General features: G+C 37.7%; 1 long non-coding RNA gene across 1 annotated transcript; it reads right to left on the bottom strand.

Moving 5' to 3' along the window:
• Positions 1-27,435: 27,435 nt before the first annotated feature.
• LOC111091332 lies at positions 27,436-143,732 on the bottom strand. Its single transcript, XR_005355185.1, has 3 exons — positions 143,565-143,732; positions 48,256-48,346; positions 27,436-27,729 (listed from the first exon to the last, which is right to left on the bottom strand). It is a non-coding gene; the product is annotated as an uncharacterized LOC111091332 (long non-coding RNA).
• Between the last annotated feature and the right edge of the window lie 447 nt (positions 143,733-144,179).

The raw sequence follows: 144,179 nt of genomic DNA, 5'->3' as shown, positions 1-144,179 counted from the left end.
CGGGATCGAACCCCACGTCGGGCTCCCAGTGCATGGAGCCTGCTTCTCCCTCTGCCTATGTCTTTGCCTCTCTCTCTCTCTCTGTGTGACTATCATAAATAAATAAAAATTAAAAAAAAGAAAAAGATATTTAAAAAAATAAATTTTTCTTTATATTAAAGACATGTTAAATAGCAAATATAAAGTACTATGACACATCAAGAGAAAGACTGCAGAAGACCAGAAGAGATGAAATGGAAAATAACACAGCCCTGTCCCATACTAAAAGGCATTTCACAGCCATGTGAACTTGATAGGGACATCTATGAAAACTAGAGAAAACTCTACCATATATCATATTTAATGAGCTACTTAATAGGGGAATCTAGAACATGTGCTTTAAAGTCATTAAAAAAGGTAAAGATGCCTCTTCTCATACCTCTCATTCAAGGATTCACTGAAGTTTCTAGCCAATGCAATAAAACAGAAGAAAAAATGAATTATAATTAATTGTAACAGATTCTATTTACCCAAGATGGCAACAAATTTCTGGTTCCACATGTTCTTCCAGAAACTTGCTATCTTTTTCCCATCAGAAGTCTATGTCCCCAATATTTGTGGTTAACCCAGCTAATGGGCTATGACAAAAGTTTCTCCCAGGGCATAATATAGAGCCCTGAACTCCTATGTAAAGAATTCTAGCTCCCGGAAGCTGCCACATTGGAATGATCACATGGAGAAAACTCATAGATAAATAGGTTTCTGAGAATCCTTCCATATTCCAAACCTCTATCTTATGAGTCTTTCCAGCACAGGTCCCAGACATGTGAGTGAGCAATCCACAAAATCCAGAAACTATATTAAGAGTTTTGGCATGAGGGACATCCAACTTTTGCTTAAGATGTAGAAAGCGAGAAAGAGCACTGCTTCCACACTTAGAGTATTCAAAACAAACAAACAAACAAACAAAAACAGAGAGAGAGAAAGATTCAGATAATTCACAAAAATCATTACTTTATTTGAACCTATCATTGATTAGTGGCCTCCAAAAAGATATATTTATATCCTAACCCCCCAAAACCTGTGGATGTGACCTTATGGAAAAAGGGTCTCTGCAGATATAAGTAAATTAAAGATCTCAAGATGAGACCATCCTGGATTATCTAGGTGGGCTGGAAATCTAACAAGTGTCCTTATTAAAAAAAAGAAAAGAAAAAAAGGAAAAGATACAGAGAAAAGGGGGAAAAAACAAACAGAAGAGAAAACCATGTGAAGATGGAGGCAGAGACTGGAGTTGTAGAGATTCAAGGCAGGGAATACCAAGGATTTGTAGCAAACACCAAACACTGGACGACAAGTATGAGATGGATTCTCATTCAGAGTCTCCAGAGGGAATAAACTTTATCAACACTTTGATTTCAGACTTCTCGCCTCCAGAAAACTGTGAGAGAATACATTTCTGTTGTTTTAAGCCACCAGGTTTGTGATAATGTGTAATGGCAGCCCTGGGAAACGAACGCCCGTCACAGAGCTGAGATTGTAGGCAGCCAATTAACCTAAAATCTAAGAAAAAAAACAGGAGCCTCCAAAGAGAGACACTTAACCTGCAGCAGACACTGTATGCAAGTTGAGAAAAAGAAGTCATCTAAAATTTTTAACAAATTATTAAAGGCCAAATGTAGGTTAGCTCGAGAATGTAGAATCATTACACAAAACAATTATGAAATTCAGAAAATTTAACATTGACACAATACTTTCATCTAGTATGATCCATGTTTACAATTTTCAAATTGGTCTAATAATAGCCTTCATAGCAATTTTGTTTTCCTTATTCAGGATCTAGATTAGGATTGTGCCTTGCATTTAGTAGTCCTGTACTTTGGTCTCTTTAAATCTGGGACAATTCCTGAACCTTTCTTTATTTTCATGCCAGTGGCATTTTTTATTAAGTTTTATTTTAATTCCAGTATAGCTGACATACAGTGTTATATTAGTTTCAGGTGTACAATATAATGATTCAAGAATTCTATACATTACCCAGTGCACATCACAGTGAGTGTACTCTTTAATCCCTATCACCAATTTCTCCCTGCCCTACCTACGTCCCCTCTAGGAACCATCTGTTCGTTCTCTCAGGTTAAGAGTCTGGTTTTTGGGATGCTTGCGTGGCTCAGTTTGTTAAGCTTTGACTTTGGCACAGGCCATGCTCTGAAGGTCCTGGGTTGGAGCCCTGCTTCTCCCCTCGACCAGCAACTTGACCAGCCCCATATAGGGCTCTGCGCTCATGAGGGAGTCTGCTTGTTCCTCTGTGCCTCCCCTGACTCATGCTCACTCTCTCAAATAAATTTTTTTTGTTAAAGAGTCTGACCATGAGTGAGGTCATATGGTATTTGTCTTTCTCTGACTTATTTTGCTTAGCATAATATGCTGTAGCTCCATCCATGTTGTAAGTGGCAAGATTTCATTCTTTCTTTATGGCTGAATATTGTTGCATTGTATATACATACCACATCTTTCTCCATTTGTCTATAATGGACACTACCATGGCATTTAAAAAAGAATGTGAACTAGTTGTTTTGTAGCCTGTTTCTCAGTTCAGCTCTTATTGTTTTCTTAGGATTAGATTCAAGATTGTGCATTTTGGGCAAGAATTTTACATAAAGGATGGCCGCTGACCTGTTAAGGTATTACTTCAGTTTTCTATTTGGGGCAACGTTAAGTTGAATCAAAGTTCAGTGAAGGTGATGGCCACCAGGTTTCCTCATTATAGTTGCCATTTTCTCTTTGTAATCAATAATGTACTTCTATGAAACAACTGATAATTTTAGCATCCACTGAAGGTGTCTTTTGACTAAATAAATTATTACTTTGATGCAAAATGATGTTTTTTCTGACTCTATTATTTCCTCTACCTTTACTAATTGACATCCATTATCAAGAGTTTTCCCTCTTGACACCCTCTCTCTACCCTTATCCTTCTCTCTCTACCCCTCTCTCTCTTTACCCCTATCCCTTGCTTTTCTTTCTCAATGTGGACTCAAGAAAATGATAAATCCCCTCAACACAATCTAGCCCAAGTTCATTTCTCTTGAACTCTGGAATAGCTCAGCAGTCCCTGAAAGTTTCATGGCATTGACTGTCAGAGATTCTGCATGAATGATGGTGCCAGGACTTGTAGCTACATGTATCAAAGCTTTGCTTCTCTTCTGGGGTGTTAGTAGGTATGGAGCAATGTAACCCTTATATTAAATATTCAAGAGATGTGCTTATAAGACTAACAGGTTAGTAAGAGGGCCATGTTTATTTGGCAATTGTTTTTAATAAATAGTTGGCATGTTAAAAATTATCTTGCTCACTGTAAGGTTGTTTCCATTCAAATAAAAGAAGATTTTGTTCTATTTTCATTTTTTTTTCTTCTAGATGATTTTGAAAGATACTCTTCCCTGAATTGGTTGTTGCTATTGACTATTCAGTAAACATCAGTTTGTAATAACATCTAAAATATAAGTTTAAGAAAGTCTGAATATATTTTGATTTAAGCATGTAGCGAATGCTGTGGTGAGTGACTCAGGAAACCCTCACCTCTCACCTTTCACCCGCAAACTCTCAGCTAAACTCTTTCTGGGAATTGCCCTCTGCTAAAAAGAGCCATTCTACCTTCCTTCCTGGAATATCTCACAGTAGAGAACTGGACAGTTGAGACCATCCTGATCAACACCCTTGCCTCAGGGCATGACTACACCAGATGGGCCTTCCCAGGTCAGAGTTCTCTATAGGATTGAACCACATTTCAGCTTCTCCTTCTACTCAATCCTATTTCTTTCACTTTCCTTACAGGTGTTGAGCCCCTATGGCACTCCTCAGCAAATTACCACATATGTGTTTCTGTCACAGAGTTTTTTCCCAGGGAAATTGACCTCAGTCAGCTTTTGAAGACCCATATTTGAAGAACAGTCCTATTAATATTTTAGTATGTTTTTTATGCCAGTCAGAGAACTATTTTATTTACCTGATCTCAGGAAGAGATAACTTTTGGTTGATCTTTTTGTTTGTTTCATATTACAATAGAAGAGTATTTTTGGAAAATGTGAAAATAAATAAAACTCAGAACTCATACTTTTAAAACTTGTTGCCAGTATAATCTTATATTTAGAAAATAAAAGATGTTATTTATGTATTGTTTCTCTCTTTCATTAGCTTTTAAAAACAAAGCAATAAACATTAAAATAATGATTGGTGAAGAAAAGAGACAACTAAAAATAAAGCAAAAGAATTGGTAGCACTTATCTGAACTTTACCACTGTTTGGGTTCACTTATGGAAAATACTTTATATATAATTATATATATTATTTTCTAAGAGTCTAAGATACTATCATGCTTTACAATTTAACCACAAGTTGGGAAAGTAATAAAATACTGAGATATGGAGTATTTAAGGACCTCTCTCTTTATACAAATATATTTAATTTCACAACTATTTCATGAGGTAAGCATTATTGTCCCAATTTTATAAGCAAGAACACTAAATTTCAGAAAAATTAAGTAATTCTTCTAGATCACCTAAACGGTAAGTGAGGGAGTCTGAATTTAATTCAAATCTGCCTCATTTTAGGATTCTTGATCCTAGGATCCTAGGATCTAACTCCATAGTATGTTTCTTTTTTTTTTTTTTTTTTTTAATTTTTATTTATTTATGATAGTCACAGAGAGAGAGAGAGAGGCGCAGAGACACAGGCAGAGGGAGAAGCAGGCTCCATGCACCGGGAGCCCGATGTGGGATTCGATCCCAGGTCTCCAGGATCGCGCCCTGGGCCAAAGGCAGGCGCCAAACCGCTGCGCCACCCAGGGATCCCCATAGTATGTTTCTAAGCAAAAGAATGAGCTGGACTGGACCACAGAGTCTGGTTCTAAATAGACAGTGGGAAAGAATTACAATTTTTCTACTGCAAAGTAGCTTTTACTTAGGTTTGCCCTAATAACAAACAAGGTATAGAAGATATTCCTGAAGTAAGCTTTCCAATGGGTGACCACAGCAACTAATGCCTCCCTTGTTTTTTGTGGAGACACGGTAGAGGTCTGGTGGGCTGAGCAAAGTGTGAGTGAGGTCTCTGTCAGGTTGGAGGTACACAGATCTGTGTGTTTGCTGCTTTTATACCAGCCATGTTGGCATTCAGTAAGCACGAACAGCTTACACAACTACTTACAGCAATAATTCTGAAACCATGTTGAGGCTCTGCTAATACTGGGCATTGCACCCTCACCTCACTCAGCATCTCGGGGCATAGAAATTTCCACATGTCTGCTTGGGTTATATTGTCCATGGCCTCTCTCAAAAAGAACCCCTAACCATTTGGCAAAAGTTTCACTTCAGTAACAAGAATTCATATACCAAATGTATTACCTGCATAAATAAGTGATTTAAATTACATAGAACAATAAATTTCATTACTTGAAGAGAATTTTCCTTTAAAAAAATTCAAATACATTAACTAGTCCAAATGGCTCAGTTCTGAGGTGATAGAGTCATGAAGTTCAAAGTTTTCAATTTTAAAATAAAAGATAATACTACATGATTCAAGCTTCAGAAAAAAAAGTGAATAAGTTTAGATTACCCAATCTAGAATTTAGTCAACATAAAGTGAGGGATCTGAAGCAAATGAGATACAAAAGAAGTGGTATCTTTGTACAGTCTTTTATAATTTCATATATAATTATGTTTTATACTTGCATAATTCTACCTCCTACTTTTAGAGATAGTAAAAACAGTTTGGATTGTTTGATAATCTAGTTTTTTTTTAAAAAAACAGTTTTTTGATGTATAATTAATATACAAAGAACTGCACATACTTAACATGTACAATTTGATGAGCTTGGACATATGCCAACACTTGCAATACCATCACCACAATCAAGCTAGAAGGCATGTCAGCATCTCCCAAATTTCCTTATGTCTCTTTGTTTTTGTTCTGTCTGGAAGTTGTTGTTTAATGGGTACAAAGTTTCAGTTATTCTTGATTAATAAATCCTAAAGATCTACTTTAAATATAGTACCTCTAATTAACAATATGGTATTGTACACTTCAAAATATGCTTTTCTAATTCACTATGTCAAGAAAGATAGAACAATATATATCTTCGAGGCCTATCTTTTTTTTTTATTCCCCAAAAGGAATTAAGAGGAACTTGTGGTAAATTAAAGAACAAAAATGATTATTTGTATCTAAAATTTTTCCTACTTATAAAAGTAACATATATCATAAAGAAAGTTAGGAAAATATTGAGGAACATAAAATTGTGATGGGCATGTGAGGAGGGAGCCCAAGAAAGACATAGATAGCTGCTCTACAGTGGAAGTCCTGCTTCTCACCTCAGGTAAGCAGTGAATCAGGGAAAGCCAGACACAGTGCCAATCACATTGGCTTACTTTTCCCTTGTTGGGAGGAAGGTAGAAGAAATATTGGGGTATAATAAGGGAAAACTATCTTTAAATAAAACTATCTTTAAATAAAATAATCTTAAAATAAAAATATCTTTATCTTTAAATAAAACTATCTTTTTAATATCTTCAAGTCTTGACAAATGGAATGAAAAAAAAGAGAAAAAGAAAATAAAATTTAAAACTTCTGGAGACATAGATGGTACAAGGAAAGTCCCATGGGGAAACATTCTTTGCTGTACAAACTGTGTCTTAGCCTGAACTGGAAGAAACCTTACATTTTGTACTTTACCTTTTGGTCAAGAGAAAAACTTGGGATGTGGCTGGTGGATTAAGGGTAGGCAGCACAATACTCCTTCAGGGCTAACTGTTTCTGACAATATCAAAAGTATCAAAAAACCTGAATTAGAGGAATAATCAGAATACTAGAGGCTTTCTCCTCCCCCAGTACCCCTGCTCTGACTATGAGGATAGACAGAAGTACATCTGACCAGGAGGAATGAACCCTTGTCTAGTTCCTTAAACACAACCATAGATATGAATGCAGAGACAAAAGTTTACCAAATTCACCAACTGTTACTGTGCCCAGATCTGGGAAATTCCAATTTAGGCAATAGAAAGGCAGAATACAGAATACAAAAATGTTGAAGCCAAGGCATTAGGCTGGTTAATACAAATGAGATAAGATGATCAATTTCTTTGTAAAACAAGAAATCTAGTAGAGTCATGGGCACTTATTCATTTTATTCTATAGACAAGAGAAGGAAAAAATGCCAGTAATCTATTGATTTGCTAGAACAACCTTACAAGTATTCATACTGTATAGGAATATAGAACTGTCAAACATGATATTAAGAGAACATCAGATTACTGAGTAAGACTTATGAGAATTACAGGGCACTTTGGAGATTACAAGAATACAGCAATAATTTTAAGAATCTTTGTTCACATTATTCTTCCAAGGATAAATTTATAATCATAAAGAACAGAACAAGATAGCATAGCTTTAAATATTCACAAAAGTCTCAATGCCACATGATATCAGATTCTCTGAACATGTTTTATGACCCAAGGATAGTCACTCTTCTGTAGCTACAGAGAGAGAACCTCCTCTTCAACTGTCCCTTGGGCTCCTTTTGCTAATTATGATGACTTGCTTTTTAAAGAGCCAAATCCAGAATTTTATTCATTACTTAAAGCAAAACCAGGCCTGTGGAGCTCAATTTTACTTGAGGAAACAGAGGGGGAAAAAAAGATTAACATGATATCATTAAATAACAGTGGAATAAGTGGGAGCTTATTGTAATAAGAAGATGCAAACTGGGCCTTGATAATGAAAAATAATTAAGGAGAATCACCTGCATTATAAGTGGAAAACTAGAGGGCCTAAATAAATTACCAAATTATTTCTAGACTAAGTAGCCTTTAAGACAAATTGCATGACCCAGGATAAAGAGGGTAATTTATTATGAAAGATTCATTTTCACTTAAAAATTTCAACTTACAAATTGATAGAACTATTAAGAAAAACAGACAAATCTACACTCACTGATAATGCAGCATTTTAACATAACCACTCAGTAATTGATAGAGAAAAATAATTCTTAAAAATATACATGATTTAAATATCATGATTAATGTTTTTGACCTAATAAACCCATGTTAAATATTGTATTTAAGAAGCACATTCAATATTTATGAGAATTGATAAAATAAGCTTAAAGTAAGCCTAAACAAATGTCATAAGATGGAAATAATCAGTATATTTTTCCTAACATACTACAATTAGTTAGAAAATAACTATAAGTCAAGAAAGCCTTCATATGCTTGTGAATTAATTAAATAAATATCTAAGTAACTCATGGATCAAAGAAGACATAGTTGAAATAAAAAAAAAAGTTTGTTGGTGCCTGAGTGGCTCAGTCAGTTAGGCATCTAACTCTGGATTTCAGCTCAGGTCATGATCTCAGGGTCATGAAATCAAGCCCATGATGGGCTTTGCACTCAGCATGGAGTCTGCTTGATATTCTTTCCCTCTGCCTCTGCTCCTCCCCCTGCTCACACACACTCACTCTCTCAAATAAAAATTTAAAAAAGTTTAAAAAATAAAAAAAGTTTAAAAAATAAAAAAAGTTTAAACTGAGCAATAATTAAAATAGTACATATAAAAACGTATGAGATTCAGCTGAAGGAATACTTAAAGGAAAATTATGAGGTAAGATATTCATATTACAAAATCTAAGAAGTATTAAACTAAGAGTATAATTTAAGAAATTTAAAAAAGAACAAAATAAACCCAAAGAAAGTGGAAGGCCATGTTAAAAATAAGAAAAGAAGCCAATTAAATAGAAAACAAACACATAATCGATAAAACCAAAGACTGATTTTTCAAAAAACCTGATAAAATTAACAAACATCTGATGAGACCAATAAAAAAGGAGAGTGACAGCACAAATAACCAATGTCAGAAAAAAGGACATTACCATCAGAGCTAGAAATATTAGATACAGAATAAAAAATCATCATGAACAATTTTATGCCATTGAATTTGAAAATGTAGATTAAAGGAATAAATTTTATCAAAGTACAACTTACACAAATTGTTTAAAGAAGAAATAGAAAAACTGAGTGGTTTTAAAACCTAAAAGATCTTTCAGTTCAGTTGAAGAAATTGAATCAAGGAAAATTTAGGGCTTCACATTGAATTGCCACAGTGAAGGAATAAATAATTCTGAACTATTCTGATATTACAGTCAAACTCTTTAAGAGAATAGAAACAGAACACTACTTATCTCACTTCATGAGGCTGGCATATACTTGACAACAAGAAAGAAAGATTATAGTCCAATTTCACTTGAGAGTATAGATACAAAAATTGTAGCAAAAATATCAGCAAATTGGGATGCCTGGGTGGCTCAGTGGTTAAGTGCCTGCCTTTGGCTCAGGTGTGATCCTGGAGTCCTGGGATTCAGTCTCACACTGGGCTCCCTGCATGGAACCTGCTTCTCCCTCTGCCTGCGTCTCTGCCTCTCTCTCTCTACCTGTATCTCATGAATAAATAAAAAAAATTTTTTTAAAAATCAACAAATTAATCCAGCAATATGTAAAGAATATAAAACTGTGATAGCCAACCTTCACGATGGTCCCCAATGATCCCTACCTCTGGGTAGTTCACTCCCAACATTGGATCAAGGTGGTGTATGTGACCAATAGAATACAGCAGATGTGATGGTATATCACTTCTGAGATGTGGTTATCAAAGGTGCAGAGTCTCTGCCTTAAATAACAGCATAATATGCAGCCCTACTAAGATACAGCATAGAAACAGCAGTTTGAAAACATTCAGAGTATACAGGAAGGAGATCTATTTACTAATCTCACAGCATGTGCTGGAGGGCCAGGGATCTTTTGGACACTTCTCCGAGATCAAAAGAACTGGTAGGTGCCATTTCCTCCTCCCCCCCAATCTCTAGCCTAGATACATGGACACCTGTAGGAACCATACTGTGCAAACACTCTCCACCTAACAGCTTGCTAACAGCATGCCCTGCTCCTGCATGCCTCTGTAGATCTGCCCCTTCTAACCTACTTGGCTTCAGCAATAATTTCCCACCTCTCGCCACCCGTCCCCAACCCAGGAGCTGTGACTCAGCTCCCATCTGCAGTGGCCTGTGTGGTCCTTACTGGCACAGCATGCCCTTCCCCCAAATTCTCTTGTGGACCTGTCCCCCCCTCCTCACATATGCCCTTGGTCAGAGCCCATCCAAAGTGGCCCCATGAGCCTGGAAGTATGCAAGCAGACTCCTTCCTGGGGACAATAGGAAGATAACCCACACACCAATCTGCCCCAGCAGTGGGGTGAAAACAGACATCATGTTTGACTGCAGGCTCCACCCACCAATAAAACCTTCTGAGGGACAACAAAGGGAAAGCATCCTGCAGTTTGATGCTATTCCATCTCTGGCAAATGCCTTGTCTGACTCAACTTAAGTCCATGCCAGCGCCAGACTGGCTCTTTAACAACATAGGGACCAAACCTTGCTCACAACAGGTAAAGAGAGACATTGTAGACAAGTGGACTGAAGGCAAATGCAATTCAGCCACAATAGTAGGGTATACGCAACACACATAGGGGACACCCCTGAAGTGCCATGATCTGATGAACAGGGGGCATTATAGGACCTTTTCTTCATAAGGCCACTACTTTCAAGAACAGGAGACTTGGCTGACTTTCCTAACAGCTAGAAACAGATACAGAGTTAGACAAAGTGAGGAGACAGAGGAATATGTCCCAAATGAAAGAACAGGACAAAGTCACAGCAAGAGAGCTAAACAAAACAGGGATAAGTAATATGCCTGATAGAGAATTTAAAGTAATGGTCATAAATAAATTCACTGGGGACACCTGGGTGGCTCAGTGGTTGAGCATCTGCCTTCAGCTCAGGGCATGATCCAGGGGTCCTAGAATTGAGTCCTACACTGGGTTCCTTACAGAGAGTCTGCTTCTCCCTCTGCCTATCTCTCTGTCTTTCTCTGTGTGTCTCTGATGAATAAATAAAATCTTTAATATATATATTAGTATCTTTTATATATATGTATATATATTCACTGGATTTGAGAAAAGAGTGGGGGACTTCAGTGAGACCCTTGGCAAAGAGAGAAAATATTTAAAAGAATGAATCAGAGATGAAGAACTCAACTGAAATTAAAAATACACTAGCTGGAGGGGTGCCTGGGTGGCTCACAGTCAGTTGGGTCATGATCTCAGCTCAGGTCATGATCTCATGGACATGGGATTGAGCCCTGTGTCATCAGACTCCCCATTCAGTGGAGAGTTAGCTTGAGATCCTCTCTTTCTACTTTTATCCTTCCCCCCCACTTATACTCGCTCTCTCTTTCTTTCTAAAATAAATTAATAAATCTTAAAAAAAAATACAGTAGATGTAATAAATAGTAGACTAGAGGAAGTAGAAGAGATCACTGCCTGGAGGATAGAGTAATGGAGGACAATCAAGGTGAACAGGAGAGAGAGAAAAAAATAATATAAATGAAAACCACCTAAGAAACCTTAGTGACATCATCAAATGAAATAATATTCACATTATAGGGACTTAAGGAGAAGAGAGAGAAAAGGGGGCAGAAATTTATTTGAAGAAATAATAGCTGAAAACGCCCTGAATCTGGAAAAGGAAATAGAAATCCAGATGTAGGGGGCACAGAGAGCCCCTCAACAAAATCAAACCAAGGAGGTCCACACCAGGACAAATAGTGATTAAAATGGCAAAAAAGTAGTGATAAAAATAAAAAAATTAAAAGCAGCAAGAGGAAAAAAACCCCAGCTACATATAAGGAAAACCCTATAGGCTATAAGCTGATTTTTTAGTAGAAACTTTAGAGGCTAGAAGTGCCTGGGTGGCTCAATCAGTTAAGCGTCTGCCTTCAGCTCAGGTCATGATCTGAGGGTCCTGAGATCGAGCCCCGCATCAGGCTCCCTGCTCAGTAGGGAGTCTGCTTTGCCCTCTGCCCACCCCTGCTCATGTTTTCTATCAAATAAATAAATAAAATCTTAAAAAAAAAAACCCAACAACTTTAGAGGCCAGAAGGGAGTGGCATGATATATTCAAAGTGCTGAAAGAAAATAAAAACTGCAGCCAAGAATACTCTACCCAGTAACGTTACCATTCAGAATACAAGGAGAGATAAGGTTTCCGAAACAAAAACTAACGGAGTTCACCACCACCAAACCAGCCTTACAAGAAATGTTAACAGGGACTCTTTGAGTGAAAAGGAAAGACCATAGTAAGAGTAAGAGAAGTAGGAAGCACAAAAGCTGTAAAATTAAGTATATGTATAAAAATCAGTCACAGAATTCACAGAATAAAAGGTTATGAAATATCATACCATATACCTAAGCATGAGCGGGGGGGCATGAGAAACAAAGAATGGGTTCAAAATCAAGTGATTGTGAACTTAATATAGACTGCTATGTGCATAAGATGTTACATATAAGCCTAATGGTAACCATAAATCAAAAACTGTAAGAGATATGCAAAAAATAAAGAGAGGAATCCATGTATAACACTAAAGAAAGCTAGCAAACCATGAGAGAAGAGAACAAGGAATAAAGAGACAGAAAAATTATAAGATCTCCATAAAACATTTAACAAAATGGCAATAAATACATATTATCAATAATTACTTTTAATGTAAATGTACTAAATGCTCCAAATAAAAGACATAGGGTGATGAAATGAATAAAAAAGCAAGATCCATCTACATGCTGCTGACAAGAGGCTCATTTCAGACCTAAATACATGTAGATTGAAAACAGGGGATACAAAAGCATTTATCATACAAGTGGAAGGGAATAGAAGACTGGGGTAGCAATGCTTATATTGGACAAAATAGACTTTAAAAACAAAAACAGGGATGCCTGAGTGGGTCAGCGGTTGAGCTTCTGCCTTTGGCTCAGGACATGATCCCACCGTTCTGGGATCAAGTCCCACATCAGGCTCCTTGTGTGGAGCCTACTTCTCCCTCTGCCTATGTCTCTGCTTCTCTCTGTTTCTCTCATGAATAAATAAATAAATAAATAAATAAATAAATAAATAAATAAATAATCTTAAAAACAAAACAAAAACGATAAAAAGAGACAAAGAAGGACACTATATAATCATAAAGCGAACAACAAGAAGATAGGACAATTGTAAATATTTGTTCGTCCAACATGGGAACACCCAAATACATAAAGCACCTAATAAAAAAATGTAAAGGAAGCAATTGATAGTAATACAATAATAGCAGGGAATTTTAACAGCCTATGTGCATCAATGGATAGATCATCCGAAAAAGAAATCAACAAGATGATAGTAGTTTTGAATAACACACTGGGCCAGATGGACTTAAGATGGACTTAAGAGCTATATTCAGAACATTCCATCTTAAAACAGCAGAAGATACATTCTTTTCAAGTGCACATGGAACATTCTCCAGAATAGATCACATATTAGGCCACAAAACAAATCGCAACAAACAAAAAAGATTGAAGTCATACCATGCATCTTTTCTGGACACAATACTATGAAACAAGAAAAAGTCTGGAAAGAACATAATACATGGAAGTTAAATACTATACTACTAAACAATGAAAAAGTGAACCAAGATATCAAAAAGGAAATTTAAAAAATATATGGAGACAAATGAAAATGAAAACACAATGACCCCAAATCTTTGGGATGCAGCAAAAGCTGTTCTAAGAGGGAAGTTTACAGCAACACAAGCCTGTATCAAAAAGCAAGAACAAGCTCAAATAAACAACCTATACTTACACCTAAAGGAGTTTGAAAAAGAAGAACAAAACCCCACACCAGTAGAAGAAAGGAAATAATAAAGATTAAAGCAGAAATAAATAAAATAAAAACTTAAGAAAAAAAAAAAAACAGTTGAATGAAACCAGGAGCTGGTTCTTTGAAAAGATAACCAAATTGATAAAGCCAGACTCATAAAAAGAGACAGTGAAGATGAGGACTCAAATAAACAAAATCACAAATGAAAGAGGAGAAATAACAACCAACACCACAGAAATATCAAGTATTTTAAGAGAATATAATGAAAGATTATATGCCAACAAATTGGACAACCTAGAAGAAATGGATAAATTCCTTGGAATACAATCTCCCAAAACAAAATCAAGAAGAAATAAAAAATTTGAACAGGTTGATTGCCAGCAATGAAATTGAATTAGTAATCAAAAAACTCCCAACAAACAAAAATCCAGGACCAGATGACTTCACTGGTGAATTCCACCAAACTTTAAAGTAAGAGTTAATAACTATTCTCATACTATTCCAAAAGATAGAAAAGGAAGGAAAGCTTCCAAATACAACCTATGAGATCAGCGTTATTCTGATACCAAAATCAGACAAAGACACTGCAAAGAAAAACTACAAGCCAATATCTCTGATTAACATAGATACAAAATCCTCAACAAAATATCAGCAAACCAAACCCCATAATACATTAAAAAGATCATTCACCATGATCAAGTGAGATAGATTTATTCCCAGGATGCAAGGTTGTTCAGTATTTGCAAATCAATCAGTGTGATACATCACATTAACAAGAGAAAGGATAAAAATCATATGATAACTTCAGTAAATGCAGAAAAGCATTTGGCAAAGTAAAAAATCCATTCATGATAAAAACCCTCATCAAAGTAGGTCTAGAGGGAACATATCTCAACATAATAAAGTCTGCATATGAAAAAAACTCACAGCTAACACCATACACAATGGTAGAAAACTGAGTTTTTCCCCTAAGATCAGGAACAAGACAAGGATGTAGAGCTCTCACCACTTTTATTCAACATAGTGCTGGAAGTCCTAGCCACAGCAATCAGACAAGAAAAAGAAATAAAAGACACCCAAATAGGTAAGGAAGAAGTAAAGCTTCACTATTTGCAGATGACGTGATAATATATAGAAAACCCAAGACTCCACCAAAGCACTACTAGAATTAATAAATGAATTCACTAAGATCACAGGATACAAAATCAATACACAGAAATTCATTGCTTCTCTATACACTAATAATGAAGCAGCAGAAAGGGATATTAAGAAAACAATTCCTGCCATTGCACCAAAAATAATAAAATACCTAGGAATAAACTTAACGAAGGAGGTGAAAGACCTGTACTCTGAAAACTGTAAAACACTGATGAAAGAAATTGAGATTGACACAAATAAATGGAAAGATATTCCATTCTCACGAATTGGACAAATTAACATCATTATAAGATTCATACTACCCAAAGCAATTCACAGATTTAATACAATCCCTATCAAAATACCAACATTTTTCACAGAACTAGAACAAATAATCTTAAAATTATATCGAAACACAGAAGATCCTGAACAGCCAAAGCAATCTTGAAAAAGGACAAAACTGGAAATATTATAACCCCAGATATCAAAATATACTACAAAGTTGTAGTAATCAAAACAGTATGATAGTGGCACAAAAATAGACACATAGATCAATGGAACAGAATAGAGAGTCCAGAAATAAACCCACAATCATACGGTCAATTAATCTTCAACAAGGAAGGAAAGAATGTGCAATGGGAAAAAGTCTCTTTAACAAATGGTGCTGGAAAAATTGGACAATTACATGCAAAAGAATGGACCACTTTCTTACACCATACACAAAATTAACTCAAATGGATTAAAGACCTAAATGTGAGACTTGATAAAATTCTGGAAAAAAGCAGTCAGTAATTTCTGTGACATAAGCTATAAGCAACATTTTTCTAGATATATCTCCTGAGGCAAGGGAAATAAAAGTAAAAATAAACTATTGGGATTATATCAAAATAAAAAGCTTCTGCCCAGCATGGAAGCAATTGATAAAACTAAAAGACAGCCTACTGAATAGCAGATATTTGAAAAAGATATATCAATTAAAGGGTTAATATTCAAAATCTATAAAGAATTACTATAACTCAACACCAAAAAAACATAATTCAATTAAAAAATGGGCAGAAGACATGATCAGACATTTTTCCAAAGAAGACATACAGATGGTCAAAAAGACATGAAAAGATGCTCACCATCACTCATCATCAGGGAAATTCAAATCAAAACCACAATGAGCTATTGCCTTATACCTGTCAGGATGGCTAAAAAAACCCCACAGGAAACAATAAGTGTTGGCAAGGTTGTGGAGAAAAAGGAATGCTTGGACACTGCTGGTGCAGCGACTGTAGAAAACAGAATAGAGATTCCTCAAAAAGTTAAAAATATAATTGCCATATGATCCAGTAATCCCACTACTAGGTATTTACCCAAAGAATATAAAAACACCAACTCAAAAAGATATATGTAACCCTGTATTTATTGTGGTATTATTTTACAATAGCCAAATTATGGAAGCAGCCCAAGCCTCCTTCGATAGATGACTGGATAAAGAAGATGTAATTAGATATATACAATGAAATTATTACTCAGTCATAAACAAGAATGAAATCTTGCTATTTGCAACAACATGGATGACTCTAGAGGGTATAATGATAAGTGAAATAAGTCAGTCAGAGAAAGACAAATACCACATGATTTCACTCATACATGGAATTTAAGAACAAAACAAACAAAGAAAAAATAGACAAACCAAAAGAAGACTCTTAACCATAAAGAACAGTTACCAGAGGTGAGATGGGTGGGGGGATGGATGAAATAGGTGAAGCAGATTAAGAACACATTTATCATGATGAGCAACGAGTAATGTACAGAATTGTTGAACCACTCTATTGTGCACTTTAAACTAATAGAACACTCTGTTACCTATCCTGGATAAAGTATAAAAAATGTAAAACTTCTCTATAGCAAACAATTCCATATTTTTAAAAAGAGTGAAAAAACAAGCTGTAGAAACATTCCAAACTCAATGTCAGCATCTGCTTCTGGAGAGCTCAATCCATGACCTACTATTTATTATATTTCAAAGCAAACAAAACAATATACTATATTATCTGTAGAAAATGTTTATAGAATATAATTTAGAATGGTAGTGGTGTGGGGGGTAGAAAGAGACTTCAGAAGAAGCAGTCTTTGAACTTCAAAAGTATCTGTAATATTTTATTTCCTAAGCTAGTGGTGGGTGAGCATCAGTATATATTATTTTATTCTTTGTACCTTTGGTATTTAAAAAATAAATAAAAGATTCTGAGAAATTAAACTGTCAGATTTATAATCTCTTTGAAATCAAAGAAAAAATGAAAGTCATCATTTTGTATTTTAACACACAAGTATTAGGTTTATAAATAAAACATCAATATCTGTAAGTTGAATTTGCAGCCCTGAATAAACTGAATATGAATTAAATCACAGTAATTGTGAATATGTCATTCTGGCCCACAGCTTCTTTTACACATTAAAAACTAACTGAAAAGGATTTCTCCTCTTTACAAATGAAATATACCTCTATTTTCTCTAAAGCATGAAACCCACAAGTCCACTTATTGCAAAGCCATTAAGATGAGCTGAATTAATTAATTTCCAAAAAGGAAAGATTCATATTTATATATTAATCAAGCTTTTAAAGTTAGACTTACATATACATTTTATCACTCCACAAATATTAAATGCCTTTTTATGCCAGGAACTATTTTCAGATGATACGGATAAGCCATGAACAAGAAACACAAAGTGCTTTTAAATCATTAACATGATTTGTTTTAAGAGTATCTTCTTTCATTACCAAAGTATCTAACTGGTAATGTCTGACTCAGGCAAAATAATTGCTAATGTCTGACTCAGGCAAAATATTTCTATTTAAGTAGTCAAGCTATTAGAAGTTAAGTAGTAAAACTGGGGGTGAGGGGTCCCCTCAAAGACCTCACAGAAAACAAGGGAGTTAATTCTGTTTCTGTTCAATGTAGTAATGGAATTTTTTCTTCTAGACTATTTACACATGTCTATTTCACATAAAGAACCAAAGATTATAAATTTAGAGTCAAAGGTTTCTGACCATAAAAGTTAACTACCCAAATCTTTAAACACATTTAAACCTGCATAAGGTCCAGGCAAGGAAAAATTCACAAACAGCAGTATTTATTGAGGTAGTCACATAAATTATAAGAAACCACCTAGACACCTCAAAATAGAGCACAATACTCCTAGTTTTCTGAAATTGTTGCTGTTCTTCTTACTATACTTGCTATCAGTGACACTTTCCATTTTAAGGGTTTTGTAGTATTTTTTTTTTTAAAGCTGGAGAATTCAGTCAAAGCTAAAATTGAAAATCACTTTAATTTTTCAAAATCATGAGTGAATAAATTTTTTAACTTTGGAAGGTAGTAAGGATGTCATAGGAACTTGAGGTTGACATGCATACTTTGATTACCTAATATTGATGAATGGCACAAGAAATGAAACATTTTATTTTATTTAAAAAATTTTTTTTAAAAGATTTTATTTATTCGTGAGACACACACACACACACACACACACACACACACACACACACACAGAGAGACAGAGAGAGAGACAGACAGAGAGGCAGAGACACAGGCAGAGGGAGAAGCAGGCTCCATGTAGGGAGCCTGAGGTAGGACTGGATCCCGGGTGTCCAGGATCAGGCCCTGGGCTGAAGGCGGCGCTAAACCGCCAAGCCACCAGGGCTGCCCAAAATGAAACATTTTAGTAAAACAACACTTTGAGTGATTTAATATCTCCCAATAAACAATAAAAACTTAAACTGAGTTTTGTTATTTTTTTCCTCTTAATTGTTAAAATAGATTCATGGCATAATAATAATTGCGCATCTATACATTTCAATCCCTATAGTAAACGTACTTATAGTTATTTTTGGTGATCTTTATAGTTATTTATACAACATACACTTATTGGGTGCCAATTATGTGCCAGGTACTTTTCTAGGTCCTTAAGTGAGCAAATACAGGCATGATTCCTGTCCTTATTGAACTTCTAGTCAAGTAGGGGAGAGAGATATTAATTAAATAATCACCAAACCAATAAAATAGTAGGACCATATCAAGAGCTAAGACGGATAGCTACATAGTGCTAGTCAGAGTCTGTAGAGGAGTGTTTTATCTGGTCAGGGAAGGAGAGGAGGGCAGGCTTCTTAGAGGAAGTGGCCCTTGAACTGAGAACTGAAAGGCACTTGGAGTTAGTTAAGTAAAGACAGAGAGGGACAGGACAGAGGGTCCTAAATGTGTGTATAGGGGCTCTGCAGCCGGAGCCTAGTATGAGGTTCTCAAAGACACAGAATAAACAGTAGCCTGTGCCAATTGAAACCCAGGAGGTAGGTAAGGACCAGATCATAAGGGCTTTGCCGGCCACACTGAAGAGTTTGTCTTCCTCCCCACACGTATGCATCTGCGAACACTCCTTCTGTCTGCAATGTGGAGAACAGATGGGAGAAGAAGCAGAGTGTAGAGAGCAGGAGACCAATTAGGAGCTTATGCCAACAGTATGAGTGAGGGATGGCAATGGGGATGGTGTTGGTGGTGGAAATAAATACTTTAGAGGTGGAGTTGGCAGGACTTTGTGATGAGGAGAGGATGATAAGAAATCTGAAATGGATTCATGGTCAGGAGTGTTAATAATGAAATATAATTAACTGTACAATTAGAGCCAACAATGAAATCATATTAAATCTAATTAGCACCCATAAATCTTAGAGGTAGAAGGCTCAATGAGTATCTGAGATGGCATTTCTGTAAAAATAACTTTGGCCCACATAGTATAGTTTGAGTTTGCAAGCTCTTTTATTAAAGAAGATTTATCTTTACAACACTGACAAGCTTGTGTCCCTCTTCTCTAAATGTTTCATTTAAAGCTAAAATCAGAGGCTCCCAGGTGGCTCAGTTGGTTAAGCATCCAATTCTTGGTTTTGACTTAGGTCATGATCTCAGGGTCGTTGGATCAAGCCCCACATCAGGCTGTGTGCTCAGTTCAGAGTCTGCTTAGGACTTTCTCTCCCTCTCTCTCCACTCCTCCCCACCACCCCCCTCAAATAAATAAATAAGATCTTTAAAACGAAAATCAATATTATAACTTTTTTTTTTTTTTTTTGTCAGTGATGGATGTTGAAAACACCAGGAACTTTAGGATTATACTTTTCCCATTTGGGTTTGTGTGAATTTTCACCTTTTAAAATATAAACTCCTGATTTTATAAACTACTATAATTGAAATTTCACTAAATTAAACACAAATCCCATCAAATGAAGGCAAATGTATTCCATTCTACTTATTCACCAATATACACAAAACTATAGAAACTTTACAACTGGATTTGTCTTTTAAACCCAAAAAGTTTCATTGCATTTGCAACAGCTCCTGTGTCATTCATGAACATAAGCTTTAACATAATATAACCTATTCTTCCTTTCCTGTTTGGGACTGAGTCAACGTGAATGGAAATTACTTGTACACTAGGGAGAGCAAGCAAATGTAATGTGAAAGCCAGCAATAGCAATGCCAGGGCTTTACAGATTCTAGTCTCCATGAATTGTCATTAAGACTGTGTGGCAGGCAGGCTTTTCTTTTCCCATCAACCCCCTTTTTACTTCCTACCTTCCATCCTGGGAAGGATTTTTTAAGTGGAGAAAAGAAGCAGAATGTAATAGCCCTCTGCATTTATGTTATAAAGGTGATCAATATCAACAAGAGCAAAGAGTTGGTCTGGTGGATGTTTTCCCTTCTTGGAAGGGCCCACAATCCTCTTCCAAAGCACAGATGCTGCCCTGTCAGCCTCACTGAGGAGAAAAACAAAGTGATCAATTGACTAGGATTGGTATAGGATGAGAGCCCAAAAGAGAGGGAACAAGGACAGAAGGAAGAGATTACCGAACGTTTTCCTGATCTTGAAGTGTTAGCCTTTGTGTATTTGTATCTGATTATGTAATAATAAGATTTTTTTCTTTCCCATAAGGAATAGTACTTTCATACTCTTCCAGATGTTATAGGCTTAAGCAATGGTTTACACTTACTCTTAATGCTGTAAATGACCTTGACTTTTCCCAAAACCTTAGATTTAGAATCTGACACTCCATTTTATAGTAGCTAGGCTGATCTTTCTATTTTGATATCTTGTTTTATAATGCCTTGTATTATCATTGTCTTTACTACCAGAGTTATCCTAAAGATTCAGTACCCTAGAGAAAGTGCAACATATGGTTTATTCTTTAATCAAACATGATGTTTGTTCTGTTCTACACTTAGTAACTCAAAGCCTAGCATCCTAGATAGTTCCCAGTATAAAAATAGGAAATAATACCAGTCATTGGATGAAAGCCAGCTGTAGAAGTGAACTGGACAGACCATGAAATTTTAGGTAACTGACACTTATAGACTCCCCGAGACAAAGCGGCCCTAACTACTGGTTATGCATGCGTTGTCAAGCTTCATGTCATTTGATCCTATTGCCTCGGCCATGATTGATTAGACCCTAGAAAGCCACAAACAGTAGCCAGTAAAGGCCTTTCATATTGGATTGAGACTAATCAGCTCATCCAGCTTCTCTCTCACTTGGAACTTGTGCTCTAGATGCCCAGAGAATAAAAGTGGATAGGAAGCACTAGAGAGAAGCTGTGTCATAGTATGGTGGAGCCGTTGGAGTAGGGAGTAGTGAAGCCCCCTAGACCAGATCCCAGTCTCTCTGTTTGAGAGCTATCAAACACTAGGAGTTACCCCTAGGATAGCAGGTCCTTCATGTCTTCCCAAACCCCTGCCCCCAGCTTTTATTGATATATAACACTGTGTAAGTTTAAGGTGTACAACATAACGATTATATATATATATATATATATATATATATATATATATATATATCAAAATGATTACCATAATCAGGCTAATTAGCACATCCTTCACCTCACATAATTGCCTTTTGTTGTTGTTGTTGTTATGGTGAGAACACGTAAGACCTACTCTCTTAGCAACTTTGAACTATACAATACAGTATTGTTAACCATAGTCACAATGCTATATATTAGATCCACAGAACTCATTCCTCATAACTAGAAGTTTGTACTCTTTGACCAACATCTTCCCATGTATCCTACCTCACAAGGGTAGGATTCTACTTTCCATTTCCATGATTTCAGCTTTTTTAGAGATCATACGGTATTTGTCTTTCTCTGATTTTTTCACTTAGCGTGATGCCCTCAAGTTTCATCTATGTTTTCATAAATGGCAGGATTTTCTTCTTTTTTTATAGCTGAATAATAAACACACAATGTATTGTATCTCACACATTTTCTTTATCTATCCATCCACTGATGAATGGATATAGTGATTTCATTTCCTTTAGATAAATATCTAAAAGTGGGATTGCTGGATCATATGGTAGTTTTATTCTAATTTTTTGAGGTACCTCCACACTGTTATTCATAGTCGCTATAGCACTTTACATCCCCACCAACAGGGCACAAGTGTTCCCTTTTCTCACTGGAGAATTGGTAATGAAGATTTCAAGCTATATTACAAAGCTATAGTAATCAAAACAGTATGGTACCAGCATAAAAACAGGCACATGGACCAATGGAATAAAATCAAGAGCCTAGAAATAAACCCATGTATATAAAGTCTACCCAGAAACAGCATTAGATTCCACAGGTTAAAGACTTAGTCCCACAGAATTGCTCTCTATTTCCAATGCCAATTGCAAGTCCAGGCTATCACCTGTGCTTATCAGAAGCTGACTATAAATCAGAAGTTTCCACAATCCCCTCCTTGGGTTCAATCAATTTCCTATAGTGGCTCACAGAACTCAGGAAATAAGTTCACTCATTAGATAACCAGTTTATTATTTAAAGGATGCAAATCAACAACCAGATGAAGAGATGCATAGGTTGAAGTCCCAAAGTTGTTTCTCTGTCCCTGTGGAGTTTGGGGCCTGGCACTCTGATTCACTAACTTAAAAACTCTTGAACCCCTTCTTTTTGGGTTTTTAAGGAGGCTTCCTTACATAGGCATGATTGATTAAATCACTGACCACTGGTAATTGATTCAGCCTCTAGCCCTTCTCTCCTCCCTGGAAATCAAGGGGTGGGACTGACAGGTCCCATCCTCCAGTCATGGCTCCCATGGCAACCAGCCCCCATCCTCAGGTGCTTTCCCAAAGCCATCTCATTCACATAAACTCAGGTAGGGTTGAAGGAGGTTTGCTATGAATATTATGACAAGACCTTTATTGCTCTTTCACTTAGGAAATTCTATAGGTTTTAAGAACTCTGCCATAAATGGGATGGAGACCAAATCTTAATATCAAAACAACCTATACAGGATGAACTTTTACCATTGCTATCTGGAAGCAGTTATTGTAAAGATTGGGAAATAAGCCCATTCATAAAAGTTAATTTACAAAATAAGTGTTTAGCTTTTAACTTTAAAAATTAAAACTTAGCACTCATTTAGGTTTTTCAGAAATATAATATCTCAAAATAAATCAGTGTTAAGAAAAGCAAAGCATACAACTCTAAAATATTACAAATCTCACTATGAAAGTGATAAAATTGTATAACATGTTACTTTAGTAGCTAAGCATGTGAAATTTTTCTAGAGAGGTCATACAAAATAGTTATAGTAATATAGCAAATGACATGATTTTTTTTAAAAGATTTTATTTTGTTTATTCAGAGAGGCACAGAGAGAAGCAGGCTCCATGCAGGGAGCCCGAGGTGGGACTCGATCCTGGGTCTCCAGAATCATGCTCCGGGCAGAAGGTGGGGCTAAACAGCTGGGCCACCAGGGCTGCCCTAAATGACATGATTTAATCACATGTCCATGTCATGTCCACAGATATTTATTTTGTTATCTGGAAATTTGTTCTCTTAAAAAAAATTTGATCTTAGAAACTATTAACTCATGCACATTAGCCCCTTTTTGATCATGGTTGATTCTAATGTTCTTGCCTAGAGACTTTCACTATTACATTCTGTAAGAAACTATCAGATTTGTGACACGAAGACCTGAAGTTATTCTCCTACTTATACCTCTATTTGGAGGACTCAAGAATGGGAGTCCTTTGAAAGCAGGGACTCTGGGGTGCCTAGGTGGCTCAGTTGGTTAGATCTCTGCCTTTGGCTGAGGTCATGATCTCAAGGTCCTGGGGTCCAGTTATGCATCCAGCTCCCTGCTTAGTGTGGAGCCTGCTTCTTCCTCTCCTTCTGCCCCTCTCCTCAGCTCATGTGCATGATCACTCTCTCTAAAATAAATAAAATCTTAAAAATATATATATATTGAAAGCGGGGACCCTGCCTCATTCATCTTCCAACCTCAGCATTTAGGTTATCAGTAATAGATGCATGTTTGGGAGCTCACAGATGGGAAGTGGCAGGGGCCAAGGCAAGGAGAGAATTAGCAGGTATGGTTAGGATACAATTCTGTAGGCAAATCATGGGAAAAAATGTTGTGAAACTTAGTGTATGCAATATTAAAATACTAAGGTTTTTTGTTTTGTTTTAAGTGGGCTCCACGCCCAGTGTGGAGCCCAAAGTGGGGCTTGAACTCACCACTCTGAGCTCAAGACCTGAGGTCAAGAGTCTGCCTTTTAACCAACTGAGCCACCCAGGCACCTCAAAAATACAAGTTTTTTTAAAGTTAGTCATAGATAATAATTGAAATTAATGAGCCATTGTTGATCACAGAATGGTATACCTTGAAAGTGGTACTCAGTAGGTATTTTTAAATGACTCAAATGACAGAATTTTAGATAAAACAAAATAATTTGAATAGCCTCTTGGAATCATGCCAGAAGGTCCACTTAGGTGATCTGTGTGTACTTGTTTGTTGAGTATGAGATATAGGTATTTTTAAAAAGATTTCATCTATTTATTCATGAGATACACAGAGACATAGGCAGAGGGAGAAGCAGGCTTCCTGTGGGTAGCCCGATGCGGGACTCAATCCCAGGACCCCAGGATCATGACTGGAGCTGAAGGCAGATGCTCAACCCCTGAGCCATTCAGCTGCTCAAGATGTGAGGCTTTTTAAGCATACAATGTAGGAGATATGAATGAAGAAACCAAAATACTGCAAAGTCAGAAGGTTGAACTGTGTTCAACCTTCTTAGGACACTGCTGCATGGAGGAATAGGACCAGAGCTTGAGCTCTGTTGTCTTAGCCATTAGTGTTTTTAATGGATGTAACCCATCATTGAGCTCCTCTAAAGAAGCTTCTCTTGACTTGTCTGCTTTTAGCTTTCTCCTTGGTGCCTCCATTATGCTTTACAGAATTCTGTCATCATACTTGCAATTCTTTTTTCCAAGTTAAAATAAAATATCTTTTTTATTTTACAAAGTCTTCATTTTAAATATGCACACAATCCACAGAGAGCATTGAGAAGAAATCGTGAATCCCCTGACATCCCACTGAAAGTCATTATTAACTGGATTTGTTTATAAACCTCTCTCCCACAGGAGACAGGAGTTTTCTGAAAGCAGTGACCATTTGTTCTTAAATTTGTATCCAAGGTGCTTCTAACATAGGTGCCCAATTATTGTTTAGCGATGGAAGGAACGAATGATCAACTTTGCTAAATTCTAGATTTGCAGAGAATAATTAGACACATTAACTGCCCTCCAGGAACTTGCAGCCAGTGGGAGAAAAAAAAACAAAAAACAATGAAATAAGTAAAATTCTGGCAATAGGACCAGAGTGCTATGGAATCAGCTAAGAGGTAGTGATCATTTCTGCCTGGCAGGGCAAAAGAGACAGATATTGAAGCTGGTTCTCAATGATGAATTATATTTTGCCAAATTAAGAACAAAGAAAATATCTGGGATGCTATTTCAGAAAGTAGGTATGAAAAAAGACAGGAAACTCTTCTGAGCACAGCATGCTCCAGTCTGGTATGGAGAGAATATAGGGGCCCTAGGGAAGGAGAATCGGAAAGTAAGGAAATCAGCATTTGTCAAGCACTTATAATGTGCCTGGTCCTAGGTACTTTGTATCACGAAGTCTCCTGCAAGAATGTTGTGAGGTAGCAATGGGGCACATAAAAGACAGTTAGTAGGTATAGATGAGGAGGTGCTAGAGGGGGTAAGCCCATTTTGCAAGGGGCCTTGCAGGTTATTGAGCCACGGTTATATAAAGATTTTATACAGAGGAATGATATAATCAGCCTAGTTTTTTAGTTTATAACCACCTTAATAAGACATACAGTCTTGTCATCACCATTAGGGATCTAGTTCACTATTCTCCTCCCACAAATTGAATCACCAGTCTCTCATATCTAGAAACAGAGTTTAATGTTATTTCACTCATTATTTTTTACAGATCGGAGATCTTTGGCAACACTGTGCCTATTTGCCGGTGTTCTATACCTGTTTAGAGGACACCCTATAAATAGTTTATTTTAACATTTCACTTTTTAAGCATCTTCTCACTTTTAAGTTCTTCTTTTCTGAGCTCCCCTCATTTTATCTGGGACCTGTTACTTGTGTCTCAAATTGAATGAGTCCAAATACTATTTCTTTTTTATTCTGTTCATTCATCATTACAAAAATCTTACTCAAAGCCTTCATATTCCATAATTTTCTTTACCATGCAGCTTTGAATCTACTTCTCTGTTCTTTTGTCTCTGCATCCAAACACCATCCAGTGTCATCTATTACAGAGCCTATTACAACTTATCATCATTGGTGTGCTTGATTCTAACTGTTTATGTGAACTCATGGACCGCTAGCCTTCATAATAAGAAATTTCTCTGCCTCACTGCTTTTCTTTCTTTCTTTTCTTTTCTTTCTTTCTTTTCTTTTCTTTCTTTCTTTCTTTCTTTCTTTCTTTCTTTCTTTCTTTCTTTTTCTTTCTTTCTTTCTTTCTTTCTTTCTTTCTTTCTTTCTTTCTTTCTTTCTTTCTTTCTTTCTTCTTTCTTTCTTTCTTTCTTTCTTTCTTTCTTTCTTTCTTTCTTTCTTTCTTCTTTCTTTTTCTTTCTTTCTTTCCTTCTTTCTTCCTTCCTTCCTTCCTTCCTTCCTTCCTTCCTTCCTTCCTTCCTTCCTTCCTTCCTTCCTTCCTTCTTTCGTGTTGTTGCTCCAAGCTGAAGATCTTCTTATCTTTACAAGGTATCTATCTGTCTTTATTGCTCATATCTTCTCTTTACTTGCTGACTTATTATCTAACTCTCAGGAACAAACAGATTCTAATGGACTCACACTGCTCTTTGCTTCCTTGCAGGTGGCCATTGAGAGGATGTGAGATCAAATTTTTCATGCAATTATCAAATGAATAGACAAAAGGATATAAAACATCTGGACTTTGGCATAAGCATTTGGTAGCATACGCATTAGAGAAATGGAAATGAATTCCTTTAGTTATTGATACCATGAAATAGACCTCAGATAGGACTGTAAACAATGGAGAGCTTTTTTTATTTTATTTACTCATGAGAGATACAGAGCGAGAGAGAGAGAGAGAGAGGCAGAGACACAGGCAGAGGGAGAAGCAGGCTCCACGCAGGGAGCCCGACGTGGGGCTCAATCCCGGGTCTCCAGGATCACGCGGTGGGTTGCAGGCGGCGCTAAACCGCCGCGCCACCGAGGCTGCCCAACAATGGAGAGCTTAAAATCAAGCAGCATGTGGATGAAGGATCTTGGTTTAGATTAGCAGACCTTGTAGAGTTTAAGGTCAAACCCAGCTTTGTTTAACATGTTCGTAAATAATCTAGAAGACTTCTATTTTAAAAACCCTTTAATTAGGTGTTTAGGTGAATTCAAGCTGGTAGGTGTTTTACACGATATAAGAAAAAGAGCTAGAAGAGATAGAATGATAAATGCTCCTTCCACCATTCACCTGGAAAAGAATAAAATGAGAACTTAGTGTGAGAACAGTTCCAAGTTATTAAAAGGGAAAATAAAAACACATGTAAAGGAAGAACAATGTTGAAAGAGGCCACAGAAAGCAATCTGTAACATGGTTATAGAAGCAACAATGGTCATGATAATATACAGTTCTCTTAAAATAACTGATTTCTATCAAGCGTCCACATATAATCTGCTGACCTAAATGCCAATTTGATACAGACCCATGCATTTTGTATTTAATTTTTTGTGTATTTCATTTTAAAAATTAACGTACAGAAAGATTTATTTTGAGGAGAGCGAACAGTGGTGTGAATTTTAACACATGTATAGATTCACGTAACCATCGCCACACTCCGATGACAGAAGAGCTTCATCATCCCCCATACTTCCTTTTGCAACTCTTTTCCCACCCTAAATTTCCAACAACTACTTATTGTCTCTGTTATTATACTTTTGCCTTTTTGAAAGTGTCATGGAAATGGAATTACACATAACTTTTGTTGTTGTTCTTTGAGGTGGATTTTTTTTATGTGGTCAAAAACACATCACATAAAATTTATCATCTGAATCATTTTAAAGTGTACACTACAGTGGTACTAATTATGTGCACAGTGTTGCACAAAAGATCTCTAGAACTTTTTCATCTTGCAAAATGGAAACTCTATATCCAACTGAACAACTTGCCATTCTCCCTCCCCAAAGGCCTTGGAGATTACTATTCTACTTTCTGTTTCTAAGAGTTTAACTATTTTAGATTCCTCATATAAGTAGCATCATGTAGTATTTGTTCTTCTGGGGCTGGCTTACTTCTCTTAGCATCATGTCCTCCAGATTCATCCACATTGTAGTATCTGACAGGATTTCCTCATTTTTTTTAAGGCTGAATAATAAATATTCCATTGTATGTCTATACCACATTTTCTTCATCCATTTATCTGTTGATAGATATTTTGATTCTTCCACTTCTTGTCTATTGTGAATAATGTTGCAATGAGCATGAGTGTGCAAATACTTCTTAAAGATCTTGTTTCAATTCTTTTTTTTTTTTTTAATTTTTATTTATTTGTGATAGTCACAGAGAGAGAGAGAGAGGCAGAGACACAGGCAGAGGGAGAAGCAGGCTCCATGCACCGGGAGCCCAACGTGGGATTTGATCCCGGGTCTCCAGGATCGCACCCTGGGCCAAAGGCAGGCACTAAACCGCTGCGCCACCCAGGGATCCCTCAATTCTTTTATATATATATACATCCGGAAGTGGAGATTGCTATATTATGTGGTAATTCTATTTTTAACTTTTTTGATAAACTTTTATACTGTTTTCCATAATGGTTGCACCATTTTATATTCTTATGAACAGTGAACAAGGGTTCCAATTTCTCCACGTTCTCACCAACAATTGCTATTTGTTATTTTAGTTTTTTTATACAATGATCATCCTGATGAACATAATGTGATCTCTCTCATTGTGGTTTAATTTACATTTCCCTAATAATTAGTGATGTTGAACATCTTTTCACATGCTTTTAGTCATTTGTATATCTTCTTTGAGAAATGTCTATTCAAGTCCTTTGTTCATTTTAAAATTAGGTTATTGGTCTTGTCATTCAGTTGTTAAGAGTTTTTTATATGTCAGAAATACGGTTTGCAAACACTTTCTCCCACTCCATAGGTTGCTTTTTCATGCTGCTGATTGTTTCCCCTGCTGGGCACAAGTTTTTAGCATTGAGGGTTTTTGTTTGTTTTGTTTTGTTTTTGCTTTTGTTGCCCTGCATGCTTTGGTGTCATAACCAAGAAATTATTGCCAAATCCAATGTTTTAAACTTTCTCCCTATATTTTCTTCTAGCAGTTTTATAGTTTCGGGTCTTACATCCATGCCTTTAATCCATTTTGAATTAATTTTTGTATATAGTGTAAGGTAATGATCTAACTTCTTTTCTTTTTTTTTTTTTTTTAAATTTTTATTCATTTATGATAATCAGAGAGAGAGAGAGAGAGGCAGAGAGAGGCAGAGACACAGGCAGAGGGAGAAGCAGGCTCCATGCACCGGGAGCCTGACGTGGGACTCGATCCCGGGTCTCCAGGATCACGCCCTGGGCTAAAGGCAGGCGCCAAACCGCTGCGCCACCCAGGGATCCCTCTAACTTCTTTTCTTTTCTCTCTCTCTCTTTTCTTCCTTTCTTCCTTCCCTCCCTCTTCCTCCTCCTCCTCCCCCGCTTTTCCTTCTCTTTTTCTTCCTCCTCCTCCTTCTTACTTCTTTATCTTTTTCTTTATGTAGCTATCCAATTTGTAGAAAAAACTGTCCTTTTCCTATTTTGTAGCTTGGTACCTTTGTATATGATATATATATAAATATAGTTGTTGGATCAATCAAAATATGTATAGTGTCTTCTGTTTCCTTACTGATCTGTCTGGTAACTTACTCCAAACTGAAAATAGATACTGAAATCCTCTACTATTATTATGTTTCTACTATCTATTTCTCCTTTAAATTCTGTCAATGTTTGGTTCATATATTTGGCTACTCTGCTATTAACTGTATAAATATTTATAGTTGTTAAATCTCCCTGGTGAATTGAGCCTTTAACATGTTGTTTGAATATATACTATTTAATATCCTTCTTTGTTTCTTGTGACAATTTTATTTGTTTTTTGTTTTTAAAGATTTTATTTATTTATTCATGAGAGACAGAGAGAGGTAGAGACAGGCAGAGGGAGAATCCCTGCTCCCTGCAGGGATTGATCCCAGGATCACACTCTGAGTTGAAAGCGGACACTCTGGGGGGGAGGAGCAAGATGGCGGAGGAGTAGGGTCTCCAAATCACCTGTCTCCACCAAACTACCTAGAAAACCTTCAAATTATCCTGAAAATCTATGAATTCGGCCTGAGATTTAAAGAGAGACCAGCTGGAATGCTACAGTGAGAAGAGTTCGCGCATCTATCCAGGTAGGAAGACGGGGAAAAAGAAATAAAGGAACAAAGGCCTCCAAGGGGGAGGGGCCCCGCGAGGAGCCGGGCTGAGGCCGGGGCGAGTGTCCCCAGGACAGGAGAGCCCCGTCCCGGAGGAGCAGGAGCTGCACCGACCTTCCCGGGGGAAAGGGGCTCCAAGGAGTTGGAGCAGGACCCAGGAGGGTGGGGATGCCCGCGGGCTCCCAGGGACACTAACAGAAGAACTGCCCCCGGGGGAGAGTGCGCCGAGCTCCCTAAGGGCTGCAGCGCGGGCGGCGGGACCCGGCGGGACCCGGAGCAGCTGAAGGGGCTCGGGCGGCGGCTCCGCGGAGGGGGCTGCAGGGCGGGAGCTCGGAGGGGCTCGGGCAGAGGAAGAGGCTCCGTGCGGAGGGGGCTGCGCGTTTCCAGGAGCAGCTCGAAGGGGCTCGGGCGGCGGCTCCGCGGAGGGGGTTGCGCGGCCCGGGAGCGCGAATCCACCAGCGCAGGCTCCGGAGCACAGGGCGCCGGGACACAGCCCAGGATCCCGCCTCCCCCGGGACAGGCAGAGGCCGGGAGGGCCCAGGACAGCGAGGACGCTCCTGCCCCAGCTGAGCACATCAGCGGCCCCGCCCCGGAGCCTCCAGGCCCTGCAGACTGAGTTCCTGCCGGAGCTGAATCCAGGTTTCCAGAGCTGCCCCGCCACTGGGGCTGTTCCTCCTGCGGCCTCAGGGGGTAAACAACCCCCACCGAGCCCTGCACCAGGCAGGGGCACAGCAGCTCCCCCAACTGCTAACACCTGAAAATCAGCACAACAGGCCCCTCCCCCAGAACACCAGCTAGACGGACAACTTCCAGGAGAAGCCAAGGGACTTAAAGAACACAGAATCAGAAGATACTCCCCGGTGGTTCTTTTTTTGTTTGTTTGTTTTTGTTTTTGTTTTGTTTTGCTTTTTGATTTGTTTCCTTCCCCCACCCCCTTTTTTTTCTCCTTTCTTTTTCTTTCTCTTTTTCTTCTTCTTTTTTTTTTTTTTTCGTTTTTTTTTTCTTTTTCTTCCCTTTTTTTTCTCTTTCTCTTTTCTTTCCTTCTTTCTCTCCTCTCTTTTTCTCTTTTTCCCAATACAACTTGCTTTTGGCCACTCTGCACTGAGCAAAATGACTAGAAGGAAAACCTCACCTCAAAAGAAAGAATCAGAAACAGTCCTCTCTCCCACAGAGTTACAAAATCTGGATTACAATTCAATGTCAGAAAGCCAATTCAGAAGCACTATTATACAGCTACTGGTGGCTCTAGAAAAAAGTATAAAGGACTCAAGAGACTTCATGACTGCAGAATTTAGAGCTAATCAGGCAGAAATTAAAAACCAATTGAATGAGATGCAATCCAAACTAGAAGTCCTAACGACGAGGGTTAACGAGGTGGAAGAACGAGTGAGTGACCTAGAAGACAAGTTGACAGCAAAGAGGGAAACTGAGGAAAAAAGAGACAAACAATTAAAAGACCATGAAGATAGATTAAGGGAAATAAACGACAGCCTGAGGAAGAAAAACCTACGTTTAATTGGGGTTCCCGAGGGCGCCGAAAGGGACAGAGGGCCAGAATATGTATTTGAACAAATTCTAGCTGAAAACTTTCCTAATCTGGGAAGGGAAACAGGCATTCAGATCCAGGAAATAGAGAGATCCCCCCCTAAAATCAATAAAAACCGTTCAACACCTCGACATTTAATTGTGAAGCTTGCAAATTCCAAAGATAAGGAGAAGATCCTTAAAGCAGCAAGAGACAAGAAATCCCTGACTTTTATGGGGAGGAGTATTAGGGTAACAGCAGACCTCTCCACAGAGACCTGGCAGGCCAGAAAGGGCTGGCAGGATATATTCAGGGTCCTAAATGAAAAGAACATGCAACCAAGAATACTTTATCCAGCAAGGCTCTCATTCAAAATGGAAGGAGAGATAAAGAGCTTCCAAGACAGGCAGCAACTAAAAGAATATGTGACCTCCAAACAAGCTCTGCAAGAAATTTTAAGGGGGCCTCTTAAAATTCCCCTTTAAGAAGAAGTTCAGTGGAACAGTCCACAAAAACAAAGACTGAATAGATATCATGATGACACTAAACTCATATCTCTCAATAGTAACTCTGAATGTGAACGGGCTTAATGACCCCATCAAAAGGCGCAGGGTTTCAGACTGGATAAAAAAGCAGGACCCATCTATTTGCTGTCTACAAGAGACTCATTTTAGACAGAAGGACACCTACAGCCTGAAAATAAAAGGTTGGAGAACCATTTACCATTCGAATGGTCCTCAAAAGAAAGCAGGGGTAGCCATCCTTATATCAGATAAACTAAAATTTACCCCAAAGACTGTAGTGAGAGATGAAGAGGGACACTATATCATACTTAAAGGATCTATTCAACAAGAGGACTTAACAATCCTCAATATATATGCTCCGAATGTGGGAGCTGCCAAATATATAAATCAATTATTAACCAAAGTGAAGAAATACTTAGATAATAATACACTTATACTTGGTGACTTCAATCTAGCTCTTTCTATACTTGATAGGTCTTCTAAGCAAAACATCTCCAAAGAAACGAGAGCTTTAAATGATACACTGGACCAGATGGATTTCACAGATATCTACAGAACTTTACATCCAAACTCAACTGAATACACATTCTTCTCAAGCGCACATGGAACTTTCTCCAGAATAGACCACATATTGGGTCACAAATCGGGTCTGAACCGATACCAAAAGATTGGGATTGTCCCCTGCATATTCTCGGACCATAATGCCTTGAAATTAGAACTAAATCACAACAAGAAGTTTGGAAGGACCTCAAACACATGGAGGTTAAGGACCATCCTGCTAAAAGATAAAAGGGTCAACCAGGAAATTAAGGAAGAATTAAAAAGATTCATGGAAACTAATGAGAATGAAGATACAACCGTTCAAAATCTTTGGGATGCAGCAAAAGCAGTCCTAAGGGGGAAATACATCGCAATACAAGCATCCATTCAAAAACTGGAAAGAACTCAAATACAAAAGCTAACCTTACACATAAAGGAGCTAGAGAAAAAACAGCAAATAGATCCTACACCCAAGAGAAGAAGGGAGCTAATAAAGATTCGAGCAGAACTCAACGAAATCGAGACCAGAAGAACTGTGGAACAGATCAACAGAACCAGGAGTTGGTTCTTTGAAAGAATTAATAAGATAGATAAACCATTAGCCAGCCTTATTAAAAAGAAGAGAGAGAAGACTCAAATTAATAAAATCATGAATGAGAAAGGAGAGATCACTACCAACACCAAGGAAATACAAACGATTTTAAAAACATATTATGAACAGCTATACGCCAATAAATTAGGCAAACTAGAAGAAATGGACGCATTCCTGGAAAGCCACAAACTACCAAAACTGGAACAGGAAGAAATAGAAAACCTGAACAGGCCAATAACCAGGGAGGAAATTGAAGCAGTCATCAAAAACCTCCCAAGACACAAGAGTCCAGGGCCAGATGGCTTCCCAGGAGAATTTTATCAAACGTTTAAAGAAGAAATCATACCTATTCTCCTAAAGCTGTTTGGAAAGATAGAAAGAGATGGAGTACTTCCAAATTCGTTCTATGAAGCCAGCATCACCTTAATTCCAAAGCCAGACAAAGACCCCGCCAAAAAGGAGAATTACAGACCAATATCCCTGATGAACATGGATGCAAAAATTCTCAACAAGATACTGGCCAATAGGATCCAACAGTACATTAAGAAAATTATTCACCATGACCAAGTAGGATTTATCCCTGGGACACAAGGCTGGTTCAACACCCGTAAAACAATCAATGTGATTCATCATATCAGCAAGAGAAAAACCAAGAACCATATGATCCTCTCATTGGATGCAGAGAAAGCATTTGACAAAATACAGCATCCATTCCTGATCAAAACTCTTCAGAGTGTAGGGATAGAGGGAACATTCCTCGACATCTTAAAAGCCATCTATGAAAAGCCCACAGCAAATATCATTCTCAATGGGGAAGCACTGGGAGCCTTTCCCCTAAGATCAGGAACAAGACAGGGATGTCCACTCTCACCACTGCTATTCAACATAGTACTGGAAGTCCTAGCCTCAGCAATCAGACAACAAAAAGACATTAAAGGCATTCAAATTGGCAAAGAAGAAGTCAAACTCTCCCTCTTCGCCGATGACATGATACTCTACATAGAAAACCCAAAAGTCTCCACCCCAAGATTGCTAGAACTCATACAGCAATTCGGTAGCGTGGCAGGATACAAAATCAATGCCCAGAAGTCAGTGGCATTTCTATACACTAACAATGAGACTGAAGAAAGAGAAATTAAGGAGTCAATCCCATTTACAATTGCACCCAAAAGCATAAGATACCTAGGAATAAACCTCACCAAACATGTAAAGGATCTATACCCTCAAAACTATAGAACACTTCTGAAAGAAATTGAGGAAGACACAAAGAGATGGAAAAATATTCCATGCTCATGGATTGGCAGAATTAATATTGTGAAAATGTCAATGTTACCCAGGGCAATATACACGTTTAATGCAATCCCTATCAAAATACCATGGACTTTCTTCAGAGAGTTAGAACAAATTATTTTAAGATTTGTGTGGAATCAGAAAAGACCCCGAATAGCCAGGGGAATTTTAAAAAAGAAAACCATATCTGGGGGCATCACAATGCCAGATTTCAGGTTGTACTACAAAGCTGTGGTCATCAAGACAGTGTGGTACTGGCACAAAAACAGACGCATAGATCAGTGGAACAGAATAGAGAATCCAGAAGTGGACCCTGAACTTTATGGGCAACTAATATTCGATAAAGGAGGAAAGACTATCCATTGGAAGAAAGACAGTCTCTTCAATAAATGGTGCTGGGAAAATTGGACATCCACATGCAGAAGAATGAAACTAGACCACTCTCTTTCACCATACACAAAGATAAACTCAAAATGGATGAAAGATCTAAATGTGAGACAAGATTCCATCAAAATCCTAGAGAAGAACACAGGCAACACCCTTTTTGAACTCGGCCATAGTAACTTCTTGCAAGATACATCCACGAAGGCAAAAGAAACAAAAGCAAAAATGAACTATTGGGACTTCATCAAGATAAGAAGCTTTTGCACAGCAAAGGATACAGTCAACAAAACTCAAAGACAACCTACAGAATGGGAGAAGATATTTGCAAATGACATATCAGATAAAGGGCTAGTTTCCAAGATCTATAAAGAACTTATTAAACTCAACACCAAAGAAACAAACAATCCAATCATGAAATGGGCAAAAGACATGAACAGAAATCTCACAGAAGAAGACATAGACATGGCCAACATGCACATGAGAAAATGCTCTGCATCACTTGCCATCAGGGAAATACAAATCAAAACCACAATGAGATACCACCTCACACCAGTGAGAATGGGAAAAATTAACAAGGCAGGAAACAACAAATGTTGGAGAGGATGTGGAGAAAAGGGAACCCTCTTACACTGTTGGTGGGAATGTGAACTGGTGCAGCCACTCTGGAAAACTGTGTGGAGGTTCCTCAAAGAGTTAAAAATAGACCTGCCCTACGACCCAGCAATTGCACTGTTGGGGATTTACCCCAAAGATACAAATGCAATGAAACGCTGGGACACCTGCACCCCGATGTTTCTAGCAGCAATGGCCACGATAGCCAAACTGTGGAAGGAGCCTCGGTGTCCAACGAAAGATGAATGGATAAAGAAGATGTGGTTTATGTATACAATGGAATATTACTCAGCTATTAGAAATGACAAATACCCACCATTTGCTTCAACGTGGATGGAACTGGAGGGTATTATGCTGAGTGAAGTAAGTCAGTCGGAGAAGGACAAACATTATATGTTCTCATTCATTTGGGGAATATAAATAATAGTGAAAGGGAAAATAAGGGAAGGGAGAAGAAATGTGTGGGAAATATCAGAAAGGGAGACAGAACATAAAGACTGCTAACTCTGGGAAACGAACTAGGGGTGGTAGAAGGGGAGGAGGGCGGGGGGTGGGAGTGAATGGGTGACGGGCACTGGGTGTTATTCTGTATGTTAGTAAATTGAACACCAATAAAAAAAAAAAAAAAAAAAAAAAAAAAAAAAAAGAAAGCGGACACTCAATCACTGAGCCACCCAGGCATCCCTCTTGTGACAATTTTTGACTTGAAGTCTATTATGTTTGATACAAGTCAGATATGGCAACTTCTTCTATCTTTTGGTTACCATTTGTGTAGAATATCTTTTTCCATCCTTTGTCTTTCAGCCTATATCTGTCCTTATATCTAAAGTATCTCTTGTAGACAGCATGTAATTGGATTTTATTTTTTTATACATTCAGCTACTCTATGTCTTTTGATTGGGGAGTTTACTCCATTTACATTTAAAGTAATTATTGGTAAGGAAGCACTTAATATTACCATTTTGTTTATTGTTTTCTAAATGCCTTGCAGTTATTTTTCCTGTTTTCCTCTCTTGCTGTCTTCTTTTGTGTTTTGTCAATTTGTTCCTTTTTGGTGACATGTTTTGACTCCTTTCTCATTTTATCTTGTGCATCTTCTTTAGGTATTTTCTTTGTACTTACCATGAGATTACGCAGAATATCTTATAACAATCTATTTTAGATTGATAATAGCTTAATTTCAATCACATATAAAAACTATTCCTTTATATCCACCCTCAGCCACTTTCTGTTACTGATGTCACCAATTACATATTTTTATGTTTGTGTCCATTAACAAGTTTTTAGTTATAGTTATTTCTATCTTTTCTTTTCTAAATTCTATACCTGACTTGAAAATGATTTACACATCATCATTATGGTAATATAGGATTCTATACTTGTCTATATATTTACTTCTACCAGAGATTTTATATTGTTAAGTGCTTTCATGTTGCTGTCTAGCATCCTTTAGTTTCAGCTTGAAAAAGTCCCTTTAGCAATTTTTGTAAGGCAGGTCTAGTAGTGATGAACTCCCTCAGCTATTGTTTTTTTTTTTTTTTTAAGATTTATTGTTTTATTTTGGAGGGGGGATGGGGCAGAAAGACAGGGAGAGGGGAAGTAGACTCCCACTTAACCCACAATCCTGAGATCATGACCTGAGTCAAAACCAAGAGTTGGGGACCCAATTTACTGAGTAACCCAAGTGCCCCAGCTCTTATTTCTTTTAAGAAGGCTTTTTTTTAGAGCAGTTTAAGGCTTACAACAAAGTTGAGAGGATGATACACATAATTGCTGTCACACTCCGCAAGCATAGCCTTCCCCATTATCATCACTCACTAGAATGGTATGTTACCGAGAATGAACCTCTATCAACAAATCATAATCATGCAAAGTCTATAGTTTACCTTAGGGTTCACTCTACCTTGATGTTATACATTATACGGGTTTGGACAAATATATGGTGACATATATTAATAATCATAATCTCATACAGAGTATTTTCATTGCCTTAAAAATTCTCTGGGCTCTCTTCATCCTCCCACTCCAGCAACTATTGATATTTTCGTTGTTTTTATAGTTTTGCTTTTCCCAGAATGTCATATAATTTAATATAATATGTAGCCTATTCAGATTGTCTTCTTTCACTTAGCAATATACATTTATGAGTCTTCCATGTCTTTTCACAGCTCAATAGCTCATTTGTTCTTAACAATACTATTTCATTTATTGGGTGTAATGCTATCTATTTATTCATTCACCTACTGAAAGACATTTTAATTGCTTCCAAGTTTTAGTAAATAGAAATAAAGCTGCTGTAAACATCTATGTGCAGGTATTTTTATGGGCGTGTTTGTGACCTCTTGGGGTACATCTTAAGGATCATATGGTAAAACTATGTTTAGTTTTGTAAGAAATTGCCAAACTCCCTTTCAAAGTAGCTATACCATTTTGCATTCCCACCAGCAATGTGCGAGATTTCATGTGACTCCCCATTCCTTGCCAGCATTTGGTGTTGTCAGTGTCCTGGATTTGGATCATTCTAACAGGTATGTAATGTCATCTCATTGTTTAAATTTGCGTATCCCAGGGCACCTGGGCGGTTCAGTTGGTTAAACATCCTGTCTGACTCTTGATTTCAACTCAGGTCATGATATCAGGGCTGTGAGATCGAGCCCCAGGGTGGGCTCTGTGCTGAGTATGGAGCTTGCTCAGGGTTCCCTCTCTCCTTCTCCCTCCATCCTCCCCTCACCTCTCACTCTTGTGCACAGAGTGCATGCTCATGATCTCTTTCTCTCTCTCAAAAAAGTTGAATTTCTCTGATGACATAGGATGTGGAGAATCTCTCATATGCTTATTTGCCATCTGTATCTCTTCTTTGGTGAGGTGTCTGTTTAGGTCTTTGGCTCATTTTTAAATTGGGCTATATGTTTTCTTAATGTTAAGAGTACTTTGTATAGTTTATCAGATGTAACATTTGCAAAAATCTTCTCTCAATCTGTGGCTCATCTTCCCATTCTTTTGACATTGTCTTTTGCTGAACAAAGGTTTTTTATTTTAATTAAGTCCAGTTTATCAATGATTTCTTACATGTAAATGCCTTTGGTGTACCTAAAAATGTCATCTAAATTTTCTCCCTATGTTATTTTCTAGAAGTTGTACACTTTCACATTTTAAATTTAGGCCTATGAGCCATTTTGAGTTAATTTTCTGTGAAAAGTTTAAGTTCAGTGTCTAAATTCATATTTTTTTGCATATGGATGTATGGTTGTCCCAGCATCATTTTTAAAGGAACTATCTTTGCTCTGTTGAATTGCCTTGTTCCTTTATCAAATGCCATTTGACTATATGTGAGTTTATTTCTGAGCTCTATTTTCTGTTCCATTGATCTATTATTTGTCTACACTTTCCCCAATACCACACTATTTATACCACTGTACCTTTAGAATAAGTCTTGAAATAAAATAGTGTCAATCCTCCAACTTTAATCTTCTCTTTCAATATGGTATTGGCTATTTTGGGTCTTTTTTTCTCTCCATTATATACTTTAGAATTCGTTTGTTGATATCTATAAAATAACTTGCTGGGATTTTTATTGCACTGAATCTATAGGTCAAGTTGGGAAGCACTCACATCTTGATAATATGAGTCTTCCTATCCATCAACATGGAACATCTCTCCATTTATTTAGTTCTTTGATTTCAACCATCAGAGTTTTATAGTTCTCCTCACATAGATCTTGTGCACATTTTGTTAAATTTATATCTAGGTATTTCATTAATTTTGGATGCTAATGTAAATTACGTTTTAAAAAAATTTTAGTTCACATATAGTGCAATATTGATATCTGGAGTAGAATTCAGTGATTCATCACTTACATAAAATACCCAGCAAGTTCATCCAGCAAGTACCCTCCTTAGTACCCACCCTCTATTAACCCATCCCCCACCCAACTCCCTCCATCAACCTCAGTTTGTTCCCTATCACTAGAAGTCTCTTATGGTTTGTTTCCCTCTCTCTTTTTTTTCTTTTCCTCCTTTCCCATATGTTCATCTATTTTCTTTCTTAAATTTATATACAAGTGAGATCATATGGTATTTGTCTTTCTCTGACTTATTTTACTTAGCATAATACACTCTAGCTCCATCCACATTGTTGGAAATGGCAAGATTTCATTTTTTGATGGCTGAGTGATATTCCAGTGTGTGTGTGTGTGTGTGTGTGTGTGTGTGTGTGTATCACATCTTCTTTATCCATTTCTCAGTTGATGGATATTTGGCTCTCTTCATAGTTTGGCTATTGTTGATAATGCTGCTATAAATATTGAGGTGCATGTAGCCGTTCAAATTGTCTTTTTGTATCCTTTGGGTAAATTGTCATCGTGCAACTGCCGGATCATAGGGTAGCTCTATTTTTAACTTTTTGAGGTATCTCCACACTAGTTTCCAGAGTGGCTGCATCAGTTCGCATTCTCACCAGCAGTGCAAGAGGGTTCCCCTTTGTCCACATCCTCACCAATGCCTGTTATTTCTTGTTATTAATTTTAGCCATTCTGACAGGTGTGAGGTGGTATCTTATCATGGTTTTGATTTGTATTTCCCTAATGATAAGTGATGTTGAGCATCTTTCATGTCTGTTAGCCCTCTGAATGTCTTCCTAGGAAAAAATGTCTATTCATGTCTTCTGCCCATCTCTTTTTTTAAATTTATTTATTCATGAGAGACATATAGAGAGAAGCAGAGACATAGGCAGAGAGAGAAGCAGGCTCCATGCAGGGAGCCTGATGTGGGACTTGATCCTGGGACTCCAGGATCACACCCTGGGCCAAAGGCAGACGCTCAACTGCTGAGCCACCCAGGTGTCCCATCTTCTGTCCATTTCTTGACTGGATTATTTGTTTTTTAGGTGTTGAGTTTGATAAGTTCTTTATAGATTTTGTATACTAACCCTTTATCAGATCTGTCCTTTGAAAATATCTTCTCCTATTCTGTAGGCTGCCTTTTAGTTTTGCTGGTTGTCTCCTTTGCTGTGCAGAAGCTTTTTATCCTGATGAAGTCCCAATAGTTCATTTTTGCTTTTGTTTCCCTTGCCTCTGGAGATGTGTCTAGTGGGAGGTTGTTGCAGCCGAGGTCAAAGAGGTTTCTGTCTGTGTTCTTCTCTAGGACTTTGATGTATTCCTGTCGCACATTTAGGTCTTTCATCCATTTTGAGTTTATTTTTGTGTATGGTGTAAGAAAGTGGTCCAATTTCATTCTTCTGCATAGTGATGTCCAGTTTCCCCAACACTATTTGTTGAATAGAATTGTGTTTTTAATTTCAAAGTCCACTTCCTTCTTGTTGGTGTGTGTGTATGTATGCGTCTGACTTTTTTGTATAATAACCTTGTATCCTGCAACCTTCCTCTAATTGCTCATTAGTTCTAGGAGGTTTTTGGCAATTTTTTGGAATTTTCTTTGTAGACATGAATGTCATCTGAAAATAGATAGTTTTATGTCTTCTTTCCCAATCTTTATACCTTTTATTTCCTTTTTTGGTTTTGTTTTTTTTTTTTCTTTTGTTTTTGTTTTTATTTTTTTGTTTTGTTTTTTTTTTTTTTTTGGTCTTGTTTGACCAGTAAGGACTTGCAGTAGTGGTAAGAAGGGACATCTTTACCTTGTTCCTGATTTTAGCTGGAAAGCTTCAAGGCTCTCACCATTAAGTATAGTATTTACTGTAGGTTTCTTGTAGATATTCTTTATCAGGATGAAGAAGTTCCCCTTTACCCCTAGTTTACCAAATTTTTTGTCATGGGTGGGAGTTGCACATTAATGTTTTTAAAGTTAAAATTTTTGGGCAGCCCAGGTGGCTGAATGGTTTAGGGCCACCTTCAGCCCAGGGCGTGATCCTGGAGACCTGGAATCGAACCCCACATCGGGCTTCCTGCATGGAGCCTGCTTCTCCCTCTGCCTGTCTCTCTCTCTCTCTCTCTCACGAATAAATAAATAAAATCTTTTTAAAAAGTTAAAAATATTTAGGTTGAAGTTATTTTTTCATATTAATATAAATTGCATTAATATGCAAAAAATCTGTAGCCTATGCTATTACTGAAATCTACAACCTGACTATTAAGAATGAGGCAGCTGTGGTCAGTTCTCCATATAAGGATGCAGTCTTCCTTTTGGTTGCTTATTCCCTAACAATCTCAAATCTATATCATGAAAGTTAAAGAATCCTGAGATTTTTATCAAGAAACCTAGAATTCAACTTTAACTCTGGCTACTCCTCAAACTCATATCCAGTCAAATAATATTACTTGAAGTGGAACCAAGGAAGGAATCTTGCTCCTTTTATTCATTGGACTTGTAGGTCAAAGTCCTAACCAGAGTTTGAAGTATGAGAAATATTCCAGGTAAATATTCTAGAATTTAGGCAGTTTCGACACTGTTTGTTGAAAAGTCTAGCCTTTTCCCCATAAAATTACCATTGTACCTTTGTCAAAAATCAATTGAGTGTATTTATGTGGGTATATTTCTGCTCTACTCTGTTCCATTGACCTACGCATTCTAGTGTGATTCTTCTGACTGTAGTCTTTTTTCCAAAACTGTTTCAGCTATTCTAGTTTCTTTGGATTTCCATATAAATTTTAGGATCAGTTTATGTGAATCTACAAAAAATCTTGTTGGGCTTTGGTTGGAATTGTGTTAAATAAAATTGACATTACTATACAGTGTCTTCCAATCCATTAATACAGTATAGCTCTCCACTTATTTGGATCATCTTTTATTTCTTTGTTGTTTTGTATATTTCAGCATAGAGATTCTGTACATGTTTTGTTAGATTAATACCTAAGTAATTCTTTTGAGCTCTTGTAAATTTTATGTTTTTAAAATTTTCAAATTCCAATTACTCATTGTTAATATGTAGACAGGATTGATTTTTATCTTTTGACTTTGTGTATCTGGCAACTTTGGTTTTTTTGTTTGTTTGTTTGTTTTTAAACCTTTGTTTTTTTTTTAATTTTTTATTTATTTATGATAGTCACAGAGAGAGAGAGGCAGAGACATAGGCAGAGGGAGAAGCAGGCTCCATGCACCGGGAGCCTGATGTGGGATTCGATCCCGGGTCTCCAGGATCGCGCCCTGGGCCAAAGGCAGGCACCAAACCGCTGCGCCACCCAGGGATCCCAACTTTGTTAAACTCTCTTATAACTTCTAGGAGGTTTTTCTGTAAATAAATTAGAATTTTCTACTTAAACAATCAAGTCATCTGGGAACAGGAACACCTGTTCTGCACCAATATCCAGTCTAGGTTTCAGGCTGCCTTAAGTCCAGGCCAACAGACTCTGCAGGGAGAAAAATGGAAACCCATTGACAACTCAGTGTTATTTTAAATTCTGGCCTTCTTTAATTTACCTGCTACTATTTACTTTTCAAAGTGCCCAAATAGCAGCTTCATGCATTCTTTCTAGGTATCATAACTGCATCCAAGGAAAGACAGGGTGGAGTGTGCTTACTACATCTTTTCTGAAGCCAGAAGCCCTATAATTTATATTTGCCATTATAAATTACAGCCTTTATTAGAAAAAATTCAAATTAAAGTGCTATTATTGCTACCCTTAAGATTACTTTCATGTCTTGTTTTTCTTTTTCTTCCTGACCTACTTAACATTATTTACCTAAATCATCAACATAAATATGTATGGCAGAGGAGGAAAATACCCAGAATCAAAGACTGAAGAAGAAGATTAAGGACACCCAGTGTCTTTAAAAGGCTGGTAAAAGCAGGTAATGTAAACTGTGAAGCATTATTTTTAGTTAGAGCAACTCAAAGATTTAAAAATTCTATTTTCATAGAAATGAGATTCTCATTAGAGGCTCAAAAAAAGAGGCTAAATAGCCACCTGGTATAGATGATGCAGGGAACAGAAGCCCTTAAGTAGGAGGTTGTACTAGTTAAACTTCAAGGTATCTCCTAGACTCTTCTAGGACACAACTGCATTAATGATTTTTTAAAAGTCACAGATGAGAGCAAAGAATTGTATTCACCTACCAACAAATATTTCTTAATTAACCAGCATTTATCTACCAATTGGTTGGGTGCTGGCCTTACACAAGTGAAAATACATTCCATTCTTCAAGGAATTCTGGAAGGAGAGAGACAAATAAATAGGCAATTACGAGTCCATCTCATAAGTACCATTGCGATGGTAAATACAAGATGTTATGGAATCTATGAGAGGGCCTCTACACTTAGGAAGCTGGGAAATCTTCATGGAATGGGAACTCCTAAACAGAAGGTCCAATGGGAACCAACAAAGCAGAAGGAAGGAGAGCAGAGGGGCTGTTCTAGGAAGTAAGAACCACCTGCGCGCTAAGTCCTTGAGGCGGGGAGTGCACTCAGAACCACAAACACTATAGGCATGTCAAGTAGTTCCATCTTTTTCCAACAGGCTGGAAGCCATGATTTTATTTTTCCTAGTTGTTTGGATGTGTGTTTGCATGTTTGAAAACAATGGCAGATTGCTAAAACATGTACACAGTAGCCTTAAACCTTATACATTTAATTTTTATTTTGACCTTTTCTTGTCATATCTATACACAATCTATGACTAACCTTTTACAAAAACAACTATAAGAGTCTTCTGATTAGGAAGTTCGATTCATTCATATTTATTGAGATTTTAAAATTCAATTTATCTTATTTCATGCTTACTATTTATCATAGTTTCTTTAAACTCCTTTTTCCCCTCACTTTACTCTTATTGAAACTGATCATGTTCCTTTATATTTTTTTAACCTTCTTGGGAATTTAGAATATCTATGCTCCTGTATTTAGTGGTATTATTTTTACTATGTTTTTTTTTTCTTAGAGGCTTACATACAAAGCTCTATCTCACTATTTTTAATTGTCATATTTAAACTATTATTTCTTTATAAATATGACAAAATCAAATACTTATTCCTTCCTCCACCTAGAAGCCGATTTTTCCCATTCCCTTTCTGCACTGAGACAAGGCTGTAGAACACTTTAATTTCTCCAGTCTCAGGCAGCCCAGGTGGCTCAGTGGTTTAGCGCCGCCTTCAGTCCAGGGTCTCATCCTGGAGACCCAGGATTGAGTCCCACAGCGGGCTCCCTGCATGGAGCCTGCTTCTCCCTCTGCCTGTGTCTCTGCCTCTCTCTCTCTCTGTGTCCTCATGAATAAATAAATAAAATCTTAGAAAAAAATAATTTCTCCAGTCTCTATCTCTGGCCTGGTCACCCTCATCCAACACTCTCCACTAAACAAATGAATGCGTAAAGTACCACCTTAGTTTTGCTAAGATGATTCATAACACCTGGTTTCAGGTCTTTATCAAATTTCCATTGATTAAAAAAAAAAAGGTTGGTAGGCAACATCTTCAATTAAACATTCATTCAATATTGAGCACTCACTATATGTCAGACACAGCTTCAGGCTCTACAGAACCGCCATGCGTAAGTATAGTACAAGCTACATGTAAGTATAGTGAGAGAAATAAAATAAATGTGAGAAAAATAGGCTCATAGGATGTCTAGATGATAAGAAGTGACAGGGTGAGTGGATGGGTGTGTATAGGCAAGACAGCTCTGAGAAGATCTCCTTATAAAGGTTCATGTTTGGGCAGAGACCAGAATCAAAGAAGCCTTAAAGAGACCTGTGGGTGAAGCACTCTTGGCAGAAGGAACTGCATGTATTATAGTCAAATTGTTCGAGATTGGTCATAGAAGTCGTTTTCAAAAGGTTTAGGGGGCTCAAGTAAGGAATTAGGACTTTTATTCCAAATGTAATAGGAACTCATTTGGAGTTGATCTTTTAAGTTTTATTGAGGAAAATTTCAAACATACACAAAACTAGAGAGGATGGTGAAAAGAACCTTCGTATACCCATCAACCAGCTTTAATAATTATCCCCACACATGGCCAATCTTATTTTATTCATATTTACAATTACACTCCTCTGAAATACTTTGAAATGAAATCAAGACATCATTTCATTCTTAAGTATTTCAGCATGTGTTCTTAAAAGGTAAGGCTTCTTAGGATGCCTGAGTTGCTCAGTGGTTGAGCGTCTGCCTTCGGCTTAGGGCATGATCCTGGGATCCTGGGATCAAGTCCCGCATCGGCTCCTTGCATGGAGCCTGCTTCTGCCTCTGCCTCTCTCTCTGTGTCTCTCATGAATAAATAAAATCTTGAGAAAAAAAAGGTAAGGCTTCTTTTTACTATCACACTTAAAAATTAATAATATTTCCTTAATATAAACAAATATCCAGTCAGTATCCAGGATTCCCAATTGTCTCATAGTTATTTTTTAGTGTTAGTTCAAATCAGAACACCCAAAGATTCATATATCATAACAGCTTCACAGGTCTTTACAGTCCCTGCAATGTTTACACATCTCGTTTTTTTTTTTTCTCTTTGCAATCTACTTACTGAAGAAACTGGGTTGCTTGGCCTATAGTATTTCCTGTAGTATAGATTTTGTGGATTTTATCCTTGGTGGTGGTGTTTAACATGTTCCTCCTCATTTGCCAGTACTCCTATAGATCGGTAGTTGGAGATAGAGCCTTCACATTTAGGTTTGATTTTTTTTTTTTTTTTGACAAGAATATTCCATCAGGAGATACATAAAGTCTGGTCTTCTGCCTTGTAGTTTACCAGCCATTGTTTAAGTACACTAATTCATTATAGAATGTAGAAAAATTATATTTAATTCTATTATACCTTCCTTGTTTATTAACTGGAATTTTTCTGTAAAGAAATACTTCTCCTCAGTTGCTTGGTTACCTTAAGTGTTATGGGCTGAGTTGTGTCCCCTCCTCCAAATTCATACAAGTCTTAACCCCTAATACCTCAGAACATGACTGTATTTGGAGTTAGGGTCCCTAAAGAGGTGATTAAATTAAAAGGAGGCTGTTAAGATTGGCGCTAACCCAATCTGACCGGTGTCCTTATCAGAAGAGGAAATTTGGATACACAGACAGACTCCAGGGATGTAGGTACACAGAGGAAAAACCATGTGAGGACACAGTGAGAAGTGGTCATTTGCAAGCCAAGGAAAGAGCTTGGAAGAAATGATACTTTGATCTTGGATGTTCAGCCTCCAGAATCATGAGAAATAAATTTCTGTTGTTTAAGCCGAAGTACCCAGTAGTGGTACTTTGTTATGAAAGTCATAGCAAACTAATATGCTAAGGTAAATTTGTATAGGTAAGGCACAATGAATGCATGATATTATCAGTTTGCTTTTATTTATCAGTTTTTAGAATAATGAGTTGGTTCTTTAGCATCTTCCAAAAGTGCACCACGATGTTTTTTAAGTTTCATAATAGACTCAGGAATTTTAATAATTCATTGATGTTTTAAAATTTTATTACCACTCTTATTTTTATTGACACAAGAATTATTTCACTTTTGGCTATTCACAGCCTTTTCCAGTCAGACTTTTCCAGTCCTATGTCCCTAAGGCTGTGGCTAGAGTCTTTCATCATGGCCTTAGTGTCTTTGATAATTTCCTTACTTTCTGATGTGATAAGGGATTCCAGATCCATTGCCTGCTCCAGATCTAGAATCAGCCATTTGTCCAAGTTACTCTTGTTCCCTTTAGTGGGAATGGTTGAGGCTAGGATTCTAGCAGTACTCATTATAACTGAGTTGCATGTGTTTTCCAGTGCCTTTTAGGGGACAGAACTAAGAAATTCATTTTATAAGAGAAACTTCCATACACCATGGTTTATATTCATACTTCAAATACAAAACTGTAGGATTTTACTTAAAGTCTTTGATTTGTATTTCCTCTCTCTCATGACCAACTAATTCCATTTCCCTTATATCAACATAATTAATTATTTGCTTTATCTCACAATTCATTCATCCAACAATCTCAAATATCAATAACTAACACTACCATCAGCAATATTACTAAAGCAGTTTAAGAATTTCCTCATATTTTTTGTAGTTTGGTGATAGCTCATAAGAGATGCACTTGAATTAATTCAAGTAGCAACTCTAAGTTTGGTTCCTCAAATACAGCTATACAGTTATCAAATGAACACCTGAGAAAAGAAATGATACAATTCTACAAATAGAAAAGTGACCTACCCACCTTTTTGGAAGGTAGGAGATGCAGAGACTTGAATCCAGAGTGATATATTTGAGGATATGGCAGAGGGGAGGGAGCTTGCTTAAGAAGGCTTCTGCAAAGTATTATAGGAAGCAGAGCACAAAATCAGAACTTTTAGAAGTCTGCTACAGTCTCTGGCTTAAAAGTGCTCAGGTGGCAAAGGGGGACAGAATCCCAGGTGTGACAGTGTGGTCTCAGGATCTCTGGGGTCACAAGAAGCACAGGAGTGCCTGAGTGCAGCAGAGTTCCCAGGTAAAGGAGCAGGGAAGCCTGTTGAGAGCAAAAGGTCCAGGCACTGGCTTTCTGCTCTGCATTGCCATAAATTGCAAACTACTGCACAGTTGTGCCACCGCTTTCCTTGGAGGGGTCCAGCAAAAGACCAGAGGTATGGAGGATTAGCTCAAGACCATACCCCAGGAGTCTATAAAATTTAGTTTCGAAACTCAGTCATGTGCCTGAGATAAAAGTTTTCAGTCACAGGCCAGGTGAACAGAGTTCTGATGGAAACCAGAGAGACAAGAGTAAGTAGCTGCTTTTCTGTAAGGGTTCACTAAAGAGTGGTGGTGGGGGTGCAAACTTTCAGCTCTAGGGCTGGAAAGTGGGGTGCTACCATAGTCATCCTGTCCATTGATGCTGAAAGCCTTCATGGAGCAAAACAGTGCCACATAGTGGGATCTGGAGCCATTTACACTGAGCCCTGCCTCTGCTCAAAGGAGGCACATTTGTAGTAGAGCAAGTCCACCTGAGAATCAGCACAACAGGCCCCTCCCCTAGAAGACCAGTACAAACAGCTAGTTTGCACCAAGTTTACTGATCATAGAGGGCTGCAAAGTTTTAGCTCTTGGAGAAAACAGTATATAACATTCTTTGTTTTTTTAATTCCTTAGTCTTTTGGTATTATTTTTTCAGTTATTTTCTTATTTTTCAATTCTTTTTAAATTTTTACTTTTATGTATATATTATATATATGTTTATTTTTAGTTTTTTGTTTTCTTCATACTATTGTTATATATATGTATATGTATATAAAACAATAAAAAGAAAGTTTTACTTTCTTATTTTGGGATCTAGTTTCTTTTAACGAGCAAATCAAAACACATCCAGGACCTAGTTTCTTTTGTTGTTGTTGTTTTGTTTTTGTTTTCCTTTGTTTTTTCCCATTATTGTTGTTGTTGTTTCTCTTTCTTCCTTTCTTTTCTGGACAAAATGACAAGATGGAGAAATTCACTCCAAAAGAAAGAACAGGAAGTATATAGTACACACTGCTAGGGATTTGATCAATATGGATATAAGTTAGGATGTCTGGACTAGAATTTAAAACAATGATTATAAAGATACTAGCTGGTATTAGAAATGACAAATACCCACCATTTGCTTCAACGTGGATGGAACTGGAGGGTATTATGCTGAGTGAAGTAAGTCAGTCGGAGAAGGACAAACATTATATGTTCTCATTCATTTGGGGAATATAAATAATAGTGAAAGGGAATAGAAGGGAAGGGAGAAGAAATGTGTGGGAAATATCAGAAAGGGAGACAGAACGTAAAGACTGCTAACTCTGGGAAACGAACTAGGGGTGGTAGAAGGGGAGGAGGGCGGGGGGTGGGAGTGAATGGGTGACGGGCACTGGGGGTTATTCTGTATGTTAGTAAATTGAACACCAATAAAAAATAAATTAAAAAAAAGATACTAGCTGGGTTTGAAAGAAAAAGCATAGGAGACACTAGAGAATCCCTTACTGTAGAAATAAAAGAACTAAAGTCTAGTCAAGCTGAAATTAAAAATGCTATTACTAAGATTCAGTTCCAAGTGGAGGCTATAAAAATGAGGATGGATGAAGCAGAAGATTGAATCAGTGACATAGAAGATAAAAGGATGGAAAATAAGAAAGCTGAAAAGAAGAGAGAAAGAAAATTATTAGACCATGAAGGGAGATTTAGGGAACTCAGCAATTCCATAAAGCAAAATAATATCCATTTAATAGGGGTCCCAGAAGATGGGGAGCAGAGAATGGGGCAGAAGGTTTATTTGAACAAATTATAGCTGGGAACTTCCCTAATCTAGGAAAGGAAACAGGTGTTCAAGTTCAGGAGGCACAGAGAACTCCCTTCAAACCTTATACAAATAGGTCAACACCTTGACATAGAATAGTGAAATTTGCAAATCCCAAAGGTAAAAAGAAAATCCTGAAAGCAGCTTGGAATGAGAGGTCCTTAACCTACAAGGGTAGCTACATAAGGCTGGCAGGAGACCAGTCCACAGAGACCTGTAGGCCAGAAGGACTGGCATGATATATTCAATGTGTTAAATGGGAAAAATATGCAGCCAAAAATACTTTATCCTGCAAGGCTGTCATTCAGAATAGAAGGAGAGAGGAAGAATTTCTAGGAAAAACAAAAACTAAAGGAATTTAATACTAAATGAGCCATGCAAAAAAATAAAAGGGGAGTTCTTTGAGCAGAGAGAGAGCCCCAAAGCAACAAAGACCAGAAAGGAAAAGAGACAATCTACAGGAACAGTGACTTTACAGGTGTTTAGTACAATGGCACTAAATTTGTATCTTTTGGTAGTTACTCTGAATGCCAATGGACTAAATGTTCTAATCACAAAATGTAGGGTATCAGAATATATTAAAAAAATCAAGACCCACTGCTATGATGTTTAAAAGAGACTCATTTTAGACTCAAATACACTTCCAGATTGAAAGTGAGGGGTGGAGAATTTTTTTATCATGCTAGTGGACATCAAAAGAAAGCTGGAGTAGCCATCAGACTATTGGTTATATCAGACAAACTAGATTTCTTTTTTTTTAAGATTTTATTTATTTATTCATGAGAGGAAGAGAGAAAGAGACACACAGAGAGAGGCAGAGACACAGACAGAGGGAGAAGCAGGCTCCATACAGGGAGTCTGACATGGGACTCGATCCTGGGACTCCAGGATCATGGCCTGGGTTGAACGAAGGCAGGCGCTAAACCTCTGAGCCACCCAGGGATCCCCACAAACTAGATTTCAAACCAAAGATTATAATAAGAGATGAAGGACACTATATCACAATAAAAGGATTTATCCAACAAGAAGATCTAACAATTGTAAATAATACAATAATAGTAGGAGACTTTAACACCCCACTCACTGCAATGGACAGATAACCTAAGCAGAAGATCAGTAAGGAAGCAAGGGCTTTGAATGACACACTGGACCAGATAGACTTCACAGATATATTCAGAGCATTTCATCCTAAACCAGCAGAACACACATTCTGCTTGAGTGCACATGGAACATTCTCTAGAACAGATCACATACTGGGTCACAAATCAGGTCTCAACTGGTACAAAAAGACTGCAATCATACCATACATATTTTCAGACCACAATGCTATAAAACTTGAAGTCAATCATCAGAAAAAAATTGGAAGGACCACAAATACATGGAGGTTAAAGAGTATACTGCTAAGAATGGATGAGTCAACCAGAAAATTAAAAGAATTTAAAAAATACATGGAAGTAAGTGAAAATGAAAACATGACAGTTCAGAACCTTTGGGATGTAGCACCAGCATTCCTAAGAGTGAAGTATATAGCAATACAGGCCTTTCTTAAGAAACAAGAAACATTTAAAATACATGACCTAACTTTCTACCTAAAGGAGCTGCAAAAAAGAAAAGCAAATAAAGCCTAAATCCAGCAGGAGAAGAAAAATAATAAATACTAGAGTAGACATCAATGATATAAAAATTAAAAAACAAAACAGTAGAGCAGATCAACAAAATTAGGAGCTGATTCTTTGAAAGAAGAAGATTGATAAACTCCTAGCCAGACTTATCAAAAAGAAAAAAGAAAGACTCAAATAAATAAAATCATTAATGAATGAGGAGAGATCACAACAAACACCAAAGAAAAACAATTATAAGAGAATATTATGAGCAATCATATGCCAACAAATTAAGCAATCTGGAAGAAATGGATAAATTTCTAGAAATATATAAACTAACAAAATTAAAACAGAGAGAAATAGAAAACCTGAACAGATCTATAACCAGCAAAGAAACTGAAGCAGTAATCCAAAATCTCCCAACAAACAAGAGTCCAGGGCTGGATGGCTTCCAAGAAAAATTCTACCAAACATTTAAAGAAGAATTAATACCTATTTTTCTGAAACTGTTCCTAAAAAACTGAAATGGAAAGGAAAACTTCCAAACTCATCCTATGAGGCCAGCATTATCTTAATTCAAAATCAGACAAAGACTACACCAAAAAGGAGAATTACAGATCAATAATCCCTGGTGAACATGGATGCAAAAATTCTCACCAAGATACTAGCTAATAGGATCCAACAGTACATTAAAAGGATTATTCACCATGACCAAGTGGGATTTATTCCTGGGCTGGAGGGGTGATTTGACATTTGCAAATCAATCCGTGTGATACACTACATTAATAAAAGAAGGGACAAGAGCCATATGATCTTCTCAATAGACGCAGAAAAAACATTTGACAAAATACAGCATTATTTCTTGATAAAAACTCTCTGCAGTGTAGGGATAGAGGGAACATACCTCAATATCATAAAAGTCATATATGAAAGACCTTCAGCAAATATCATCCTCAATGGGAAAAAACTGAGAGTTTTTTTCCCTAAGGTCAAAAAATACAACAGGGATGTTCACTCTCACCACTGCTCAACATAGTACTAGAAGTCCTAGCTTCAGCAATCAGATAACAAAAAGAAATAAAAGAGATCAAAATCAGCAAAGAAGAAGTCAAACTTTGACTCTTTGCAGATGACATGGTACTTTATGTAGAAAATCCAAGGGGATCCCTGGGTGGCTCAGCAGTTTAGCGCCTGCCTTCTGCCCAGGATGTGATCCTGGAGTCCCAGGATCGAGTCCTGCATTGGGCTCCCTGTGTAGAGCCTGCTTCTCCCTCTGTCTGTGTCTCTGCCTGTGTCTCTGCCTCTCTCTCTCTCTCTCTCTCTCTGTCTCTCTTGAATAAATAAATAAAATCTTTAAAATATATTAAAAAAAAGAAAACCCAAAAGACTCCACCAAAAAATTACTAAAACTGATACAGGAATTCAGCAAAGTCACAGGATATAAAATCAATGCACAGATGTCAGCGCATTTCTACACACTGACAATGAAGGAGAAGAAAGAACAGTCAAGGAACTGATCCCATTTACAATCGCACCAAAAACCATAAGATACCTAGGAATAAAGCTAACCAAAGAGGCAAAGGATCTGTACTCTGAAAACTACAGAACACTTATGAAAGATATTTGAGGAAGACACAACGAAATGGAAAAATATTCCATGCTCATGGATTGGAAGAACAAATATTGTTATAATGTTTATGCTACCCAAAGCAATCTATACACTCAATGTAATGGCATTCAAAATCTATAAAGAACTTATGAAACACATCCCAAAAACAAATAATCCAGTCAAGGAATGGGCAGAAGACATGAATAGACATTTCTCCCAAGGAAGACATACAAATGACCAATAGACACATGAAAAAATGCTCAACATCACTCGGCATCAGGGAAATACAAATCAAAACCACAATGAGATACCACTTCACACTGGCCAGAATGACTAAAATTAACAACTCAGGAAACAACAGATGTTGGTGAGGATGCAGAGAAAGGGGAACCTTCCCCACACTGTTGGTGGAATTCAAACTGGTACAGCCATTCTGGAAACCAGTGTGCAGGTTCCTCAAAAAGTTAAAAATAGAACTACCCAAGACCCAGCAATTGTACTAGTAGGTATTTAACCAAAGGATTCAAACAGAGTGATTCGAAGGGATGTATGCACCACCCTGATGTTTATAGCAGCAATATCCACAATAGCCAAAATATAGGAAGAGCCCAGATGTCCATTGACAGATGAATGGATAAAAAAAAGATGTGGTGTATATATACAATGGAATATTACTCAGCCATCTAAAAGAATGAACTCTTGCCATTTGCAATAACGTGGATGGAACTAGAGGCTATTATGCTAAGTGAAATAAGTCAGAGAAAGACAAATACTGTATGATTTCACTCATATGCATAATTTAAGAAATAAAACAGATGAACATAGGGGAAGGGAAAGAAAAATCAAATAAGATGAAAACAGGGTGGGAAAAACCATAAGAGACTCCTAATTGTAGGAAACAAACAGGGTTGCTGGAGGGGAGGTGGGTGGGAGGACAGAATAATTTGGGTGATGGGCATTAAGGAGGGCACTTGAAGTAATAAGCACTGGGTGTTGTATGCAATTGATGAGTCACTAAATTCTACCCCTGAAACTAATAATACAGTAACTATTACCTAAATTGAATTTATTTTTTTCCTAAATTGAATTTAAATTAAAAAAATTTTAAAAACCAGTCAAGATCATTTATTTTGCTTTTTGTTTTGGGGGATTTCTTGTTCTAATTTTTGTTTTGAAATTATATATTCACATGGTTACAAAGTCAAAAATACAAAACAATGTAGATCCACAGATATATTCACCATCCTTTTCCCTTTCTTCTCATAGATAATTTTAAAATTTGATTTTACTTCTACTTGAGGAAAGTGCAGGTGAGGATGTGGAGAAATTGGAATCATCATACATGGCTGGTGAGGATGTAAATAGTACAGCTGGTGTGGAAAATAGTTTGGTGGTTCCTCAAAAAGAAAATTAAACATGAAATACCATTTAGTCTGGTAATGTCATTCCCAGGTATATACCCAAAAGAACTAAAAGCAAGTACTCAAAGAGCTATTTGTGCACCAATGTTCACAGTAGAATTATAGTTCACAATAGTCAAGGGCAGAAACAAGTGTCCAACAATAAATAAATGGATAAACAAAATGTGGTATGTATGTACAATGAAATATCAGCCACAAGAAAGAATAAAAGTCTAATACAGACCAAAACATGGATGAGCCTTGAAAACATGATGCTAAGTAAAATAAGCCAGACATAGCCTTCTGTATAACTTCATAAGTTAGGTGGATGGTGGTGCTATGGTTGGAGGAGACTAGGGAAGAAGTAGGAGGTAATTGTTCTGTTTGCGTATTTTTTTGTTTTTGTTTTTGTTTTTTGTCTTTTGTGGGGAGAGAAATCGGGAGTTCCTCTTGGAACATCAGGTAAAGTATCTTAAATCACTTAAGTTTGCTTCTGAGGCACTAAGCACTTTGATTATTTGGTAGCATACCTCCTTTAAGTTATAGCATCTTCCTAAATGGCTGATAGTCTTTTTGGCTGATACATATCTTTATTTTTTAATTAATTAATTTATTTTTAAAGATTTTATTTATTTATTCATGAGAGACACAGAGAGAGAGAGGCAGAGACACAGGCAGAGGGAGAAGCAGGCTCCCTGCGGGGAGCCTGATGTAGGACTTGATCCTAGGACCCTGGGGATCATGCCCTGAGCCAAAGGCCAGTGCTCAACCACCGAGCCACCAGGTGCCCCCAATTCATATCTTTAGATATAAAATCTCTCACTAGGTGGAGCACTGAGTTTTACTGGCCAATGTTAGAAGAGAGGTGTCTAGTCAAGACAGCTGGTGCCCCTCACCCCTGGCATGATGGGATCTATTGTCTCTATTCCTGGCCCACCATAGAAACAAGCCTTTTTCACAACTTTGAAGTCCTAACTCTGTACACAGTGATGTTCCAAACTTGGAATTTCTGCCCTAGAACTCAAGGCATCAGCTGTATTTGGGTGCTCCTCCCTGCTTTGACAAGAGTGGACAGTTGTTTGGGTGGCCTTGGAACCAAAAGGGAAGAGAGTCAGGAATTGGAATTCACAATTCCCTTTAATTTGATTTGATTTGATTTTTAAGTCTGTAACTCTTTGATCATTGCCCCCAGAGTACAAGAACAAAATTTTGGCACATTAAATATATATACTATGCTGTAATATGAGGTTATATAATGTATGATTATTGGTATAGCTGTTAAATATACATAATTAATTGAGGTAGACGATAGTCATAATGAGAGCAAATTATATTCTGAAATAAATTGAATCCTAAATACTTTTTTTTTGTTTCAAGTGCCATGAAATACCACATATATTTTAAATGTCCCACTAGGGATTAAAAAGTATAATTATAATTCAGGTTAGAGTTTGCAGTCTAAAGTTACCACATGAGAGAACCTGTGTGCTAGTGTCTGAAGATTTTTTCCTTAAATTTAGCTAACACCATCAATAAGCTAAAATGAAGGGTGGAAATTTAACAGATCAGATGGTTAGCATCCAATAGATATTTAGGCACGCTGGAAAAGCACAGAAATGCTGTTACTCATCCTGAACTCTGCTAATTAAAAAAGTTTTAATCACCCTGTTTCAATTAATGTCTCTAGATGAATTATAAGTTAACAAAATATTGGTCAGGCCAAACTCTGATCCAGGCTTGCCTTGGTGTGATGCAAACGCTGGCCGGGGGCCAAGGACGCTTCGTGCTCTCATGCTGAAATATGAGCTGGGCTCCGAGAAGACCAGAGAAGCCTAAACAAACATCTGGGCCCTTCTAACTGCTTACTATTTTCAGTTTTTTATAACAGTCTACTCTGAATTTCTATAAAAAAAAACAAAATATACCGCACGCATTTCCTTAGCAGAGGCAAGAAAATCTTTAGATTGCGGTGCCAATTTGGCTTCGATCAGTACTGATGCTTCTCTCTTTTGAACAAATTATCTTTGGCCTCTGCAGTTTTTTCCACTTCCATGATCTGTCTTCTTTTTGTTTTATTTTCTTTCTGCACTTTGATGGCTCATCAAATTACTATGAGGTATCTGATTAGTGGCAATTAATGACAAATGTATGAATAGGAAAATCCATCCATCACAATAGTAGTTGATGTGCTTAGATCGCCAACAATTTAAGATACTGAACAGATTCCCCAAGTAGAACTAGGGTCTGGCCTTCTACCATGGACAGTCAGCCTGTGGCCTGCAGATGGGCTTAGTTTGACCAATTTGGCGTGCTTTTAAAAAATGGAATACGGGGGCACCTAGGTGGCTCAGTTGATTAGATGTCTGCCTTTGACTCAGGTTGTGATGTCAGGATCCTGGGATGGAGCCTGCACAGGACTCCCTGCTCAGCGGAGTCTGCTTCTCCCCCTCCCTTGCCCTCTGTGCTCTCCACCACACCATGTGCACTGCACTCTCTCTCAAACAAATAAAATCTTTAGACAAACAAACAAAACAAACAATATGATTGGTAGTGCCAGTCTGGCTCAGTTGGTAGAGCACTTAAGTCTTGATTTTGGGGTCATGAGTTAAACCCCATGCTGGGTATAGAGCTTACTTTAAAAAAATAATAAAAGTAAGTAAGTAAATAAATATGAGTAACTTTAAATGGAATGCACTTTTTCCAGATGACCCTAGGCCAGTCAGCTTTAAATTTCTTCTCATGTCTACAAAGCCTACTTGAATGGCCTGTGAGTCATTTCAGTGTACCTGGTTAGAATTTTCATGGAGAAGCCCCAAAGCCTCATTTCTCAAATGTTCGTCAAGGAGTCCCAAGGTACGTCCCAGGGCTATGCCTGTTTAAGGAGCATTTCAGATGATTCTATCAAGGTGATCCTGGGGCCCACTGAAGAAACACCCAACTAAAAGATTTTCCAAATAGTCTTTGTGTGTGTGTGACAAAAAAAAAAAAAAAAAAAAAAGATCAAGTTAAATCAAAGTAATTTCTGCACTCAAATAATATTATAGAAAACTGACAGAGTGTATAAATGGGAATGATGCATCTCATTAATTCATGGGTTCTTCTGCTAAATACACTGAAGTTTTTATGAAGGAGAATAAAAAGTGAACAATTAAAAATGAATTTTGTATGGAAAGCAGTAATTATACATATGCAGGCATAGGCAGCCATGGTAATGCTACCAAATTTCGAGACAATTTTCTTTCTTAAGTTTCCCAAAGGTGAAATATTTTTTTAGTTTAATTTTCCAAAAATTCAATTAATAGAAAAAAATTCTACTTTGTTTTTTTAAAGAAAAAGCAAAATTCTTCCATGAAGGTTGCTGAACAAATTGCTACCCTTAATCCAATCACCCTAAATAAAATTATTGATTTGTTAGGTACTAATGAGGTGAACTAAATCACCATTAATCTAAATTAGGCAATGCCTTTGCACCATTAAAAAACACAGTGTACTACTACCATTCTTCTGGTAGTGAAGTAGGCAATCTTTTTTTTTTTTCTTTTAAACTTAGCAAAGTAGGCAGTCCCCTTCTTTTGTAAGAAAGATTTTTACTATGATTTTTAAAAGTTGCATATATAATCATATTATATAGAAAAGTAGAAAAAGCAAAACATTATCCATAACTTCACCTGCTTAGAGAGAACTTTTAATAAAGTATAACATATTATGAAATGTGATAAAATTATAATATAAATACAACATAATGTAAAATAGTTATAAAATTAAAAGGCCATTTTACAAAATTTTAAAATTATTTGTGTACCACAAAAAGCCGCAGTTAAACAAAATGCAAATTTCACAATACTGCATAACATAAAAAGTAAAATTCTTTCTCAATTCAATCCTGAAAGTTGGTTCTTTATCTTCCTTTTTTTTTTTGAAAAAGTTTTTTCAGTGATTAACATACCTTTAAATAATATATTTAGTACTTTAAAGATTTCTTTCCTTTCAATTTAGCTATAACCTGCATTTACTAAGTTGCCCACAAATCTTAAGCTGGCTCAAGGAAACTCTATGTATGTCTACGACCATGTCACTGCTAACTGCTACCAAATCAAGCTACAGAACATTTTTAGCTCCTGGAAGGCTTACCCCTTCCCAAGCCGTGTTCCCCCAAAGATAATCACTTTTCTCTTTATCAACATAGATGAATATTACAAGTGTTTGAATGTTAGGTAAACAGAATCATATATACTTTTTTCCCTTTTTTTTAAACTCAAGTGTAATTAGCATACAGTGTTATGTTAGTTTCAGGTGTGCAATATAATGATTCAATAAGTATACTGGTTCTGTTATTTTTCACATTTGGTTTTAAGATCTATCTTGAATTAATCTTTGTGTACAATATGAAGTAGAGTCAAGATTCTTTTTTTCAAATATATATCTACTTGACCCAGCATCATTTATTGAAAAAAACTATTCTTTCCCCCACTGAGTTGTAGTAAGCCTCCTCTGTCACTATATATGTATACGTGTACATATATATACACATATATACTTGTTGCTAGATCTCAATTACATTCTATATATATTTGATTATTTGTACATCATTACCATACTCTTAAGTACTGTAAATTTGTAAGCATTGATATCTGGTAGTTAAAGTCTTTCATCTATGTTCTTACTCAAGATTACTATTTTAAGTCCTCTGCATTTCCAAACAAAATTTAAAATCATCTAGTCAATTTTCACAAATACTTGTTAGAATTTTGCTTGGGTTTGAATTGAATTTATAGATCATTTTAGGCAGAATGGGTATCTTACTAATCTGTGAACATATTATTATCACTCTATCTTAAAAACATCTGTAATTTCAGTAATATTCTGCATTTTGTGTTAAGAAATTGTGTTTCTTTTGTTAGGCTTTTTGCTTTTTGACTTTTTTTGTGCTATCTTATATGGTTTTTCTAAAATTTTTATTTTCTACTTTTTTTCTAGTATAGAGAAGTAAATTGATTTTTATTTGACCTTATATCCTGCAACCTTGATAAATTCTCTTACATATTCTAATATTCAAATGTATTTGTTTGTAGATTCTTTTGTACGTTTTTATACGCATCATGTCACTTATAAAATAAAGATAGCCTCATGTATAATAAATGAAATGGAGATTGAAAAAGAAGAAAAGATCAGTGAAACCAGGAGTTGGTTCATTTGAAAAACAATAAAATTGACAAACCTTTAGCCAGATCCATCAAGAGAAAGAGAGGACTCAAATAAATAAAATCAGAAATGAAGATGGAGAAATAGCAATCAATACCAGAGAAAGACAAAGGATTATAAGAGAATATTATGAAAATTATATGCTAACAAATGAACAACATAAAAGAAATGGATAAATTCCTAGAAACATCTAATCTTCTAAAACTAAATCAGGAAGAAATAGAAAATCTGAACAGACTGATTACTAGAAATGAAATTAAATCAGTAATCAAAACATTGCCAATAAACAAAAGTTCAGGACCAGATGGATACACTGGTGATTTCTACCAATTTTTAAATTTTATTTGAATTTTACTTAGTTAACATACAGTGAAATATTGGTTTCTGGAATAGAATTCAGTGATTCATCACTTATATATAATACTCAGTGCTCATCACAAGTGCTCTCCTTAATGCCCACCACCCATTTAGCCCATCCTCCACCCACATCCCTCCATCAACCCTCAGTTTGTTTTCCATCATTAGGAGGCTTTTATGGTTTATTTCCCTATTCCCTTTTTTTCTTTTCCTCCTTTCCATATGTTCATCTGTTTTCTCTCTTAAATTCCACATATAAGTGAGATCATGTGGTATTTTTCTTTCTCTGAATGACTTACTTCACTTAGCATAATACACTCTAGCTCCATCCACATTGTTGGAAATGGCAAGATTTCATTTTTTTGATGGCTGAGTTATATTCCACTGTATATATATGCCACATCATCTTTATCCATTCCTCAGTTGGTGGACATTTGGGCTCTCCATAGTTTGGCTGTTGTTGATAATGCTGCTATAAACATCGGGGTGCATGTACCCCTTCACATTTCTTTTTGTATCCTTTGGGTAAATACCTAGCAGTGCAATGGCTGAATCATAGGGTAGTGTTATTTATTTATTTATTTATTTATTTATTTATTTATTTATTTGGGTAGTGTTATTTTTAACTTTTTGAGGAACCTCCAAACTTTCTCCAGAGTGGCTGTACCAGTTTGCATTCCCCCCAACAGTGCAAGAGGGTTCCCCATTCTCCATATCCTCACCAACACCTATTGTTTCTTGTGTTATTAATTTTAGCCATTCTGACAGGTGTAAGGTGATATCTCATTGTTCTACTATTTATTTATTTATTTATTTATTTATTTATTTAAGATTTTATTTATTTATTCATGAGAGACACAGAGAGAGAGAGAGAGGCAGAGACACAGGCAGAGGGAGAAGCAGACTCCGTGCAGGGAGCTGGATGTGGGACTTGATCCCGGGTCCCCAGGATCACACCCTGGGCCGAAGTCAGCACTAAATCGCTGAGCCACCCAGGCTGCCCTCTACCAAATTTTAAAAGAAGAATTAATACCTATTCTTGAATTTTTCCAAAAAATATGAGAGAGAAAACAAACTTCCAAATACATTCTATGAGGTCAGTATTATCCTGGTACCAAAATAAGATAAAGACAGTACAAAAAAAGAAAACTACAGGCTAATATTTCTGAAAACATAGGTGTAAAACTCCTCCACAAAACACTAGCAAACTGAATTCAAGAACACATTAAAAAATTACTCATCATGATCAGGCAGGATTTATTTCAGGGATGCAAGGTGGTTCAATATTCACCAATCAATCAACATGATACATCACAATTAATAGGACAAAAGATAAAAAGCCATGTGACCATCTCAACAGATGCAGAAAATCCATAATAAAATACAACATCCATTCATGACAAAAACTCTCAATAAAGTGGGTTTAGAGAGAACACAATTCAACTTAATAAAGGCCATACATTAAAATTCACAGCTAGTATCATATTCATTGGTGAAAAACTGAGAGCTTTTCCTCTAGGATCAGGAACAAGACATAGATATTCATCCTCACTATTTGTATTCAACATAGTACTGGAAATCCTAGATGAAGCTATCAGACAATAAAAAGAAATAAAAATTGATAAGTAAGAAGTAAAACTGTCACTACTTGTAGATGACATGATATATAGAAAACCCTAAAGACTCCACCAAAAAACTATTAGAACTGATAAATGAATTCAGTAAAAGTTGTGGGATACAAAATTAATATACAGAAATCTGTTGCATTTCTTTTTTTGACTCTATTTATTTATACATGAGAGATAGAGAGGCAGAGACACAGGCAGAGAGAGAAGCAGGCTCCCTTCAGGGACCCCAGTGTGGAACTCGATCCTGGGACCCTGGGATCACGCCCTGAGCAGAAGGCAGATGTTCAACCACTGAGCCACCCAGGAATCCCAAAATCTGTCACATTTCTATATGCGAATAACAAAATAGGAGAGAGAAATTTATAATTTCTCAACTTACAATTGTACCCCAAAAATGACATATGAGAGATAATCAAGGAGGTGAAAGAACTCTACTCTGAAAACTATAAAATATTGATGAAAGAAATTGAAGGCAACACAAACAAATAAAAATAAATATTCCTGGCTCATGGTTTAGAAGAATTCATAGTGTCCATGTTATCCAAGGGAATCTACAAATTCAATGCAATCCCTATAAAAAAAAATACCAACAGCATTTTTCACAGAACTAAAAATAATAATAAATTTGTATGAAACCACAAAAGATTCCAAATAGTCAAAGTAATCTTGACAAAAAAGAGCAAAGCTGGAGGTAACCCAATACCAGATTACAAAATACACTAAAAAGTTGTAGTAATCAAAACAATATGCTATAGCACAAAAACAGACACATATATCAATGTTCAGAATAAAGAGCCCTGAAATAAACCCATGCTCAGATTGTCAATCTATGAAAAAGGAGACAAGAATATACAATGGGGAAAAGACAGAGTCTCTTCAACAAATGATTTTGGGAAAACTGAACAACTACATGTAAAGAATGAAATGGGTTACTTTCTTCCACCATACACCTAAATAAACTCAAAATGGATGAACAACCTAAATATGAGACCTAAAATCATAAAACCCCTAGGAAAATATGGACAGTAATCTCTTTGACATTGGCTGTAGTAATATTTTTCTAGATACATCTCTTCAGACAAGAGAAACAAAAGCAAAAATAAACTATTGGACTACACCAAAATAAAAAAGTTTTGCACAGCAAAGGAAACCATCAACAAAATTAAATGGCAACATACTGAATGGGAGAAGACATTTGTAATGATATGTCTAATATGGATTTAACATCCAAAATATATAAAGAACTTACATAAGCCAACACCAAAAGAACAAATAATTTAAAAATGGGCAGAGGACCTAAATGGGCATTTTTCCAAAGAAGACATACAAATAGCCAACAGACACATGAAAAGGGGCCAACATCACTAATGATCAGGGCAATGCAAATCAAAACCACAATGAGATATCACCTTACATCTGTCAGTTAAAAAAGACAAGAATAACAAGTGTTGGTGAGGATGTAGAGAAAAGGGAACCCTTGTGCACTGTTGGTAGGAATGCAAATTGGTGCAGCCACTGTGGGAAACAGTATGGAGGTTCCTCAAAAAATTAAAAATAGAATTACCATATGATCCAGGAGTCCCACTTCTGGGTATTTACTCAAAGAATACAAAAACATTAATTCAAAAAGATATATGCACCCTTACATTTATTGCAGGATTATTTACAACAGCCAAGATACAGAAGCAACCCAAGGGTTGAAGATATGGTATATACACCCACACACATTGGAATATTCCCACTCATAAGAAAGAACTAAATCTGGCCATTTGTGACAACATGGATGGACCTGCAGGGTATAACAGTAAGTGAAAAAAGTCAGTCAGAGAAAGAAAAATATCATATGATTTCACTCATATGTGGAGTCTAATAAACAAAAGAAACCAAAACATAGATGCTTAAATATAGAGAACAAAATGGTGGTTGTCAGAGGGAGTTGGGTGGGGAGGATGGGTGATTACAAAGAGGATTAAGAGGTACAAACTTTCAGTCATAAAATAAGTCACAGAGATAAAAAGCACAGCATAAGGAATATAGTTAATAATATTGTAATAATGTTGTATGGGACAGATGGTGACTGCCTTATTTGAGGTGAGCATTGAGTATGTATAGAATCATCACTATGTTACACGCTTGAAACTAACATAATATTGTATGTTAACTATATTTGAATAAAAAAATTCTTAAAGACAGCCTCATGTCAAGAACTGAAGGGTCCGGAATTTTACTCTACATACAAGGTAACAAAGTTAGCTTGCCGCGATTGCATGCAATCTGACACAAGATGCCTGGGTCATGATAAAAGACTTCTTCACTCCTGACAAAAGCAGTATCTAGAGTGTCAGCATCTTTGTATCAGTACAAGCCCCAATTTGCAGATGGGCCTAGATGAACATCTGCACAAGCAGTGGGTCATGTTACAGAGAGAAACACTGAGCTTGGGGAACTTTCTGCTTTATAGCAACCAGGAAGCAAGACTTCTTATCCCAAAGCAGACATGATCTTATTCCATGAGGTTGCTTACTGCAAATACAATGGTCAGGGCTTTGCATTCTTGGCATTGTCAGCATGATGTGTAGGAATAGGAGAGCCCCACGGAAGAACATTTCTTGACACTATCCACCCCTGGCTTTTACATCATCTTGGCTACTGGCCTGATCAGGGCTCCATGGACACAGGCAGGTTGTGTTCATTGGCAGGCTTTACTCTGGGTTTGTATGGGCACCAACAAGGAGGCAAGCTACCTTCTCTCAACTCCCAATGCCAAATTAGGATTGCTATTAATGGGTCAATGGAAGATTTGACTTGGATGCCCTTCTGGAGCAAAGCTGCTTTGCCCTTTTGTCCCTTCAATTATCCCTTATGAGAGTCTGGAATTATTTCAACTTGCTCTGCATTTTTTGAGGTCCCTCCCCACCCTAGGAGCCCCAACAAGCTAATAGCTGTATTTAGATAGTAGTTCTAAGGCTTCTGTCCTGACAAAGCAGGTATGCTCTGGAAAAAGGGGAGAGCAGGGCAAGGGGCAGAGATCTTAGTGTCTCAGCCATTCTGAATAGCTCATCAGTTAACTGATGGGTTAGTGGCCAGTTCTCTCCCACTCTTTTCATTTGTTGGGGAGTCAGGAGCTGGAGTTGTCTTGGGAAGGGTTGCTTTGGAATTATGTTTTACTCTGCCCTGTTTTCTTCAAGCTTCCTATCCTGCTGCTTCCTCATTCAGGATTTCCTCAAACTTCCTGTTCTTGTTTTCTCAGTTATGTTTTCATTTCTTGAAAAAAAAAATTATTCCTGCTATTTCACTGGGGCCTTGGGAGACAGAAGTAAACAGGAAGACTCATTTCTCTGTCTTGAACTGGAAGCCTATAATTTTTCTTTTTTTTTTTTTATTCTTTTATTTATTTTTTTTTTAATTTTTTTTTTATTTTTTTTTATTGGTGTTCAATTTACTAACATACAGAATAACCCCCAGTGCCCGTCACCCATTCACTCCCACCCCCCGCCCTCCTCCCCTTCCAACACCCCTAGTTCGTTTCCCAGAGTTAGCAGTCTTTACGTTCTGTCTCCCTTTCTGATATTTCCCACACATTTCTTCCCCCTTCCCTTATATTCCCTTTCACTATTATTTATATTCCCCAAATGAATGAGAACATATAATGTTTGTCCTTCTCCGACTGGCTTACTTCACTCAGCATAATACCCTCCAGTTCCATCCACGTTGAAGCAAATGGTGGGTATTTGTCATTTCTAATAGCTGAGTAATATTCCATTGTATACATAAACCACATCTTCTTTATCCATTCATCTTTCGTTGGACACCGAGGCTCCTTCCACAGTTTGGCTATCGTGGCCATTGCTGCTAGAAACATCGGGGTGCAGGTGTCCCGGCGTTTCATTGCATTTGTATCTTTGGGGTAAATCCCCAACAGTGCAATTGCTGGGTCGTAGGGCAGGTCTATTTTTAACTGTTTGAGGAACCTCCACACAGTTTTCCAGAGTGGCCGCACCAGTTCACATTCCCACCAACAGTGCAAGAGGGTTCCCTTTTCTCCGCATCCTCTCCAACATTTGTGGTTTCCTGCCTTGTTAATTTTCCCCATTCTCACTGGTGTGAGGTGGTATCTCATTGTGGTTTTGATTTGTATTTCCCTGATGGCAAGTGATGCAGAGCATTTTCTCATATGCATGTTGGCCATGTCTATGTCTTCCTCTGTGAGATTTCTGTTCATGTCTTTTGCCCATTTCATGATTGGATTGTTTGTTTCTTTGGTGTTGAGTTTAATAAGTTCTTTATAGATCTTGGAAACTAGCCCTTTATCTGATATGTCATTTGCAAATATCTTCTCCCATTCTGTAGGTTGTCTTTGAGTTTTGTTGACTGTATCCTTTGCTGTGCAAAAGCTTCTTATCTTGATGAAGTCCCAATAGTTCATTTTTGCTTTTGTTTCTTTTGCCTTCGTGGATGTATCTTGCAAGAAGTTACTATGGCCGAGTTCAAAAAGGGTGTTGCCTGTGTTCTTCTCTAGGATTTTGATGGAATCTTGTCTCACATTTAGATCTTTCATCCATTTTGAGTTTATCTTTGTGTATGGTGAAAGAGAGTGGTCTAGTTTCATTCTTTTGCATGTGGATGTCCAATTTTCCCAGCACCATTTATTGAAGAGACTGTCTTTCTTCCAATGGATAATCTTTCCTCCTTTATTGAATATTAGTTGCCCATAAAGTTCAGGGTCCACTTCTGGATTCTCTATTCTGTTCCACTGATCTATGTGTCTGTTTTTGTGCCAGTATGATCCTCTCATTGGATGCAGAGAAAGCATTTGACAAAATACAGCATCCATTCCTGATCAAAACTCTTCAGAGTGTAGGGATAGAGGGAACATTCCTCGACATCTTAAAAGCCATCTATGAAAAGCCCACAGCAAGTATCATTCTCAATGGGGAAACACTAGGAGCCTTTCCCCTAAGACCAGGAACAAGACAGGGATGTCCACTCTCACCACTGCTGTTCAACATAGTACTGGAAGTCCTAGCCTCAGCAATCAGACAACAAAAAGACATTAAAGGCATTCAAATTGGCAAAGAAGAAGTCAAACTCTCCCTCTTCGCCGATGACATGATACTCTACATAGAAAACCCAAAAGTCTCCACCCCAAGATTGCTAGAACTCATACAGCAATTCGGTAGCGTGGCAGGATACAAAATCAATGCCCAGAAGTCAGTGGCATTTCTATACACTAACAATGAGACTGAAGAAAGAGATATTAAGGAGTCAATCCCATTTACAATTGCACCCAAAAGCATAAGATACCTAGGAATAAACCTAACCAAAGAGGTAAAGGATCTATACCCTCAAAACTATAGAACACTTCTGAAAGAAATTGAGGAAGACACAAAGAGATGGAAAAATATTCCATGCTCATGGATTGGCAGAATTAATATTGTGAAAATGTCAATGTTACCCAGGGCAATATACACGTTTAATGCAATCCCTATCAAAATACCATGGACTTTCTTCAGAGAGTTAGAACAAATTATTTTAAGATTTGTGTGGAATCAGAAAAGACCCCGAATAGCCAGGGGAATTTTAAAAAAGAAAACCATATCTGGGGGCATCACAATGCCAGATTTCAGGTTGTACTACAAAGCTGTGGTCATCAAGACAGTGTGGTACTGGCACAAAAACAGACACATAGATCAGTGGAACAGAATAGAGAATCCAGAAGTGGACCCTGAACTTTATGGGCAACTAATATTCAATAAAGGAGGAAAGACTATCCATTGGAAGAAAGACAGTCTCTTCAATAAATGGTGCTGGGAAAATTGGACATCCACATGCAGAAGAATGAAACTAGGCCACTCTCTTTCACCATACACAAAGATAAACTCAAAATGGATGAAAGATCTAAATGTGAGACAAGATTCCATCAAAATCCTAGAGAAGAACACAGGCAACACCCTTTTTGAACTCGGCCATAGTAACTTCTTGCAAGATACATCCACGAAGGCAAAAGAAAATGGAAGCCTATAATTTTTCAAGGACTCAGCATCATATAAAGAGCACCCTGAGATCCCTTTTACCTCTTCCATCCTTCTTCCCTTCACTTGCCCTCTCTCCTCCTCTGTAGTTCCATACACTCAGCCCACAGGTAAACTGCAGGACAACAAACACTATTAAAATAAAAATAAAATAGAATAACAAAATTCATGATGTTTGTTCTCTCACACTTTCACTGATTCAAAAAACATTTGCAAACAGTGAGTGTTTCCTCAGTGTTCAACATTATTGTAGGCACTGGGAATACAAAACAAAAACAAAAAGAAAACCAACCTGTAGTCTCTGACTTCCTAGGGGTCTAAAGACCAATAAGAGAAAAGCAAGCAAACAAACAATAGCCAATGAGGTAAGTGTAAAATTCACATTTTGTACTCTTTGGAAGGAGGGGAGCTGGAGCCTGGAGAGCAACTCTGACCAAGGACGATAAGTGGGAAAAGAATTTGCTAAGTGTGGAGGCTGGGGAGGAGCGAAGGCTTCCCCATGGAGATCATGTAGCAGCTTTGTCTCAAAAACTCAACAGGATTGTCCCAGACAGACAAAGGGAAGATATTTCATGTGGCATACCACATAAAGCATATAGCATATTGGGGGAAATATAGCACATTTCCAGGGCTCAACTGCTTAAGGGGAAAGGTGAGAATAATAAAGTTCTGAAGGTTCTTGTGAGTCATACCAAAGAGCTCGAATGTGGTCAGTGTTTCCCAAAGTGTGGCACAAAATTATTTTAGCTCACACATGTGCCTTTTAAGAAATAGCTTTGAATTTATTATGTATGTTAGAAACATAAGCCAACATATCAAATCCATGATTTTGCAAATAATAACACTTAAGGTAGGGGATCCCTGGGTGGCTCAGCGGTTTAGCACCTGCCTTTGGCCCAAAGGGCAATCCTGGAGTCCCGGGATCGAGTCCCGCATCAGGCTCCTAGCATGGAGACTGCTTCTCCCTCTGCCTGTGTCTCTACCTCTGTCTCTCTGTCTCTCTCTCTATGTCTATCATGAATAAATAAATAAAATCTTAAAAGAAAATAACATTTAGGGTAAATCTAGCAGGTAATACTGTTGGCAAGCCAACATACAGGTAAGTGCTCAGATGTACTCGTAAATGTTCCAAGCCTTCAGTGACCACCAAACTTAGAGAAAATATACATCAATAGTGTTAAGAAGCTTAATATAAGAAAGGAGAAATAAAAGTAGTTAAAAAAAAAGTTAAAGTCGTAATCTCTCTACTCCTAAATTCATTTTCCCGTTTACTGTATATTTATTGGGGTTTGATGGATTTTGGGCAATAGCACACAATTCGCTTTATGAGGTGGTGCTTAGGGTTGTATGTGGGTAAGTTTCTCATAGAAGGAGTCTGTCCAGACACTACAATGTGGAGGAGCTACCACCCAGAAAGGGAGAAGGGTGGGGGGACTCCCCCAGGAGAAGGAGGCCAGAGAGTGGCTCATGTGTCTAGATGATATCACTCAGCAGCATGCAGGGGGTCTCTGGGTCAGAGAGCTTGAAAAGCCAACTGGAACAGCTTAGGGCCTTACAGCCATGAGGCTCTAGCTCACTAATGACAGCAGATGTGGGGTGAGGTTTTATGGAATATGCAAAGCAGATGGCTAAACTCTGCTTATTTGGGCTACTTCTTAGGTAATTAGATGTGTAAAAATTTGAATTTGGCACCAGTGGGTTTTTGAGCTAACAAGTCTCAACCCTGAGTGAATAAATAACAAATGGAGTCCATACTCAGGCCATGTTTGGCTCATGTATACAACAATTTTTGTTCCATGGAGCTCCTGAACCCTATTGTTTGTGAACATGATTTATAGCAACTTATTTAAGTGAATGAAATCACATTGCAACAAAACAGGGCTCCCCTTTGAAGTTGTATTTATTTTCATTAAGGATAATGCAAAATAAACCCAAACAATTTAGTTTTATTTAATTTCAAAACAATTTGCATTGAGTTTAAACTATGGAGCCCATGTGGCAGTTAAGGGCATCGACTGGAGTCAGAAAGCCCTGAATGCCATGTCTAGTTTTACCACTCACGTAACTTCCACCTGTTTCAATGTCCTTGTATGTAAAATGAGGATCCTGGCCTCTACTTCATGATAAGCTTAGGAATATGCAAGGTAATGCAGGTAGAACAGGCTGGCAGACTTTTCTGGCCTCGATGTCAACTGAGGGGACCAGACAGAGACAGCAAAGTCTCAATGTGAGAGGCGAGACAGCCCCCCTTCCACTGGGTACAGAATTTGCAGTGGGGACACAGGAGTTAGTTGTCAATGCCTAAACTCCCTTACCCACTTAGAGAACACAGGCTACAGTGTGGGGAGATTGTTGAAGTTTATTTGGAGAGAATGGCTGCACAGCTTAGAGTTCCCGCTCAACTTCTATGCACCCAAGGCCAAAGGTATTACTTTCCAGTACCAGGTTGAGCAGGCCAGGTTTTGGTGGAATTATATGCAGCACACGGAACTATCTCCTGCATTTGTGAGACAAAGGCAGTTGTGTGAAACCTAAGGTGGACTGAGGTCTCACTCAGCTGTGGAGCCCAGTGAGAGGAAGGCTGACTGGCCTGTCACTTTGATGGCTGAGTCAGGACAGGGCTGTTGGGTTTGGACTGGCCTGCATGCTTAGAGGTATGGGGGCCAAGCATGCTGTAGGATCCCCAGTGGACTAGATGGTGGCGTCCTGAAGGAAGAGAGTTGGGTGCTAGACAATAGAGCTGCCAGAAAAGTGAAGAGACACCAGGTGTCTCTTAGACGTGTCCCAGGAGACCTACCCAAAGAGTACAGGAAAACATCACCATGAAAGAGTCAGTTTGGATTGTTCACCTGGCCAAACCCCAAAGTCTCAGAGCTCAAAGCCATCCAGCCTGTGAAGGATGGTCCTTCCCTCTTTCTTCCTTCCCCCAACCATGGGGCTCCAGCAGAAGGAAGCTGCAACTATCTGTTGGAGAAGTGAGGGAGGAGCTGAGCAGGTGCATGGCAAAAAGCAGTCCCTTTCTTGGCTTGCAAAATTAATTCATGGAAAGTATTGTTTAAATCTGTGATGCCCATGGGCTGCCTGGGGGCTCAATTGGTTAAGCATCTGCCTTTGGCTCAGGTCATGATCTCAGGGTCTTGAGATTAAGTCCTGTGTTGGGCTCCACACTCAGTGTGGAGCCTGCTTTCCCCTCTTCCTCTGTACCCCTGCTCATGCTCTCTCTCTTGCTCTCAAATAAATAAAATCTTTTTATTAAAAAAAGTGTCTGCTACCCAGTATGGTAGCCACATTTCTGGCTATTGAGCACTTCAGATGTAGCCAGTCTGAATTGAGATCTAAATGTAAACTCCATGCTGAAATTCAAAGACCTGGAAGAAAAGAATGTAAAAACATTTCACTAATAATTGTATATTGATCACATGTTTGAAATTGTAATATATTAGATATATTTTACCTTTTCAAAATGGGGGTACTAAGATTGCTGGAACTCAGACAGCAATTTGGCAGCGTGGCAGGATACAAAATCAATGCCCAGAAGTCAGTGGCATTTCTATACACTAACAATGAGACTGAAGAAAGAGCAATTAAGGAGTCAATCCCATTTACAATTGCACCCAAAAGCATAAGATACCTAGGAATAAACCTAACCAAAGAGGTAAAGGATCTATACCCTCAAAACTATAGAACACTTCTGAAAGAAATTGAGGAAGACACAAAGAGATGGAAAAATATTCCATGCTCATGGATTGGCAGAATTAATATTGTGAAAATGTCAATGTTACCCAGGGCAATTTACACGTTTAATGCAATCCCTATCAAAATACCATGGACTTTCTTCAGAGAGTTAGAACAAATTATTTTAAGATTTGTGTGGAATCAGAAAAGACCCCGAATAGCCAGGGGAATTTTAAAAAAGAAAACCATATCTGGGGGCATCACAATGCCAGATTTCAGGTTGTACTACAAAGCTGTGGTCATCAAGACAGTGTGGTACTGGCACAAAAACAGACACATAGATCAATGGAACAGAATAGAGAATCCAGAAGTGGACCCTCAACTTTATGGTCAACTAATATTTGATAAAGGAGGAAAGACTATCCACTGGAAGAAAGACAGTCTCTTCAATAAATGGTGCTGGGAAAATTGGACATCCACATGCAGAAGAATGAAACTAGACCACTCTCTTTCACCATACACAAAGGTAAACTCAAAATGGATGAAAGATCTAAATGTGAGACAAGATTTCATCAAAATCCTAGAGGAGAACACAGGCAATGCCCTTTTTGAACTCGGCCACAGTAACTTCTTGCAAGATACATTCACGAAGGCAAAAGAAACAAAAGCAAAAATGAACTATTGGGACTTCATCAAGATAAGAAGCTTTTGCACAGCAAAGGATACAGTCAACAAAACTCAAAGACAACCTACAGAATGGGAGAAGATATTTGCAAATGACGTATCAGATAAAGGGCTAGTTTCCGAGATCTATAAAGAACTTATTAAACTCAACAGCAAAGAAACAAACAATCCAATCATGAAATGGGCAAAAGACATGAACAGAAATCTCACAGAGGAAGACATAGACATGGCCAACATGCATATGAGAAAATGCTCTGCATCACTTGCCATCAGGGAAATACAAATCAAAACCACAATGAGATACCACCTCACACCAGTGAGAATGGGGAAAATTAACAAGGCAGGAAACCACAAATGTTGGAGAGGATGCGGAGAAAAGGGAACCCTCTTACACTGTTGGTGGGAATGTGAACTGGTGCGGCCACTCTGGAAAACTGTGTGGAGGTTCCTCAAACAGTTAAAAATAGACCTGCCCTACGACCCAGCAATTGCACTGTTGGGGATTTACCCCAAAGATACAAATGCAATGAAACGCCGGGACACCTGCACCCCGATGTTTCTAGCAGCAATGGCCACGATAGCCAAACTGTGGAAGGAGCCTCGGTGTCCAACGAAAGATGAATGGATAAAGAAGATGTGGTTTATGTATACAATGGAATATTACTCAGCCATTAGAAACGACAAATACCCACCATTTGCTTCAACGTGGATGGAACTGGAGGGTATTATGCTGAGTGAAGTAAGTCAATCGGAGAAGGACAAACATTATATGGTCTCATTCATTTGGGGAATATAAATAATAGTGAAAGGGAATAGAGGGGAAGGGAGAAGAAATGGGTGGGAAATATCAGAAAGGGAGACAGAACATGAAGACTCCTAACTCTGGGAAACGAACTAGGGGTGGTGGAAGGGGAGGAGGGCAGGGGGTGGGGGTGAATGGGTGATGGGCACTGAGGGGGGCACTTGACAGGATGAGCACTGGGTGTTATTGTATGTTGGCAAATTGAACACCAATAAAAAATAAATTTTTTATTAAAAAAAAAGAACAAAATGGGGGTACTAGAAAATTTTAAATTACATATGTGACTTACATTATATTTCCATGGGACTGTGCCTGTTTAGCCCTCACTGTGTGTTGTCCTCTGAGATTTTCCAACAAGTCTCAGCATAAGCTCATGTCTCCCTCAAAATATGGCACTTGTCAGCAAGACAAATTATCTCTGCAGCGTGATAACCATGGGCTCATCAGATGACTAACAGAAAGGAAACTGTCATCAAAAATTCCAACAACACCTCTGTTTTCTCCAAATATCTGCCATCAAACACTACAAAAGTCTTGTCTTATGTAGCTCACAAGACAAAAACCACTGCACAAGGCAGAAGAAAGGGGAATGAACGTAGCAGGTCCTAACTTGTAGATGAGAAACTCAATGAACTTTTGATTAATATATTGTAGCAAGCTTTCAAATACTTGCCCTTGTTTGAATATCTGATTTGAAAAGTTTACAAAAAGCTAATATTCCTCTATGGCTAGCAAATACTTATTCATCTCATATATATAGATCTCATTCATCTTTGACGTTCATTACTGACTGGGGTGTTCTATAATGGAGGCAAGTCTTTCTTTTTTTTTTTTTTTTTTGAGGCAAGTCTTTCTCTTTGTGGTTCTTTCCCATTGGATATCCATGTGTGTTGGCCACAAAGGGAGACTGTCCAGAACGTGTCCGTCTTAGGATGGGACACAAAGGAAAAGATGAAAATTTCTGTCACCGTGTAGTTTATGGAAGCTCCACCAAACAAGATGCCACAGGTGACTTTAGAGTAGCTTTGCTTCAGGGTGATGTTAATATCTCAGAAAATGGTAAGGATTCTGGTCCTGGCAAGGGGTTGAGGCCTGACAGGGGACAACTGTGATGAGCAAGTCCCTGTCCAGAGCTCTCCTGTGGGTGGTGGAGGCTTTTTCAGCTTGCATTTATTGGACTTCTTCTGCCCAATTCCTTTTCCTTTCCTTCCCTTCCACAGATATTAACCCTTAATAAATATCTTGCACCCCCAATTCAGGCATGGTGTCTGCTCCTGGAATATCCAAATTCTGAAATCCCCTGCAACCTGAGATAGGGGCTCACCCCTTACCCATTCCCATATCCCATTATCCTCCAGAGCTGGCCTTTGGGGGAGAAAGGAGATAGCAGACTGGGGTGCCATGCTTGTAAGTGCCTCAGTGCCCCTCCCGACTCCCGCGGTACACATACAAGGAGCAGGATGAGGTAACTGTCGGACTGGTGACATGTCCCTGTGCATGGGACACGCTCAATCTGGAAGGGCTTCTGAGTACAGTCTGCTGCTGGCCATGCTATTTTTCTTGCTATACAATTGGGACAAGACCCTGCTCCAAGTGCTCAAAATGGAGCTTTCTTGACGTGTCAGCATTTCCTTCCCTGGCCCCTGGCTGGTCCCCTACCATAACAGGGGACCTGGCTGGTTCCTTCCAGAGGAAGCAGCCAAGCCCTCTGTGGAAACCTATGAACTCCACTTCCAACCCCTCCTCCCCTGTCTGACCCCTCCTGGCATCCTTGATGATGGAAGACCTGCGTATCTCCCAATGGCCAGCTTACCAGAGGACACAGACCACCCCCCTACTCCTCTGCCAGCAGTGTGTTTGCCCTGGATCCCCTCTCCCTTTTCCTCCCTTCCCCTGTGTGGCTTGGACTCCAGCATGTTCTCTGAAGCTCTATCAAGACAGCAATGCCTAATGAATGCATTTGAGTAAAAGCCAAGGAAATGTTTAAAGTTCTGTCTTATGATACAGCTTTGAGAGTGGTGGCAAGAGAACATCCAGACCCTGGAAAATAACTCTGCCCACTACTCTTTCCACCCTTCGTGGAGGGGGGGATGTTGGTCCTCTGATTAATAGCTGCCTATTCATGAGCACATTGAGAACCATAAATATTTATTTTAAAACAGAGCATGTGGCCACAAAAGAACTGGAGAAATGGTATTATTTCCTGTCCAACCAGGTCATATCATATGGATATTTATTTCCTTATTGGGAAAGTAAGGGGACTCATCTTTCTTGCAAAAAGGGAGATTCATTAAATTATACCCTGGGGCTTGGGGAGAGGGAAGAAGGAGGCAGAGGGTGGGAGTTATAGCTAGAATCAAATACTAGAGGTTAGTCCCTGGTCCCTGCATGGTCCAGGGATGCTTTTTGTCCTTGAATGACGGGCTGGGGACTGAGAACACAAGCTGCTGATGAGAGCCTTGCTGGGCATGAAATGCAAACATCATCATTGTTTTTCCACGCTGGCTAATTAAGATAATTCTGTTTGAAGTTACAGCTCCTGGCTCAACTCTAAGAGGCCCACTCTTATTTCTTGAACCAGTGCCCACCCTTTGTAGGTTTTCTGCATGGCTTGTCTGGCTGGGTGACTCTGGACAATGTTTTCAGGAGCTGTCAGGCATATGCAGCAGTGAAAGAGGCAACTGTGTACATGCAGAAATTTCACAAAATGGCAGCATCTCACAGATCATAGGATTTTTCCAAAGATCCTAGATTTAAAGCTTACTTTGGAGAACCTAGGGACTTTCTGTGCAGACATGGTTTAGGTGTCACATGCTAGGGAGCTGAGGGTTGATATCAGAGCCTCTGTGACGTCTCTGGTTTGCACTGATTTTTTTTTTTTTTTTAAGTAGGCTCCATGCCCTGCATGGAGCCCAATGGGGGCTTGAACCCACCCTGAGATCAAGACCTGAACTGAGATCAAGAGTCAGACACCCAGCCAATTGAGCCACCCAGGTGCTCCTAGTTTGTATTGATTTTAAGGGTGGGTTTTTGGAATTAAATTAGCAGGGTTGATCAGGCCACAGCCCTCCTCAAAGCCAAACACTACACAGGCAATAGGAAGAGTTGCTGTTATAGTGGAAAGGGACGACTGTTACCTCTTATCCCCAAAGATGACCACTTCTGTGTTTAGGGTGACGAATTTATGGTTTTCAACCAATACCAATGAGCATCTGAGCAGAGTCAAAGATGCTTCCCAAGCTGGGGCAGCCACTATGAAAAACAGTATGGAAGTTCCTCAAAAAATTACAAGTAGAACTACCATATGATCTAGTACTCCACTTTTGGGCCTATATCTAAAGGAGATGAAATCAGTATCTCAAAGAAATATCTGCCTTTTTGCGTTTATTGCAGCATTATTCACAATAGCCAAAATATGGAAACAACCTAAGTGTCTGTCAACAGATGAATAGATGAAGATGTAGTGTGTCTATATATATACACACACAATGGAATATTATCCATTATACAGGCATGAGAATGGGGCTGTGGCAACAGGGATGGACTTTGAGGGTATGATGCTAAATGAAATAAGTCAAAGACAAATACTGTTTGGTATCATTTCCATGTGGAATCTAAAGAAAAAGCCAAATTCATAGAAACAGAAAGTAGAAAAGTAGAAGAAATAGGGAAAATGTACACGTTTTGACTGCCTATATTTAATTATTTCTAGTCCATCTTATTCTACCGAGGATTTGAAACAACATAGCATGATACAATATAAGTTTTAAAAATTCATATTCAGGCTTCTAGCTATGGATTAAATCAATCAAAAGGATGGAAAGTATACCATAGGGAATATAGAAAGTGGTAGTGTGATAGCATTGTATTTGTATGGTGACGGATGGTGGCTACACTTTGGCAAGCATAGAGAGATAGTCTTGTCTGATCACTATGTTGTACACCAGAAGCTAATGTAACATTGCTGTCGGCTATATTTCAGTTAAACAAAAATTTATTTTAAAGAGTCAATCTTGGGGCACCTAGATGGCTCAGTTGGTTAAGTGCCTGCCTTCAGCTCAGGTCATGATCTCAGGGTCCTGGGATCAAGCCCCTTGTCAGGCTCCTTGCTCAGTGGGAAGTCTGCTTCTCCCTCTGCCTCTGCCCCCCTCCATGCTCTCTCTCTCTCTCAAATAAATAAATAATATCTTAAAAACAATAAAAAAGTAAATATGTATTTATATAATTACGAATAAAATTGAGTGCTAAAATAAACAGTACACAGACATGATAGACATAAAAATAAGGCTCGGATGCAAATTTGCTTCTAAATTTCCTGAAAAACAAAGAAAAAGAAGGTATGTTTGGCTACATGTCTATATTGTCCAAAAGAGGAAGGTGGATCATTTCTTAGGAACACAAACAAACAAACAAATAAGTACATAAAAAGCTTTTCCTGACACTTGGGTATTAAAAAAATGTTTTGCCTGATTTTCATATGTGAATACTGAGAACTGCTTAGGGCTACGATGGCTAAGGTCCTCATCATATCTGGACAATAAATGTACTCACTGATTCAATATGAGTATTACAATATCCTTCAATCTATTTCAGGTGAATAAGGCCAAGCATGGTGAAGGCAAATGGGGAAGCTCAAAACCAGGTGTTTAAATTTGATATCTCTCTTTTTGATCTGTTTTTATCTAGGAGAAAACATAGACCACGAAGAGCAGGGTGGGGAACTTCATGTTCTTTAAGTTCTCTCCTATTTTACATAGTTCCTCTCAACTGATTTGGCAAAACCACCCCCCAAAAAACCTTCAAAACAAATAAACAAACAAACAAAAAAAAAACCCAGAAGATAGCAGCAATTTGAGATTATACTTTTTGGAAAGGGGCCAGACTAGATTATAGTTTAATATTTTGAATTTTGCCCTTTTCTGGGATTTGGTATTTGATAATACACGATAATACCGCTGCATCTTTTATTATTATTATTTATGTATTTATTTTTAAAGATTTTATTTATTTATTCACGAGCAACACAGAGAATGAGAGAGAGAGAGGCGCAGAGATACAGGCAGAGGGAGAAGCAGACTCCTTGCAGGGATCCCGATGTGGGACTCAATTCTAGGACACTCCAGGATCATGCCCCGAACTGAAGGCAGATGCTCAACCGCTGAGCCACCCAGGTGTCCCTCTTTGCATCTTTTAAAAACATTCATAGTTTTTGATATCCTTTTATTAGATTTACTTGATACATTCTCTTAGGACTCTTCTAGGAAGAAGTCGATAAACTGGGATGCTTTCAGTCATTAGATAACCAGAATCTGAGGCCAGAAACTCAGAGGTAAATTTTAAATTTAATATCAGTAGCTCTCCTTCACCTAGATTTTCTAGAATAACTATGTTTTTCTCACCTTACTTTGATCTTGTCCTGTTACCATGGTTTGAACGGTTCGGTAATATTAGTATCATTTATTATAAACTATCTTAGAATGTAGTTTTAAAGAAGATGAAGCACAAATCTAAAAGCAAGTGCACAGCAGCATTTATGATGCAAAGGGGGAGCATTTAAATGTATTATTCAATATTGTTTTTGTCTGGAAGTAGCAGAGCCTGCCACAACTGTGGCTTACGGCCTTCACTTTATACATGAAGAAGTCTAGAGAAATGCAGTCCAGGGCTGATATGGATGCTTACTGATATAACCAAGGACTCAGAGTTTTTCTATCCTTCATCTCCACCAGCCATTTTGTGTGGTTTTCATCCTCATGGTCCAAGGCAGCTGCTGCATTTGTCACCCTCAGCATAGCAGGTATGAATACCAGACAGGAAGAAGAGGGAAAGGACAAAGGACAAAAATAACATGCCCGCTGAGTCTGTTCCTTTGAAAAGCTTTCTCAGGTGCTCCACCACCACCATCACCACCAGCAACCTCTCTCCTTTATGTGTCACTGCCCAAAACAGAGTCATATCACCATCCCCAGCTGCAAGCAACTCCCAGAAGTTGAATATTTTAGCAACAAACTCACGGTTCTGTTAGTAACAAAGAAGGGAAGAGTGGATATAAGGTAGGCATTTACAACAAATGTTTGTAATATAACATTAACAGAAAGAATAGAAAATTAATCATCTCTTGTATAACCTCAGCTTTATAAACCAATAGACACAACATGAGAAAAATTACCAAAATGTTAAGAGTAACTGCAATGGGTGAAGGAATTATCAGTGATACTAATTCTCTTATGGGTTCTCTTTTCTATATTTTCTCTGTTTTATTGAGGTAAATGTCTGTCAATTTATAATGAGAATAAGTTAGTATTTACAAAATAAAATGTATTTTATGTTTATCTTATTGCTAGACTTCTCCAGTTAGTCATTTAGTAGCATTATCCTGAACATTATATAAGAATATCATGAACCAGGGTGCTGGGTAACTCAGTTGGTTAAGTGGCCAACTCTTGATTTCGGCTCAGGTCATGATCTTAGGGTGGTGATATTGAGCCTTGTATTAGCTTCCACACTTCATGGAGTCTTTCCCATCCAGTTTTTTTTATGCCCCCCCCCCAATTTTACAAGCTTAAATATGGTGGATTATAGATTACATTATATGACAGTCAGAAAATTGGCAGGATGGCAGGATTTGGCTCCACTGAAAGAACACTCAGCCAGCAGGCAGAGATAAAATTCCATTGGTGCACTGCAGGATCTGTGTTATCTTGAGTAACATAATTAACTTCTTTGAGACCCAAAGGCCTCATCTATAAAACAAGGGCTTGAACTATGTGACCTCTAAAGTCCTTTTTGACCTTGGCATTCTGCTTATTTTAGCTACATGTCAACTTCTCTCAGAGCTGATTTTTATCGCCTTCTGAAGCATTTGTCTTGTTGTTTATCCTCACACTGAAACTGTCATCCCATGAATGACACTACCTTCAGTTGTTTCTCCTTCTACTTTTTTGAATATTTCTCTCTTGTGATTTAATTTCATCCTTCAGACTTGGCAATATTAACAATGCTCAAGAATCAGCCTTGTTCTCATCAGGCTCTTTTTTTTTTTTTTTTTTAATCATCCCTCTTAGCAGTTTCCTCTGCTTTGATAACTGTTGTATGGATGAGTTCCACATCTATGCCCTTGGCTCTGACATCTCTAGGCTTTGAACTCACATTTCCACCTGCTTGAAAGCCATATGTCATTCAGATAAATGTTGTTACCTGAAATTCAACCTGTTTAAAATCAAACTCATCCCTTTCCCTAGTCAACATGTTTTCCCACCCCTTGACTTTTTTGTTATTTCTCTGATCAACCCCATTCTTTACTTAGTTTTTAAGGCTTGAAACCTTAAAGGATGTCTTTGATTCCTTCCTCCAGCTTATCCCTCATATAAAATCAAGGAGATGGCAATGTTAGATGATCCCGAAATCACTTGCTGCTATGGATACCAAATCTACAGCTACATATGGAACAATTTCCTCAAACCCCTCCCCGCAAAAAACTAGCTGAGGAAATCCTACATATCAGGCAAATGAGGAAAAAACCCTACATTGAAGTGGATTGGAGAGGCTGAGATACAATCTTGCCATAAACCCCACCCCTAGCATGGCAACCCACAATCAGGAAGGAACTCAAAACCCAGAGCTTCTCTCTGAAGAGTGAAGAGTTTGAACCTCACACCCAGAACCTCAACTTTTAAGACCTGCACCTGAGAGATGAACCTCCAAACTATTTAGCTCTGAAAGCCAATGGGACTCATGCTCACAAAACTCATAAGGCTACAAAGAATGGAGAAACAGCTCTTTAAAGGCTTGTGCACTCAGACATACCTGCCCCAGGGACCAGCAGAGAGGCAGTCAATTGAGAGGTATCCAGACTTTCCGTGAAAGAGGCTTATCTTCTTATCTTAAAGCATTGGCCTGAGGGGCAGAGATCTAAATTACCATACATCTGGGGCCTGCTGGGGTACTCTCTAGGGATGGAGGCTGGTATGCACCATGTTTGTATTCTTCTTCTGACGTGCTCCAGCCAGCAGATGCCATATTTGTGCTCTCCTTCTGCCTCAGTTCAGCTCACAGGTGTCTTCTGGAAAGGAACTTATACCCTTCTCTGGTGCCATGATTTTTTTTGTGGCTGCTTCCAAGAGATATTTCTAGATCACCCAGCACTGGTGGCCAGTGGGGCAAACATTTGTGGGTCCAAAAGAACTATAACCAACAGAGAAAGAATTCTAAATGACTAACACCCTCAGGGCACAGCAAGAGGAAACAGTCTGGGGAGTCCAGTCCTTCTGTGAGAGAGGGGTATTAGCTTATCTTTATAGCTGTGGTCTGAGGAGCAGTCTTCTAGTTAAACACACATCTAAGACCACAGAGGACAGGTGCTCAGAGGACAGGCGCTATCTTCCTGACATGCTCCAGACTATTAGTAACTCCTGGAGGGGAGCTTCTATATATGTAGTGTTCTAGCTTTTGCAGGGGCTGTCCAGGGGCCTGATAACCTTGACAACCTAATTCTGGTGGCCAGGAGGACCTGTGTTCCTCAATCTCACAGGATTATAACAATCAGAGAGACAGTCACAGACAGCTGACTAAAATACCCTCCCACCCCAGTCTTTCTGTGAAAGTGGCCTATTTGCTTATCCTGGAGCTTCAGGCTGAGGGGCAAACTTCTAGTTCAGCACACATGTAGAGACCTACAGAAGTTCACCCTGAGGATGGAGGTTGGTGAACTCCACCTTTGTGCTCTCCCTCTGTTTCACCCAAGGTCACCAGTATTGCCCAGAAAGGAGCTTGTACACTCATCTGGGACCCCTAATTTTTGTGATTACTGCCCTGGGGACACCTCTAGATCACCTGACTCTGGTGGCCAGCAGGACTTAATGTTTGAGGTCCCATAGTAATATATATATTTGCACACTTTATTTTTTTTAAAGACTTTATTTGACAAGGAGAGACAGAGAGGGAGAGAGTGAACACAAGCAGGGGGAGCAGCAGAGGGAGAAGGAGAAGCAGGCTCCCCACTGAGCAGGGAGCTCATGCAGAGCTTGAACCCAGGACTCTGGGATCATGACCTGAGCCGGCAGACACTTAACTGACTGAGTCACCCAGGTGCCCTTATTTGCATACATAAAAAACTGCTGCCTAAGGATCTGGCTCCTAATAAGCTTGAACCTGGGTGTTGACTGAAATCATCCCCTTTGTGACAGTGACAGGTCTTGGCATACCCTCAACTACTTACTGGGAGCCACTAAAAAGAAAATTGAAAAAAACAATAAAATTGGTTGTTTGGATGATCACAAAGCTTTAAGACACAACCAAGGCAGAATGATAAGGTTCATCTCCTATACGAGGCCACTCCTTCAAGACATTGAGAGAGATGGCTATTTTATCAAATGCATAGAAACCAACACATAGAGTTAAGGAAAATGAAAAGACAAAAGAATATTTTCCAAATGAAAGAATAAGATAAAACTTCAGGAAAAAAATCCTAAATGAAATAAAGATATGTAATTTACCTGATAAAGAGTTCAAAATAATGGTCATAAAAATGCTTTCTTTCTTCAGCAAAGAAATAGAAAATATAAGTATCAAATAGAAATGACAGAACTGAAGAATATAGTAACTGCACCAAAAATTATACTAGAGGAATTCAGTGTCAGATTAGAGGATGCAGAAGAGTGGAACAGATGTCACAACTAGAGCCGTAAAAAGAAAAATGAATGAAAAAAGCAACTAGCTTAAGGGACTTATGAGATATTAAGCACACCAACATTTGCATCACAGGGCTCCTAGAAGGGAAAGGGGGTAAAAAAAATAATTTGAAGAAATAATGGCTGAGAACTTCCCTAAGTTGGGAAAGAAAATAGACATCCAGATCCAAGAAGCTACAGAGGACCAAATAAGATGAACCCAAAGAGACCCACACCAAGACATGCTATAATTAAGGTATCAAAAGTTAAAGATAAAGAGAGAATCTTAAAAGCAAGAAAAGAAAAAATATACAAGGGAACTTCCATAAAATTATCAGTGAATTTTTCAGCAAAAACTTTGTGGGCCAGAAAGGAGTGGCACAATATATTCAAAGTGGTGAAATAAAAAACAGCTTCCAACTAACAATACTGCACCTGGCAAAGTTGTCATTCATAACTGAAGAATAGATAAAGAGTTTTCCAGACAACAAAAGCTAATAGAGTTCATCACCAGCTAGACTAGCCCCACAATAAATATTAAAGGGATTTCCTTAAGATGAAAAGAAAGGGGATTAGTTAGTAACAGAAAAACATATGAAAATATAAACCTCACTGATAAAGGTAAATAGATTATACAATTCAGAATAATCTAATGTTGTAAAAAGTGGTGAATCAATTACTTATAAAGTTAATATGAAAGTTAAAAGACAAAAGTAGTAAAAATAATCATAACTACAATAATTCAAGGGATACACAAGATTAAAAAATGTAAAATGTGACATCAAAAATGAAAATTGGTCGGGGAACAGTAAAAATGTAGTTTTAGAATATGTTAAATTTAAGTTATTATCAACTTAAAATAGATTAAGTTGTTATACGTAAGCCTCATGGTAACCACAAAGCAAGAAATAGATAGACAAAAGATAAAGGAATATAGATATACCACTAAAGAAAGTCACCAAACCACAAAGGAAGAGAACAAGAGAAGAAGAAAAGAACAGAGAGGAACTATAAAACCACCAGAAAACAATTTAACAAAATGGCAATAAGTACACTATCAATAATTACTGTAAATGTAAATGAACTAAATTCTCTAATCAAAGGATGTAGAGTGGCTGAATGAATTAAAAAAAAAAGACCCATCTATATGATGCCTACAAGAGACTCACTTCAAATGTAAGGACACACACAGTCTGAAAGTGAAGGGATAGGGGAAAATATTCTACGTGAATGGAAATCAAAAGAAAGCTCGGGTGTATATGCTTACATCACACAAAAATAGTTTTTTTAAAAGATTTTATTTATCTATTCATAAGAGATACAGAGAGATTGAGAGGCAGAGGGAGAAGCAGGCTCCATGCAGGGAGCCCGACGTGGGACTTGATCCCGGGTTTCCAGGATCACACCCTGGGCTGAAGGCAGCGCTAAACCGCTGAGCCACCAGGGCTGCCCACAAAAATAGTTTTTTAAAACAAAGTCTGTAATAAGAGACAAAGAGGGGCATTACCTAACAATAAAAAGGTCAATCCAACAAGAAGGTATAATATTTGTAAATATTTATGTACCCAACCTAGGAATAGCTAATTATATAAAGCAAATGTTAACACACCTAAAGGAAGAAATAGACAGCAATCCAATAATAGTAGAGGACTTTAAAGCAAGGTACACCTACTTAAATCAATAATGGGGCATGGACAAAAACTTAATAAAGAAACATCAATATTAAATGACATGTTAGAAAATATGGATCTGATAGATATATACAAAACATTCATTCAAAAGCAATAGAATGCACGTTATTCTCAAGTGCACATGGAGTATTCTACAGAACAGATAATATATCAGGCCAAACATAAGTCTAAATAAATTTAAGAAGACTGAAATCATACCAAGCATCTTTTCTGAACACAATGGTATGAAACCAGAAATAAAGAAAACTGGAAAATTCACAAATATGTGGTGATTAAACAATGCATTATTATACAACCAATTGGTAAAAAAAAAAAAAAAGAAATCAAAAGAGAAATAAAAAAAATACCTTGAGACAAATGAAAATGAAAAGACAACATATCACAAATTTGGAGACACAGCCAAAGCAGTTCTAAGAAGGAAAGTTCACAATGATAAATGCTACATTATGAAACAAGAAAAATCTCAAATAGATGACCTAATTTCATACCTCAAGGAACTAGAAAAAGAACAAATAAAGTCCAAAGTTAGTAGAAGGAAAAAAATAGCGATCAGAACAGAAGTAGAGACTAAAGAAAATAGAAAAGATCAATGAGTCTGAGTTAATTCTTTTTTAAAAAAAATAAAATAGTCTTTATTTGTTAGAACAGTTTCAAATTTGCAGTAAAATTGAACAGAAAGCACACAGAGTTTCCATATAGTCCCTGCCACCCACTATACTCAGCATCCCCTACTATCAACATCCCCCACCAAAGTGGTACATTTGTTACAATCATGAACCTACATGGATACATCATTATCACCCAAAGTCCATAGTTTATATTACAGTTCACTCTTGGTGTTAACATTACAGTGCATGGGTTTTGACAGTGAATAATTACACGTGTCCACTGTTAGAGTACCATACAGAATGGTTTTACTGCTCTAAAGATCCTTCATCCTCCCTACTCCCCAACCCTGGCAACTACTGATAGTTTTACTGTCTCCATGGTTTTGAGTTTTCTAGAATGTCATATCTTTGGAATCATACAGTATATAGCCTTTTCAGATTGGCTTCTTCTACTTAGTAACATGTTTAAGAGCCAGTTCAATGAAAAGATAAACAAAATTGACAAGCTTTTAACTAGACTCAACAACAAAAAAAGAGGGGTCAAATAACTAAAATCATAAATAAAGAGGAGATAGTACAACTTATACCATAGAAATACAAAGGATCATAAGAGACTACTATGAATAATTATATGCTAACAAACTGGGCAACCTAGTAGAAATGGAGAAACTCCTAGAAACATACAACTAACCAAAACTAAATCATGAAGAAATAGGAAAGCTGAACAGACCAATTACTAGTAAGGAGATTGAATCAGCAATCAAAATCCTCCCAAAAAACGAAAGTCCAGGACCAGACAGCTTCACTGTGAATTCTAGCAAACATTCAAAGAAGAACTAATACCAATTCTTTTCCAACTCTTCCTAAAACTAGAAGAGGAGGGAACACTCCCAAACTCATTTTGTGAGGCCAGCATTACCCTGATACCAAAACAAGAGAAGTACACCACAAGTAAATTATAGACCAATATCCTCAATGAACATAGATGCAAAATCCTCAGAAAATATTAACAAGCAGAATTCAACAATACATTAAAAGTATCATATACCATGATCAACTGGGATTTACTCCAGGAAAGCAAAAATGGTTCAACATTTGAAAATCAATCAATGTGATGTACTATAGTAACAAAACTATTGATAAAAAAATTATACAATTGTCTCAATAAATGCAGAGACAGCACTTGACAAAATTCACCATTCATTTATGATAAAACTCTCAAAGTGAGTATAGAGGGAACATACTTCCACATAATAAATGTCATACATGACAAACCCACAGCTAAAATCCTTCTCAACAGTGAAAAGTTGAAAGCTTTTCCTTTAAGATCAGGAACAAGATAAGAATGCTCACTTTCACCACTTTTATTCAACATAGTATCGAAAGTTCTAACCAGAGCAATTAAGTAACGTAAAGAAACAAAAGCCATTCAAATTGATAAGTTAGAAGTAAAATTGTCACTATTTGCGGATGACATATCCTTAAATATTCCACCAAAAAACCATTGAGAGCTAATAAGTACAATTTGAAAATCTGTTGCATTTCTATATACTAAGCTATATACTAATAAAAAAAAGAGAAATTAAGAAAACAATTCCATTTGCAATCACATAAAAAAGAGTAAAATAGGGGCACTGGGTGGCTGTGGCTCAGGCTTGTAAGCATCTGCCTTTGACTCAGGGTCCTGGAATCAAGTTCCACATTGGGCTCTCTGCTCAGTGAGGAGTATGCTTCTCTCTCTCCCTCTGCCCCTACCCCTGCTCATGCTCTGCCTGTCTCTCTATCTCAAATAAATAAGTAAAATCTTTTTTTAAAAAAGAATAAAATGCCTAAGAATAAATTTAACCAAGGAGGAGAAAGATTTGTATACTGAAAACTGTATGACATTAATGAAAGCTATCAAAGATGTAAGTCAATAGAAAGATGTTTCTTGTTCATGATTTGGAAGATTAATATCGTTAAAATGTCCACACTACCCAAAGCAATCTACAGATTCAATGCAATCCCTATCAAAATTCCAATGGCATTTTTCACAGAACTAGAACAATCCTAAAATTTTTATGAAACTGCAAGACCCCAAATAGCCAAAGCAATCTTGAGAAAGAAAGAACAAAATTGGAGAACATTACGTTCTCTGATTTCAAACTCTATTACAAAGCTCTAGTAATCAAAACAGTATGGAATTGCCATAAAAACAGACACGTAAGTCAACTGAAAAGAACATACAGCCCAGGAACAAACCCATACAAATAGGGTCCATTAATTTACAACAAAGAAGACAAGAATATACAATGGGAAAAAGACAGTTTCTTTAATAATTAGTGTTGGGAAAACTGGACAGCCACATGAAAAAGGATAAAACTGGACCACTATCAGATCATCATACCCAAAAATTAACTCAAAATTGATTAAAGACTTAGACATACGATCTGAAACCATTAAACTCATAGAAGAAAAATAGATAGTATGTTTCTAGACATTGGTCTTGGTGATAATTTTTTGGACCTGATACCAAAAACAAAGGCAACTAAAGCAAAAATAAAGAAATGAGACCACATAATACTAAAAAGCTTCTGCACAGCAAAGGAAACATCAACAAAATAAAAAGAAAACTTACTGAATGGGAGAAAATACTTGAAAATCATATATCTGATAAGAGGTTAATATCCAAAATATATAAGCAACTCATTCAACTCCATACCAAAAAAAAAAAGATTAAAAAATGGGCAGAGATTCTGAATAGACATTTTTCCAAAGAAGATATACAGATGGCCAACAGACACATGAAGAGATGCTCAGCATCACTCATCATCAGGGAAATGCAAATCAAAACCACAATAAGGTATCCTCTTGCACTTGTTAGAATAGCTATTATCCAAAAGACACAAAATAATAAGTGTTGATGAGGATGTAAAGAAAGGGAAACCCTCTTGCACTGTTGGTGGTAATGTAAATTGGTACAGCCACTATAGAAAACAGCATGACGTTTCCTCAAAAAACTGAAAATAGAACTACTGTATGATCCAGCAATTCCACTTTTGAGTATTTACACAAGTAAAATGGAAACATTACCTCAAAAAGATATCTGCACCCCCATATTCATTGCAGCACTATTTATAATAGCCAAGATATAGAAACAATGTAACTGTCCAGCAATAGATGAATGGATAAAGAAAATGTGATACACACACACACACACACACACACACACACACACACACACATACACTGGAATACTACTCAGTCATAAATAAGAATGAAATCCTGCCATTTGCAGCAACATAAATGGGCCTCCCAGGCATTATGCTAAGTGAAATAAGTAAGAGAAAGACAAATGCCATACTATCTGACTTATATGTAGAATTGAAAACAGTAACAACACAAAACCAAAACTCAAAGATAGAACAAATTGAAGGTTGCCAGAGGTGTGGGCAAAGGGAGGACCAAATGGGTGAAAAAAGTCAAAAGGTACAAATCTCCAATTATAAAATAAATCAGTTAAGCCATAGGGATGTAATGCACAGCATGGTGACTATGGTTAATAATACTATATTATTATGGTATATTTATATTGCAATATAATACTATTTTGCAATTTGAAAATTGCTAAGAGAGTGGATCTTAAAAAGTTCTCATCACAAGAAAAAAATAAAAATATTTTGTGACTATGTATGGTGAGGAATGTTCATGACACTTACTGTCATGTCATTTTGCCACATATACAAATATCAAACCATTATGCTGCACATATGAAAGTAATATAATGTCATATGCCAGTTATATCTCAATAGGAAGTCATATAGTCAAATATGTTAGCCCTTTAATTTATTATTTAAAATAATATTTTTTTAAAGATTTTTAATTTATTTGACAGGGAGAGAGAGTGCACAAGCAGGGGGAGCAGCAGAGAGGGAAAGGGAGAAGCAGGTTCCCCTCTGACCCGAGCCCAACCCACGTTGGCTCAATCCCAGGACCCTGGGATCATGACCTGAGCCAAAAGCAGACACTTAAACGACTGAGCCAACCAGGTGCCCCTGAAATAATATTTTTATAATACTCCAAGATTATAAAATTAGCATCTTAGTTTTCTTTCAGCACTTTCTCATTTTACTTTTTAAGCTTACATCATCGTCCTAACTTGACCTGGAGTTCCTGATCTAACCTCTAGGATAGCATATCTAATTGCTTACTTATCACATCCACTTTGGTTTCTAACCAGCATCTCATAGCTGCCATAGTTAAATCAGAAAAATTTTGTGTCCCCCTCCACAGATCTGCTTTTCCCTAGTCTTCCTGGCTTTAGTAGATGAGACTGCAATTTTCCCAGTTGCTCAAACCAAAACCCCATCCATAACTTGTGCAGTCTTCTCTTTCTCTCACTTCCAACATCTAATCCATCATCAAGGTCTGTCAACTCTATGTTTAAATCACATCCCAAATCTATCCATTTTCCCAGTTGTACAGATACTACCTAAGCCTAAGCCAGCAGCATCTTTTTTTCCTGGACTGCCGAGATGGTCTGGTCACTGAGATCATTGTTCCACTCCTTTCACCGCCCCCCCACCCCCCCCCCACCCACACACACATAACTGATTCTCTGCATAGCAGCCAAGGAGTTTTTTTTTTTTTTTCCAAGGAGATTTTTAAAAACAGAACATCAAGTTACATAATTCCCTTGTTTAAAGTTCTGCCATCACTGAAGACACAAGGTCTACCGTCCCCATAGACTTCAGGGCTCCAAGTGCCCTGTGCCACCAATGCCCGTCGGAACCCAGTCCTTCCCCTCCCCCTTGGCTCCAGTGTTCTCCAAATAGCTGCTCTAGGTCCTTCTGCTATTCCTTCTTCTTAGACTTAATTTCTCTCAAATCTTCAAATGTCTGGCTGTTTCTTTTCAACTCCAATCCCAGCAAAAAGGTCGCTTTCTCAGCCAAGCTTTCCTGGAGCCTATATCAAGTAGTTTCAGTCATTTTCTCCCCCTTTCCTATTTTGTTATATCACAGTACTTACCTTCACCCAATATTTTCTTCATTTGTATACTGTCAGAGTATATAAACCAAATGAAAAGATTTCACTAAGCATGGGCCCAGGCAGAGCTTTAAATATAGGCCACCACAAGGGGATTGGCACCTTGGAAGTTCTGTTCAGGCAAACTTCCTCAGACCTCAGGGAGCCAGAAGCAAAAGCAGACCTCAGGGGGCCAGAAGCAAAAGCAGGGGGAGCCAGAGGGAGGCAAGGAGGCCAAGGAAGCCAGCGAGGAGTTTACAGCTCTCAAGGTCAAGCTCTGTGCCTTACGGCTAATAAGTCAGTTCAGGTACTCCCCATCAATGTCTCATTTAACCTCTTAGAAAAGTGCTCAGAAAGAGCCAACTGCTTTGTCCCATGGAACTGTGATGGATGGGAAAGGTAGCTGTAGAGCTAACAAGACGAGCTGAGGAGGAAGCCCAGTATTTCCTGTGTGTGTGTGTGTGTGTGTGTGTGTGTTAAGTCTCAAACTTAGAAGGGAAAAAACCTGGTAAATATATTCTCTTCTGAATTTCCTGGCTGCCCTTAGCCAGCTCTCAGCAAGAGAGGCCAAGTTCTTCTAACCTCTGTGAGGAAGGCCAATAGGCTGACAGCTAGATATCAATATTTACATTCTGTTATCACATCTGTTGAGGAACCCCAGGCCTAGGAAGCTAAACTGAATTATTCTAGTTTTATCTCTCTACTGCTGGGTTCTGAAAAAAAATACTTCCTCTTTTTGAAAGCACAGGGTTTTTTTGTTTTGTTTTGTTTGAAGGCCAATATAATTTTCCCCCTAAAATATTGTAAAAACTTCTCATCCCAAAAGTTAACCCTTCCCTAGCACTGTTGGCACAGTATATTTGAAGTACAAACTGATTGACACGACTTGTTATAAGCCAACATTAAAACAATCTGCCATCTGCAAGACACATCTCCAACACTTGTGTAAACAACAAGGAAAACAGACTTTAAGTGACCACTGACATGAGTCAGCTGTGAGCAACAGCAAAGGAAAAACATATAAAGAGTCTGGGAGGCCATTCTGGGACTTAGATTTTATTAAAAAGGAACTACCAAGTGAAACTTTAGGAGAGTTGGCTGACCACTCAGTGTAGAAGCAATGCTCCAGATGGGTCCCACAAATCACAGGAAAGTTGCCAGATACCCACTTTCATTGGGAAAAATGAAAACAAACCAAAAAACCTCTCTATGACAGATATGCTTGGCTAGATATTGCATGTTATATTGCATATAGCCAACATTAGATGGCTCAAATAGTTTACCTTTTTCAAGTCATACTTTTTCTTTTCTTTCTTTTCCTTTTCTTCTCCCATTTTAATCTTCATGAGATGATAGAGGCAGTCTGGAATAATCCAGATTTTACTTAGAGTGTCCTTATTTTCTGTTCCATAAATGGGTTGGTTTACATGGAGTCAACGCTTTGCAGATAGCTCTGCTAAAGGCTTTCTTTCTCTTGCAAATAATGTAAACGTCCATATGTCTGTTTACAAAGTGTGAAGATGGAAGAAAACACCTTTGGTCTTTCAGTTTAGCTTTTAATCCCTTTCTTATTTGCACATAGAATGTCGTTTCAAGCATGCTGAACCCACATTCACTCTGCCTTAACCCCGTGGACAAGATTCTCACAACTGCCCACTAAGATCTGAGTGGAACTTGTTCAGAGCCTGATCTGCAGAGTATGTGACAATCTTCTCTCCTCACACATTGCAACAACAGCCAACAAGGGGGTATGGCTGTTCATGGATCTACATCCACAAAGTCATTAGTAAAAGGAAGTGGCCAAAAAAAACCTCTCAAAGTGTCACTTGTTGGCAAGGAGGTACATCAGCTTCATGAACACTAGGGCAGAAGTAAGGAAAAGGCTCAATGTTTCTAACTACAGATTAGGGTTTTTCATTATCAGCAGCCATGGAGTTTGAACAATTTGATGGGGATAGTTGCCATGTTCTGAATTTGACAGCAATGAACTGCATCCTGCATCTTAAACCTGGTATGTCGTGGACACTTCTTTGGAGGTTATTTGTGTGTTTTGTTTTTGTTTTTGTTTTTGTTTTTTTTTGTTACAGCCCAGCATTGGAACCCTTCCATGTGAGGAATTCCCTATCTTATGACTGTCATAGAGAAAGCTTTCCTGAGAAGTCCCTGTCCTCATCTTCTCAGTCTCCTTTGCAGTTGGGGCAGATATGCAGCCTATGCTCAACCAACGAAGCCACCCTCATGTGAATCAAGTACTAACAATATAATGGCAGGGCAGCTCATCCAGTTGGGGACAGCAGTTTGGGCCTGGCAGTGTTGGCTGGCTGGAGGTATGGGGAGCACTGAAGGCACAGAAGGGGTGATGCACACAGTTAATTCTCCAGCAGCCCCAGCAATCATATAGGCTTTCCAGTATCATCTCCACACATTTAAAAAATCATCCAGGGTCACTTTCTGTTGCTCACAATGGGCCAGGGAAATAGAGCACTCAGCATGGGGCAGTGGTCCAAATTTGGGCTCTTCCTAGGAAGGATGTCTTGGCAAAAACCAGGGGGACCTCAAGGTCCTTCCTTAGCTCAAGACTCCTTTTCATCACCAGCACTGTGCTCCTGTCTTCAAAGGCAACTCGATTCTTTTTTTTTTTTTTTTAAGATTTTATTTATTTATTTAGGAGAGATACACAGAGAGAGGCAGAGACATAGGCAGAGGGAGAAGCAGACTCCTTGTGGGGAATCCAGTGTGGGACTCGATCCCAGAACCCCAGGATCACTACCTGAGCCAAAGGCAGATGCTCAATCACTGAACCACCCAGGTGGCCCAAAGGCAACTTGATTCTTCCCTTAATTCTCTTTGATGGCAGACCAAATCAGAAACAACACCCATTCAAATGAAATGATAGGAAATAAACACCAATGTTCACAGTTAATTTTGATTCCCTCGAAGATGATGAGTGCAGATCTTCAGGGATATTTAAGAGATGAGTTCCTGATGCACAAACTGTATGATTCCATTTCTCCTGACTCCCTCACCAATATCATTTTTATATTATCTTACAGATAACATATATATGTTTATGTATAACAGTGTTTGCTGACCTTTTAAGGGCATCTTTGCAAGCTGCCACCTCTTTTCTGAATAGCTAATTTTACAACAATAAAACCTTTTTAAAGCAGTACTCTTAGCACTATAGATTTATTTTAAAACGTAACATACACAAGGAAAAGCTGAAAAACAAAGGGGTTAGGATGCTGTGGTGCTCACCCAGCTAGGAAGTGGATGAGCCAGGGGCTGAGAAGGATTTAATTATGGCTCTCTGCCTTCCCTAGACTCATAAATGGGTTCTGCACTACACGTGTCTCATGCCTCCCTTTTAAGTGCGAAGAAGGCCTTTTGTAACCAGGCAGTACAGATGCTATCAGTATGAATTACACCCTGGAATTGTCTGTAGAGGTGAATCAGCATTTGCTTTGTTTGGTTGCAAAGCTCAATTCCTCTAAATATGACCTCTTCTTTCAGGGGTGTTTTACTCTACTTTTCAAAATGATTCACGTGGGAAATTTTATAAGTAACAATTTTACCTTCCAGCAAAATCTCCACCAAAAGATTTCTCAGAGTCCCTGGCGTGTTTCCCAAGAGTGTATCCCCATGGCTGGGTAGCTCTCTTGTGACCTCTACCATTCTTCCCTGTATTCATGTCTCCTACTCCAGCACCTTTCCACTGACAGTGTTGTATCTGCCAGAACTGGTGCTGCTTTCTGGGCCCCAGGACACTGGTGTGGCCCCTTCCTTTCCATTTTCTAGATTCTTCGCATAAAAAATATTCTTTTGGGGACATTTTTTTTTATAAATTATTTTTTTTTAATTTTTATTTATTTATGATAGAGAGAGAGAGAGAGAGAAAGAGGCAGAGACACAGGCAGAGGGAGAAGCAGGCTCCATGCACCGGGAGCCCGATGTGGGATTCGATCCGGGGTCTCCAGGATCGCGCCCTGGGCCAAAGGCAGGCGCCAAACCGCTGCGCCACCCAGGGATCCCCTTTTGGGGACCTTTTTAAATAACAACAATAAAAACTAGATGGAAAATTCTATTTATATCACCTAGATTAGACTAAAATAGGCTTATTTATGTCTTTTGACTCTTAAGCACTTAGAATTATTCTGACTCTCAGAAGTGAAGGGCAATCCTTTCTGGTCCAGTGCATAAAATTCAATCTACTTTGAAAAGTTTCTCTTTTCTCTCCGAATATCACTGGGTTTTTATAAGTCAACCTACTTGTCTAGAGTCTCTTTTGAAGTATGTCAATAGATATCAATCAGTTCACAAAGGCAAACAGAACTGATATTTTAACTGTTGTAGACTTTGTGTTTTCCTATCAGATGTAATAGGTTCTTGATGTATTAAACTATTCATTCTTTGCCAGATTGTGGCAAACATTTTGTTCCTAATATGTTCATTTTGGGCATTTTAGCTTTTTTCTTTCTTAGCACCCACACCAATTTAAATTAATAATCTGTATGAATCACAGTCTGTTTGATACAACAATTTCTCACTATGTCCATGTCTATCATCCAAATGTAGTCATGGCCATTTCTTACCTGGACGACGTCAACAGCTCCTCACCAGGCTCCCTGCTTCCCTTCCCGCCCCTTCCAGTTCATTCTCCACCAGTCCAAAGAAGCCTATTAGGACAAAAATGTGGCCATGGCACTCTTCCTCAAAATCTTATGGAAAGGTTCCCCTCCTATCACCTTCCTCTCTCCAAGCTTATAAGACCCTAAATGATCTATCGACTAATTGATCAGTTGATCTCCCTGACTTCAACCACTCTGCTGCCTCCCCAACCCCCTACTCCTCACTCCTGCCATACTCCTCTTGCTACAGCTCACCTCACATGCTCCTACCTAGGAATCTTGGCACACTCTACCCCCCATGCTTCAAATCTCTTTTCCTAGATATTACCAAGTCTCAATACTCACTCCCTTTAAGTCTCTGCCTGTGTTTTATGTCCCTCTTTCTGACTTTGTCCATCTTTCAATTTTTTCTGAACTCAGGTGAGGGAGAGGTAAGGGTGTGTTATCTGACCCCCTTAAGCTTTAAGAGTATCTTATAGTTTATGTTGTTATTGTAAATGGAAACCTTTAAAAAGTTATGCTTCCTAACTGTACAGGAACCTAATTGGTTTTGATATTTTGACCTTGTATTTAGGAAGGTGAATACATATATTAGTTCTAATAGTTAATTTGTAGATTCCCTCCAAATGCTCATGCTTTCAATCATGCCACCTGATGCCAGGTTTGTTTTTTCTTTTCAAATCCTTTTATTGTTTAGTTCTCTTTTTGTCTCTACAACAATATTGAGTAGAAGCAGGGATAGCTTGCATCCTTGTCTTATTCCTAACTTTAAAGGGCATGCTTTGAAAATTTTCCATTAGACATGATTGCAGCAGGTTTCTGCTAGACATCCTTTATCAGAATAGAGAGGTTCTCTCTTATTGTATTTTGCTGAGAAACAGTTTTTAATCATAAATGCATACTGAGGAATAATAAAGACAGTCTTGCCCTACCAGATATTGATATATTACAATGTTACAATAAAGGGTGTGAGACTAGCACTAGGATAGATAGAACAATGGCAGATTAGCAGTCTAGAAATAGATAAAAATGTATATAAGAAGTTGGGTAATTTATTCCGGTTCACTTTGTCTCCTTTTGTTATATTTTCCTTTTACTCTGTTAAAATTCCATCTTGACTACTGTCAAGGCTTCTCTTCCCAGTCATTGGGGCCATGTCTTCTTGCACCCTACTGAAGTAGCAATTTTCTTTTGAATTCTCCAACAGGTTATTTTCAGATTTTTTTTTTTTTTACTCTTCCAAATGGTGTTCATCTTTTTCTTTTATTTCTTATTCTGGAAAAAATGTTTGAAGCTCAACTTTGCTGCTTGGTAGGTAAGGATACATGGTGGTGTTTTTGTTTTTGTTTTTGTTTTTGTTTTTTTTTGATTTCTGATTGCTTACCCCACCCTTTTTTTCCCCTTTCTTTCTTTTTCTTTCTTTTTCTTCTCTTTTTTCCTTTTTTTCTTCCTTTTTCTTTTTTCTTTTTCTCTTTTCTTTCCTTCTTTCTCTCTCTTTTTCTCCTTTACCCAATACAACTTGTTTTTGGCCACTCTGCACTGAGCAAAATGACTAGAAGGAAAACCTCACCTCAAAAGAAAAAATCAGAAACAGTCCTCTCTCCCACAGAGTTACAAAATCTGGATTACAATTCAATGTCAGAAAGCCAATTCAGAAGCACTATTATACAGCTACTGGTGGCTCTAGAATAAAGGACTCAAGAGACTTCATGACTGCAGAATTTAGATCCAATCAGGCAGAAATTAAAAATCAATTGAATGAGATGCAATCCAAACTAGGAGTCCTAACGACGAGGGTTAACGAGGTGGAAGAATGAGTGAGTGACATAGAAGACAAGTTGATGGCAAAGAGGGAAACTGAGGAAAAAAGAGACAAACAATTAAAAGACCATGAAGACAGATTAAGGGAAATAAACGACAGCCTGAGGAAGAAAAACCTACGTTTAATTGGGGTTCCCGAGGGCGCCAAAAGGGCCAGAGGGCCAGAATATGTATTTGAACAAATCATAGCTGAAAACTTTCCTAATCTGGGAAGGGAAACAGGCATTCAGATCCAGGAAATAGAGAGATCCCCCCATAAAATCAATAAAAACCATTCAACACCTCGACATTTAATAGTGAAGCTTGCAAATTCCAAAGATAAAGAGAAGATCCTTAAAGCAGCAAGAGACAAGAAATCCCTGACTTTTATGGGGAGGAATATTAGGGTAACAGCAGACCTCTCCACAGAGACCTGGCAGGCCAGAAAGGGCTGGCAGGACATATTCAGGGTCCTAAATGAGAAGAACATGCAACCAAGAATACTTTATCCAGCAAGGCTCTCATTCAAAATGGAAGGAGAGATAAAGAGCTTCCAAGACAGGCAGGAACTGAAAGAATATGTGACCTCCAAACCAGCTCTGCAAGAAATTTTAAGGGGGACTCTTAAAATTCCCCTTTAAGAAGAAGTTCAGTGGAACATTCCACAAAAACAAGGACTGAATAGATATCATGATGACACTAAACTCATATCTCTCAATAGTAACTCTGAATGTGAACGGGCTTAATGACCCCATCAAAAGGCGCAGGGTTTCTGACTGGATAAAAAAGCAGGACCCATCTATTTGCTGTCTACAAGAGACTCATTTTAGACAGAAGGACACCTACAGCCTGAAAATAAAAGGTTGGAGAACCATTTACCATTCAAATGGTCCTCAGAAGAAAGCAGGGGTAGCCATCCTTATATCAGATAAACTAAAATTTACCCCGAAGACTGTAGTGAGAGATGAAGAGGGATATTATCTCATACTTAAAGGATCTATCCAACAAGAGGACTTAACAATCCTCAATATATATGCCCCGAATGTGGGAGCTGCCAAATATTTAAACCAATTAATAACCAAAGTGAAGAAATGCTTAGATAATAATACACTTATACTTGGTGACTTATTTCTTATTCTGGAAAAAATGTTTGAAGCTCAACTTTGCTGCTTGGTGGGTAAGGATATATGGTGGTGGGTTTTTTTTGTTTGTTTGTTTGTTTGTTTGTTTGTTTGTTTTGGCCTCACTTTCCTTATCTGTAAAAAGGGCAAGCAGAACTCCTACCTCCCCAGGTTTTTGGAAGGAATAAATGTGCTGCTGTGTATAACATGCCTGGCATAGTACCTCATACTGGGCAGCACCTCATATAATTTAGCTTTAATAAATATATCTGGGTTTATTTTTCTTTATTCCTCCTCAGTCAGGGCAAGTCCTGGTTAAACCTGGATAAGGTGGGTACATTGTCCTTTCCCCATATGTGATGGTTGAATTCTCTTTCCAGTTCCACAGTAAAAAGGCAGTTTGGGGAGCACAGTATCCCATCCAATTTCCAGGTTCTAAAAGGCTTTCACACAGTGCACCCCTGACATGTTGTTCTGACACCTGCCATGATGCTTGGTCCACTTTTTCTCTGAACCAAAGTTGTACATGAAAAGCTAAAAACCCATTCACTAGTGTTATTTTATCCCATCCTATTGCATTTTATTCATAGAGAATATATTCCTAAAATATAATATCCATGAACATGTAGGCTTATACCTGAAGAATGTCGGCTTATGATAATGATGCACAATGGTGATGTCAATGCTTGTTAAGCATTGCATTTCAAATGCAATAAAGTCCCTAGCTAACTTATAGACATTTGAATCAGCTACTCCTCAAGCAAAAAGTCACTGCACTCAGCTGTAATTCTCCTAGTGGGGACACACATCCTATGTATAGTCACCTCTTGCATTGGCTCTTTGAGTCTCCACTGAGCCACCTGGGAGGCTTAAAGCCTAGAATTTCAGCCTATTAAGCTTGGTTGTATGATGCAAATGGCTGAAGGGTCACACTTATTAACAACAACAAAAAGAATAAAAAATCATCAGAAAGAGTTTCCAATAACAGTTGTGGAAAATTGAAGATACTTGAAATGTACAAAACAGATTTTTAAAGCTACCATTACATCGAAAGTAGTTTAAAGGATATTATATATCCTGACTAAAGACAAGTTAAAATAAAATAAGTGAAAGACTTGAAAGCTAAGCAAACTCCTGCTAAATATTTGACCAGCCTATAAAGGAATGTCTTGATTTCTTCCCATGTATTTTTTAAATAGGAAAACTCAGAGTCAGATAGACTAGGGGGTAAACTCAGCTCAAGAGTCTTGGGCAGCACAAACTCCATTCATACTGGGGTATCAGCAGTAGGCTAATCTGCAATGGGCTAGATGATCTATTAAAAAAACAACCCAGACGGATTGATCTCCAACTGGCAGGGTCCAATGTATATAGTGGCCCCAGGATTGATCTAGGTTTGTATCAAAGGTAGTCCACTTTTGTGCAAATAAAAAAACCAAGAGGGAAGCCCAGTAAACATAGCAAGATTAGGAGAAGGTTTGTGCCCATCCAGAATGCCCATATACAGGTTTTCTTGCAAAAAATTCATTCCACAGCTAAGCAGCAGATAGACAAATCTACTTAATATGGCTGCTTTACTGGGATTAATGAAGAATTCAGTAGAGCTCCCTTAACTTACTATGGATAAAGGTCTTCATTGCTTGCAGTTGAGTGGTATCATGCCATTCTGGCTATAACAGGGCTTGATCTTTCTAGGCCTGAAAAAGTTTTGGACCAGGACAGGAATCCTACTCTAATAAGTGTGGAACATGCTGATTAAACAATACAGATAAGCTAAAGGAAAAATATGGCTCCATGTCACAGCCCATAGCATGGTTTATCCAGCTTACTACTGGAATAGAGTGCCACACGGTCTGTACTAAAGCCACAGTATTTCAAATGATCATTAATGACCTGGAAAAGGACACTCTGGTTTCCCTGCTAATGGCCTGAAAGATGGGCCATTCTTTTAACTTCTTGGAGTCATCTTCCCATAAAACATATATTATATGCCTCTTGATCACTGCATTAATATCTTAGACATATAAATAAGATACCATTATAAAAATTGTATACTTTTTTACACCATTGGGGCACATGGGTGGCTCAGTTGGTTGAGCATCTTTCGATCTCAGTTCAGGTCTTAATCTCAGTATTGTAAGTTCAAGCTCCATATTGGGCTTGGAGCCTACTTTAAAAAAATATAGTGTGCATATGCATAAATATAAAAAAGATACATAGTGGAAGAATGTGAAAGATTTCTTAAAACCTATTCATTGGAATTTTAAAACATAACTGTAAATTATCTCTCTAACCCTCTCCTGTTTCCCCAGCACCAGAATCACATCTCCCCTTGAATGAATTCATGTATAACCAAACAAAACTCATGACATTTCCTATAAATACTTTGCCTTTTCCTATCACATCACCACATCCTTCTCCTTACTCATACTTGACCTTTCCTATCTCTCCTACTATTAATGATCATGGTATTCAAAATTTTCTGTCAAAACTTTTATTTCATGAAGCTAATTGGTTGTACTTCTGTTCTAAATATCATCACTCCAATATGTATTTTAGTTAACTCAAATACTAACTGGGGAAGGGAAGGATAGCTTCTTAGAGAAGGTGGCTTTGAATTGACCTAGAATGAGTAAAATACTTAATTAGTAGATAATGGAGATACTCTAGTCACCACCACCACCACCATCAGCAGCATTGCTAATACTTGTACCATGAGCCAAATGCTGCTCTAAGCAGTCTTTTTTTTTTAATTTATTTTTTATTGGTGTTCAATTTACTAACATACAGAATAACCCCCAGTGCCCATCACCCATTCACTCCCACCCCCCACCCTTCTCCCCTTCTACCACCCCTAGTTCGTTTCCCAGAGTTAGCAGTCTTTACGTTCTGTCTCCCTTTCTGATATTTCCCACACATTTCTTCTCCCTTCCCTTATATTCCCTTTCACTATTATTTATATTCCCCAAATGAATGAGAACATATAATGTTTGTCCTTCTCTGACTGACTTACTTCACTCAGCATAATACCCTCCAGTTCCATCCACGTGGAAGCAAATGGTGGGTATTGGTCATTTCTAATAGCTGAGTAATATTCTATTGTATACATAAACCACATCTTCTTTATCCATTCATCTTTCGTTGGACACCGAGGCTCCTTCCACAGTTTGGCTATCGTGGCCATTGCTGCTATAAACATCGGGGTGCAGGTGTCCTGGCGTTTCACTGCATCTGTATCTTTGGGGTAAATCCCCAACAGTGCAATTGCTGGGTCGTAGGGCAGGTCTATTTTTAACTCTTTAAGGAACCTCCACACAGTTTTCCAGAGTGGCTGCACCAGTTCACATTCCCACCAACAGTGTAAGAGGGTTCCCTTTTCTCCGCATCCCCACCAACATTTGTTGTTTCCTGCCTTGTTAATTTTCCCCATTCTCACTGGTGTGAGGTGGTATCTCATTGTGGTTTTGATTTGTATTTCCCTGATGGCAAGTGATGCAGAGCATTTTCTCATATGCGTGTTGGCCATGTCTATGTCTTCCTCTGTGAGATTTCTCTTCATGTCTTTTGCCCATTTCATGATTGGATTGTTTGTTTCTTTGCTGTTGAGTTTAATAAGTTCTTTATAGATCTTGGAAACTAGCCCTTTATCTGATATGTCATTTGCCAATATCTTCTCCCATTCTGTAGGTTGTCTTTTAGTTTTGTTGACTGTATCCTTTGCTGTGCAAAAGCTTCTTATCTTGATGAAGTCCCAATAGTTCATTTTTGCTTTTGTTTCTTTTGTCTTCGTGAATGTATCTTGCAAGAAGTTACTGTGGCCGAGTTCAAAAAGGGTGTTGCCTGTGTTCTTCTCTAGGATTTTGATGGAATCTTGTCTCACATTTAGATCTTTCATCCATTTTGAGTTTATCTTTGTGTATGGTGAAAGAGAGTGGCCTAGTTTCATTCTTCTGCATGTGGATGTCCAATTTTCCCAGCACCATTTATTGAAGAGACTGTCTTTCTTCCAATGGATAGTCTTTCCTCCTTTATCGAATATTAGTTGCCCATAAAGTTCAGGGTCCACTTCTGGGTTCTCTATTCTGTTCCACTGATCTATGTGTCTGTTTTTGTGCCAGTACCACACTGTTTTGATGACCACAGCTTTGTAGTACAACCTGAAATCTGGCATTGTGATGCCCCCAGATATGGTTTTCTTTTTTAAAATTCCCCTGGCTATTCGGGGTCTTTTCTGATTCCACACAAATCTTAAAATAATTTGTTCTAACTCTCTGAAGAAAGTCCATGGTATTTTGATAGGGATTGCATTAAACGTGTAAATTGCCCTGGGTAACATTGACATTTTCACAATATTAATTCTGCCAATCCATGAGCATGGAATATTTTTCCATCTCTTTGTGTCTTCCTCAATTTCTTTCAGAAGTGTTCTATAGTTTTTAGGGTATAGATCCTTTACATCTTTGGTTAGGTTTATTCCTAGGTATCTTATGCTTTTGGGTGCAATTGTAAATGGGATTGACTCCTTAATTTCTCTTTCTTCAGTCTCATTGTTAGTGTATAGAAATGCCACTGATTTCTGGGCATTGATTTTGTATCCTGCCACGCTACCGAATTTCTAAGCAGTCTTATATACATTATTTCACTTAATTCTCATGACAATGCTATAAGGTAAATATTATTAGCTCCATTCTATTGGTGTATATGGAGGCATTGACAGATTAAGAAATGTATTCAAGATTCCCCAACTACTAAGCAGTAAAGTTTGAAACACAGAATCTGTGCTTATAAACACTATGCTACAATGCATAAGGAATTGAATGAGCTATCCACGCTACACAAAGAAATCTACAGATTCAGTGTAATCCCTATCAAAATACCAACAGTATTTTTCACAAGACTCTAAGAAATAATACTAAAATGTTTATGGGACCACAAAAGACCCCAAATAGCTAAAGCAATATTGAGAAAGTAGAACAAAGCTGGAGGTATCCCAATCCCACATTTTAAGATATGCTATAAAGCTGTAGTAATCAAAACAGTAGGGTACTGGCACAAAAATAGAGCAATGGAATAGAATGGAGAGCCCAGAAATAAATCTGGGCTTATATGATCAATTAATCTATGACAAAGGAGGCAAAAATGTACAATGCAGAAAAGATAGTCTCTTCAGTAAATGGTGCTGGGAAAACTGCACAGCTACACACAAAAAGAATAAAACTGAACCACTTTCTTACACCATTCACAAAATTAAATTCAAAATGAAGTAAGGACCTAAATATGAGGCCAAAGATTGTAAAACTTCTAGAAGAAAACACAGTCATTAATTTATTTAATATTGGCTATAGCAATATTTTTCTAAAATGTATCCTCAGGCAAAGGAAATGAAAGCAAAAATAAACTATTGGGACTACATCAAATATAAAAATTTGCCCAGCAAAGAAATCATCAACAAAACAAGGCAACTGATGGACTGGGAGAAGACACACAGACAGCCAACAGATACATGAAAAGATGCTTGATATTACTCATTATTAGGGAAAGGCAAATAAAAATCACAATGAGATATCACTTTATATCTGTCAAAATGGAAAATAAAAAAAACAAATAATGAAAAGTTTTGGCAAGGAGGTGGAGATACAGGGAACAAACTTCTGGTTGCCAGCGGAGAAGAGGTACAAAATGAATGGGTGAAGAGGAGTGGGAGATTCAAGCTTCCAGTTATGGAATGAATAAGTCACAGGAATAAAAGGGATAGGGAATACAGTCAATGGTATTGTAATAATGTATATAATGTAATGTGTATAGCTACATTTGGGTGAGCACAGCATAATGTATACATTTGTTGAATCATTATATTATACACCTGAAACTAATGTAACATTGTGTGTCAAATATACTTCAATTAAAAAACAGGAAAAAATTAATTTCCTAAGTCTTTTTCTTCTTTCCATTTTTTTAGATTCTCTTTCAAAATCCTGCCACTTATGAAGAATTTTTCTAAGTTCAAGGGAAAAATAAACACACACACTGAGAATTGATTAAGCTAACAATAGCAGAGAAGGGGAAACATGCAGTGCTTGAAGACGAGCCACGGATTAATAGGACTATACACTAATAAAAATGTTCAGTCTCTACAGAGATAAAATCAGGCCCAATTATGAAAAGCCTTGAATTCTTTTACAAAGTCTTATAGGAGTTATTCTGTGGATAATAGAGAGCAATAAAGGTGTTTTTTGTAGGTAAATGGTATAAAATCTGGCTTTATGGTATGTAAGTTTGGGGACAATGAGCAGGATATGTAGATAATGGGATTTCAGCAGAAAATGCCAGTTCTCTTCTTTCCTTTCCCTTTTTAAAAAAAAAAGTATTTTATTTATTTATTCATGATATACATAGAGAGAGAGAGAGGCAGAGACACAGGCAGAGGGAGAAGCAGAAGTAGGCTCCATGGCGGGAGCCCGATGCAGGACTCGACCCCGGGATTCCAGAATCACGCCCTGGGCCAAAGGCAGGCGTTGAACCACAGAGCCACCCAGGGGATCCCCTCTTCTTTCTTTTCCAATGTATTCACCAAGTAAAGCATTTAGCATTCAGCTTAATTTGAATCAATGCAGCTTCTGAAACAGCGTTATCCTACAGCACCCCCAACAAACGTAAAGAAATAATTCAGTTCATCGTGGGCCAGGAAGTATATAATAATAGGGACTCTTGCTAACTTTATGAAATTATTATGTCCAAATATCCTCTTCATTGGCACAAATATTTAATGTACAGACTCTTCTAATTACTGGATGTGTTTATCATCTGCAAATTTATTAAGTAAAGACAAAGATATTCACTATGTTTGCCCAGCATAAATCTCCTTCCTCTATTCCAAGCAAGTTACAATTAGCGGCCAAAGCAATATTGTAAGGGGCTGGGAAAGAACAATCAAAGATGTGTGAATTATGCATAAATTAAGTATAATTAAATTCTTTTGCTGAGAGAACTGTAGGTGTAACAGTTACTCACACTTTTTAGCTGCTCTTATCAAGCTCCCAGTGGAACCTGTGGAAGGAGGCTGCAAAAGATGGAAATTCTGCTCTGGGCAATCCTGCTCAAGTTCAATTCTGAAGTGGCTCTGACCACTTACATGCATAGTTTCCAATCCTTGTCTGTGATAGAGCTATGATACTAAAACTTTGATTGATTGTGATTAATTAGGTTCACCTATTAAATTACTGAATTGTTCAATAAAACAGTTTGGTTAACATTTTGGTAGCAAATCAAAAAGTATATCCTATATTTTATCTTGATCTCTCATCTTTCTCATCAAAATGAAATGTATTTTTTTTTTAAATCAAACCTCCAACTATCCCCCAAATGAATTTTATTTCAGAAATCTAAATTCCCTGTGTACTTGATTCAGGAAGTCACTGTTCATTACCTGGGGGTTAGGGGGAGAGGTACATTTTTCAGCTACTGCAGTCCAGTGTTCATACCAGGAGCTTATGCTACTTAGAATTTGGCATTTCCCTGGGTTTTACTGACCTCTTGTTACAGCTGTAAAAGCAGACAATATATTGTTTTCTAGGCCAAAAACCACTTTGTTTATGCATTAAGGTATAGAAGTGAGAAATCTCTATCAAACACACTAGCCCATGCTTCTTGAAAAAGAATTTGGTTTTGCTCATGGGCAACCCTGCCTACAAGCTCAAGCGAAGGTGGGGGTGGCACTCCATCTGAGTAACCAATTGCTTAAACCTCTCAACTTTCATAATAGAAATGCAGATATGACTGAGTACCAGAGCCACCACCACCAAGTCTAGACCCAAGGCCACATGCCACCAATGTCCACCCAGCATGCCCTGCCAATTCTTTTTGGTTCTAATTTCAATATGGCAACTCTTAATGATCAGCTGAATCAGAATCTTCTTAAGGAAGACCATACCACCAGAATAAGATTACAGTCATTGGGGCTGGTGCTGTTGGCATCTTAATGAAGGACTTGGCAGATGAACTTGCTTTGTATTGATGTCATGGAAGACAAACTGAAGGGACTGATGATGGATCTCCAACACAGCAGCCTTTTTCTCAGAACACCAAAAATGTCCTCTGGCAAAGACTATAAGAGCTTTAAAGCACTTGCCAGAGAGTGGAGCCCTGAATCACCTATTCAGATACTACTTTTGTGAATGCTTCTTCCCTACTCCCTATGTTTCCTTTCACTAGAAGAATCTCAATGACAAAACATTTTGGTTTCTCTCTGCCCTAATTAGCTAATCTGACTGGAGAATCTGGAAGGAGAAACTGAGTACACATAAGCTAGACTCCTTTACTTTCACTTGGAAAAGAGCAAATATACTCTGTTCCTCCCAAACCCTTTGTGAAGGGTCTTCTCTGTTCCACTGCCTGATACCGTGTAGATGTGTCAATCTGCTTCTGAGGTTCAGTGGCGGAGAGTCCACTTGCCTAACACTTAGAAGCCACATTTTCCAAAATCAGCCATATAAGTAATGATGATGATATTTGCAACCTCCATCTGCTGACTGATATATTTTATTTTTCAGTTAATTGGGAATGTGGTTGGTTAAAAAAAAAATGGTGTCTTTATTGGGCCCCAGCTAACATCCAACATCTACTAAAGTCCAACTGAGAAAAGTCTAATAAAGAGAGACTCCCATGTCATTCATTTATTCTTTGAGATTGAAAAGTTCTAGTCTAGTGTCACTTATACCAATGTATAGGTAGAGCATGTTAAAATGAACCCTCAGAATTCATGTTGGTTAATGTTGGTTTTTACTGGAAGTTGTTATGGAAAAGGGCTATGTAAAATAACATATGTATCTGCTGATTGTTAAAAACATTATCTGTTACATGTCTGTTCCTCGATGCTCCACTTGTTTATCCCACATGGAAATTTTACTTTAGAATTTAGAAGCAGGAGAATGTTGTCTTTACTCAAAAACTGGCATGGTTATGCAGCAAAGTAAAGATAATTGTGTAACCCATGATAATTCTCTCTTGATTTCACTAGTAGGAAAGCCCTGGTCCATTGCAGTGCTCAGGCACAGTAACTGTAATAGCCAATATAACAGGATTCTTGCTTCATTTTCTTCATAGCTTTAGTATCTAATTTCCATTTTAAAAACCTGCACACAATCAGTTTTGTAGGCCATCCCATAGTTTTTAGAATATAAAGCACAGTTAAAATAAAGTAATATAGGAAAATTAAAGCAAAGGATTTCCAGTTTCCAGTCCAGCATGTAAGGAGCCTGAAAGTCATCACTCTAGACCTCATAATAAGAAAAATGCTGGACAAACTATTCTCAGATCATCCACAGGAGTGAGGTCACTGCTGCACACCCCTCCTCCAACTGAACAGACAGACAGATACAGACAATCACAGTTTATCAAAGTAGAATCCCAGGAGGAGAAACTTCCACAAGGACCAGTACCAGAATGGGAAAATGTAATCAACTGTTGGAAGCTCCATGTAGGCAAGTTTGAAATTTAAAAATCACAGAGTGATCCAGCTTTAGATGCGCCTCCATATTTTTGTGAGTTTTACTTCCAAGAGCCTTACCAGGTTCTTAATGAAGACTGGAGAAAAATCCCCTCTTGCTCTGGCAAACAACAGCTTCTATGAAGTAGGTCAAATAATTCTTTTCTTTACAGAAGACTTGCCTTCAAGATAAGCTATTGTATCAGACCCTAAATAACTAGGGTTTTATCAGAGTCTAGCCAATGCCACAGAAGGGAAATACCTAACTCCAGCCAACTCTAATCTTTCTATCTCATGTAAAGAGGGAACAAACAAACCCAAAACTGAGAAGCATTTGTAAAGACCACAACCCAGAGGCACAGACTCTATAAAAGCCTGACACCTAATCATAGGACTAGAGAATGCTTCCCCTCCCCTATACAGGTCATCACCTCATCAGCAGGGTTTCTGTATAATAACAGGGGGATACAATGGAAAGAACTATGTATTCCAGATATTATTTAAGGAAAAGTCTCCAGGGAAATCCAAGAAAAACAGCAGAGACAAATACAAGGACACTAGAAGAAATTTTTGCCTGTGACACATATGGTCACAACAAGCAGTCAACACAGCCTAACCCCTAGCCACATAACCATAAAACCTCACATTAGAGACCTATTTACCTTAGTTCCTTTTATACAGTACACCATGTCTGGATTTCAACAGAAAACAGTTTGAAGAGACAGAGCAGTCACCAAAACCAAACTCAGATATGGCAGAGATGTTGGAATGATCAGACTGGAAATTAAAACAACTATCATTAACATGCTTAGAATTCCAATGGAAGAACTGAGCATGATGCAAGAAAATGGTTAATGTAAACAGAGAGATGGATACTCAAAGCAAGAACCAAAAGGATATACTGGAAATCAGAAACACCATAAGAGAAACGAACAATGCCTCTGATTGGGCTCATCAACACACTGAACATGACTGAGGAAAGAATCAATGATCTTGAAAAAATGTTAATGGGAGCTTCCAAAACTGAAATTCAATGAGAAAAATAAGTGAAAAAGACAGAGCAGAATATCCAACAACTGTGGGACAATTATAAAACATGTACCATATGCAAAATGGGAACAAGAATGAGAAGAGAGAAAAGAAGAAAGATTTGAAGCAATAATGACCAAGAGTTTCCAAATTTAATGATAGACACTAAACCACAGACCCAGGAAGCTCAGATAACAGCAAGCAGGATAAACATAAAAAAAAAATCTAATCTATACTTTGGCATATAACCAACCCACAGAGAAATAAAGAGAAAAATTTGAAAGATACCAAAACTTTTGGATTTTTTGGGTATCTTTTTTGGAAAACTTTTCTATGAAAGAATAAATATAAGAATGTCATTCTTTTTCATTACAACTTCTCCTTAGAAGCCATGCAAACAAGAAGAGAGTGACGTGTGTAAAGAAAAATGCCACCAATCTAGAATTCTGTATTCAGTGAAAATATCCTGTAAAATTTGGAATGTGGTTCCACTTTCATTAGAATTTCAATGTCCTGATAGTGCAGCAGCCTTTGTACACCTCAGAAAATCTGTTATGGCCTAGAAAGTAGCTCTTCTGATCACTCCCTACTTTGAGCTTTCCACAAGTGGAAATTGCTACATGCTTGCTTTAAAAAATATTTTCTTTGCTGAACTGAAAGAAAGAGTTGTATGTTTCTAGAAGAAACATTTTAGGGAATTCAGTACCAAGTAGCAGCATGCTTTCACATCTAGCCAGTCAGGCTAACTAAGAAAAAGAGAAAAGACACATAATGTCAGAAACGAAAGAGGAGCTGATCTTTGATCCCATGAACATAAAACAGACAATAAAAAAATTATGAACACATATACACCCACAATTTGGTAATATAGATGAAATGGACCAAAATCTTGTCTAATCTGAACAATATAAACTACAAAAACTCATACAATGAGAGATATGTTAAATAGGTCCATAGCTACTAAAGAAATAGAATCAATAATCAATGCTTATCAAAACAGAAAGCATCAGGTTCAGATGAATTCACTGGTGAATTCTACCAAACATTTATGGAAGGAATTATAACAACTTTCTACAATCTCTTCAAGAAAATAGAAGCACTACTTCAGTATCTTTGGGGTAAATCCCCAGTAGTGCAATTGCTGGGTTGTAGGGTACCCCTGTTTTTAACTTCTTGAGGAACCTCCACACTGTTTTCCAGAGTGGCTGCACCAGTTTGCATTCCCACCAATGCAAGAGGGCTCCCCTTCCTCCACATCCTTTCCAACATTTGTTGTTTCCTGTCTTGTTAATTTTCCCCATTCTCACTGGTGTGAGGTGGTATCTCATTGTGGTTTTGATTTGTATTTTCCTGATGGCAAGTGATGCGGAGCATTTTCACATGTGCTTGTTGGTCATTTGTGTCTTCTTTGGAGAAATTTCTGTTCATGTCTTCTGCCCATTGGAAGAATGGCATGACTGGATTGTTTGTTTCTTGAATGTTGAGTCTTATAAGTTCTTCATAGATCTTGGATACTAGCCCTTTATCTGATAGGTCATTTGCAGATATCTTCCCCCATTCTGTAGGCTGTCTTTTAATTTTGTTGACTGTTTCTTCTGCTGCGCAGAACTTTTTATCTTGATTAAATCCTAATAGTTCATTTTTGCTTTTGTTTCCCTTGCCTTCATAGATGTATCTTGCAAGAAGTTCCTGTGGCCAAGTTCAAAAAGGTTGTTGCCTGTGTTCTCCAGGATTTTGATGGATTTTTGTCTCACATTTAGATCTAAAGATACTGATGTAGTGAAACACCAGGACACCTGCACCCCAATGTTCATAGTAACAATGTCCACAATAGCCAAACTGTGGAAGGAGCCTCGATGTCCTTTGACAGATGAATGGATAAAGAAGATGTGGTCTATGTACACAATGGAATATTACTCAGCCATTAGAAAAGATGAATACCCACCATTTGCTTTGATGTGGATGGAACTGGAGGGTATTATGCTGAGTGAAGTAAGTCATTCGGAGAAGGACAATCATCATATGGTTTCACTTATACGTGGAATATAAGAAATAGTGAAAGGGATTATAAGGAAAAAAAGAGGAACTGAGTGGAGAAAATTAGAGAGGGAGACAAATTATGAGAGACTCCAAACTCTGGGAAACAAACAAAGGGTTGCAGAAGGGGAGGTGGGTGAGGGGATTGGGTAGCTGGGTAATGGGTACTGAGGAGGATACTTGATGGGATGAGCACTGGGTGTTATACTGTATGTTGGCAAATTGAATTTAAATTAAAAAGAAAACAGAAGCAAAAGGAATACTTTCTGACTCATTCTATGAAGCCAGCATTACCCTACTAACAAAGCCAGACAAAGACATTATGATTAAGGAGAATGACAAGCCAATATTTTTCATGAATCCTCAACAAAAATCCTCAACAAATACAAATACAAAAATCCTCAACAAAACATTAGCAAATAGATTCTAACCATGTATAAAAGGAATTATACCCTACAATCAAGTGGAATTTATGCCAGGTATGCAGAGTTGATTCAACATTTGAAAAAGCAATGAATGGCAAGACATCATCATCACCACACACTTCAGCTTTAGCCTTCCTGACAAGGTGCCCACTGTGTGGAAAGCCCAGCACCCCAGCCCATGCCTGCCACACCTCCTGAAAGTCACCAAGCACACAAAGTCTATATAGAGGATGACTACACACAAGACCATTCCTTCAAGTTTAAAAGTAGCTATTCTGCATAATCCATAGAAACAAACAGAAAAAAAATCAAGCAAGATGGGGAGACAGAAGAACATGCTCCAAAAGACAAAAGCCTCTGAAAAAGAATGAAAGGAAACAGAGATTAGCAATATGGCTTATAGGAAATTTAAAGTAATGATCATAAAGATGCACATCAAGCTGGAGAGAAGAGTGGACTAACTTAGTGAAACCTTCAATAGAGATATAAAGGATTAAAAAGTATTAAAAATCAGAGTTGAAGAATTCAATGATTTAAATAAAAAAACACACTAGAGGGAATCAATATCAGACTAGCAGGTACAAGAGAAATATCAGGAATCTGGAAGACAGGGTAATGGAAAGCACTTAAGCTGAAACAGCAAAAAGAGAAAAGAATTTTTTAAATGAGGATAGGTTAAGGGATCTGTGGGATAACATCAAGTGAACAAAAATTCACATTATTAGGGTCCCAGAATAGGACAAAAAGAGAGAGAAAGGGGTAGAAAACTTGTTTGAATAAATAACTGAAAACCTCCTAACCTAGGGAAGAAAATAGGCTTCCAAGTCCAAGAAACAGAGAGCCCCAAGGAAGATGAACCTAAGGAAGTCCACATCATGACACAAAAACTAAAATATTAAAGGTTAAAGATAAAGAGAGAATTTTAAAAGCAGCAAAAAGAACAAAAGTTACCTACAAGGGAAAACCTATGAGGCTATCAGCTGATTTTTCAGCAGAAACTCTGCAAGCCAAAAGAAAGCAACATGATATATTCAAAGTACTGAAAGGCAAAAACCCTGCAATCAAGAATACTCTATCAGGCAAGATTATTTTCATATCTGAAGAAGAGATAAAGATTTTCTCAGACAAACAAAAGATAAAGGAGTTTATCATCACTAAACCAGACTTATAAGAAATATAAAAGAGACTTAAGAGTTAGAAAAGAAATGGCCATAATTAGATGTAAGAAAATTATGAGTACAAAAATGTAAAATATAACAACATATACATAAAACATGGAGGAGCGAAGAAAGAGAAGAAAGAAGGTTTTTTTTTTTAAGGCTGTGTTTTGAATTTTGATGACCATCAAATTAATATAGACTGCTATGTATCTAGGATATTATATATGAACCTCATGGTAACCACAAACCCGAAACCTATAATAGATACCCGAGAAAGAAAATGAAACATAATACTACAGAAATTCATCAGTCACGAAAAGGGAGAGCAAGAGAAGAAAGGAGCAGAGAAGAACTACATAAACAATTTGGAAAACAAATAAGAAAATGGCAATACAGGGCAGCCCGAGTGGCTTAGTGGTTTAGCGCCACCTTCAGCCCAGGGCGGGATCCTGGAGACCCGGATCAAGTCCCACATCGGGCTCCCTGCACGGAGCCTGCTTCTCCCTCTGCCTGTGTCTCTGCCTCTCCTTCTCCCTCTCTGTGTGTCTGTCATGAATAAATAAATAAAATCTTTAAAAAAAGGAAAGAAAATGGCAATACATACATATCTATCAATAATTACTTTAAATGTAAATGGTCTAAACACTCTAATCAAAAGATTCAGGGTGGTGGAATGGATTTTAAAAAAAAGACACATCTATACGTTGCCCATCAGAGACCTAAAGACACATACAGAGTGAAAGTGAAGAAATGGAAAAACATTTACCATGCAAATGAAAGTGAAAAAAAAAGTTGAAATAGAAATACTTATATCAGGCAATATGGACTTTAAAACAAAGACTATAAAAAGAGACAAAAAGGGCATTATATAATGGTAAACAGAGTAATCCAACAAGAGATTATAACAATTATAAATATCTATATACCCAACATTGGAGTGCCTAAATATGTAAATATTAATGAACATAAAAAGAGGAATTGATATAATACAATTATAGTAGAAAACTTTAACACCCCATAGTGGATAGGTCACCCAGGAAGAAAGTCAATAAGAGAACAGTGTCTCTGAATGACATATTAGACCAGCTGCTTATGACACATATAAACAGAATATTCCATCCAAAAACAAGAGGATACATATTCTTTTCAACTGCACATGAAACATTCTCCGGCAAGGTCACATGTTAGATCACAAAGCAAGCCTAAATAAATTTAAAATCAAAATTATACCATGCAACTTTTCCAATCAGTGATATGAGACTAGAAATAAACCGGAAGGAAAAAACTGGAGAAAATACAAACACATGGAGGCTAAACAACATGATATTAAACAATGAGGTCAATAAGGCAATCAAAAAGAAATGAAAAAAATACAAGGAGACAAAGGAAAATGAAAACAGAATTGTTCAAAGTCCTTAAGATGTAGCAAAATCAGTTCTAACAGGGCAACATGTAACAATACTGGCCCATTTCAAGAAACAAGAAAAAACACAAATAAAAAAACTAAACTTATATCTAAAGGAACTATAAAAAAGAGTAACAAAGCCCAACGTAAGTAGAGGGAAATAAATAATATAATAAAGATCAAAGTAGAAATAAATGAGATTGAGATTAAAATAATAGGAAAAATAAATTTAATCAAGAGCTGTTTTTTGAAAGGCTAAAAAAAAAAAAAGATAAACCTTAGCCAGACTCACTAAGAAAAAAATAAAGGACCCAAATAAATAAAATCAGAAATGAGAGAGAACTAAACACTGACATCACATAAATACAAAGGATTATGAGGGAATACTATGAAAAATTATATGCCAACAAATTGGACAATCCAGAAGAAATGGATACATACAGTTTGAAAGTATAAAATCTTCCAAAACTGAATTAGGAAAATATAGAAAATCTAAACAGATCAATCATTAGTAACAAAATTGAATCAACAATAAACAAACTACAGAATAAAAAAGTTCAGGACCAGAAGGATTCACAGGTGAATTCTACCAAACACTTAAAGAAGAGTTAATAGTTACTCTCCCCCAAATAGCCCAAAAACTGGAAGAGGAAAGAGTTTCCAAACATGTTCTCTGAGGCTAGCATTATCCTGATACCAAAACCAGACAAAGATGTCAGAAGAGGAAGAGGAAGAAGATGAGGAGGAATAAGAATAAGAAGGAGAAGGAGAAGGAGAAGGAGAAGGAGAAGAGAAGAAGAAGAAGAAGAAGAAGAAGAAGAAGAAGAAGAAGAAGAAAGAGAGAGAGAGAGAAAAGAAGGAAAACCACAGGCAAATATGAACATAAATGCAAAAATTCTCAACAAAATATTAGCAAATGGCATTCAAAAATACTTTAAGGAATTTTTTACCACAATCAAATGAGATTTGTTCCAGCGATGCAAAAATGGTTAAATATTTGCAAATCAATCAACATGAACAAAATGAGGAATAAAAATCATATGAACCATATGATCATCACAACAGATGCAAAAAAAATTCGATAAAACTCAACATCTATTCATGATAAAAACACTAAACAAAGTTGGTTTAGAGAGAACATACCTCAACATAATAGGGACCACATATGAAAAAACTGCAGCTAATATCATACTCAATAGTGAAAAACTGAGAGTTTTTCTCCTACAATCAGGAAAAAGACAAGGATGTCCACCCTCACAACTTCTATTCAACATAATATTGAAAATACTACCCATAGCAATCAGACAAGAAAAGGATATAAAAGGAATCCAAACTGAGAAATGAAGTATAAAAATGTTACAATTTGTAGATGACATGATACCAAAGACTACACAAAAACCCTAAAGACTACACACAAAAAAACTACTAGGAGTAATACAGGAATTTAGTAAAGTTGTAGGATACACAATTAATACCCAGAAATTGGAAATGTTTCTAACACTAATAACAAAGCATTGGAAGGGGAAATTAAGAAAATCTGATTTGGGCAGCCCTGGTGGCTCAGCGGTTTAGCACTGCCTTCAGCCCAGGGCAGGATCCTGGAGACCTGGGATCGAGTCCCGCATAGGGCTCCCTGCATGGGGCCTGCTTCTCCCTCTGCCTGTGACTGTGCCTATCTCTCTCTGTGTGTCTCTCATGAATAAATAAATAAATAAAATCTTTTTTTAAAAAAATCTGATTTACAATTGTACCAAAAAGAACAAAATAAATGAATAAACTTAACTAAGGAAGTGAAAGACCTGTACTCTGAAACTATAAAACACTGGTGAAGGAACTGAAGATGACACAAACAAATGGACATTCATTCCATGCTTATGGATTGGAAGAAATAATATAATTAAAGTGTCCATATCACCCAAAGCAATCTACAGATTCAATGCAATCCCTATAAAATACCAACAGTATTTTTCACAAAACTATAAGAAGTACCTCTAAAATCTGTATGAACCACAAAAGACCACAAACAACCAAAGCAATCTTGAGAAAAAAGAGCAAAGCTGGAAATATCCCGATCCCAGATTTCAAGATACTGTACAAAACTTTAGTAATCAAAAAACAGTATAATACTGGCACAAAAATAGATAATAGATCATTGGAACAGAATAGAAAGCCCTGAAATTAACCCCTTGCTTATATGGTTAATTAATCTATAACAAAGGAGGCAAGAATATACAATGCAGAAGACAATATCTTCAACAAATGGTGTTGTAAAACTGGACATCTACGTGTATAAAAATTAAACTGGCTCACTTTCTAACACCATACACAAAAATAAACTCAAAATGGATTAAAGACTTACATGTGAGACCTGAAGTCATAAAAATCTTAGAAGAGAGCACAGGCAGTAATTTCTCTGACATTAGCTATAGCAACATTTTTCTAGATAGAAACAAAAGCAAAAATAAACTATCAGGACTACATCAGAATAAAAAAAGCTTTTGCACAGTGAAGGAAACCATCAATAAAACAAGGCTATCAGGACTACATCAGAATAAAAAAAGCTTTTGCACAGTGAAGGAAACCATCAATAAAACAAGGCAACCTACTAAATGGGAGAAGGCATTTGCAAATGATATATCCAATAAGTTAATAACCAAAATATATAAAGAACTTCTACAACCCAACACTAATAAAATAAGTAATCGAATTTAAAAATGGGCAAGAGAATCTGAATAGATATACAAATGGCCAAAGAAGACATATAGATGGCCAAAAGACATAAAAAGATTCCCCAAATCACTAATCACTGAGGAGATGCAAATTAAAACCACAATGAGATATCATCTTGTATTTGTCAGAATAGCTAAAATTAAAAAACAAACAAACAAACAAACAAAAACAAGAAATAGCAAGCATTGGGGTGGATACAGAGGAGAAGAAACACTTGTGTGCCATTGACAGGAATGTAAATTGGTGCTTCCACTGTGGAAAACAGTATGGAGGTTCTTTGAAAAGTGAAAAAAAAAAAGAAAGAAAGAAATAGCATATAATCCAATAATTCCACTTCTGGGCTTACCAAAAATCCAAAAACACTAATTGGAAAAGTTATACACATCTCTATGTTAATTGCAGCATTATTTACAATAGCCAAGTTATGGAAGCAGCCTCTGTATCCATCCATAGACAAATGGATAAAGAAGATGTTGAGATATATAGATAGGTAGATATAATGGATTATTACTCAGCCATAAAAATGGATGAGATCATGCCATTGGTGACAACATGGATGTATGGACAACATAGAGAGTATTATGCTAAGTGATATAAATCAGACTAAGACAAATATCATATGGTTTCACTCATAGTGGAATCTAAGGAAAAAAATGAATAAAGAAACAAAAAGCAGAATCAGATCTTTAACTACAGAACAAACTATCAGTTTGTTTTCTATATTTGGTAGGGGGATGGGCAACATGGGTAAAAGGCAGAGGGAGAGACAGACTTCCAGTTATGGAATGAATAAGCCATAGGAATAAAAGGTACATATAAGGGGTAGTCAATGATATTGTAATAGTGCTGCATGGTGACAGTTGGTAGCTACAGTTGTGGTGAGCATGGTGTAATATATAAACTTGTTGAATCATCATATATTATGCCTGAAGTTAATGTAACATTGTGAGTCAACTACATTCAAATTAAAGAAAAGAAAAGAAGAAGATATGACCCCATAACCTGAATTAACTCTATTTTTATTTTGGTAATTTTTGTTGTTTATTTTAACTCTAGAATCTTAGAGAAATTGGGACATTTCTAAACTGTTGTGTCTCACATCCTCTCTTGCTCAAGCTTGTCTGGGACTTTCATCCAATTTTTATTTGAGGGGGAGTTAAAAGTATTCCAGCAAAGCAAACAACTGATGTGTCAGCCAAAACCTTAAATGTTTGTTTTAGAATGCTTACATTTTCAATATAATAAAGTCTGTCAAAATAACAAAAAAAGCGGAAAAAACCAATGAATATAATTCACAACAGGCTAAAAAGAAAATCCACATGATCATATAAATAGATACAGAAAAAACAGTTGACAAAATGCAATGCCCATTCAGGATATAAAGTCTGAGCAAATCAAGAATAGAGGGAAACTTCCTCAATTTGACAAGGAAGATCTACAAAAAACTGTCGATTCTAAAAGCCTTCCCACTAAGAACAAGAACAAGGCAAGAATGTCCACCCTCACCACTCCTTTTTAAAAATTGCACCGGGGAGGAGGGGCAAGATGGCAGAAGAGTAGGGTCCCCAAGTCACCTGTCCCCAGCAAATTACCTAGATAACCTTCAAATCATCCTGAAAATCTACGAATTATGCCTGAGATTTAAAGAGAGAACAGGGATCCCTGGGTGGCGCAGCGGTTTGGCGCCTGCCTTTGGCCCAGGGCGCGATCCTGGAGACCCGGGATCGAATCCCACATCGGGCTCCCGGTGCATGGAGCCTGCTTCTCCCTCTGCCTGTGTCTCTGCCTCTCTCTCTCTCTCTGTGACTATCATAAATAAATAAAATCTTTAAAAATAAATAAATAAATAAAGAGAGAACAGCTGGAAGGCTACAGTGAGAAGAGTTCGCGCTTCTATCAAGGTAGGAAGACGGGGAAAAAGAAGTAAAGAAACAAAGGCCTCCAAGGGGGAGGGGCCCCGCGAGGAGCCGGGCTGAGGCCGGGGCGAGTGTCCCCAGGACAGGAGAGCCCCGTCCCGGAGACGCAGGAGCTGCACCGACCTTCCCGGGCGGAAAGGGGCTCGCGGGGAGGTGGAGCAGGACCCAGGAGGGCGGGGATGCCCTCGAGCTCCCTGGGACAGTAACAGACACCTGCGCCCCGGGAGAGTGCGCCGAGCTCCCTAAGGGCTGCAGCGCACGGCGGGACCCGGAGCAGCTGAAGGGGCTCGGGGGCGGCTCCGCGGAGGGGGCTGCATGGCCGGGATCGCAAATCCAACAGCGCAGACCGGGAGCACAGGGCGCCGGGGACACAGCCCGGGATCCCACCTCCCCATGGGACAGGCAGAGGCCGGGAGGGCCCAAGGCAGCAAGGACACTCCTGCCCTGAGCTGAGCAGATCAGCGGCCACGCCCCGGAGCCTCCAGGCCCTGCAGACGGAGAGCTCTGGGGCTACTGCGGGGGCTGAATCCAGGGCTCCAGAGCTGGCCCCGCCACTGCGGTTGTTCCTCCTGGGGCCTCAAGGGGTAAACAACCCCCACTGAGCCCTGCACCAGGCAGGGGGCTGAGCAGCTCCCCCAAGTGCTAACACCTGAAAATCAGCACAACAGGCCGCTCCCCCAGAAGACCAGCTAGACGGACAAGTTCCAGGGGAAGTCAACGGACTTAGAGTATACAGAATCAGAAGATACTCCCCCGTGTGTGTGTTTTTGTTTTTGTTTTTTTGGGTTTTTTTTGCTTTTTGATTTGTTTGCTTTCCCCACTCCTTTTTTCCTTTCTTTCTTTTTCTTCTCTTTTTTCTTTTTTTCTTCCTTTTTTCTTTTTTCTTTTTCTCTTTCTTTCCTTCTTTCTCTCCTCTCTTTTTCTCCTTTTCCCAATACAACTTGTTTTTGGCCACTCTGCACTGAGCAAAATGACTAGAAGGAAAACCTCACCTCAAAAGAAAGTATCAGAAACAGTCCTCTCTCCCACAGAGTTACAAAATTTGGATTACAATTCAATGTCAGAAAGCCAATTCAAAAGCACTATTATAAAGCTACTGGTGGCTCTAGAAAAAAGCATAAAGGACTCAAGAGACTTCATGACTGCAGAATTTAGATCCAATCAGGCAGAAATTAAAAATCAATTGAATGAGATGCAATCCAAACTAGATGTCCTAACGACGAGGGTTAATGAGGTGGAAGAACGAGTGAGTGACATAGAAGACAAGTTGATGGCAAAGAGGGAAACTGAGGAAAAAAGAGACAGACAATTAAAAGACCATGAGGATAGATTAAGGGAAATAAATGACAGCCTGAGGAAGAAAAACCTACGTTTAATTGGGGTTCCCGAGGGCGCCAAAAGGGCCAGAGGGCCAGAATATGTATTTGAACAAATCATAGCTGAAAACTTTCCTAATCTGGGAAGGGAAACAGGCATTCAGATCCAGGAAATAGAGAGATCCCCCCATAAAATCAATAAAAACCATTCAACACCTCGACATTTAATAGTGAAGCTTGCAAATTCCAAAGATAAAGAGAAGATCCTTAAAGCAGCAAGAGACAAGAAATCCCTGACTTTTATGGGGAGGAATATTAGGGTAACAGCAGACCTCTCCACAGAGACCTGGCAGGCCAGAAAGGGCTGGCAGGACATATTCAGGGTCCTAAATGAGAAGAACATGCAACCAAGAATACTTTATCCAGCAAGGCTCTCATTCAAAATGGAAGCAGAGATCAAGAGCTTCCAAGACAGGCAGGAACCGAAAGAATATGTGACCTCCAAACCAGCTCTGCAAGAAATTTTAAGGGGGACTCTTAAAATTCCCCTTTAAGAAGAAGTTCAGTGGAACATTCCACAAAAACAAGGACTGAATAGATATCATGATGACACTAAACTCATATCTCTCAATAGTAACTCTGAATGTGAACGGGCTTAATGACCCCATCAAAAGGCGCAGGGTTTCAGACTGGATAAAAAAGCAGGACCCATCTATTTGCTGTCTACAAGAGACTCTTTTATTTTATTTTATTTTATTATTTTATTTTATTTTTTAAGAGACTCATTTTAGACAGAAGGACACCTACAGCCTGAAAATAAAAGGTTGGAGAACCATTTACCATTCAAATGGTCCTCAGAAGAAAGCAGGGGTAGCCATCCTTATATCAGATAAACTAAAATTTACCCTGAAGACTGTAGTGAGAGATGAAGAGGGACACTATATCATACTTAAAGGATCTATCCAACAAGAGGACTTAACAACCCTCAATATATATGCCCCGAATGTGGGAGCTGCCAAATATATCAATCAATTAATAACCAAAGACATACTTAGATAATAATACACTTATACTTGGTGACTTCAATCTAGCACTTTCTACACTCGATAGGTCTTCTAAACACAACATCTCCAAAGAAACAAGAGCTTTAAATGATACACTGGACCAGATGGATTTCACAGATATCTACAGAACTTTACGTCCAAACTCAACTGAATATACATTCTTCTCAAGTGCACCATACTGGGTCACAAATCGGGTCTGAACCGATACCAAAAGATTGGGATCGTCCCCTGTGTATTCTCAGACCATAATGCCTTGAAATTAGAACTAAATCACAACAAGAAGTTTGAAAGGACTTCAAACACGTGGAGGTTAAGGACCATCCTGCTAAAAGATGAAAGGGTCAACCAGGAAATTAAGGAAGAATTAAAAAGATTCATGGAAACTAATGAGAATGAAGATACAACCGTTCAAAATCTTTGGGATGCAGCAAAAGCAGTCCTGAGGGGGAAATACATCGCAATACAAGCAGCCATCCAAAAACTGGAAAGAACTCAAATACAAAAGCTAACCTTACACCTAAAGGAACTAGAGAAAAAACAGCAAATAGATCCTACACCCAGCAGAAGAAGAGAGTTAATAAAGATTCGAGCAGAACTCAACGAAATCGAGACCAGAAGAACTGTGGAACAGATCAACAAAACCAGGAGTTGGTTCTTTGAAAGAATTAATAAGATAGATAAACCATTAGCCAGCCTTATTAAAAAGAAGAGAGAGAAGACTCAAATTAATAAAATCATGAATGAGAAAGGAGAGGTCACTACCAACACCAAGGAAATACAAACGATTTTAAAAACATATTATGAACAGCTATGCGCCAATACATTAGGCAATCTAGAAGAAATGGACGCATTTCTGGAAAACCACAAACTACCGAAACTGGAACTGGAAGAAATAGAAAACCTGAACAGGCCAATAATCAGGGAGGAAATTGAAGCAGTCATCAACAACCTCCCAAGACACAAAAGTCCAGGGCCAGATGGCTGCCCAGGGGAATTCTATCAAACGTTTAAAGAAGAAACCATACCTATTCTACTAAAGCTGTTTGGAAAGATAGAAAAAGATAGAGTACTTCCAAATTCGTTCTATGAGGCCAGCATCACCTTAATTCCAAAACCAAAGACCCCACCAAAAAGGAGAATTATAGACCAATATCCCTGATGAACATGGATGCAAAAATTCTCAACAAGATACTAGCCAATAGGATCCAACAATACATTAAGAAAATTATTCACCATGACCAAGTAGGATTTATTCCGGGGACACAAGGCTGGTTCAACATGCGTAAAACAATCAATGTGATTCATCATATCAGCAAAAGAAAAACCAAGAACCATATGATTCTCTCATTAGATGAAGAGAAAGCATTCGACAAAATACAGCATCCATTCCTGATCAAAACTCTTCAGAGTGTAGGGATAGAGGGAACATTCCTCAACATCTTAAAAGCCATCTACGAAAAGCCCACAGCAAATATCATTCTCAATGGGGAAGCACTTGGAGCCTTTCCCCTAAGATCGGGAACAAGACAGGGGTGTCCACTCTCACCACTGCTATTCAACATAGTACTGGAAGCCCTAGCCTCAGCAATCAGACAACAAAAAGATATTAAAGGCATTCAAATTGGCAAAGAAGAAGTCAAACTCTCCCTCTTCACCGATGACATGATACTCTACATAGAAAACCCAAAAGCCTCCACCCCAAGATTGCTAGAACTCATACAGCAGTTTGGCAGCGTGGCAGGATACAAAATCAATGCCCAGAAGTCAGTGGCATTTCTATACACTAACAATGAGACTGAAGAAAGAGAAATTAAAGAGTTAATCCCATTTACAATTGCACCCAAAAGCATAAGATACCTAGGAATAAATCTAACCAAAGAGGTAAAGGATCTATACCCTAAAAACTATAGAACACTTCTGAAAGAAATTGAGGAAGAGGGATCCCTGGGTGGCGCAGCGGTTTAGCGCCTGCCTTTGGCCCAGGGCGTGATCCTGGAGACCCGGGATCGAATCCCACGTCAGGCTCCCGGTGCATGGAGCCTGCTTCTCCCTCTGCCTGTGTCTCTGCCTCTCTCTCTCTCTCTCTCTCTGTGTGTGACTATCATAAATAAATAAAAATTAAAAAAAAAAAAAGAAATTGAGGAAGATACAAAGAGATGGAAAAATATTCCATGCTCATGGATTGGAAGAATTAATATTGTGAAAATGTCAATGTTACCCAGGGCAATTTACACGTTTAATGCAATCCCTATCAAAATACCATTACATATCTGTCGGAATGGCTCAAATCCGAAACATTCTCATGGACTTTCTTCAGAGAGTTAGAACAAATTATTTTAAGATTTGTGTGGAATCAGAAAAGACCCCGAATAGCCAGGGGAATTTTAAAAAAGAAAACCATAGCTGGAGGCATCACAATGCCAGATTTCAGGTTGCACTACAAAGCTGTGGTCATCAAGACAGTGTGGTACTGGCACAAAAACAGACACATAGATCAATGGAACAGAATAGAGAATCCAGAAGTGGACCCTCAACTTTATGGTCAACTAATATTTGATAAAGGAGGAAAGACTATCCACTGGAAGAAAGACAGTCTCTTCAATAAATGGTGCTGGGAAAATTGGACATCCACATGCAGAAGAATGAAACTAGACCACTCTCTTGCACCATACATAAAGATAAACTCAAAATGGATGAAAGATCTAAATGTGAGACAAGATGCCATCAAAATCCTAGAGGAGAACACAGGCAACGCCCTTTTTGAACTCGGCCACAGTAACTTCTTGCAAGATACATCCACGAAGGCAAAAGAAACAAAAGCAAAAATGAACTATTGGGATTTCATCAAAATAAGAATCTTTTGCACAGGGGATCCCTGGGTGGCGCAGAGGTTTGGCGCCTGCCTTTGGCCCAGGGCGTGATCCTGGAGACCCGGGATCGAGTCCCACATCGGGCTCCCGGTGCATGGAGCCTGCTTCTCCCTCTGCCTGTGTCTCTGCGCCTCTCTCTCTCTCTGTGACTATCATAAATAAATAAAAAAAAATTAAAAAAAAAAAGAATCTTTTGCACAGAAAGGATACAGTCAACAAAACTCAAAGACAACCTACAAAATGGGAGAAGATATTTGCAAATGACATATCGGATAAAGGGCTAGTTTCCAAGATCTATAAAGAACTTATTAAACTCAACAGCAAAGAAACAAACAATCCAATCATGAAATCGGCAAAAGACATGAACAGAAATCTCACAGAGGAAGACATAGACATGGCCAACACGCACATGAGAAAATGCTCTGCATCACTTGCCATCAGGGAAATACAAACCAAAACCACAATGAGATACCAACTCACACCAGTGAGAATGGGGAAAATTAACAAGGCAGGAAACCACAAATGTTGGAGAGGATGCGGAGAAAAGGGAACCCTCTTACACTGTTGGTGGGAATGTGAACTGGTGCAGCCACTCTGGAAAACTATGTGGAGGTTCCTCAAACAGTTAAAAATAGACCTGCCCTACGACCCAGCAATTGCACTGCTGGAGATTTACCCCAAAGATACAGATGTAATGAAACGCCAGGACACCTGCACCCCGATGTTTCTAGCAGCAATGTCCACAATAGCCAAACTGTGGAAGGAGCCTCGGTGTCCATCGAAAGATGAATGGATAAAGAAGATGTGGTTTATATGCAATGGAATATTACTCAGCCATTAGAAATGACAAATACCCACCATTTGCTTCAATGTGGATGGAACTGGAGGTATTATGCTGAGTGAAATAAGTCAATTGGAGAAGGACAAACATTATATGTTCTCATTCACTTGGGGAATATAGATAATAGTGAAAGGGAATAGAAGGGAAGGGAGAAGAAATGGGTAGGAAATATCAGAAAGGGAGACAGAACATGAAGACTCCTAACTCTGGGAAACGAACTAGGGGTGGTGGAAGGGGAGGAGGGCAGGGGGTGGGGGTGAATGGGTGATGGGCACTGAGGGGGGCACTTGACGGGATGAGCACTGGGTGTTATTCTGTATGTTGGCAAATTGAACACCAATAAAAAATAAATTTATTATAAAAAATAATAAAAAAATAAAAATTGTACCAGAAGTCCTAGTAATATCATGAGGCAAGAAAAAAAAGTACACCATTTGAGACTGTGCAAACTGTGTTTGCAATGATATGACTGTCTATGTACAAAATCCAACCCAGAATAGCTAATAGAATATTGAAGGAAATGTAGAAATTTGGAGGATTGATACTACCTGACTTTCAAGACTTAACTGAGCCACCAAGGCACCCCTATTTCTAGGTTCTTTATTCTGTTCTGTTGGTCTATTTGTCTATTCTTTTTATCAAAACTGTGCTGTGTTGATTAAAACAGCTGTGAAATACCATTACATATCTGTCGGAATGGCTCAAATCCGAAACATTCTCATGGTTATAGAGCAACAACAATTCTCATTCATTACTGGTTGAAATGCAAAAAAAAAAAAAGAAAAGAAAAGAAAAGAAAAAGAAAAAAGGCACAGGGAATTTTGGGTCAGTGAGACAATTCTGTATGATAATGTAATGGTGGATCTGTGTCATTATACATTCATCGAAACTTAGAGAATGTATATATGGAGTGAACCCTAACGAAACTATGGACTTTAGTTAATAATAATGTATCAATATTGGCCTATTAATTGCAGCAAATACAATACATGAATGCTAGACGTTAATCATAAGGGAACTAGCGTAGGGGGTAAAGGATGATTTGGGAGCTCTTGTACTTTGCAGTTGATTTTTCTGTAAATCTAAGATAGGTTTAAATTGGGAGGGGGGAATCTTAATTCAGAAAATGAAAGCAAGGGAAGTAACAGTTTTTAAAAATGTTAAAACATAAGGAAACAGGACATTGTGATGAAAAACAAGCAGAATTTAAATTTTAAATATCTAACCCACTCAGACTCTAGCCATTCATATTTTCAGAAGCAGAATATCAGGCATAGAGTGTTTAAAGAAATAAAATAGAAACTTAACACAAGTGGTGGGATGATATCGTGATTTATAATATATATATATATTATATGGCCCTCATCCCCATTTCTGGTACATAACTCCTAAATTTCTTGGAATTTCTTAACTGGTAGGAGCCATAAAGGTGTCTTACTATTTATATCAAGTCCCTTTCAATGACACATGAGTTTATGCTAATGAGGAGACTTTTGGAAAGCCCCTAAGAATGAAAGCTGGTTGCCAGGGAAACCAATCAGGTAATTAGAGGGTTGGAGCTTTTGACGTTACCCCCAGACCTCTGGAGAGGGAAGAAAGGCTAGAGATTGAGATCAATCACCAATGGCCAATTATTTAATCAATCATGCCTATGTCATGAAGCCTCCATAAAAATCCAAAAGTAAAAGATTTGGAGAGCTTCCAGGTTGGCAAATCTGAATCTATTCATGTGTTGGAATGGTGGTGCACCCCAAACTCCATGGGGACAGAAGCTTCTGTGTTCTGGACTCTTTTGAACTTCACGTATCTTTTCATCTGTTTTTTTAAAGATTTTATTTATTTGTGAGAGACACAGAGAGAGAAGCAGAGACCCAAGCAGAGAGAAGCAGGCTCCCTAAGGGGAGCGGGATGTGGGATTCGATCCCAGGACCCCAGGATCATGACCTGAACTGAAGGCAGATGCTCAACCATTGAGCCATCCAGGCATCCCTCTTCATCTGACTGTTGTGTCTTTTAATACCCTGTGTAATAAATGGTTAATCTAGTAAGTAAACTGGTTTCCTGAATTCTATGACATACTCTAGCAAATTATTCAAAACCCGAGGAGGGGGGGTAGCCCGGGTGACTCAGCGGTTTAGTGCCACCTTCAGCCCAGGGCATGAGCCTGGAGACCCCGGATCGAGTCCCATGTCAGGCTCCCTGCATGGGGCCTGCTTTTCCCTCTACCTGTGTCTCTGCCTCTCTCTCTCTTGTGTGTCTCTCATGAATAAATAAATAAAATCTAAAATAAAATAAAATAAAATGAAATAAAATAAACCACCCAAGGAGGGATTGTGAGAACCTTGATTGATAGCTGCTTAGTTAGAAGCATAAGTGAAAGATAAACTTGTAATTGCTATCTAAAGTCAGGGAGCCTTGTGGGTCTGAGCCCTTAATCTATGGCATCTGATACTACTTTCTAGGTAGACAATGTCAAAATTGAATTAAAAGTATGGAACACCAGTCAGTGTCTGCTAAGAAAGGAAGAGATGCTTGGGATATTTGAAAAAACACACCCTGGAGGTAAGAAGGCTATAAAATAAGACCAAGAAGATCTGAAAAAGAACCATACAACTTCTAGAAATTAAATATATAATAAGTGAAGGGGCACCTGGTTGGCTCAGTCAGTAGAGTCAGTGACTCTTGTTCTTGGGGTCGTAAGTTCAAGCCCCACATTGGGTGTGGAGCCTACTTAAAAAATAATAAAACAAAATAAACATAAGAAGTGAATATTACAACTCAGTGGGTTAAGCCTATAGTCAAGGAGAAAAATCAGTCAACTTGAAATTATATCTGAATAAGTCAGTTAAAATGCATTCCATGAAAACAAAGACATGGAAAATACAAAAGAGAGATTTAAGAGACATGGAATATAAAGAAGTCTCAAATACATGGAAAATAGAATAAGAATGACTCACAAACATTTTATCAGAGCCCAGAAAGATGCAATAGAGAAAAAGTGGAAGAAATATGTTAAAGGATAATGGCTGAGAGTTTATCAGAAGTGAGGAAAGACACCAGTCCTCAGATCAAGAAAGCCTAATGAATCCCTAATAGGACAACAATAAAGAAATCCACCCATAGACAAATCTCTGTGAATCTCCAGAACTCCAAAGACAAAGAAAAAAACAAATCTTAGAAGCAGCCAGAGAAATAAGACTGATCATCTTCAGAGGAATGATACATAGATTCACACCTAACTTTTCAACAGCAGTAATGGGAACCAAAAAAAAGCATGAAATATCAGTGTACTGAGGGGAAAAGCTGTCAATCTAGAATTCTATACATAGCAAAACTGATTTCAACTGCAGAGAAATTGCAAGGAAAGGCAATCATGAACAACTCATCCCCTCCTTGGCCACGCTAGAGTGACCTTGGGCCAAGAACATGTCCTTACTGAGAAAGAGTGTTCATGGCCTCTGCTGGGCTTAACATCTTGTGGAAGAATATCTTTCCATGTTCTGGGCTTGATGCACACTTAGGCATGCTCCCGCTTTCTGTATTGTAGACCCCAAGGTGAGGTGTGGGGTCCATCCACTGCAGTGTGAGGTTGAATGTGCACAGCTACATTGCCTGAGTGGGCTGGTCACAGTGGATGGAAGCATTGCAAGGGCTGGAGTTTGTACACTCCCTCTTCCTCTCTTGCTATAAATAAATTCCGTACCAGGGCACCTGGGTGGCTCTGTTGGTTAAACATCTGCCTTCAACTCAGGTCATGATCCCAGGGTTCTGGGATCAAGCTCCACATTCAGCTCCCTGCTCAGTGTGTATGTCTCTCTCTCTCTTATGAATAAATAAAATCTTTAAAAAATAAATAAATAAAAACAAATGCTGTACCATGTAATCTGGGGGTGTGTTGTCTTTTTAACTTTATATTTGCCTTTTAAAATTGGCTTCATGGCCAGTCACCCATTGAATCATGAAATATCACTAAATAGAGCAAAATAAAGACATTGTTAGAATGACAAAAACTAAAAAGGTTTAACATCAAAACATCCTCACTAAATGAAATTCTAAAGGACATAACTTAAATGAAAAATGACTGAAGGCAGAAAATGCAAGATACAGCAAAGACTAATGAAGAAAGATATTTGGAAATATATGGGCAAAGCAAACTAAATATGGAATGTACATAACCATAACATAATATTTAATTTGTTGAGAGGAAAATATACTAGAGTTGAAATATAGGCCAATAATGGATTATGATATGGGAAGTAGTAACCACATTTGAAGCATCTTTACAGAATGAGGTAAAGATATTAACTTCAGATTTTGTAGAGTTAAATATAGGTAAAAAAAAAAAAAAAGAAACATCTGAAGTAACTACTAAAAGAATATACACAGAAGCATATTATTTCCAAACAAGTAGAGGGAAAAATAGAATAAGAAGGAACATAAGAGGGATCCCTGGGTGGTGCAGCGGTTTGGCACCTGCCTTTGGCCCAGGGCGCGATCCTGGAGACCCGGGATCGAATCCCACATCGGGCTCCCAGTGCGTGGAGCCTGCTTCTCCCTCTGCCTGTGTCTCTGCCTCTCTCTCTCTCTCTCTCTCTCTCTGTGACTATCATAGGTAAATAAATTTTAAAAATTAAAAAAAAAAGAAGGAACATAAGAAGAGTTAATAAAAAATAACTTAGGGAAGGAAGAACAAAACAATACAAAAATTAAGACTTCATGCCCGGCATGGAGCCCAATGTAGAGCTGGTTTTCAAGAGCCTGAGATCATGACCTGAGCCGAAATCTGGAGTCCAATGCTTAACCAATTGAGCCACACAAACACCCCTGATAGCTCACTGCTTTCTAGAGCCGAATAACATTTCACTGTCTGGATTTATCATAGTTTATTTATCCATTCACCTACTGGAGGATATATTGGTTTCCTCCAAGTTTTGGCAATTATGAATAAGACTATTACAAATAGCAGTGTGCAGGTTTTTGTGTAGACATAAGTTTTCTACTCCTTCAGGTATATATGCTTTTTTAAATAATAGTTTTGGGGTACCTGGCCAACTCAGTTGGTAGAGTATGCATCTCTTGCTGTCAGGGTCATAAGTTCAAGCCTCACATTGGGTGTGGAGCCTATGTAAAATGTTAAAAAAAAATTTTAAATAATTTTTTTCTTCCTCTGTGGCACCCGCTAAATCTAAGGGAAGTAAATAGAGAAAAGATATATTTTTCTACAGGAGCTTCCTTCTTTAGAATTGAGTTTGTTAACATTGGAATCGTAGAAGTAGAAAATATTACAAATTTGTGTTAAGCTGAGTAAAGTATGTTTTATTTCCCCATCAGTCTTCAGTTAGACTGAGAACTAGCTCTAGGCAAAAGACCAATTTTGCCTAACCTGGGGACAGCTCTACTCTTCTTTTGGTCTCCCTGGACTTGTTCCCTCTTTTTTTTCCTTCTTCTCCTCAGCCAGATATTACAAGTTTTCCATTATACTCTGTTCACATCCACCCCCAGAAGAAGGTCATATACTCAGGGCATTTTCCAAACTACCTCGTGACTATGTCACCATTGGAATATAACACCCTAATTTCTCCTCCTTCTGGACTATGCTATTCAGTAACCTCTTGGCCATTTGGCTTATGGTCTTCTTTTTTGTGATTTCTGACATATTGCCTCAGATTTCCTGCCTCAGCTGAGAATGTGTCCATCTTTTACTTATAAAACTTCAACTACATTACTGACTGAAAAAATAAATTCCAAACTTCCTAACCCAGAATTTTAGGCCCTTTACAAGCTACTCTCAAGAAAACTTTTTATCCATTTGCTTCGACGTGGATGGAACTGGAGGGTATTATGCTGAGTGAAATAAGTCAATCGGAGAAGGACAAACATTATGTGGTCTCATTCATTTGGGCAATATAAAAAATAGTGAAAGGGAATAAAGGGGAAAGGAGAAAAAATGAATGGGAAATATCAGAAAGGGAGACAGAACATGAAAGACTCCTAACTCTGGGAAACGAACTAGGGGTGGTGGAAGAGGTGGGCAGGGGGTGGGGGTGACTGGGTGACGGGCACTGAGGTAGGCACTTGACAGAATGAGCACTGGGTGTTATTCTATATTTTGGCAAATTGAACACCAATAAAAAATAAATTTATAATAAAAAAAAACTTTTTATCACTATTGGTCAATGTAGCAAATCCTTGATATTAATTAGGTATACTTTAATCCAATAATTTTTTTAGTTTAACCCCATTTTATTTTTAAAATTTTAATTTTAGTATAGTTAGCATACAATGTTATGTTAATTTCAGGTATACAGTATAGTGATTCAACAACACTATATGTTACTCAGTATTCATTGCAGTAAGTGTGCTCTTAACCCCTTTCACCTATTTCTCCTAATTCCTACCCAACCCTCCTCTGGTAATTATCAGTTTATTCTCTACAGCTAAGAGTTTGTGGTTTTTTTTAATCTCCTTTTTTTTGTTTATTTATTTTGTTTCTTAAATTCCACACATGAATGAAATCATACAGTATTTGTCTTTGTCTGCCTGACTTATTTCACTTAGCATTATACCCTCTAGATCCATCCATGTGAATGCAAATGGCAAGATCTTATTTTTTATGGCGGAATAATACTCCACTATATATATATATATTATATATATAATATATAATTATAATATATAATAATATATATATATTATTATATATAATGTATATATAATATATTATAATTATATTATAACTATGATTATATAATTTTTATGGCAGAATAATATTCCGCTGTGTGTACATATATATATATATAAAATATAAAGAATCCTATGTGGCAATTTATGACAAGAAATCACAGAGATGACTTCAAGGAAAATATAAGTTGTCAAAATTGATTCCAAAGGTGACAGAAAACCAGGTTACACCAAATATAGAAAGCAGGCTAAACCAAGTATAGAAAGCTGAAGGTTGTTATAGATATGACTTTCAAAACAAGCCACCTATATCACATTGTTTCATTGATGAAATAAAGAAAATCTTTAACAAACAGACCTTTAAGAATTCTTAATACTATTCCAGAGCGTAGCTAAAGGTGAAAAGTTTTCTAGTATGTTATATGAGGTTAGAATAACACTGATACTATATACACAAAGACATATGTAAGACTAGCACACACACAAAAGCTATGTATATTTAGAATTGAAGGAATCTTCCCTAGCATGAAAAAGACTACTTGTCAGTTACAAAAAAAAAAAAAAAAAATCTAGAAACTAACTGCATATCCTGCAAGCACTCCCATTAAGTGTAAGAAAAATACATGAACTCTTACTATGTCTTTTCCATTTAACATTGTTCCAGAATCATAGGTGATATTATTCTAAAACAAAAATCACAGGACTATAAACATTGGGAAGGAAGAGATGAAAATATCATTATTCTTATGACATTGTTAGCCACCTAGAAAATCCAAAACAATCAATTGAAAAATAATTTGAATTAATCTGAAAGTTTAGCAAAATATAAGATAAATATACAGAAGCCAACCAGTGACTATGTAATAATTAATTAATTTTGTTTCAAGTTTTTATTTAAATTCTAGTTAGTTTGGGTACCTAATGGCTCAGTTGTTAAGCATCTGACTCTTGATTTCAGCTCCAGTCATGATCTCATGGTCATGAGATCAAGCCCCACGTCCAGCTCCACACTCAGCAGGGAGTCTACTTTTCTCCCTCTCCCTCCACCCTTCCCCCTGCTTCCTCATTGGTGTGCTCTCGCTCTCTCTCTCTAAAATAAATAAATAAATATTTTTTAAAAACTAAATTCTAGCTAGTTAACATATAGTGTAATATTGGTTTCAGGAGTAGGATTCAATGATTCACCACATACATACAACTCCCAATGCTCATCACAACAAATGTCCTCTTTAATATTCATCATTCATTTAGCCCATCCTTCACCCACCTCCCTCCATCAACCCTTAGTTCGTTCTCTATAGTTAATAGTCTCTTATGATTTACCTCTCTCTCTCTTTTTTCCCCTTTCTTTACCTACGCTCATCAAGAAATTCAAGAAATTTTATTTCTGGACAGCCCCGGTGGCGTAGCGGTTTAGCACCGCCTGCAGCCCAGGGCGTGATCCTGGATGCCCGGGATCGAGTCACACATCGGGCTCCCTGCATGGTGCCTGCTTCTTCCTCTGCCTGTGTCTCTGCCTCTCTCTCTAGCTGTGTCTCTATGAATAAATAAATTTTTGAAAAAGGAAATTTTATTTCTTAAATTGCATGTATGAGTAAGATCATATGGTATTTGTCATTCTCTAACCAAATTATTTCACTTAGTATTATAAACTCTAGCTCCATCCACATCATTGAAAAATGGCAAGATTTCATTCTTTTTGATGGCTGAGAAATATTGTGTGTCTTCTTTATTTATCAATCGATGGATATTTGGCCTCTTTCCACAAGTTGGCTGTTGTTGATAACGCTGCTATCAACATCAGGGTGTATGTGCCCCTTCAAATCAGTATTTTTCTATCCTTTAGGTAAATATCTAGTAGTTCAATTGCTGGATCATAGGGTAGTTTTGTTTATAACTTTCTGAGGAATCTCCATACTGTTTTCCACAGTGGCTGCATAGTTTGCATTCCCACCAACAGTGTAAGGGTTGCCCATTCTCCACAACTGGACAGCTACATGCCAAAGAATGAAACTGGATCACTTTTTACACCATATACAAAAATAAAATAAAAATGGATGAAAGACCTAAATGACGGATAGGAAACCGTCAAATTCCTAGAGGAGAACACAGCAACTTCTTTGACACTGGACATAGCAGCTTGTTACTGGAGTGGTCTCCAGAGGCAAGGGAAACAAAAGCAAAAATGAACTATTGGGACTTCATCAAGATAAGAAGCTTCTACATAGCAAAGGAAACAATCAACAAAACTAAAAGCCTACAGAATGGGAGAAGATACTTGCATATGACATATCTAATAAAGGTTTGGTATCTAAAAATCCACAAGGAACTTATCAAACTTAACACCCCAAAAACAAACAGTCCAGTTAAGAAATGGGCAGAAGACATGAACAGAAATTTTCCCAAAGAAGACACACAAATGGCTAACAGATACATGAAAAAATGCTCAGCATCATTCATCACCAGGGAAATACAAATGAAAACCATGAGATACCACCTCACACCTGTCAGAATGGCTAAAATTAACAACACAGGAAACAACAGATGTTGGTAAGTGACTATGCAATTAAAAGTAGATCCTATTTAGGGATGCCTGGGTGGTTCAGTCAGTTAAGCATCCGACTTTTGGTTTTAGCTCCGGTCATGATCTCAGGCTCCTAGGATTGAGCCCCCATCAGGCTCTGCGCTCAGCAGAGAGATCCTGTTCTAGGGTCTCTCTTTCCCCTTCTGCCCCTCCCCCACTTGCTTGCACTCTCTCTCTCTCTCTCAAATAAATAAATCTTTAAAAAAATAAAAGTAGATCCTATTCAAAATAAGAAATGTTTCAAAAATACCTAGCAATAAATTTGATAATATATATATAAGATCTATGAGACAATAACTCTAAAATTTTCTTGAACAACATAAAAACACTAGAATGCTTTGCAAAATATTGCTATTGCCATATCAGAAAACTTAAAATGGAAGTTTGCTAGTGTTCCCCATATTAACACGTAAATTTGGTACAATGGAATCAAAATTCTGCTGGAGTTTTTTAGTTGTTAGATTGATTCTTTGTTTTTAGGTAAGGAGGGGCAGAGGGAGAGGGAGAAAAGGAATCTTAAACAGGCTCCCACAGCATGGAGCCTGAGGCAGGGCTCGATCTCATGACCCTGAAATCATGACCTGAGCCAAAACCAAGAATCAGGCACTTAACCATCTGAGCCACCCAGGTGCTCCTATTAGATTGATTCTAAAGTTCAACTGGAAGAGTAAATACCTGGGAACATTTGGGGTAAGTATAATCAGTTATCAAAATGTAGGCCAAAGCTATCCTAGTAAAAATGATGTTATACAGGAAAATTGTTTCAACGGAAAAAAATGTGTTCAGGAACAGATGCACATATATGTGTGTGTGTGTGTGTGTGTGTGTATGAATATATATATATATATATGAATATTACAATATAAAGGAAGCATTGCAAATTAGTGAGGAAAAAATGATCAATAAATAGGGATGGAACAACTCCCTACTTGTAGAAAAATGGAATTGGCTGAGTTAAAGAGTTAAAAGCAAGAGAAAAATGAAATCACAAAAAACCATTTGGAAAAAACTTGAATAGTCTTTACATGATCTAGGAGGTAGCAGAAGGAAAAAGTCATTCCAAAATAAAACCAAAAGAGAATGCTGTGAGCAAAGAGAGTGAAGAACTGACTACCCACAAAGGGTGACAATTTTTCTTCTTTATATTTTTAAGTTTTTTCAATATTTCTATAAAATGTATTACTTATGTATAGTCAGAAAATTGTTATTAAATTTAAAAAATTAAAGAGTTTAATAAGAAAACTTGTCTGAATGGAAGGCTACTTTACCTCACCACAGACCAAGGGTCTACCCATGGGCAAAGTCTCTCACAATGTCTTTTCACAATTATTACTTATTACATGTATACATGTATACATATACATTACATGTATATTTATTTAATACTTATCTCACCACCCCTCCCACTCAAATCCACCAGCCCTTCTTAACTAGGTTAAGAAAGAGAATGAGGGGACACCTGGGTGGCTCAGTGGTTGAGCATCTGCCTTTGGCTCAGGGCGTGATCCTGGGGTCCTGGGATGGAGTCCTGCATCAGGCTCCCTCCAGGGAGTCTGCTTTTCTCTCTGCCTATGTCTCTGCCTCTCTTCTCTCTGTGTCTCTCATGAATAAATAAAATCTCAAAAAAAAAAAAGAGGGGGAATGAGTTCCCAATGCCCTAGGGCCTCCACTATAAGTCATAAAGTAACTTCTCTAAGCATCTGGAATGGTACTAGTTACATGCCAGCCTTGGAAGGGTTGAAAATGTGTTATGTAGGTCAGAGCAGAAACCATGATTAAAAAGGCAGAGTATAGACCCTAAGCTCCACTTAAGCCTGAGAGTAGGAAATAGATCTCTTTTCTTCCAGGCTTGCGCTTTCTGCCTGGCCCTGTGTATAATATTTAGGAAGTGCTCAATCAATAATATCTGCTCAGCACTCCATCAGATCCATATCTGCTCAAAGAGAATCTTTCCATTTGAAGCAAAGCAGAACCCACTTTGGAACTAAGCAGGGGAATTTTACTTTGAGCATTCTTTAATTCAGCGACAAAAATATCATGAAGAAGTTTGAAATTACTGAGCATGTGGATCCCATAGGCAGTCAATTCAACTAACTAAAATCCAGGGAGAAATAGGAATTTGTATCACTGAAACAAGAAAATCGTATTAACCAATGCTCAAGTTTTAGAACAGGTAGTAAATATACTACGTGGTTGCTTTCTAGCCTAGGTATGGTGAAAACAACACAAACAGAATGCATGAGCCATAATTTTGAGCAATTTGTCTTGTTTTCTAAGTACTGGATGTGATTAAGTTGATGAGTGCAAATAAACCTAAAATCCCCACCTAATTACAACTGGGAATTAGGTAAAGTATCTCAGATAAGTTGCTGACATGCTTTGTTTGGGTAACATTATTTTTCTTATGAGGTTGGAAATACAGTTCAATAAATTATTTACAAAAATCTTATTTATTCCACAATGGTCACAGTGAAGACTTGATAATCTAATATCCTGACCTTAGCACTTCACACACTTGGCATTATTAATGGAAACCTTTTTCTCCCTATGTTATAATAACAACTTCCTCATTTATCACACACCTTTGCCACCATTATTCATGGTCTCTTTCTTGTTTAAAATCTATCGTTAAGGATCAATTATTCTGCAACTTTCCGGTATTCTGATTTACATTCTTCTCTATTAAATTAAAAAAATTATCTGAGAATAAACCCCTGTGATGTCCAGTGGATGCACCTTTCTGCTCTATTGACATTCTCTTGGATATCTGAGCACATGCTGTTCTATGGGGTTCCTTAAGGCCACAGTAGTTAGTCTTTGTCTTTAACTTTGCATTTCTATTACAGGAGGAAAGTGTGTGTGTGTGTGTGTGTGTGTGTGTGTGTGTGTGTGTGTGTTCTCATTTGTAATTCAATATACTAGCAGGATAAGACATCCAAGAATAAATCTATATATATTCTATAACACATTAGCCACTATCAGTTGAAGACCAAAAGAAGGTTCTTTTTATAGTATGCAAGTAAAGCTTTTCTGCTGAAATTACAATTTTTCAAAGTACCATGTGCAATAGGTGGTCATTTAGAAAAAAAATTTCTTCCAAACCTAAGCCGTTTATATAGTGCTGCCCTTAATTATATCTCCTTTCAGTTTGGTTTTTGAAACCTGAACCAACTGGAGTATGCCTGGCCATGAGACAGCTGAGCTATGAGCAAACTAGAGAGGTTTGCTGAGGATGAGCCAGTGTACTATTAGGTGGCTACTGTGTCTTGTATGATTTGGGTGCCAGTATCTACTTTATTTCATTGAACACCACTTCTCTGCCATCTTGTAGACAGATAGTTAGGATACTACATGGGCAGTTTAGAGGCTAGGTGTCAGAGTTAGACACACCTCAATCTGGATCTCAAATGGTCCATTTACTAGCTGGGTAATCTAAAAAAAAAAAATCTGAACCTTCCCAAGTCTCAGATTTCTCATCTGTGAAATGCTGGAAAACAATACCTACTTTTCCACGATGTAAGGTAGGAAGAGTCAGGAGAACAGGCTGATGAAGAGTATGCATGCGACATATGTTATGGTCCTAGATTTCATTTCAGGTGGTGGGATCACAGGTGTTTATTACATTATTAAAAGTCAATAATTAAATAACTAAACAAACACAAGTCATGAAGGAGCCAGGGTTATGTTCAATCATTTCTGTGAACTGAGATCCTAACAATAATAATGATAATAGTAATAACAATAATAGTAATATTTTTGTAGGGTTGTTGTCAGATTATGTAACATGTGGAGTATTTAGCACATTGGCACATTTTTACTGCTCTATAAAGACAACTGCAATTTTTATGATGGGGGAAAGTGGAAGTGATGGATGAGAAGGAAGAACAGAACTTAAAAAGTACACTGAGGAAATGATAATGTCTCACAAGAATGATCCTTTTCTATTTGTAGACCTAAAACTCAGGAAACTGAAATTTTTTTTTAAAGATTTTATTTATTTATTCCTGAGAGACATACAGAGAGAGGCAGAGACATAGGCAGAGGGAGAAGCAGGCTCCATCCCAGGACATGGGACTTGATCCCAGGACCCCAGGATCATGACCTGAGCCAAAGGCAGATGCTCAACCACTGAGCCATCCAGGTGCCCCAAAAAGTAGGTACTATTTAATAAATGTTAATAATTACATATTCATCAAATAATATTATGCTCTTGCTGTAAATGAGAAAAGTCTCTTTTATTGAGCTTACATTCTACTGGGAGAGATGGAGAACAAGAACCAAATAAATCCTATTAATTTCAGATTGTGATAACAGTACTGTGAAGAAAACAGACCAAGAAGCAAGATACAGACTGACTCGGGATGTGGTGAGGTGGGGTGCAGTTTCAGACACTGTGGTCAGAGAAAACTTCTCTGAGGTTATATCTGAGCATAGATCTGAGTGATAAGGAGATATCATCCATGTCAATGTATAGGGGTGCAATTTTCCAGGCTAAGGGCTAAAGGTATACAGGTCCCATAGTAAGATAGCTAGAAAAATGGAGGGGTGGTGTGGGAGCATGGATGGATGACGAGTGGATGGATGGTTCTTGTCTATACAGAACACTACATATACATAAAACATACAAGGAACGCTCAATCCAACAACAGCAGAACACATATTTTTCTCAAGTGGACATGGAACACTTTCCAGCACAGACCATTTTCAATGTCTGCATTTATAGTGATAGCTTTCTCTCTTAGCACTGCTTTTGCTGCATTCTGTAAGTTTTGGTATGTGGTGTTTTGTTTTTATTTAGCTCAAAGTCTTTTCTAATATCCCTTGTGATTTCTTCTTCGACCCACTGGTGGTTCAAGAACATGTTGTTTAACTTCCACATATTTGTGAATTTTCCAGTCTCCCTTTTGTTATTGCTTTCTAGTTTCATTTCACTGTGATCAGAAAAGATACTTTGTATTCTTTCAATCTTTTAAAATTTACTAAGACTTATTATAACTTAACATATGGTTAATCCTGGAGAATGCTCCATATCCACTTGACAAACATGTGTATTCTGCTGTTGTCATCTATTCTTAATTTGTTCTCTATTTTTGTGATCATGTTAGATGTTGGACTTTGTCAAATTTTTTCTACATTATTAGAGTAATTATATACATTTCCCCCTTTGGGCTACTAATGAGATAGAATATATTCGTAGTTTTCCTAATATTGACTCACCCTTGCAGTCTAGGAAGGAAGCCCAAGGTTTTAAATTAACATACATTGTTATATTAGTTTCAAGTGTACAATAAAATGATTCAACAATTCTATACATTTCCCAGTGCTCATCATAATAAGGGTACTCATGATCCTCTTCATCTATTTCACCCATCCCTCCAACCACTTCCCCTCTAGCAACCACCAGTTTGTTCTCTGTATTTAATAGACTGGTTTTTTGTTTGTCTCTCTTTTAGTTTGTTCGTTTGTTTTGTTTCTTAAATTCCACATATGAATAAAATCATATGGTATTTCTCTTTCTCTGATTTATTTTACTTAGCATTATAGCCTCTAGATCTATCCATGTTGCAAATGGCAAGATCCTGTTCTTTGATGTGGTTGAGTAAAATTCCACTGAATATATACATATATATATCACATCTTCTTTATCCATTCATCTGTGGATGGACGGATGGACATTGGATTTGCTTCCACATCCTGGCTGTGGTAAACAACACTGCAATAAACACAAAGGTTTATACAGCTTTCTGAATTAGCATTTCTGCTTCCTTTGGGTAAATACCCAGCAGCAGAATTACTGAATCATATGGTAATTCTATTTTTAAGTTTTTGAGGAACCTCCATACTATTTCCCACCATGGCTTTACCAATTTGCATTCCCACCAACAGTGCCTGAAGGTTCTTTTTTTTTCCACATCCTCACCAGTGCTTGTAATTGGGTTGTGAGGAACCCAATTATTAATGACGTATTTTTTAAAATACTGATGAACTACAATTTCCATTGTTTTATTAGGATTTTCACATAAATGTTGTTAAGTCGGTTGGCCCTATCCTGTCAGGTTTTTTTTTTTTTAAGATTTTATTCATTTATTCATAAGAGGCACAGAGAGAGAGAGAAAGAGAAGAGAAATAGGCAGAGGGAGAAGTAGGGTCCATGCAGAGAGCCCGATGTGGAACTCGATACAGGGACTCCAGGATCATACCCTGAGCTGAAGGCAGATGCTCAAACACTGAGCCACCCAGGCATCCCTCCTGTCAGGTTTTCATGTTAAAAGACTTTCTTAGACTTTCTTTATAAATATGATTTGAAGGATCTCTCTTTTTTGGTGTTTGGAACAGTTTAAATTCTATCCAACTTACTTGTGTCTTAAAATTTTTTAAAGAATTGACAGTGGAGCCATGTAAGCCTGGAGATTTTAAGGAGGAAACTCTTCTGTAACTTTGAATTGCTCTGCTGTTACTTGTCTGTTCAGATTTCTTTATCTGCTGCTATCCAATATTTTTCACTTATATTTTCAAATGTGTTTTTAGAACCTTTTAATTTCCCTATATCAATAGCTATGTTTCCTTTTCCACTTCTAATATTGTGTGTTCGTCCCTTTTTCTTTTCAAAAACATTTTATTACTATACTAGCCTGTGGTTTATCTGGTTTTTGTATGTTTGTTATGAAGAATCACCTAATTTTGCAAACATACTATATTTCAGTCTTCTAAATAAATGTATGGTCAGATTTTGTGAGTTTTTTTCCTTTCTCTATTCTGTAGTTTTTTGTATTGGGTGAACTTATTCTTCTTTATATGTATTAGTATAAGATATATGTTTAGTAATTATTATTCCATTTTTCCTTAAGTTTTCTATTACTACCAACTGCCAAATGTATAGTTGTTTCTGTAAGTAGTTTTATAGGCATGTATGTGTGTTTCTTTGAATAATTTTGAAGTTTATAATCTGTTTTGTGGGTTGTTGTTGTTTGCAATCATTGTAACTTCACTGACTATTATCAACTCTCCATTTCTTGATTTTAACAACTTTCAGACTGCGTCTATTGAGTTCCAGTTGCAGAAGAATATCAAAAAAATGATCACAAATAAACCTCTTCCAGAGCACCTAGGTGGCTCAGTGGTTGAGCATGTGTCTTCAGCTCAGGTTGTGATCCTGGGGTCCTGGGTTCAAGTCCTGCATCAGGCTCCCAGCAGGGAGCCTTCTCTCCCTCTGCCTATGTCTCTGCCTCTCCCTGTGTGTCTCTCATGAATAAATAAATAAAATCATGCAGAAGAATGAAACTAGACCATTCTCTACACCATACACAAAGATAAACTCAAAATGGATGAAAGATCTAAATGTGAGACAAGAATCAATCAAAATCCTAGAGGAGAACATAGGCAACACCCTTTTTGAACTTGGCCACAGCAACTTCTTGCAAGATACATCTATGAAAGCAAGGGAAACAAAAACAAAAATGAACTATTGGGACTTAAGATAATCGAACTTCAATAAAAAATCCTCTTTCCACTTCCCTTGCTACCCCTCCATGCTTTAATCTGATAATGTTACCTTTTTTTTTTTACATTGTCAAGGTTTATAACACTTATATTCTGTAACCATTTTCCATAATTGTTTCTTTTTAATTTTATATTTAAATGAGCTGAATCTTTATCACCAGTTATTTTACTTGGTTATTTGATTTCTTGGTTATTTGATTTCTCCTGTTTTTTCAATAAGGTCATGTTGGTCCTGGGTTTGGGGATTTTTTTGTATTTTGTTTTTTAAGAAGACTTAGTTATTTATTTGAGAAGATTTAGTTATTAGGTCTATTTATTTGAGATTGAGTTATTTATTTAGTGCATGCACATGTGGGGGGCAGCAGGAACAGAGGGAGAGAGAGAATCTCAAACAGACTCCCTGACCCCACTGGATATGGGGTCAATCTCATGACCCTGAGAACATGACCTGAACCAAAATCAAGAGTGAGACATTCAATTGACTGAGCCACCCAGGTACCTTTGTCCTGGGTTTATCATTGAGATTGTCTATGTGTCTATTTCTTGCCTTTATATTTGAATATCAGCTTGACTGAGAAAAACGTTTTTGGATCTTACCTCCTTTTCCTTAGCACTTTACAGACATTGAGTAATTCTTAGAGAAGTCTGAGGCTACCCTGTTTGGTTTTTTTTTTTCCTTCTGGTATATAATTAGTATTCACCTAGATATGTAAAGAACTTTGTCTTAATCAGTGAAATGCAAAAGCCATTAGGATATATCTCAGTTGAGCTACACACATGCAAACCCTTTTCCAAGAACAAGATGTCCTAGGTTAATTCCTTCCTCTAATTAGGAAAATTCTCTTCTACTAGTTTTTAGGTACAATGTCTGATCCATTTGTTAGTTTCTCTAATTCCAAAGCCCCAATTACCTTTATTCTAATTAGTCTCTGTCCTTTAAATATCTACTCTTTAAATTGCTTTGTCTTTTTTAAAAAAAATCTAGACTCTGTGATTATCAAGCCTTTTTCCTGTTACCAATAATTGATTTTACATGGCATCTGTTCTGCTCTTCACTGTTTTCACTTTTTTTTAAATGGCATTATAGGGGAGTTGTTTGGGCTCCTGATGTGTTCCTAAACTGTGTGTAATGATTTGCATTCCCCAGAAGCAGATCCAAGAATATGAGTGCAAATAATTTATTTGAGAGGCAATTCCAAGAAACACTAACAAAGGAGTAGGGGAGTAAGATATGAAAGGGAAGGAATCCAAAAAGTGTTATCAAGCAAGTAATTACTGTGGGCAGCTAGAACTAAAATCCACTGAGAAACTCTTTGAGACACTGTAGAACATGTCTCAGAGTAAGCCCAACTGAAGGAAAAGAAGCTGGAGTATTTGTCCACCAACTTCTTGTCTGTCACTGGTTGTAGGCTTTTTCTTGGGCACATTAACATTCTGACACTTCTCACTTGCTCTGAATGTGGGCTGAGCACACTGCTTTGGTCAGAAAAATGACCGCAGGCAGTGTCAAAGATATTCACAGGACCACAACATTTATAGGACCCTATAAATGTATAGGGGGCAAGGCTGATGGGATACAGGTTGGGCACCAATATAGATTCCCCCTTAATCTTTGTGATGTTGTTTCATCTCATTTTTAAAACTTTCTTACTTTTTCTTTTTAATTTCATCATCTCATTAAGTTCCTCTCTAGCCTCTCTAGCCTTTAACCACTAGCCACAAATAACTACTGAGAAACTAAAATGTGGCAGATCTTTAACTGAGATGTGCTCTAAGTGTAAAATATAAGTCAGTTCAAAGTCTCCATAGAAATAATATAAAATATCTCCTTAATAATTTTTATACGGATATGTTGAAATAATATTTAGATTATATTGAGTTAGTTAAGACATTATTAAAATTAATTTCACACATTTAAAAATATTTTAATTTTGGCTACTAAATTTTTAAATTATATATATATTCCTCAAGAATACATTTTCATCTTTATATTGCATGCTATTTTCTTGTTTAGTTTTTCCTAACTTGAAAGGATGGGTAATTTACTAAGTTTACTCGAATACCATACGATTTTGTTTAGGTTTTTCACTGTACTTATGTTTAAGTTGTCCAGAAATCCTATTTCTGCTTCTGTGGTGTGGGTACATCCTTTTAACACTCAGTGGGCCTGTTGATTACATACCAATTTAATATTTTATTTATTTACATTTTTGAAAATGGAAATTTTGACTTCCACCACAGATGAATTAATAGGGACAAGACTTACTCTGCTCTGCAGGTTCTTTCTGATAGCAGCTGGGTCCTGTGATTTAATTTAATTCTGGCTCTAAATACTTGGAGTCACCATCAGACTCCATAGGTCTAAGGCCTCATCCCACAAGACTGCCCCCACTTCAGACATGAGTCACAAATCTCCAACCACCAGTACTTCTGACTGACCAATCATAAACCAGGAACTCCTGTGACTGCCTACTCCTTCAGTGGGCATTTGCTAGCCATTTGCTAGAATGGCTCAGAGAACTCAGGAAAATATTGTACTTATGTTTACTTATGCTTTATTATGAAGGCTACAATTCAGGAATAGCTAAATGGATGAGATGCATAGAACATAGTATATGGGGGGGGGGGGGGGGCTGTAAGGGGGCAGTGGCATGCCACCCTTCCAGCCAGTCAACATGTTCACTAACCTGGAAACCATCTGAATTTCTTGTATGAGTTTTAATAGAGCTCAATTTCCAGGCTCCCTCCTCTCTGGAGGTCAATGGAGGTGGGGTTGAAAGTTCCAACGCTCTAATTACTTGATCTTTTTGGTGATCAGCTGTCTCTGAGGCTCTCTAGGGGCCCCAGCTTATGTAACCTCATTAGCATAAACTCATATGTGATGAAAGGAGCCCATTATGAATAACAATCTTATATCATAATGGGCTCCTTTGGAGGAAATTCCAAAGATTTTAGGAATCCTGTGCCAAGCACTAAGACAAAGACCAAATGTATTTCTTATTGTACCATATCTTGTGATTGAAACAAACCCCAAACCAGGCAATATTCATGAAACAACAGTTTTCAAGATATTGTGTACCAGGTGGGAAAAAAAAATGGATGAAAATTCCTGAGAGGCATGAAGTGAGTCTTACGATGGTTCCATTACTTCCTGGAGAGAGTTTCCAACACTCAATGCAGGGAGGAAGGACTCAGATGGAGCCCAAGAATCTCTATGTTGAGGAGACAAAGTGAAACTTTTAGGGAATCCAGGCAGACTAACAGAGAGGGGAGAACTTCAGAAAGAAAACTCTCGAGATGTG

The sequence above is a fragment of the Canis lupus genome, chromosome 2 (assembly GCF_011100685.1).
Source record: "Canis lupus familiaris isolate Mischka breed German Shepherd chromosome 2, alternate assembly UU_Cfam_GSD_1.0, whole genome shotgun sequence".
Classification (NCBI taxonomy): Eukaryota; Metazoa; Chordata; class Mammalia; order Carnivora; family Canidae; genus Canis; species Canis lupus.
This window is presented reverse-complemented; position numbering and strand designations above follow the sequence as displayed.